This window comes from Electrona antarctica (assembly GCF_951216825.1).
Source record: "Electrona antarctica genome assembly, chromosome: 21".
Taxonomy (NCBI): domain Eukaryota; kingdom Metazoa; phylum Chordata; class Actinopteri; order Myctophiformes; family Myctophidae; genus Electrona; species Electrona antarctica.
Window position 1 is genome coordinate 18872986 of NC_136802.1, and position 140791 is coordinate 19013776.

The window sequence follows — 140791 nt, forward strand, 5'->3', positions numbered from 1 at the left end:
GACTAGGCCTAGTTGTAATAATTCATTCCATCTGTTAAATCCATTAAAGATATAGCTGTAGGCTAACTTATTCATTCTATCACTGGGGAAATCTCCGGCGTGAGCGGACGTCCATACGCCGTTACTACGCGGTCCAAGAGAGAGACGGCGTATCATTTACATTTCATTATATTGATTGATTGATTGATTGAAGAATTTATTAACAGTTTGCAGAATTACAGTACATTTCAAGCACAAACTCAATACAAAGGCTGTTAACTGTGAGTGGACTGTGAGTGGACGACCCAATTCATAATCATAATCATAATCATAAGACATTGAAGTTCAATGTCTTATGATTATGAATATAATGAAATGTAAATGTATCTTATAAACCCATGGGGGTTGGGCACTTTGTGTGTGCAGAACACGAAAATAAAATAATCAATCAAAAATCAATCAATCAATCATAGCAAAAAGAGTTGAAAGTGAACAGCGCCAACGTTGTCCAGTTGAAAATGAACTACGCCGACACGCCACCCATACGACGTTGATACGCCGTCTCTCTCTGGACGGCGTATCAACGGCGTATCAACGTCCGCTCACGCCGTCGGACTGTTTTTGTCCAAAAACAGGGTTTTTTATGATTTCAGACAGTTGAAAGTGAGCTGAAAATGAACTACGCCGACACGCCGTGCGCACGACGTTGATACGCCGTCTCTCTCTTGGACCGCGTAGTAACGGCGTATGGACGTCCGCTCACGCCGGAGATTTCCCCAGTGATAGAATGAATAAGTTAGCCTACAGCTATATCTTTAATGGATTTAACAGATGGAATGAATTATTACAACTAGGCCTAGTCTTTAGTGGATTTATTTGATACAATTAAGCGATGGAATTAATAATTATAACTAAATGTCTTTAGTAAAGAAGTCAAATGTAAATAAACATTTATATTAAAATAACTTAAAACGTGACAAATGTCTTTGTCTGTGCTTGGTGACATTAGGTTTGGTTCTTCATCAGGTCTGGCTCTTTAGTCCACTGGTAACGTATGCACCTTGTTGATACGAGGTCCGGGGTTCGCCTCCCAGCCGAGGTTACACTTTGAATCAGTTTTTCTTTCTACCGTAGCTACATTGTTTTTTCTATCAGAGTGGATTCAAACCAAGGAGGATCTCTCCCACTTAAAGACTTGAGACGGTAGACCACTGTTAATTAACTCAATTAGAACTTTTAATGATTTGCGAGTTCAAGGTTTAAAGTTAAAGTTAAATGTTGTTATCTAAAATGCCTAACAACACCAACGACAGAAACATCTAGCTGCCCTCTGAACACTAGCCACTTTACACAGCGAGTGAGCTATAGTATATAGGCCCTACATAGGAAATGCATTCATTCATTATTTGATCCCTGCGATTAAATCCAACTGGTGTCGTCATCATAGACATTATTACAGTCACCAGGGGGCGCTCTGTATCAAGACGATCTGACGACGAACTGGAAGAAAATGTATTCGTGTCACGTGTGGTCCTGCTGATGAGCTGAGCAGGAGCCTGGAGGACATCCATCCAGCCATGGGGAGGTCAGAAGCAGAGAAAGGTGAAAAGGAGGAGGCATGGCGTCACATTCCCCTCAGCTGTCTGGAAATGACAATCCACTCTCTGGAGTCTGGAGGTGATGGAAGGAACCCATCATCAGCCACACTCAGCGACGGATACAGGTCCAGTGCCAGTGGGCACCTCAATGTTAAATTACCATCCCCAAAACGTAAGTCTATGCTTTGGAAAATGGTTGGAATAATAAATGTAAAGTATATGATTTGAACATGCCCAGTACATCTTTAAAACAACTTTATTGACCCTTCAATTCCTTGTTTATCCCCGAAATGACTGCACATCACAGGTTTTGTATTTTGTAGAAATATAGGGCCAAATATTGAGACAAAGCAGTGAAAGGTCCTGAAAAATACATAACGTCAGTCTTACCCAATACCCAATCTTTCTGTTTTAGGAACACAAGGCTGCTGTACTTTATACCTCATACTAAGCATTAAAGTATGATGTATAAAGTACAGTAGCCTTGTGTTCCTAAAATCGTCACGCTTTTTCGTCACGCTTCACACTAGCACGCCGTTTTTCATCATTTTTTAGGATAAAAAAAAGAAGACAAAAATCACTCCGAGCCCATGGTCTCGGAGTGATTTTCGACTTTTTTCTAATCCTCAAAAATGATGGGCTATAGCCCATGGCCTCGGAGTGATTTTCGTCTTTTTTCAAATCCTTTTCAAAAAACGGGATGCTATAGTATGCAGTCCGAGGCCATGGGCTATAGCCCATGGCCTCGGAGTGATTTTAGTATTTTTTTCAAATCCTCAAAAATGGTGAAAAACGGCATGCTATAGTATGGGCTATAGCCGAATACTGGACAACTCACCCCAGTGAGTTGTCTTAACTTTCTGACATGTCGGGGTGAGTTGCCTGTACTTTCCGCTGGGGCGAGTTATACATTAGCATGTGAGAAATTACAAGTGACATTATATAACCATTCAGCCATCTGGAGTAACCAAATTAGGAGGGGTTCAGTTCACATTTCTTCAGAAGTTTAAAACACACACACACACACACACACACACACACACACACACACACACACACACACACACACACACACACACACACACACACACACACACACTTTAATTCAGGAAGATAAGGTTGAATGAATCTAGATTATATTAAGGATAAATGGGATAAATCATTCAGATTATACAAGGAAATGAGTGGAATCAGGTTTAAAGACATTTTCAACAATTTAAGATCTCCATTTTGGCAGGAATATGCTTGGAAGATGGAAACAATGTTGCACATTCATCTAATCATATGGGTAGGCTACTGGGTAGCCTACATACAAACAATAATGTTTGTATTTGTAAGGTTTATTAAATGTATGAATTGACCTTGACATACTTAAAGGGGAATAGCACTCATTTTCGACATTTGACTGTGTCATAAATATATTTACATCTGTAGCCTATATTGTGATTGTGCTATCATGCCTTGACTTAATTATACTTATATATTATTGTAGAAATTGTTGTTGTTGTAAAGTTCTGAAAATAGACTACTTCAATATCCAATAGGAACTATGTCACCATTAGTTCAGTAAAGTATATAAAAGAGCTCAAAGGCTACATATTCAGTCAGACAACTCACCCCGAAAGTGAAGACAACAAAGTGGCCGAAAGTGAAGACATCTCACCCCCGAAAGTGAAGACATCTCACCCCTGGTGAGTTGTCCGGACGTTCGGGGTGAGTTGTCCTGACAACTCACCAAAAGTGGCAAAAGGGGTGAGTTGTCTTGTTACCGTAATGATTAATTCCATCTGTTAAATCCACTAAAGATATAGTTGTAATTTATTAATTCTGTCACTGAGGAAATCTCTTGTACATTTCCACAAAAACACCGGCGGCATGAGCGCCGAGCGGACGTCCATACGCCGTAAATACGCGGTCCAAGAGAGGGACGGCGTATCAACGTCGTATGCACGGCGTGTCGGCGTAGTTCACTTTCAGTTCACTTTTCAACTGTCTGAAATCTCACAATTTCACAAAAACAGTCCGACAGCGTGAGCGGACGTTGATACGCCGTTGATACGCCGTCCTGAGAGAGGTCGGCGTATCAACGTCGTATGAACGGCGTGTCGGCGTAGTTTATTTTCAACTGGACGGCGCCGGACCCGATGTTGGCGTTGGCGTCGTTCACTTTCAACTCCTTTTGCTACGATTGATTATTTTATTTTTGTGTCAAGCACACAAAGTGCCCAACCCTCATTGGGTCATAGGACACCATTTTAAATTTCATTATATTCATAATGCATCTGACTTGGACATTGAACGTTTTGTGACCTAATTGTGCAGAGAGAAAATACATCATTAACATATTTGTGCAATGTTTAATTTATACTCGGCTCATGCACTTTACAAGAAATTTGTGAATTTCAAAGTAGGCCTACTCCCTCCAGAAATGAACAAGGAGATGTGGGACACATGGGACTTGAACACAGAACCTCTGGGTTGAGAGCCTGATCATCAGACCAGTACACCATCTCTCAGTTGTTCCTGGAAGATCTTTATAGTATTGTTGAAGCGTTCTTTTATATTTTAGCAGTGAATTATAAGAAATGGACTGGGGGAACATGAAATATCTGTGCTGAGAGTCTGATCATTAGACGACTACACCGTCATTCAGGGCTGATATATGTCTCTTAACTGTTGTTCTTTTGTATGTTAGTAAAGGGAAGTTGAAATACTCCAGTCTCCAGCAATGAAATGGAGGACTGGGATTCAAACATGGAATCTCTATGCTGAGAGTCTGACCGTTAGACCACTATACCATACCATACCATAGTCAGCAGATGTTACACTCTAGAAGCGTGGTATGTTAGCCTAAAGTTAAAAAAATGTATAGAGCTTTTTTTTTTTTTTTTTGTTTGTTTTTAAAGATTTAGCATTTAAAACTATAGCTGTATAACTTTACTGTTCTACCCAGCATTTGTCTTGTTCAAAACAATGAAAATAACGAATTGTATTTTTATTGGTATGACCATGACGGGCCACAGATACATTAAGCAGGGGCCACATGCGGCCCACGGGCCACGGGTTGAGTAGCACTGGTCTAAGGGAAGCACCATAGAAGCAAATCTCTTTGATAGAAGACAGCTAGTGATGCGTTAACATCGTGAGAGAGTTATCAGATAGTCCAATAAACAGGCAGTAAACATGAGTCATGGAATATTTAATGATTTCCCGGGATACTTATCATACATAGCATATAGTCATTAAACGAAACACATCTTTCAGATTTCTATCCTCGGAAACCACAGGCGTTTTAGCCAGGGTGTTTCTGACTATCTTGTTTTTTATGCTGATGGTCTATTTGTTAATGACAACTGTCAGCTCTAATGGATGTATTGAAGGAAATCACAGTGTTGGATTTGAAGATGAAAATTATAGTTGACCATTGATTCATGTTACAAATCACCACCAATTTTTGACTGAAAAGCATGTCTCAATAAAAAATAAATCTACATAATGTTAATTTGTTTCAATCGATAGCATATAAATCAAGGGCTGCCAACTCACATGCACTGAGCCCAAGACAAAACTTGACCTGATGTCATGGATATATTTCAGAACCTGTTCTGACATTCCATATGTTGATCCTTCCCCATCCATCCTCCCTCTTCGATGTTTCCCTTTTGACTTATACCTGTCCATTCAAATTTCAAACTCTAGATGGGCTTGCCCCAAAGTTTAGTGCAGCCGTGCACGTTCATGATGACATGTGAACGCTGTTTCATACGTGAACGCGTGCAATGATAGTCAACGGCAGCGCGTTCAATGTGTTTGGGCCCAATCCATCCCAGAATGCACTCTGTTCCTACCCGGAAGGAGGAGTGAAATCGCCTCATGCGCTTTTGAGCAACTTAATGCAAGTGGATGGGAGGAGAACTCGGGTGCCGTCTCTATTAATATATACTCTAAGCTGTACACTCAAGAGAATGTCCCCGCTACCACCCTTAGATCTCCATATACTGTATGGACCTGACCTGTTCTGACATTCCATATGTTGATCTGACCTCATCAAACCCTGTACACTCAAGACATGCTCCTTATATGGCCAGTACATAATTAATTCCATGTTGATCTGACCCCCCATGGCAAAGTGCCAGCGCTCGCCCAGCAGTCGGCCGTCAACAAGGTTTCTCACCCTCAGGCGTCTTACTGGTTTATATTGCCATTAACAATTGCAATATAAATCTCAAAGTGCTACAGTACAGAATAAAAACATTTGCATAAAACAAAACTTCTCTTAAAAAGAGTCTAAAAAACAGTAGATTATATAAATTATAAAGCATATTGTGACATGCAATACAATACATTTTAAATGATAACTAGGAGTGCTTAACATTGCTTAACCAAAATTATATCACTGACGTACTGTCTTGTTTGATTGTTTCCCACTCCAATTACAGTAAGTGAGGTCTATTATAGCCTACTACGTCACAGAATATAGTTGGTAGACAGCTGTACACCACATCTCTTCATTCCGCATTATGTAATAAAACTACAGTGCTTTCCAGTAAGCCTGAAGGATCTCTTATGCTTGAACTCTCAGCCATAAAAAGTCCAAAGTTCACAGAGTAGTTGAGTAAATAGGGTAGAGTGAAGTACTGGCTGTCCAGTCTTCGAACAACTACAACTAGACCAACATACTGGCCCTCCCCCGAGGCACTGGGTAGGATTTTTGCTGATAATTGATGCTTAAATTATGAATATGATTTTCTGGCTGAGCTGATATGTTAGTTTACATATTTCAACATAAAAAACATTCTCATATTTCTGATGTGTAATTTTCATCATCATTAAAAATAAAATACATAAAAGATAAATGAATAATTTATATATTTTAGTATAGCAGAGTCTCTGTTAGCCTTGGTCGTGACAGTCTTGGATGATTTTCAAAATAGTGTACCGTTAACACTCCCGGTCCATACATCTACATATAATATGACAGTGACTTGTATCAAGGCAGGTCTCTGTTTGTTTCACTTTCCTTTAATGCCATTTTCAGTATCCATTAAAAATAATCTTTTAATTATTACGTTTTACAGTAGCCTACATTACATGGCTGGAGTGACAATAACTTAATAACAGTGAAAATAACAAGCAAATGCAGAGTAGACCAAATAATATCTTCGGGTTTCTATTGGTAACAAGTTAAATGGTCATTGCTGTAGGAATGAAAGCACGTTTTGCTTCCCGTTCCATTTTTTTCCTGAAAACCTTTAATGACATTCAATTATCAAATACCCATTTCTATTTTCAAAGGAAGGAATATAATGTCTTTTGAGATGAAGAGCATTCTGAAGACTAAAACCACAAGTATGTATTTCCCGCACTCTCTGATTACTGTAGATGAAATATTGTTGCAACATCAGTGATTGATATGATGACATTACAACCTTTGATCAGATGTTATTACATCCATGATCAGAAAATGTGTTAATAAAATCCAAATGTATATTTGATATTGTTGCTGTCGGGAGGAAACCACCTAAAACAATTATTTTGTTTGTTTTTTGCATAAATCACTGCTGTTGAACTCCCTTACGTCTGTGTGTTATTTCGAAAATATTGAACCAATGAGAAGTAGTAAAAAGAAACTACCTGTTTTCTGCTAATTATAGGTGAGACTTGTTATAGCCATTAACCCCATTAATGGCATCTTAGGTAACTGAATGCCTGTAGCACTTGCCCTAGCCTCAGCGACCTTACAGGCGTGTGTAAAGGCTTAACTTAAGTAGACATAGCACTCTATAGTGTACTGTATACGTATAGTTTCATTACATAGATATTCCACTGTTAATATCTTACATTTGATGTACCATGTTTTTGTTCTTGCTTACTGTAAATCGCTCTGGATTAAGAGTGTCTGCCAAATGCCTAAATTGTAAATTGTGAATGTCCTCTAAACATAAATATTTGCCCTTGCAGAGCTGAGGGGGGAGAGCACCACCCAAAGTAGCTCCCTTGGGGCGGTGCGCTGGTCAGTGCCTGAGGAAGACATCCAGGCCCACAGCTCAGCTCCTAGCAACCCCAACAGACTCAGCAACAGCTCCATACACGTTCAGGTATGATGACACATGCAAAAATCCCTGTGTAAAAATGTAAAGATATGCACAAAAATTGCTTTACTGTGACAGACAGTTATGTCTTTACTGCTCGGACCCAGGTCACAGTGCACACTCACACTATTATGTATGCTATTTTGTAAGAAAACACCATGTCCCCACCAAAATAGCCTTGGAAACCACAGGCGGTTTTGTTTCCAAAACAACTCCCTGAACAATTTAAGAAAAACACCCAAGAAAATCTATTCTGATAGTAGATTTCAGTTTTTTGTTTAATTTTTTCAGTGACTATCAAACCATTTCTCTACTGACATTTGGCATAAATGCTGTTTCTGCCTGGCAATTTCCATTTCCAAATCTGATTCCTTAAAAATCTGTATTTGAGTTGAGTTTCTATTAGGTCAGTGCATGTGTTATTATTATATCGTGCTGATACCTTGACGTGTTTCATGCAGCTTCCAACTCGTCAGAATGGTCTGAAAGACCTGCGCAGCTTGCAAGAGTGTTTCCAATTCATCAATCATTGGAAGGAACAAGTGGACCAAGTCTGCAAGGTAGGAAGGAAAGACAGACAGACAGACAGACAGACAGACAGAAGAAGCAAGTAACAACAAAGTGTGTACAGAAATGCGGCTACATTAGGTACTTAGTTGGTATTATTAGACCAGTGATGAGGACCAGGGAACATGTGTATTATTACATTTAAAATTAGTTTGCCACAGTTCATAACACATGTTGTGCCCAGTGACTTTTATAAAGACCCCTTTTAACATCCTCCACCCAGTGTTTGTTGTGGGATAGCGGTGTTGCCGGCTTTTTCCAACTAAACAATATCAGGCGTTTAACAAGTAAAGAGGAGAATGCTATAGCTTCAGCCTGATGGACCTATTAGAGTTTAGACTGATAAGCTCAAATGTACAGAACATGAGGTTATCAGTCTGATGTTTGGTGGGGTGACAAATAGGTCCGTCTCACAGGTTATGATGCAGCCAGTTGAAAATCACATTTTCCCAACGTAACCCAAAAAAAAAATAATAATAATAATGGTGGAAAAGTATCTGATCTACAAGCTCACAGTGCATCATGAGTCATGACGTGTGTGATCTGTGGATGTGCTATTTTTGGAAACCTTTGGAACACTTTTGAGAATGTTTGCCCATAACGATAAAAAGGTTTACAGGGGTTTATCCTGTCAATATCCCAGGTGTGATGTGTACTCTGTGTAATCGTTTCCCATGGCAACGCTTATCCTAATCTCAGTGAGTGACCGACATAAAACTGTTATGCCAGGTTTGTCCACCTTTCACGACCTTTCAACTGTATTTACAGGTGTACACATCTTTATCTACACCATTATCTGTCCATTTTAACAATGTAAAAGGAACACCTAAAGTGGTTTGTTTTTTCCAGTAAAGGAGAAACAGCTAGATTGGAGCTCGCCCCTCCTAGGATGTTATGTCATCTTAAACTCTTAAACTTGGAAGAAAACTGACAGAAAAAGACTTGCTTACTACAAAAAAATAATAAAGGAAACCTCCTTAAACCGAGAAAATAACATTTTTATTTTTATTTTTACATCTTAAGCTTGAAAGGCTTAAATATACAATCGTGGGCTCCACCCACCCAGAAATATGTTAAAGTTTGGCAACCATTTCTGTCCTATTTTAAGAAAGAGGGGGGCCCTCTTTCTCCCCTTTTTCCAAGTTATAGTTGATTTATTTATCTATTTTACAGTTTTAGTTTTTTGACGTTATATTTAATTGCATGTCGCTCTTAATCTCTCCATTCCATTCTTCCTTTTTATTTTAATATTTACTGTGGTATTGCTATTGTCTGTAATTTAAAATATCAATATCAATGCCGCTCTCTATTATTTTTGTGTGTTATCTGAGATAGCAATGATGTGAATGTAAAATAATGTGTTTGAGTTTATAGATTGGTATAGATGTTTTGCTGGTACAACAAAGCGTAGGGCTATTAGGGTGGTTAACAGAGTTTGTGGATGCTGATAGATCAGTCACGTACAAATTGTTTTATGACCCACTTAGATCACCTGCAGTACTGTACTGTAAATGGTTAGAACATCTAGGACAGGAGTAGGCAGTGGCTCGTAACATATCTGATGGATGCTGACATGTACAAGCCCACAGGTGTTGGGAGGCCCACAGGGTGTTTTCATAAGTGGGGCATATGGTGTGGTGAGTAAGAACGTTTGCTTGGACCTTTAGACTAGTTCAATGTATAAGCAGCAAGCATTTTACTAAAACAGCCTTTGATAATAGACTTGACAACTACGATTTGACCCTCAAACCAGTCAATTAAACGGTCAGTTCATTTTTACAGCTTTTACAGTATTTTACAGTATTTCTCGTGGGTGTGTGTGTGTAAATCACATTTCATAATGGATATTGATTGTGCTCAATACTGTACGTGCTGTATTTCTTCAGAAGGACAAGTCTGATGGGAGGGAGAGCAGCAGAAAGGGAGAGTCTCAGACTCGCTCCGAACGCAGCATGGAGGAGAGCAGGAAGTTAATCTTGGAATGGGCGGGAGAACTCCATCACATTGACAAGGTAGGTACAGGTCAGTACATAGCGTGTGTGCGTGTGTATAACCTTCCAATATGTTACCCATATTTTAACAAAGGGAAAGATTAAAAGTTTAATGCATGCAAAAATCAGTAGGTATCAACGATATCAACAATAAAAGATAAGCTCATACACTGCCACTTGCACGGTCAAGAGTGAAGTTTCATGAACATTTCGGCCCAGTAGACCTTCCTCAGGAATAAGGTCTATTTGACCGATTTTGGGGCGAACATTCTGCAAAAATAGCAGATGGGGGTCAATAGCCTACATAGAATTTAGGTGGTGAATTGAACAGTGTAATTAAGGACGTTTTGAAAAGACATTATGAAATGTTTATGACGTTTGCTTCCAGCTACTGAAAGACACACCCTGGAAGGTAGAGGAATGTGAACTAGAGGAGGAGAAGAGGAAACTGGAGGTGGATGCCAATGAGGAAGCTCAGACGAGGGTTATGGAGTGGGCCAAGGAACTACAGATAGCTTCAGAGGTCAGGGCTCAAATGACATGAGGGCAAGGAGGAGACTTGTCACAGAGCACAACAATGCATTAACCACTTCCTACCAACCTGGCATCCCTATTATGTAATAAATGTTAAAAAGGAGTAGGCTACAAATAGCAGATATATTAAGCACATACAGCTCTTCTATTTTCAACATTTGTCTTGTCGTAGTATATAGGCTGATATAGCTAGTCTACACCTTTTTAAAAATACATCACAATTATCATTTGCAAGCAGAACTGAGGGAGATGTTGTAAGATCATGCAAATTGAAGCAGGTGCGTAACTGTGTTTGTGTGTGTGTGTGTGTGTGTGTGTGTGTGTGTGTGTGTGTGTGTGTGTGTGTGTGTGTGTGTGTACTAGACCTGTGGTGTGGAGAGTGAGGAACTTGGTAAGCTACTGCGTTTGCTGGGCCTGAAGAAGAAACGTCTGGTCTACCTGCTCCCTCTGTTGGAGTTCATCACCTGGTCCATCCTGAAGGAAGACGGCAAGGTGATCACACAACACACGCACGCACGCACATGTTTCAGATGTTGTTTTGACTAGCAAGGAGAAGAGTTCCATTCTGGAACGTCCTACAGTATAAAACCTTATAGGAATAATACTTTTATTTATAAAATATTTTATCTTGGCATTAGATTCATTATAGGATTTCTGCCAGAAGGTATTTTAACTGACCACTTTACCTGTGCTATAGGCTATAGCCTGCATGACTATATCTGCATAAAATATTGCAGCTCTCTTATAAATTAAACATTTAATTATCAATGGTTAAATAAATAATAATGAAAACCTATAAAGCAATCCACAACATTGGGGTGCCAATAGCCGAGCGGTTAAGTTGTGTACTGAAGGCTCTGATGTCTGTCAGTGAGTCCTGGGTTCAGTGGCACGCAGACATCTAGAGCGGCAGGTGCTGAAGTGAAAAAGGTCACCTTGTGCAGTGCGTGTAACCACCGGTTGCCTTATTGGGGCATAAATAATAGAAGCTTTTAATCCACTGTACAAAACAAAAATAAAATGAACAAACTGTACAAAAAAAACGAACTTTCAAAAGGGCACATTGCTGTCCAGAGGACAAAAGGGCAGGTGCTCTAGCACCACCTAGTGTGCACTGGGTTCAATTCCTCGGCATGGTGGACCGCTTCCTGACTCTCTCCCTGTTTCCTTTCTCTCTACAGTCTGGACAATCAATAAAAACAAAAGAAAAATAACTCTTAACTTATTTTTGTCCTCCTTCAGAGAATGATTCCACAGTTGTGGTTGCTGGCGAAGCAGCGCACCTGGAAAGCAGGCATTCCACGATACATCCCCAACACAGGTGGGTGTTCTGTTCACATTTTGCATTATAATACGATATGTAAATGTAGGCCTATTGATAGTAAATGTGTGTTTTTTTTTTTCAGTGTGGACCTGGATTTGTAGTGCATCAGGTAAGAGCAACACACCTAGTGTGTGGGAGTATGTAGTTCAGTTTCTGCCAGTTTTATATAGGCCTACTGTACATTCATGAATCAGTTACACTATGATACCAACATCACTTTCACAATATTCTGAGCTGATCCCGCTATCAGCTTACAGTGTTGTATTTACACCAACCATCTCGAACCGTCCAAACAGCTGATGTGAGTCTTGACCCCACAACCATCCACCCATGGCTGCAGCTGTCTGATGACAACCGGAAGGTCCAGGAAGGCCTTTCTGCTGCAGAGCTCCCTTACAGCCCTCAGCGCTTTGACGGCTGGCCCTGTGTGCTGGGCTGGGAGGGCTACGGCAGAGGCCGCCACTACTGGGAGGTCGACATAGTCAACAACGGTTACTGGCGCATAGGAATGACCACTGCCGGCTCCAAGCGCCACGGCCGTTTCCCAATGACCCCGCGGCAGGGCTACTGGGCCCTGTGGCGCAGCACACACCAGTTCTTCGCATGCACCAAGCCGGAGACGCCCCTGCCCGTGGGTCTCGTGCCCCAGCGCATGGGCATATACCTGGATTATGAAGAAGGCCAGATCTCCTTCTACAACGCTGAGACCAAGTCCCACATCTACTCCTTCAACGGAGGCTTCAAGGAAAAGCTCTACCCTATGTTTGCTCCACTGGACGGACGCACACTGATGACCATCATGCCACCACACAAGATCTCATTGTGAGAGGAAGCTTGTTTTTTTCCCCAAGCAGGGAATATTTCAAATTGCAACGGGTGCAGGATCCAAAAAATGACTGAGGAAGGAGAGAGGAGATTTGCACACCGGCCTTCGTCAGGTGTTGACGAAGGTGGGTGAGGCTGAAGCGTTGGCCATATCTCTGTATCTCTCAGTCCTTGTCCCTTGTATGCCCAATTTGCCCATGGAGATCGCTGATGTCATCAGTATATGCAATTCCCCCTTTTGTGCCCATATATGAAGCTGACTTATTTCTTTGCAGCTGATGCCATGACGAGTTGACGACACATTAAAGGTTAGACAACACACTTCCACTGTCCTATCAATTAATGAAATTAAGCTGATTATTATTATTAAGATACTTATACCATGGCTCTTCCTGCCTTTGTGTTGAAGTGTTCTTGAGCAAGACACTGTCAGTTTTCGTTTTCTTTCTCTTTTTTTCTTCTTCTTTTTTTACAAGCTTGTTTCAAGCTTGACAAGCTTGTTTCAGTGCCTGAATAAGAGGAAAGGATGAAATGACTGAGGGGGCAGTTAGGGGCCTGAGTGGAAATCAGATTTAGCCATGCCAATGGATGCAAATGTTCTTGCTTAATTCCCAGCAACACTGCTGAGTGCTGACAGCTTGAGAGAATACTGAACCCCTAACTACTTCCAATAAGCAGGGTGGTATATTGCGTAATTGCTTCCACCAACGGTGTTAGAACAGGGGTTCTCAACCCGTGGGTCGCGACCCCTCGGGGTTTTTTTTTTAAATTTTATTTTCACGATTTTTCAAAAATAGCAGACCTACAAGCTCGTAGCGCGCCACTCGGTGGCGCGCTATGAGCTTGTAGATCTGCTATTTTTAAATAGCTAAATTATAACAATGCTTAAAACACCAAAAGGGGTTCCCGCCCAAAATGGGTTAAGGTTATTGTAGCAGTCAATTTATATTGGGGGTCGGGAGGGGGCGGGGCGGGGGTCCCGAGACATTGCCAAAGCATTTCCGGGGGTCCCCGGCCAAAAACGTTGAGAACCCCTGTGTTAGAATGTGTGTGTGAATGGGTAATTGCTGGATAAATCGCCTAGAGAAATTCAGACCTTTCACCATCTAAACACACAGTAACACTCATAACTTCAAGAGAATGTGCCATAACTAAACTACATGTTGTTAGACCTTAAAAGCAAAAACAAATTTGCTGAAAGAACTAGATTATTAAACTTGATTGGTCAGATCAGACAATGCTAAAGGTCTAAAATGTACAGTAAAAAAATTGTATATAATTTATTTTATTGATGTTTATAGATAATATCTATCAATAGTCATTAATTTTTTCGCATTCATGTATTTCTGTCTGTATGTATTAGGCCTATGCACTTTATACTATATTTTCATGCTCTGTATACTGTACATAATACATTTCATTATGGGCTATGTACCTTGTTGTCTCTGCACTCTGCTTGATTCTTTTAGGTAGGCCTTATCACTTACCCTCAACTATTGTTTCTTCAAATGAAAAAAGTTCGGTATTAAATTAGAAGTATCGCAGCACAGTTGTATGCCTCCACCAACCAATTGCCATTTGTATCCGTGTCTGTCCAAACGTATAGTCCAACTCCAAGCGCATATCGTCCGGTCGCATGGCCTTTTCCTTTAGGGCCCCCACCCTATGGAACGCTCTGCCCCTGGAAATCAGGCTCGCTGAGTCAGTTCCACATTTTAAATCTCTGCTTAAAACTCATTTTTATAGACTAGCTTTTAATTCTGTTCTCTCCTGATTGTGTTCTTTTGATTGTTTACTCTGCCTTGTATTATTATTTGCTTTGCATTGTTTCTGTGTTTTTCCTGCTGTGTGATGTTTCCTTTTGTAAAGCACTTTGTAACGTTGTTTTAAAAGGTGCTATAGAAATAAAGCTTTATTATTATTATTATTATTATTATTATTATTATATATACATAGTATAGCAGTATATTGCATGAAGACTTTGAAGGAATTTCATGGATATGTTTTGGTTAGTAATTAACCTTGACCTTTTACCACCTACTTCTGGATCAGTTCATCCTTGACTATAAGTGGAAGTTTGAGCCACATGTCGTGAAATTCCCCCTCAAGGATCTTGAGATATCATGTTTAGAAAATGGGCCAGCCATGGAGTCATAGTGACATTATTAAAGCGTAAGACATGTAGACATACAATCCCCAGAGTTGGGCAGGTGCTGGGCGAAGTACCGTATTACAAAGAGTAGGCTTATGTAATGTAAAATTGCTCGCCCACTAAGCAGTTATATTGCCCTCACTGAATGTCTAGTGATGTTCATATAATTATTATTCAGTCATATTCATCAGACTTGTTGGTCTGATGAAGAGCGTAAGCTTGAAATGTCACTATAGGCATCCAGTGGGTGCAATAAAGTTCCATCCAATGGAATACAAATCCAATGGAGCCCATCAGTGTGGATCTACCATTTGTGCCAAATGTCATGAATTTCCCAAAAGGTGTTGGAGGACTAACATCTAATAAGAGAAAGCTAAAAGGTTATTGCAATTTGTTACATTACCTTATGATGTCAAAATGTTTCAATAATCTGACATTGAGGGAGAGAGACAATGATTAACATAATTTATCTATTCCAACACAGGGTTTAAAAGGTGCTTTATAAAATAAAATAACAACAATGTTAAGGCAGTGAAATAACAATCAAGAAATGAAAGGTAAAAATGGTGCATTTATATAGCACCTTTATCCAAGGCGCTTTACATAGTTTGTGCATTACATTCGCCCATTCACACACCGATGCTGGAGGAAACCATGCAAGGCACAAACCTACACAGCGCGAGCAATTAGGGGTTCAGTGTCTTGCTCAAGAACACTTTGACACATACTCTGGGGGAGCCTGGGAGAGACTTAAAAAAAGAAATTGACTTTGCCAATCTGACCATAGGTCAAGCCATTCCCAAGAGTAGTTGCCCGGATGACAAAGGGCGCGTTCGGAAATACCGCACCGGAGCACACTCGCCTATTAGTTTGCATTGCACAGGGCGCTCAGTGCGCTATTTCAGAACGCGCCCAAAGACTCCATCACCTTGGTTGATTTAGGAACAACCAGAAAGGCAGCATTTGAGAATCAGGAAGTGAAGCAGCTTACAGGAACTTAAAAGGAACTGGGAACCAAGCCCTTCTGAGAAGTGATCAGTAGGATGCTAATCGAATTATTAGATTTATTTATTTTAATCTAAAAAGCATTTGATCAATAGTTGAAACCCAAGAAATGTGTTTTAATGTTTAGTGCTCGTTGCAACTGCATTCTGCTTCCACTTGAGCTCCCAAAACACTTCATCTTTCAATAGTTCCTTGAAATGTTCCTCCAACTGCAACAAAACACAGGCACAAACAATGAGCAAAACTCTTTCAATCATATTCAACCGTCTTGTATTCACCTTGCACAAGTCAAGTTCATTCCATCTCCCGCTGCCCTGCCAAATATTTTGAGATAAATTAACTCATCTTGGAGCAATATGAAACTTCTAAGAATTCTATTATCTCTAATAGAATGAACGACACCCATTCTGACATACCTTGTTGAATACTTCTGCTCTTGTAGTGCTATTATCACAGGAGAGCGCTATCTGGGATGAACACACCATGGACAGAGTGATCTTCCTCTTCTCTGGAGCTGAGAGAGAGAGAGAGAGAGAGAGTGTACCGGTAACCACTTACTGTAAAACCTATTTTATACTTCACTCGCAACATGTTGTGATCGGCTATTTTAGAACAAAACAAACAAACAAGAAGTCTTCCATTTCCCGTTCCAATTTGGACTCCTGTGATATTATACAACAGAATATATTCAACAGTGAGTTCCTGATCAGACCTTTTCAAATAGCTAAAAAACACCCCACAGAAACAGAGATGCATGGGCCCATTACCACATTTTCATAGTTGCAGTTTGTGCAAAAACATCCTTATGTTGTGTTCAAACAGGCAGACGCAAAGATGCAGTCTACCATTCATTGTAAATTTTGGAGCAGCTACATGCATCATTGGGTCTTTGCATCGTCATTCGCTGGCTTCCATTGACAATGAATGGTAGACTGCCTCTTTTACATCTGCCCGTGTGAACGCACCATTAGAGTTAATTGAAACACAGCCAACAATGTAGAGCAGAATATACTGTCTACTCGGGGGGAGAATTCAATGGACTCTTAAAGTAACTCAATTAACCTTCAAATGTGTTCCTTGTCTAACCTTTCCGATGCTCACTAGATTGTACACTGAGACAAATATCACCCGGCCATCTGCTAGTCAAAGCAGTTTGCATGAAAATCTAAAATACTGTCTGCAAAGATCATTTAACAAGGTCTGAATATCTCACCTGTGCAGGGTGATACAGTAGTGAATATCTCACCTGTGCAGGGTGATACAGTAGTGGGATTGCTCAACAGGTCCCCCGCCATCGTTCGCACTTCAAAGTTATACTTGGTCCCTGGATGCAAGCCGTCAAATGTATAACTGGTCTGGTTGTCAAACTCTTTTATCAATGAGTGATCCCAGAAACTGGCATTATATTTGACCTGGTATTTGACTGACACTGTGTTTTTGGGTTCGGTCCACTCTAGAGTGATGTGGCTCTTATTATAGTGTGTGACTCTGGCATCTGTAGGCATCACTGGCTCTAAAAGTAGAAAGAGGGCAAAGGGTGCAATGGAGACGAGAAGCAGACAATGAGACAAGGAAGTAAATTACCATAACATTTGCATCCAAGAGATGCTTCATTTCCCCACAACTGATATTGATGCCGATCAGGGCATACGTTAGAAAGCTGCTCACTGGTGAACATGGAGCCAGACACTGTGCTGCTTTTGAGATGGCCATTGAAGGCGGTGACTGACAAAGTGTAGTTGGCTGCGGACTTCTGGCTCTGAAAGGTGATATACGTGTTTGTAGTATTTTCTTGGTCTCCGGTGGCGTCACCCAGCTGGAGCCAAACGGTGAAGCCTTCATAGCCACCGTTAGGTCTGTCCCAGGTGGCACTGATGTTGACGGATGTTGTGGACAAGCTTAAGTTCTTTATTGGTCCAGGAGCTGTAGGAGGACGAGTGGAGAGAAGGTGAAGTTGCGATGCGGTGGAGAGAAAGAGACAGGGATATCTTTTAGAAAAGTGATTCTCTACCTTTGTCATTTCGAGGACCCCCTGTTCAACATGCATTACGCCACAAGCATAAGTGCTTAATTGATTTGTTAATACTGTATATAAAATGTAATATGTATAATACAGCGGTTCCCAAACCTTTTTGGCCATGCACCCCCTGTTACCTCCTGACCTAGCTGATGCACCCCCCCCCCCCCCCCCCCCCCCACATGGAAATATAAATTGCGTATAAATTACGTATATAGGGACATACATTTCCTATTTATCCACATATATGCACATATATGCAGCATAGGCTATATTCTGCATATACTTGCCATATATTGGCATATGTTAATATATTTAAAATAAAACCATAGCACCACCATTAGCCTTTCATGTCGCGCACGGCCTAGAACTTAAGGTTCTCGCGCACCACAGTTTGGGAACCACTGGTATAATATATAAATATATAAAATAATTGATAATTGCTCAAATAATGATCGAAAACATAAATATTATTCGATTAATCGAAAAGGTAATCTATAGCACAATTGCTAAGAAAATCATTTATAGTTGCAGCCCTAAACTCTACTTACTGGTGAGTTCCTCAAGGTCGACACTCTCCCCTTCCAGGGTCCCAATGCCCAGTGCTACCACACTGAGCCGAACCTTGGTGCCCATGGGAAGATTATCCACAGTCACGCTCTGGTAATGTGTCTCATTGAGTGTCTCATTGAAAAATATGAAATACATTGTTCTGGGAAAACAAACAAAAAACACACACACACACACACACACACACACAAAAAATATATATATAAAATAAAAATAATAATAATAATGCGGTTATGCCATGCAATGATATTCCAACTAAATTATGGACCAACAAAATAAAAATAAACATTATATTTACCATGCATTATGATTTTTTTTGTATGCTTGAATACTGTAGAAAACATTGTAAAGCATTTGTTCTAAATGTTGTGCCCAGGGAGGACTAGGGGTTCAAATGGACTTTGAGAACAATGATTTAACACTCTTGAGAGATAAATGAACACTGAGAATTTAAGACAAATATTTTACAGTGAGCCTGGTGGACCAGACGTTGAGAAACAGTGTTGTAAAGCAGTGGTTCTCAACCAGTGGTCCTTGAGGGGGTTACAGGTGGTCCCCAGCTAAATGATGGAAAGTTGGTAACCAAATGGACCCTTATAGATCTTTAACTCTTGAGAGTGTAAAATGAAATCAAATGGACATATGGGACCCTTATGGGTCCATTTGGTTTCATTTTACACTCTCAAGAGTTAAATTATTGTTAATCATCTGCATTACTTAAGTTAATTTACAAGATGTCTACACAATTAGAGAATGTAGAAGAATGTTTATCGTTTGTCTTTATCTCTCCTATGGTACCAACATCAATACAGCATGGAAATGTGGACATATTCTTTATAGTTTGGATCCGAGATGCTAAATCTCATCAAATGGTGGTCCGTGGATCCAATGCTGAATGGACCTTGATATGAAAAGGGTTGAAAATTACTGTTGTAAAGTATCGTATCAATTCATCCTTTAAACCAGCTTTCTATCTCCAGGCAGGGAGCCTTAGTCCACTAGACCAGTAGAAAGTAGAAACAGGATGAACCTACTCATTTCTCCATGCCTCCACACGGTAGCCTGTGGTGGCTCCCTCTGGACGATTCCAGTGAAGCAAGAGGGAGCGTTTCTTATTTTCTGTCACTCTCAGTGCAGATACTTTACCAGGTTCTGGAGAAAAATAAAATGTATATAATCAAATATAATACGAATAAATGGAAATGAAACAAACGTCAAGCATCACCGTATTCACCAGTCAGTCAGTGGCATTCATCAATTCAGATTTGCTTATTGGAATATTAATTCCTCATCCCTGTGAGAAGCCAGACTATTTCTTCACACAAATGCCACAGTTAGGCGGAAGTAGTCAGCACAACCTACTGACCTTAAATTCTATACATGCCATCAATACTTTATTCACAGTGTACAAAACATATACACATACGTACATATCGCATCCTTCACAGGCTTTTTATCAAAGACTATATGAGATTCATAACAATCTTAGAGTAACTGAGTAAGGAATAAACAGCTTTGGCATGGTAGCCAGATGCAAGGAAAATGTGGATTAAGTATAAATGTTTCAGTTTCAAGTATTTGAGTCATTAAATGTGAATCCTGCTTGTTGGGCTCTCTAACCCTTTCTAACCCTTCAGTGTTGTTTGAGCACCACTTGTCATCTCCATTTTGGGCATGTCATTATTGGCAAAAATGTTTGAAAGATAAATAGAAAAATAGCTACCATGTGTGAGCTTGTAGATCTGCTATTCTCTCTATATTATACTTCTTCATATGAATAAGTATAGTATAGATAGAGCTTATATTGCAAGACTATCATTCAAACTCACTGGTGTATGCTGAAATGCTGACTGAATCTCCATGTGTGAAGTCGCCAGCTCCAGTGGTGACATCGATAGTGTAAAAGCCTCCTGGTAGCAGATTGTTGACTTCCTGGTTCGTTGCGTTGGTCTTCCACCGGTGGCCAGGGTGATCCCTCACCTCTATGAAATAGTGATCAGAGTTTCCAACAGGAGGATCCCAGGACAGGAAGATGGACTTCTCCGCTTCCTTGGTGACAGTGAGGTTTTCCGCAGCCCCCGGCTCTAAGACAATTAGTAAGGTGATTGGGTTACATGTTTTTCTTTGCCTTTGCTTTACTTTCAAACGAGTAGCCTATATAGGGCTTAAGTGGTTAGCTTTTATTCATAGGTTATTGAATTTCCTGACATAATTAATTCCTGTTTGAAAAGCGTCTGATTGCTGCATGTGTAGGCTACATTACTAGTACTACCCCCCCAAGCCAGGATCAAATAAGTTGAAATAACAATAGACTCACTGGTATAAAATATGACTTTCTTAGACGGGAGGTCTCTGTCACACTTGACAGGGAACACCTGTACCAAGTAACCAGAGCCCTCTATCAGTTTGTCAAGGTCATAGGTCAAATCAGTCAGATTCCTTGTCAGAGACGTCCAGTCACCTCTGAGCGATCTGACCTCTAACCGGTAATGGCTGATGTCTCCAGGCCCAGCCTGCCAACTCACGGTGGCGTTCGTGGAATTCAAGTTGGTCAGTGTGGCAACGCTGGTGAAGCCCTCTGCAAGAGGAACAAAGAGGATGACAATGTGCTCAGGTGAAGATTGAGGATGTTAATAGGAGAGGAGACAGGTGAAAAACGAAATTAACCATTAGAAACAAAACTGACAAAAACACAGAAAACCAAGAAGGATTGCATTGCACTTGCATCAAGCTCTTCAGGGTAGCCTACTGATCTTTCCCATCAAATCTCAACAATATCCATTGTTGCATGTCTTGTATTAATATTTTGTGTATGCATGTCAAAACATTTCAGTCAGGACAACTCATGAATATAAATGTATTGAATATAAAATGAGCAATATATTTATTATGGTGGTAGCTGGGGTGGAGGAGGGTGAGCAGCAAAAGTTAAAGCAGACAGCAGCGCAGCAGTATCAGTGTGCAGCAGCAAACAAGCAAGCAGATTGAGCAGTGCAAACTTCCAGTTTAATAGCTGGTATGAAGATGGAATGAGTGTGTGATTGGATGAAGTGAATCATGTGAATGAGAACGTGATGCTGAGGCGGCCCAATGAACGGCCGGCAGCAACTGCACTGAGTTTCCTGACTGAACTTGCTCTGCGCATGTCTGTGACAGGCGCGATGCTCATTTCTATTGATGTCCTATCTTGCACAGCAGTATATGTCATCCATTTACTGTATTTACTGACAAATTAAAACGTACACATTTTGGAGCCATGAGGAATCTACACAGCCCATTTCAAATATGCCCTACCTTCATAACAAATGTAGGGGAGGTCTTCCCAGCAGTGCTTCTCAATCCAAGCACCAAAGCTAAGCATAGCAACGCAAGAATCTTCAATGTACCCGTCATCATCATCATCATCCTCATCATCCTCATCTGTGACGGTGGCGGTGGAGCCGTCAGTGACACCAGTTAGCAGCCAGGTGGTTCCCATTGGTGTTGTCATTGTTGTCATTGTGGGCATGTCTGTTACGGTCAAGTTACTCTCATATGTGATTGTTATATTGCTCGTTGTTACTGTTACAGTTGTTGTTGATACGTCTAAGCAGCCACTGTAGCAGCAGCACTCACACACGGGGCAGACGCCCGACATGTTCAAGACAGGTGCCAGGGGCGGTTTCTTGGGTTTGGCTCTGGGCCAACCCGGGTACCAGTTCTGGAAGGTCAGAGGGGCTTTGTTGGCCCAGTGGGACCAGGGCATGGTGGAGTTGAAGGCAGTGATGTTGGGGTTCTTGCGGAGTCCGATCCAGTAGTCAGAGGTGAGGTTCTGGACGATGCTCTGGATATTATTTGGAGTCAGGGTGACCAACTCCTTGTAACAGACCTTATAATGGCATTGGATAGTTACTTGAGCATTTGAACACAACACAGTGAAGTACGAGTCAACAATATGAGAAATAAGGAACCCCGTTGACTGAGCATAGTGTGTCATGCTCTGCTTTTATGAAACTGTAACTAATTTTTTTTAGAACTACAGTTCCTCTAAAGGCGAAACTCTGTATACTTGGAATATATCCAAAGAACTTCCTACAAACAGCGAACCAGACTAAAATCTTGGACTTATTGCACTATGCTGGAAAAATGTCCCAACATTAAGGATGTGGCAAAAGGAAGTTACTGAATGGGGTAGGCAGAACGATTTTGTCAGCTTTGGCAGACATACATGAGTGTGTGTGTGTGTGTGTGTGTGTGTGTGTGTGTGTGTGTGTGTGTGTGTGTGTGTGTGTGTGTGTGTGTGTGTGTGTGTGTGTGTGTGTGTGTGTGTGTGTGTGTGTGTGTGTGCGCATGCGTGCATGTGTGTTTGAATGTAGTGTATGTAATGTATGTTATAAAAGTTGTTAATACAAATATTATTAAAAGAAAAGCAATAAATAAACAATCAAAGTATAACCCTATCTTTAAAAAAACATACAAAAATAAAAACACACCTTTTTTGTATGGGCTCATAAACAGAATGTGATGTAGGCTATATACAGACCTTAATGTCACAAAAAGAAACAATTTTACAGGCTTAGAACCGCTACTATATTTTATGACTTCTTAACAACAAGAAAGGGACACCAGGATGAAAGTGGTCAAGAAAGTCAGTATAAATACCCACATAGAAGTAAGCACTTTGGGTTTTTTACAATTAGTTTTTCAGTAAAATTAAGCTCCAACTTTCTACCTGACAATGGATCCTGGCGCGATCCCAAGTGGACACATTGTGGTGTAAGAAGTATTCCTGTTGTTCCGCAACACACATCAGCAGTGGAGCTACAATAGGAACAGAGATGAAAGGGATTAAATCAGTACAGACATGCCCTTTATCACAGTGGTTCTCAAATGCATTCGTGCCATGGACCCCCAAATTGATATACAGTTGGCCACGGACCCCCACCACCTATCTGACTCCCACTGTAAAGATATTTAAGATGTACAATCTCGCAGCGTGGCACGAACTGGCATGCTGTGAGCTTGATTTTCTTCTATTTTTGAATATCCAATGTTTAAAATAGGTTACCCCACATTGAGAACCAATGCTTTCTTTAAAAAAAAGAAGGTATTAGTAGTTTCATGGTAAGGCCAAGGTGGCCATGGTACAAAATATGGTACGGATCCATGGTACTGACAATGTATCGTATTTTGGCCATAGTATAAACAAAATACCATGACACAGTGATGGTAACAAAGTCTATGTATGTAATGACTGCTCTTCACCAGTTAATAAATCATATTAGTATTTAGTAAAAACTAAGGTGTAATGCTTTTAAATGTAGTCTCAAAACACTGAAAACAATACAAGGGCTGGGAGGTCAGGGGAAGTTTTAACCAATCATTTTAAAGGCGAATTGTGTCGGATCAAATTCAATTCAATTGTGAGACAATTATTTAAAGTGATAAAGAGCCGTTAACAGTTTACCTTAAAAAGAAAAAAGACTTACCGCAAAATATCAATAAAGAGATTGTATCCATAATGGTCACACTGAAGACCGACTCCTGCCAAAATGTCAGTACTAGGCATGCAGTGCCTCTAGTAAAAATATAAATGTGTCACCTGTGCTATGGACACCCAATTTCCATCCACAGAAAAGGTGAATCTGAATGTAAGGTGTTTACAGAACAATAAAAACTTGTTTTACAGACTTGGTCATGTAAATTACATTTGACTTGCAAAACAAGATATGGGTAGATGAGAACCCCTTTTTCTTATTTGCATGGCCTTTGCATATGATTTCTGTATGTCTACAACTAATATACAGACTATGCAGTGAGTAGGCCATTATAGGGACTGGCATATGTACACCATTGTGCAACTGCTCCCCCCGCAGGCAAATTATTGGTATGAACGTATGCAAGTCTTGGGCATTAGAAACACTTGACCACTTGAACCCTAGCATCCCTATCCTAGTCATTTAATAATAGGCAAACATTGAGCAAAAATAGGCGAACATTTTCCGAAAACAGGTGATCTACTGTAGATCAGCCATTATTGGAGAAGAGATTTGGTGTAGAGGGGGAAAAGTAGGGGACCAAGTATAGAACCATGGGGATCAAATCAAGGACTTATGGTTTAAGTGGCTATGCCTACCATAATTAAAAATTGTACAACCATAGGAATGCATTACACATTAAAAATGTGACTCCAGGTGTTAATCCATAAAAACATTTTTATAGGAAGTACACAACTGCTATAATAGACTGGGATATACTGGCCTACAACGCCAAAGTGCATGTTGTGTTTCAGGGAGATAAACAATTACCTCAAGAACAGATTTACAATTACTGCAATATAAATTACTGCAATAGCCCCTTTTTCAGTTTAATTCTTTGCAGTTACTCGTTTTCAGTCTTTTTTTTCCTCCCGTCTGTTTTAGTCTTTTGAATTTTTCCCCGAGTTTCACTGTGAAAAAGCCAATAAAAACAGCCAATCAATCAAGGAAGTTGCATGATACATTTATTTTGGCTTGGAAGACACCTTTAACAAACCTAAGTAGCACCTCCTTTCACAAGTAAAAAATACAAAATACAAAGAATCGCGAAAAAAACAAAATATAAACTTCTTATACAAAACAATATATGCACAAAACATAACCATAGAGAAACTGTATGCTTAAATGCCCTTAACAGAATGCAGTATAAAAAAGTGGTCTTCCTACAGTAATTGGTCCTATACTTCAAGTACTGCTGTTGAACAGAGAAAAAAATGGTTGAGGCCCAAAGCCAAGTCTGGACAGCACACTAAAGAGATAGGAAACAGGGAGGGGGGAAGACACAGTAATTGGACAGATTTTAAGCTTGGACATACTAGGCAAACTGTATCTGGTCAACTACTGGCATTCCCCCCCCCCATCCCATCTGAACTATCTCAGCATGACTGAGAACTGGGTCCAAAAGGGTGAAGGCAATGTAGAATACAAAGCTGGCAGTAATCAAAGACCCTAAGACCCAAGTTGAAAGGGATAGTTCCATTGTTTCTCTTCTACTTACATAAAGTCAGACAAACGTTTTTTTTCTTTGTTTTTTCTCAAAAAATGAAGGGGGAAAAAATGGTTAAGGTCCTTTCCTATAGGTGTGTTAAATCACTGCCTGTTTGAAAGGACCTTTAAGAGCAAATTCAGTCAGTGTCACTTCTATCACTTCTGACCAGAAGGCGCTTTCCACTGGCCGGCATCGGTGCTTCTTCTTGTTTCACTTTCTTTGATTTACTGAAGAAAGAAGACAAATGAAAGTATGTTTTACAAGGAATGAACATAGTGCTGCTACCACTACTAATCCATTAAGACCCGAGGCCAAATCTACAAATGCCTTCTAAAATCAGTTCTCAAACGTTTAACTGCCAAGGACCCCCAAAATTGATATATTTTAATTTTTTTATATATCAATATATACATTTTTTTATATAACACTTTAAAAATAGCAGATGTACAAGCTTGCAGCATGGCATGAAGTGACGCGCTGTGGCTTGTATATCGGCTAATTTCAAGAACCACTGTTCTAAACACTGATCAAAATCTTAAAAGAGTTTTCTGCAAAACTAAAATGGCACATATGCTTTCCTGGTGTTAATGGGTTAAGTGGTAGTGTTTGTGCCAACTTACCCTTTCTCTCTGGCTAATGCTTCATATGCCTCGTTGATTTCTTTCAACTTTTCGTAACGCTTGCGTCCACGCACCTGAGGGAGAGATCACAGGGCGAGATCAAATTCAGAGCGTTCCAGTTTGGAAATTCGGAATGCACAATATGAAGAGTCCACTTTTCTGAGTGCGACGGCTGAAAATTATGGCATGATAAAACTCTTCATGGCAATTATGTTTGACACAATTACCAGACCCCTTATGTATACATCACTCACATATAAAGGAAATATCTCATCGTCTTCGTCAGCACTGGAGACAAGTTTCATCATCTTTGGTGCTGGTTGGGGTGCAGGCACGCTCTCTGAGAGAAATAATTAGGTTAGGTAGGAGTCGAAGACATAGGGAGTCATTCTAGAAGTATAAGTATTGCAATGACTTCAGACTTACTTCTTTTTTTGGTCTGCTTAGTGCCATTCTCTGCCTTGCTGGCATTTTCCTCCTCGGTCTTGCGGTCTCTGCCTGGACAGGCACAAACACGCACCTCAAAACACCTGCGCCCCAAAACCTGAAACCTAAAGGATGGAATACAGATAAAGCCTATGAGTGACCACACGGGCCATCAATATTTCGATCAATGTTGGGAGTTTAAAATGGCAAAAACAAAGAGCAAAATGGTCGCCGTGTGAATGCTGTCAATAAGAGCAAGTCCTCACACGGCAGACGGGAGAACAAAAGGCTTACTCGGGTGTCTCAAGGGTGAGGATGGTCAGGATGGGCCGGCGGTTCATCCCCCCCATGCAGGAACTGTTGCACATGAAGTTTAACAGGACAGTGGTGATCTCGGAGCCCAGCTGAAAACCATGACCACAGAGATTTAAAAAAGAAAGTCAAGTCTGCAGCTAAATCTGAGCCTGTATAAACCAACCCTGGAAAATCATGAGAGGATGCAACAGCATTTCGTACAGAGCTTTCCCTGCAGATGGCAAAATAAATACTTTATATCCGTTTTGTCTTGTCATCACTTTCTCTAATTTCAAGGAGATAGTACCTGTGGGGGCTCGTATGGGATGATCACACTGTGTCTCTTGGTATGCTGGTCCTCCAAGTAGCTGGCCCTCTGACTCCCCTCCACCCGGACCAAGTGGCTCCGGTACTCCACATCTAGGCAAAGAAATGGAGGGAGGCAACACTGGAAGTTATAGTCCAAAACACGACAGGGAAAAAATGATTGTTACCAACATGCCATACTCCGTAGTGCTGTTGACACACTGAAAACTCTTTGACAAACAGACCAAGCGATAATACACCACTAGTACATACACTTTTAGTTCAAGTCTAATTTCCATGCTATCTGCAATCACCAGAACATTCCCACAATCCCATCTTCTTTAGAAACTCAAGATGTTGGGCACTGAAGTGTGTGCAACACTATAGGCTTTGATTTATTTTGGGGGGGCTGTTTCTGTTTCCATGGCAAGAATAATGGCATTCAGTTATTTCATATTTTATGGGGACATTTAGTGCCCTGAGAATGCAAACAGCCCGTGTTTAACTTTGACCTTTACTGGGTGCATTACACTTGGGTTCTTTGTTATTTCACGGTCACTCTCAGTTTATATTCTCACCGTCAGCGCTCTGGTGGTGTGGACAGCGGCGGACGACATCTGCAACGTGCTCCGTCTTCTTATAGACAGCAGTGGCCCTGAGAATGGCACCTTGGGGTGGTTCCTGTGTCACCAGCACCTCTATTGGGCACGTCTTAGCCAGCTGGCAGTACAGCTTATTCAGCTGGGCAGAGTACTAAAACACAAAGCAACAAAACGGAAGAATTTGAATCTGCTCATCTTCGTTAACTATTTTCTAAGATCTAATATCTGATTATGTGCACAGGCTTGATTGATCCATCACTGAATCAAATCAGTTAAATTTCAAGATATCCAACTTAAACGGATTAGCTCCATTGTGAGCTTCAAGATCTCCATCAAGAGCTGGCTGAACAGCGTTAACTTTTACAGTGCCCATATTTTTCTTTATTATTTTACTTGTCTAGCATGTTGAAAATGTATTAATTTAATTTAGTATAGAATATATTTTCTTGTATGTCTATGCTCCCCCACAAACACATGACACTTAGTTTACACACATACACATTTGCATTTAAAGGGCCAAAATGGAAATAAGTTCAAGATTTTTTTGTCGGATATGTACAAATTTAAAATTTGTCAATAAAAATCATCAATTTAAAGTTCTAAATATGCAGAGAATGGGAGAAATAAATCAAGTCATATCAAAGTCAAAACATCGATCCATACCTCACTTTCGTCCATTTTTAACCCTTTCTGTGCTGGAGGAAGAAGGCAAAGGAACATGTCCCGTCATGTCAGAGCAGGGCGATGCAAGCAGGCAGCAAAGCCACAGCAGTGAAACGAGGGGGAGGGGGGTGGGGACCCACAGCACAGCACACTAACTTGAAACTTATCTGACCAATTGCGGCGCACTGATCGGTGAGTCACCATGGAAATCTCCATGCTATTGGGTGTTCAAACAAAGTGGGACATCTGGACCTTAGCGAATCGTCACAATGAATACGATTCCACTTGAATGCCACGACAGGCACGAAAAAACTTTTTTTAATGGTCGGCAAGGTAAGATGATTTTACGTTTTATCAAATAAATGTCTTACATACAAAATTCTTACTGAAAGGTTGTTAACATTTGTTTTAAACTGATTGATGGATAAACTAAAGGAACTCGTCCAAAAAGCAGAGTATGAGATTTACAGTATGGCGGCCACTGAATGGCGTGTGAGTGAGCGAACCTTTGTCTCCCTAAAGGATTTGCCAGCAGTTTGTTCAAAACGGCTGTTTTAGAATGGCCTTTTTAAAATGTATTTTTAGGTCCCAATAAACTTAAAGAAATACCGAATTACAGAAATATTTGTGAGAGGGAAATAATTCTTCACCACTTTAACCATTTATCTTCATATATATAGACTCGCAATTGGTTCTCACTAATGCTCATTATAAGATGGTACCATTTCTATCAATTCGGTCTGTGTCTCAGAGGAGGGCTGTGGACAGTTGCCTGCCTACCAGTGACATAATCGGTAGGAATTTTAAATTATTTTTTAATGCAAGAACAATGGCTTCCATTTCAGCATGTGAACGTTCCAGGAAGAGAAAGGGCGTTGTTTCCAATGATGTGACTGGTAGGCAGGTTTCTGAAATTAGTCAATACGGAGTAGACAGATTCGTGCCATCTTATATTGAGCAATAGTAAGGACCAATTATGTGAAGATAAGGTTGAAAATGGTGCTCCTTTAAGATAATTTGCAGGAAGTTTCTGTTTCATTTGATAGTGGAGAGAGACAGGAGGGAGAATATTGAGAGTTAGTGGTGTTCAACAAAGATCCTGTGTGGCTGACTGAGGTGACTCACAGTGGAGGTGACCGACTTGGCAGTGCCCGACTTCTGGAAACGGAGCTGGAATCCGTATTCCCCTGGGTGGTCGGTTGTCGTCGGGACGGTGGAGGCTGGAGGGGGCAGATTGTCCATTGGGGCCACCTCTTGAGGGGGTATTTCGTCAAACAAGTGTTCGTCAAAAGCATCACTGAGACTGGGGACTGTCAGGGAAGGCTGTGCAGGAAGGCAGAGAGACTGAGGAGGAAGAGGCCACATCAGATAATTATTTTTGTTAAAAGTATACATTACATTTAAACAGTACTACAGCTACAATCTAAGTTGTTTTCCTGGCAGATTTATCCAAAAACATACTCAAACAATTAATTATGATATGATATGATGGTATTTAACACGTTAAAAAAATAATTTACCTGTACATCTGTAATGACAATGGACTCTTGCCCCATGTTAGGAATTTGTTCCTCACTAGGATTAGGAAGCAGCTGCTCTAGAGGTATAGCACTAAAGGAAAAACATAAATGTATAATTTTACATTATAGCATCATCATAAAACTGAGTGTAAGAATTGTTCATTCTTTGATCTCTATCCATTATTAATTATCGTAATCATGCATGTTTTGTATGAAAGGTGCTATCCAATAAAAATGTGCTGTTATTATTACAAATAAGATTTCTTATAATTAGTATCATGGAAAACATGTTGAAATGTTCTTAGGCACAACTCTAATACAGAAATCCCTGAATCACTTTTTCAGATATAAGTACTTTAGAAATAACTTACTAAGAATCCCACATGGCCTTAAAAGTGTCCTGACTCATGTTGAACTCTTGACTAAGAGAAAAAGCGTCAAATACAGTGTCTTCCATTCTCTCCATCGCTCACTGGGTGAAGAGCAGCCCAGTGAGATGCAGGGTTGAAGTAGTCTCTATTGGAAAAAACAGTTAGAACCACTGGTTAGTGTGCGTTACGCTGACTGGCATGATGTAACAGTATGAACTTTCTATCAAGAAATTCTGTGCAGGTGTTGGAGTTTGGAAGCACTCGTCGAAGTCACTGAACGGTCCAGCGTACCACCTGTTCTTTTTGCACATAATGCATCAGATCAGAAGTATCCTATTGTCAAATCAGAGCCCAATTCAAGTCTTGTTTAATGGCTAAGCTATTATGTATTACAAGCAGCCATTACAGTTAGGAATTAAGCAGCAGTTCATGTACCACCACCAACCAAACCCTCAATGATCTGTGTGCGGGTGCACCCACAAATCAACCTGCTTCAACACCACACATATGTGGGGGTGCTGCTGCTTATTGCAGCAGGGAAACAACCTGCAAACAATTACCAGGCCAGACACACACACACACCCGTCCATTTTCTATTGAACATGGCCACGTTATTAACAATTGAATGAAAATTATGCCATGAATGAACCAACTCCAAGCCATTCACGGCACGACCATTCAAGTATACTGATAATCACGTTTGCGTTGATACATTTTAAAATCACAGCCATTTTACCCTCGCGCGCGACGGTGCTAGCTAATTAGCTACGTTAGCCCTGCGTTGTGGAATTCGGCCCAAGAAGAAACAAACTTTTTCATAGGACGAGGTGTTGTTGCTTGATTTATTGTAGTTCGATCGAACGAGAACTAAATAAACGAAAAGTGTACCTTGTGTGTGTCCCGGTAAACGTAGTGACGACGGCAGTGAATCAGAGATTAATACATTGGTATGGCAGGAGGGGGTAGAGACTGGAAAAGCCAAAATATTATTGTGTTCAACAGCTTGAGCGAGCACGTTGTCCTGGATTATTTTTTGGATTGCCTTTCCGTTCAGTGTTGCCAGATTGCGCACTGAGAGAAATGAGCAATATGAAAACAAGCCCAAAAGAAGCGACTATGATATTTTGAAAAAGATCTACATAGCTATTTAAAAAGAATCTTGGGGGAAAAGTGACAAATGTGGAATATTTTTAATAACACAAATCTGGTATGGACCCTGGCATGGTCCCTGGCACAAAATATGTTCTCTTGTATGATGTAAGGTCCTTAAATACATGAATCTGGGGGTCCTTCCTTGACATGGAAATGTGTGAGGAGAATCACTGGTTTAAACAACATTTAGGAAACGAGCCCCAAAAAACCGCAACCCGCAACTACAAATATTTGAACAAGCAACTTTACTTTATAAAAAAACAAGCCCAAGGTCGCTTATAATAAGAGGACATGGCAACACTTCTTCCGTTCCTTTCTTTTCCGTTGGAAAAGAATCCGGGGAGGGCTGTGTGTGACGTCACGCGCAACGGCTCTTCCAATTGGAAGCGCCGCGCGAAATGTTTGACGCCAGCAGAACTGTCATGTGAAAGTGTTTTTTTTTTTAATGGTAGTCTGGTAGAGCGTAAAATTAATAATTTGTCTTTTGTCTTTTCTTTTTTTTATACATCTGAAGACGTTAAGCAAGCACAAACAGATGTAGCTATCTTATTTATTTTTTATGTTTATGGTTTTAATGTAGGATTGTTACTTAATATCGCTTAATATGGATAATGGATGGATCAAAAGGCTACATTTTTAGACATTTGAAGCCTTAAGACGCTTGCGGGCAGGATGGGATGATGGGAGTTATTTTCTGAGACTGAGATCAGGAGATGGCGGTATAAATTCATGAGAAGAAGAGAGGAAGAAGACCATGGTTTTGAAAGATGAGTATTTATCTGTGGAAAGGAGTCAAACTAAATGTAATGTCACAAAGGTGGGGGTCCCCAGTTCAAATATAATTCCTGTGGGGGGTTGCGGCCTGAAAAGGTTGAGAACTACTGTTCTACAAGCAAACCCACTATCAGATGCTAAATGCCAGTGCCAGAAATGAATGATATCTTTGCTGGGTTCACAGTAGATTATATACACATTGTGAAGGTGACATTGTCTGTGGTACATGATGTAGTGCATAATATACAGGCTATCCTAGGGCCCTGACCCCTTAGGCTAGGGGTTGGGCCTAACGTTAGGCCAATTCATTCCACAGATATGATAGGATACACTTGTTTTGCAATAGCCATTGAAAAGTTCTCAACCCGTTTATTCTTCTTCTGTAGAATTGACCTTATGCACACCGCTGCCATCTTGCCAGCAAGGTGCTAACTAGGTGCAACTTCCCATTGACAGCCCATTCATCCCAACCAGGAAAGTCCTATATCTAATTGTATTAAACAACGTCAAACTCACCAACATTGGGCTAAAAACGGCCATAGCTATGGCTGTTTTTACCCCAATGAGTTATTTTTGGAAAGGATAATTCAAGGGAGGGGATGGGGAGGGAAGCCTCTAGTTAGCACCTTGCTGGCAAGATGGCCACGGTCTGCATAAGGATTACTATATCTGTTGGGTATAGGCACAGTCTGCATAAGGTAAATTACCTGTATATGTTGGGTAGGAGGCATGGACTAAAAGGATATCTTCATACTTTGTGCATTAAATAATAGAATTAGAAGAATTATAGGTAAGTTCTTGCCTGATATGTATAATATAATTGGAGACAGTTGTACATTGTACTTGTTTTGAGTAAAGTATAATATATTTGGAGACAGTTGTACATGTTTTGAGTAAAGTTATTATTATTATTATTATTATTTAGGAAGAAATATCCAACAATGATGGTTTTATTATGGTAGAGAGGAAAATAAATGACTGAAAAAAAGTTTATTCCAGTCATGCACCTGTTCCTCTATGATAATGGCACCTTGTAGAAAATCCAAAGAGATTTGACTGAGTCTTGGCCACTGAAAGCATAGCGGCTATCTGTGCCACTTTACAGTAAAGTTAACTGTTTGACCTTTGAGGCAATGTGCAGAGAGGGCCAATGGGTCCACCACAAACCTGATCCCATCAGTGCTGCACAAGTGTTGATGCACAAGATACAATGAATGGTAATAGTAAAGTGAAGTCAGTTATAACTTAAGAAAAGCATGTGGGTCAGGATCGATGATTTGTCAAACTCGGCTTATTTGATTCAGATGTATATATGGAAGACTATTATGTACTGATGAGGTGTGATACATTATTTGATAGTTTGTTACATGACAGAATAGGCATGAGGCTTAGCTGTGTTGTGTCTAACGGGAAGTACAGGGCTACTACAGGAAGTTCCGGTAGGCTGGACAACTGGCCATAGCTAAAGAGAGAGGTCACCTGGGAAATAGAAGGTCCCAGGTTCGATGTCCCTGAGCAAGACACTTAACCCCTAACTGTTCCCCCTTTGCGTTTAAAGGCAGCTCCAGACAGCACAGGCTGTCGGCCAGTTTGAAAGTGTCGGGAGCTTGTCGGCAGGAGACTCCTGCTGACAAACTCCTGTCGCTTGCCGTCGTCACTCAATATCATATGTCTGACTACTTGGGCAGCTGATTGCTGGCTGAAGCTAAAAACTGAATTATCCCCTCGGTATAAGTCTAAATATACTGTATTACTTCATTAAGACACGTTATTTTCCAGGCTTCATCTCCTTGTGAGATGGAGATGAAAGTTGTAAGGTTAGACAAGGCTGCCAGCCTGTGTGTTGAACCACATCCAACAGTTACACAAGGTCACATGTGTGATGAGTGCACGGGGTCTACCCATGGAAGATTTGAATTGTTACATAATACATTTCCATGAAGGCTGAGATGGCTCAGAGATGCATAACACGGCACTATACAGAACTTTTATTTTACACAATACTACAGCCCTTGAAAGTTTATATATGGTTTAGATGTGTCTAGAATTAGATGTTAGATTTACCTCTCAGATAACTGCATGGGTTGTAGTTAGGTCTATAGCCTACAGCCTTGCAGATGCTGTTGTCGTTTTCCATGTGTGAATGTTGTTAAGTGTAACATAGACAGTGACCATACCAGCATCACCTGACTGCTGTCCGGCAACACATGATCTGACTAACAGGATTTTAAACCAGTTGGCCCACCACCACCGACCACTCACCATCACATGAATACCGGTACATACATACACACACACACACACACACACACACACACACACACACACACACACACACACACACACACACACACACACACACACACACACACACACACACACACACACACACACACACACACACACACACACACACACACACACACACACACACATATCGCCTGATTTAGTCACCTGGGTGAGTCCTAGAGGACAGTCACATGGTGTGTCGTGCGTAGGGTGGTGGAATGACTTTTGCTTCTGATAACGCTAACACACTGTGACGTTCTTTTTTCTTTCTTTTTTTACTACAAACAAAAAAACAGGAAGAGACAAATCTACTATACAGAAATTAAGTTGTTTCTGGAAGCAATAGATCTAGACTGAGATAGCTGAAAATAACTAACCTATAACATTTCTGATACAGACAAGGACACATTTTCCATATAATTCAAATAAGGTTGCCATATCTTCAAAAATGTTTCAAACCCATTCGAATTTCTCAAAAGATAAGTAATCTTCTCAAGAGGAACACGACTGTTGTTCATTGACATTTAAGTTATTTTTTCTGTCAACTGTTGAAAATATGTTTTCCTTTAGTATTTAGCTGTGAATGAGCATCTATAATTACATTTGACCTTCTATATGCATGACTACAGGCATATACTTTGTATAGGACACTAGCTGGCATTCGTGTGGGCCTGATTCCGTTGTGGGAACCTAATACCTAATTTAAGCTCACCAATGCGCACCACAAATACCCAATTTACAAGCTCACACTGCGTCGCATGACTGTGACGCGTTGTTCGGTGTGCAACTCTGTCGTATGACAAAGTATAATTTAGGCTTAAGCCACTGCGTTCTAATGGCTTCTGGCCATTGGATTTGAGTCACTCACATGACTTGCCTGTGTCACTTGCTCTGCCTACTAAGGGTGTCAGGTTGGTTCTGCTCGTCAACTCGTGCCCTGCCGGGACCATGAGTCTGAGAACACAGGAGAAAAGAGAGTAGTGGTGGGTGTGTCTGTGAGGGGCGGGAGTGAAACGTAGAGCACTTTTTTTCCACAGCATTTTTTCATTATCAGATGCAAACCTGCCTGACCAATGACACCATCCCCACACACACACACGCACAACACAGCACACACACACACACACACACACACACACACACACACACACACACACACACACACACACGGCCGCGCTATGAGCTTGTAGATCTGCTATTTTTCAATAGCTAAAGTATAACATAATGCTTAAAACACCAAAAGGGGTTCCCGTCCTGAAAGCACCTAAAGTAGTTATCCTTATGCCAATTAACCCATACAATGTCTGTGTTGCGACTGCTATTTCCAGTGAGGAGCCCCGCAACACACCCCAGCCTGTACATGGAGGATGTACAGTAGCGCCTCCATGCTACACCTCCTGTTCAGCAACACCACCCGCTGACAGCCCAGCTGGCATGCAGGCCGGGCCCGGCACCCTAGCGGCTAGATCAAAGTTTAGTGCAGCAACAAAGATAGCTCTCTGTGATTGCCTTCCATTCCCCGAATACATGCAATTGTGTTCCTATATAGATGTTCTGACAAGCTGAATGCACCACAGTGGATTCGAACCCTGAGACTCTATACGGTGCTACCCAAGTGCTTACTGCCATTTGTAACTTTATTACAATTTTTGCCATGTCAAGGAGCCGAAAACCAATAATTTGGTGTACTTGGATAATGAGATGTAACAAAAATGTCCCCAGCCAGTGGCAGCCACCTCTATACCCAACTCAAGTGGAATGCTCCAAATTTAGGGCCCACCTGTTGCTTTGGGAAGGATTAATCCTTTTATCTATAAGGAGGGTTTGTGGATCAGGAGTGGGCTTGTGGTATACAGCGAGGGGCCATGATGACCGCTTTGGCATGTGTTCTAAAATAGAAATGGGATTTGTAACTGCAGTAGCTAAAGACAGACAATGGCAGGTTGGGTGACAGAGACGAGTCCCCTAGCTGTCAATGGTGGTACTCTACGACTGTAATGGTGAGTCATACTGTAGCACCAGACCAGACTGTGTGCACCGGTGCTCACAGACTAGTATTGGCTAGTAATACAGTCTCCGATATATTTCCCTTCTCAGCAGAGGAGGTCACATAAGTCCGTTCTTTTAATACATCTATAGTCACAGGTTGCTGTTAACAGCCCCTCCTGTGGTGCTCCACTCCGCCCACCATGCAGTAGCCTATCCCCCTCCCAAAGCACAGAGAGACACTGAGAGAGAGGCAGGTGTGTGTGTACAGTATGTGTGTGTATGTGTGTGTATGTGTGTGCAGATGGAATTCTATCCCAGTTGAACAGGCTCGACACAAACTTCAGAGGAGACAGGACTAAGACAAGATAAACCACCTTGGGCTCTTTTTTCAATGTGGATTCTACTTTTCCAGTTCTGCTAAATAACTTGGTCAAGGCTGTTTTTCTGTAGGGGAAAGTTTCACGTGGTCTTCAGTTTGCACACAAGTGTACATCTGTCTCTTGCTACTCTTGGGTGTCTGACTGTCAAAGTCATGCCGGCCGGGTTCCACCAACTCGGAGGGGAGGTAATTTTCAAGATTCTCTTTTGACTTACCAGATGGAATATGTTTCTTTTGTAGTAACAGAAAATAAATGATGGTCTGAAGTGTAGCAAGTTCTCCAGTATTGCCATGAAACTGCTATGCATTTTCTATTGACCTGATTTTATGGACCAGTTTGTGTTGAAGAAAGGTGGAATGCCCTGAAATGGATTGATCTAAAACCACATAGGCTACAAATAATTGTTTAGCTCATTTAACTATTGTCCAGTACAATCTTGTTATAAACTTGCCTCCATTCATCATGTTTTCACCATCCATCCATCCATCTGTGTTTACAAGCAACGTGACAAATAACCAAATTCACATCCAGATCCTGAGTGTTAACTTATATTTTATATTCCACAAAGTAAGCCTAACTCACACCAAAAGAGACTGTGGCCCCAATAAGTACCCTTCTATGGGTGACCTTGGCCAGGCTACTTTATGGTACAGGTCAGAGTAGTACTGTAGTGTAGTTGGTTAGAGTTGTTAAAGGCCATCCGACTGGTTTCACGTGCGCATGTCAACAATAGGCTACTCCCTCTCCGACCGTGTAGTACTGGGCTGGCGTTGGTGTTGTCTTTTCCTGGTGTTAAAGACTGCATTAAATTGGTGTCATTTTCTAAACTTACCCACTCCTTTAGCCACTTATTACATAGGCATTACTGATGAGAGTTTAACTGACAGCTTCTATCCTACCTTCTCTTTCACAAGGACACATACCCACACAAACATTAGGCCTATACATTCTTGCAAATATGCGTGCCTGCGTGCGTGTGTGCGTGCGTGTGTGTGTGCACACACACAGGCCCCTTTGTTTTGGTTTATGATTACCAAACAACGCTTATCTGGAGACTCAACACAGCACTCACAGCAAGCAAGGTCAAGGCATAGTTTTAAAAAGACACCTTTGACAAAGTCCGAGCTTGCTTGAATTACTGTAACAAAAGTGTACTATTAAACAGTCTTTTGTTACAGGAATTCACAATAAATATACTGTAACATAATAGATATAATAGAACAAAATAGTGTTGAATAGAATAGAACAGAACCATAGCCAATTTTGCTAAGTTTTCCCACAAATAAAACATTGGGCATATGGGATGTACCTTTGATTTTGTTAGACAGATGACAAAACCACCTTTTAGACAATCAAATCACACCTGTGTGAACTGAGCGGTGCAACTATATGTACTAGGCCTCCTCCCTGGCCTCTGTGTGTGTGTGTGTGTGTGTGTGTGTGTGTGTGTGTGTGTGTGTGTGTGTGTGTGTGTGTGTGTGTGTGTGTGTGTGTGTGTGTGTGTGTGTGTGTGTGTGTGCGTGCGTGCGTGCGTGTGCATGTGCATGTGCATGTGCATGTGCATGTGCATGTGCGTGTGCGTGTGACGCTGCTCAACAGTGCCATCCAGCGGTATTGGTGAGGTGTTGCAGCTGTCCATGCTCAGACATACAGACATACACAGAGACAGACATACACATAGACATATATACATAGACGCCCCTTCCGGCTCTGAGGCGTGTGTCAAAATTGAAGGCACTATTTTCCCGACATTCCTTGCGAAGAATAGCGGAAGCAAAGCGGAAGCTTGTCAAGCTTCCGCGTGCGTAACATAAGTCCCGGAAAAGACGCGCTGTGATTGGCCAGTAGTCACTTGAGTGACAGCGAGAGACATGGAGGAGTCACATGAGTGACGTCACTTGGGGAGCGACGCAGTCGCCTTCAGCAAATGCCTTCAGCACTTCTAAATAATAAAGCTGCGGAGAACTGTTGCTTTGTGTTCACTCTTTAATGTTTTCTGTTAGTAATCTAATCCCCCTGGCTCTGATGTTGTATTGTTAATAACTTTGTTGTTTGTGTTTGTTTGTTTGTCTTGTTTTGTAATGTATATTGTCATGACTGTTATAAAGATTTGTTAAAAAAAAAGAAGCCTTCAGCACTGCACTTCCGCCTTCATTGGGATACACGTCGCTCCAATGAACTGCAGCGGCAAATGAGGCGTCTATGTATATATGTCTATGGACATACATACACACACACACATACTTCTGGGTAATGGAGCGGTTAGGCACCGCTCAAAAAGGGACAATACTCTGCAGGGTGCTCAGTACTGTTTGAGTAACCACCCCAAAGTGGAAATGTCATCGCAGCAGTAGGTCAATCCCTACTGTAACCATATGTTCTGTTAGTGTGTATATAGACACACTAACAGAACATATGGTACATATGGTCATAGGAGCAAGGCACTGAGAGCCATTCCCTAGTGCAGTGGTTCCCAAACCTTTTCATGTCAAGGACCCCCAAATTGACACTGATGAGCCCGCGGACCCCCATTTGAAAAATATATGCCAGGGACCTCCATAAAAGATGATTTGTACGGCTGTAACAGTGATTCTCAACCCATTTAATTTCAAGGACCCCCAGTTTGACATGCATATTAGTCTACAGACCCCCATTTAATGGCATTTCTATCTCTGGGACCCCCGATTTATATTGTAAAAATCAATGTTAATGTAACTCTGAGAGTGTACAAATGGAACCAAATGGACCCATTAGGGTCCATGGAACTCCCTCAAGGACCCCTGGGGGTCCCCGGACCCCACTTTGGGAACCACTGCCCTAGTGCTCACGATAGTGTTGCAGAGAGAAGCTATTAAGCCTCCACTCACAGTACAGTACAGTATACAGTAGATTGTCAAGTCCTATACAGCACTAAACAGATCTCATTAGGATCATAGTTATATATAGCTGATATTATAGGTGGGGGCTGTACTGTATGTACAGCATGCATGTGTTCAGTCCATAGACTGACTGCCCCTGCAAGTATGAGCAGTTTACATATACTCTCATAAACGTCACTATCAGCATACCATCTATTTATACATTTGAGTTGGGGGCGACTTGGCGACGGAAGTCAAGGTCGCCAAGTCATAGCTTTGTGACGTATGCGGAGTATGCGGAGAAGTGCCGTTGACGCCTGTGCTGTGCCTGTGCTCTGACGTCACTCATTTTACCTCTGCGTTTCAACCCAGCTTTTGCAGCTTCCGTTTCTCAAATCCGCCATTATTCACTCCGTCCGTCTAAAAAGTCTATTTTTCTTCAGACGCGTTAATATTGTAACCTCAACACAGCATAACATGAGAAATGACCCCAGAACGTCCGCGCTGTGTTCAATCATCGCAGATGGCACCTAGATTCAGAGGTGCCAGAGGCTAGATTTAAAACGGGCCAGAAACAGGAACTGGACTCCTGTGTTTCCTTCTTCCGATTGGCTACGGCCGATCACGTGACACGAGTGTCGACGCAGTGCAAGGCATGTTGGGTTACAGGTGCATGATGCACCGTTTTTGACCCATTGACCCCTGCAGCTGATTGGGGTCACATTCGAGTCACACACACACACACACACACACACACACACACACACACACACACACACACACACACACACACACACACACACACACACACACACACACACACACACATACACCAGGAAGGAGGGGTAATTACAAGTCAACAACTGTGCTTGTTATTAATGTTTCTCTCTCTCTGCTGTGTTTCATGTGTGTCTACCATAGACAATAACAGGGACTCTTGTTCTCTCCGTCTTCACTGCTGTACTGGGATCTCTGCAGTTTGGATACAACATCGGTGTTATCAATGCCCCTCAGAAGGTAATATTGCTAGTCCTGATTTACGGCTTAAGCGATGACCAAGTTAACAATATTTGCTAGTTTGCCAACAGATGTTCTAAATACTAACCTGCTGTCTATATTAAAAAGGTTTTGCAGCTCCAATTGATGGACTGGTTTAGCACATGTTGTCCCTTTAATATCAAGCAGGACCTCAGAGAAGTTGAAGCGAATCACGTTACAGCATTAACTCAAATGTTTGGATCTCTTTTTAAAGATTCGGGCATGTTGATAGAAATGCTAGTGCAGGATGTGTGAGGGGCCACTGATGGGACAGGGCGGGGAGTCTCATTTAACCAGACTCCACCTCTTTGTTTCATCTTTCTAAAGTAAAGAGCATATTGTTCTTGTTACTGCTACTGTTACAGTTACAGTTACTATTGCTCTCTCATTTGGATAATCTTTTTTTAAATTAAATAATAACTATAGGGAATTGATCCTTGTGTGCAATATTGTCATTAAGTGGTGTAATGGAAACCTGCAATGTTTAAATGGTGTTGTCATTGTTGTTGTCATTACAATGACCACTTTAGACCTCCAGGCTTTACTGTAAACTTTAGCAAATGCTTCTTGGTCTGATGGCTGCCAGGCTGCCAGCAATTCCTATTCACAATGGTAGAGAGGTGACAGAGATTGGGTATAGAATTGTCAGTGTGGACTGGAGTCAGGCCTATTTTCCATCAGCACCCATGATTTCTTCCCCCCCAGTCCCATATTAGGCCCCATGTTTCCTCAGCATCAGAGACGCAATGAAACCATGCAAAAAGTGAATATAGAGAGGGAATATGACCTGCATTCAACTCTACTGTGGAGTCAACAAGAATTATTTTATCAATAATAGAGAAACTATTAGTAAAAGCTGGAGATATGAAATGAAACAAGAGAGTGTGTAAAGGGGCGGCAGCCGCTTGGCGAGCCTCTCAGTTATGTCAACATGAGGGGGTGTGTGCGCGCAATGTGCTCTCCACAGTAAAACAGGGCTGTGCCAGAAATACTCCCGGCCCTTCTTTCCCCTCTACATCACCCTTCTCCTCTATCAAGTCACAGGCCATCACACGTTCCCTACTACTCTATCCAACCAGTCTGCCCCCCATTCCTCTTCTCCCCCCACTTCTTCATCTCGGGTATCCTTCACATCTGAGAGAGCCAAGACACAGGGGAGGTTTACGACTGCTCTGCCTCCAGTGTAATGGGAAATAAGTGCTATTTTTGTCCCTTTTCTCAGGGGTCGGAGGCTACACAGTAAAATCCAGAATGATAATTTAACGCCGGAAAGTAAAAACACACTTTCACAGCTAAATTAACACTTTGCTGTGCAGGACAATAAAATCTGGTTCAGATTATTGTGAAGGCACACGCACACAGTCACACACGCACACACACAAACACACGCACGCATGTGACACACACGCATGCATTGCACGCACGCACACATGCACACATGCACACACACGCACAAACGCACACACACACACACACACACACACACACACACACACACACACACACACACACACACACACACACACACACACACACACACACACACACACACACACACACACACACACACACACACACACACGTTTGTCACATTCAGAGTGGGACATGGCACAGTGTATGAATGTTAGCTCACAGAATCATATATACATACATAAAATACATAGATACAGATTGTGGATGCACAAATAGTATGTTTTCTGCAGAAATTGGTTCTCTAGATTCTCCTGAAGTCATGCAGTATTATCTTATATTATTGTTGCAGAACAGAGAGAATAATTAGACAAATTAACCATCAACCATATGGCACCACATCAACAACCTTTTTACTGGTATCTTTGTCGTTTTTGTATCCCTATTATTTTTCATACAATAAGATTATATCAACATTAAGTATTGCTTATCAAGTATTGTTTGTGGATCGAATTGTGAATTGAATTTGCTGAGCTCTGAATCTGTCTTGAGAGATTCATTTTGGGTTGGCAGGGGAAAGGAGCAGGAGCTCACGACCCACAACCAACTCCCCCCCTCCGCTCCGCATAATCTATCTGTGCATGTGCCTGTGACCACTGCTTCTGTGACCTTTGATGAGTGTATTTTACCTAGATACTTAACTTGGCACACTGCCAACATGTAACACTAGCTTTTCACAGCGAGAGACCCCAAAACCAGAATAGAAAGACTAGGCTTTGCTATTGTGTAAGACAAACCGTCTATCTATGTGTTTTTTTTTAGGACAGCTTTGGACGTTTGTCATTGTGATTGAAGCATAGTGGCAATAGAAAGGTTCCTGACTGAACAATTTGCTCCAGTATTCAGGCGTGCCTCTCTCAGAACTCATTCAACCCAAGACTGCGATTTAGTTTATGATAACCCAGGCTATATGTATGCACAGTGTGTTATCCAAAAGTCAATACATTTCACCCTTTCTAGCCCCGCTGCCAGCTAAGGGCTCATCCACCAGTCTAATATTTCACTCGATAACTGTTACAAACATGATATTTACGATTAATTAATTTGTCATTAATTCATTCACAGGGCAGATATGACAAAATAACTTACAAAGAATGACATACTGACATTTAATAACTTAGATTAACGGCGGAAATAGTTGATCTACAAGCTTACAACGTGTTGCATCGTGACACATCACAAGCTTGTAGATCGGCTATTCCCGCAATAGTTTATATTTATATATAATATAAATAAATATAATATTTATATATAATATTTGAAAATGTCTTCAACATGGATTATGACGATTATGCAAAAATGATTGCAATTATCTCAAATAATTGCGATTATGTAGGCCTAATAATTGTGACAGGCCTATCGATAGATATCTGATAAGCTCTGGGTTTTCAACCAGTGGTCCGGGGTTCACCAGTGGTCCTTGAGGGGGTTCCAGGTGGTCCCCAGCTAAATGATGGAGAGTTTGTAACCAAATGACCCTTAGAAAATTGTTATTTTGATCAATATCTCTCTCGTACCACATCATCACAGCATGGAATTGTGGACAAAATCTCATCCAACGAGTCACGACAACAAAATATTCTAAGTCTGGGGTCTAAGAGGTTAAATCGCATCAAAGGTGGTCCGTGGCTCAAATGCCGAATAAATAATGGACCTTGACATGGAAAGGGTTGAAAACCACTGAACTGACTGTGTGACGGCTCCCCTAGGTGTGACAACTGTGAATAGATGTACAGGTAGAGGTGGATCTAAGACTTGATGTGGTCATTTATGATGTAACTATGACTCCAAATTTGGGCAACGTTTCCAATCTCACCACTGTTGACTTCCATTATAAAATAATAAATTAAAGTGAGTGAACACAAGAAATGTGGCACTGATGGGTCAAGCGTTTCTGTGAGATTATCCGTAAAAAGGCAGATGTGTGAATATCGTCGAGATATTTACCGTGATGAGGCTAGTTACCTGTGAAACATGTCTGATCATTTCTCTGTCTGTTCCAGATCATTGAGAGTGACTACAATGCTACGTGGGTACACCGGCACGGAGAGAGCATCCCCTCAGGGACCCTGACCTCGCTGTGGTCACTGTCGGTGGCCATCTTCTCCATAGGAGGCATGATCTCCTCCTCCTGTGTGGGGGTCGTCTCAGAGTGGCTGGGAAGGTAGGGAGAACCAAAAGCATGGAGCTGCATGCCTGTCAGCCTGGCATTGCCAGAGTGATTACGTGGATTCACTCACATGTTGGTACGGGCGTGGAGGAACATTTGAGTGAATCCATGTCATCAGTCTGTCAATGCCAGGCATACCATATCACACACGCACGCACGCACGCACGCACGCACGCACGCACGCACGCACGCACGCACACACCATCATCATCATCATAAACCAACATACTTTAAACCAATGCATTATATTGTACTTGTTTGTGAACATACTACTCAGTCAATGCTATCCATAGCATGAAAATAATTAAATTAATAAAGAAGGAACACTTTGGAGAATCCAAACCATGAGTCATGGTTTGCTTTCCATCTCATCCAAACTAGATCATATGTCAGTCATTCAGTCAGCGGGGAAAACCTCAGCCCTGGACATTATGCATCGACCCAGTTTCTCGCTGCAACTTGAACTGGGACTCAAACTGGACATCAGCCCACGGCTGCCATTGAGTGAAAGGGGATCCCTGATGCACATGACCATGGGGTGGGGTTGGGGTGGGGGTTGAACTTGTCACCACTTGTCCTGACTGTCGTGAGGACAGCCAGGACAAGTTGTTCTTCAAGATGCAGGTCACCAGATCAGCTGCTCCGCTGGCATGCGTCAATGTGCTTCATACGACGCTTGACCCCCTTCGTCCCTTAATATGCTCTCTGATTATTGTGCCCATGACGGGGGTCTAATATGGAAGCATAAAGCTGCCAAAATTCAAATGAAATGGCAAATACAAATCGTGCAATGAGTTTATCTGAAGGTTAATAAAAAGCATTTCTCTTATTTCATTTGAATTTTCAAAATTGCATTTTCATTTTAATATTGTCCCCAATTAGTGGGCATTTTTTTGAAAATTTAAAATCAAATGCTCTTTTATTTATTGTTTTAATTCTGTCATAGAATGAGCACATCTGTAGTTTTAATGTAAATGCATTTTAGATTTATTTTTGTCTCAAGAAATGCGTTCATGACCTGATGATTTAAAAGCATTATTCTTATTTCAATTGACTTTTTGTATTTGCCATTTAATTTGAATTTTGGCAGCTTTATGCTTCCATAGTGTCTAATGCCCTCAAAACGTACCGTAACTTACCCAAATAAAATAGGTTCTGTCATATAATCAATCATAATCTCTCATACAATTAGTTATTCCTAAACTTGGCGCCTACCTGCAAAGCCACACATTATTACAAAGGAACTTGGATTCTGAGGTTATCACAATTTTCTTTGTAGGACACTGCCATCTAGGGGCAAAATGTTTGACAAACTTAATTTTGTAGACAACCTGAACTTGGTGAGCCTAGACCATGGGCATTGGGCAACATATTATGATGGTTATTTAATAGTTGGTGGCTCCTTTCAGACCATTGGAATCTTAAAAGTTTACATTTTCTGGTCAACCTATACCGTAAGGTTAATTTACCTGACTTAGGCAACATCTTGATTTTAGCAGTGGACTGCTAACAGACCATCAACACTCACTAGGATGAGTACACACAGTATGCACCTAAAATGACTGGATGCCTGCTATTGACAATAACAGATATGGTCTTTTCAGCATACTGTACATTTGATAATAAGTATGATACCGGTATAAACATATAATCATTGTAACATTAAGTGTATTTGGTAAGGCTTAACAACAGTACAATGATTATATGACATCTGTGTTTTGTTAGGAGGAAAGGCATGCTCGTAAACAACCTGCTGGCCTTCATCGGTGGAGCGCTGATGGGCATGTCCAAGCTGTGCCGCTCCTATGAGATGATGATTTTTGGACGCTTTGTGATTGGCGCTTACTGTGGTAAGAAGCAGGTTGCCCTCAGTCACTGTTGACGATAATTACACAGACAGAGATGTTACGATTGAGTGGCACGCGGTTAGGCTACAACTGTAGATTTGGAGATGCTGGTCTGTTAACGCATACCACTTGTTATAATGTCTTCTATACTGTATGTTCTGACATAGTTGAATTGAAACAGCAAATATGATTCAATATTCACACACACACACACACACACACACACACACACACACACACACACACACACACACACACACACACACACACACACACACACACACACACACACACACACACACACACACACACACACACACACACATACACACACGACCATAATTCATGAAATAGAAACTAATGTGTCCCTCACCACCAGACATATTTTCTTTCCAGGGTTGGCATCAGCTTTGACACCAATGTACGTGGGTGAGATTGCACCCACCAGTCTGCGAGGGGCCCTGGGCACCCTGCACCAGTTGGCTATAGTCATCGGCATTCTCATCGCACAGGTGCAATTTTACACTATGATGCCAATGGCACACTTTTTTTTACTCCACAGATACAGAAACAATGTATTTGTTCATGTACTTTAACAACAAGAAAAGCAATGACATCTTTATTACCCTGACTTCAGGATTTCATGGCAGGGTAGTGTAACCACTCCTGTGTGTGTGTGTGTGTGTGTGTGTGTGTGTGTGTGTGTGTGTGTGTGTGTGTGTGTGTGTGTGTGTGTGTGTGTGTGTGTGTGTGTGTGTGTGTGTGTGTGTGTGTGTGTGTGTGTGTGTGTGTGTGTGTGTGTGCGTGCGTGCGTGCGTGCGTGCGTGCGTGCGTGCGTGCGTGCGTGCGTGCGTGCGTGCGTGCGTGCGTGCGTGCGTGCGTGCGTGCGTGCGTGCGTGCGCGCGCGTGTGTGTGTGTGTATGTGTGATGTAACTTAACTTGAGAAGAGATGACTGGCTTTCCATGCAACATATTGGGAATGATCAGTAGGCTGCCCTGAAGATATTAACTTTTGGGTTGAAGAGGTAAAAGGCCAAGCTCACCATCATGGTCAAGGGCGCCCAGTCGCCCACTGCTCCTAATAGTTAGGATGAGTAAATGTAGAGGACAGATTTCACGTAATAATGTACAGTCACAAGCCAATACTTTTTTATATAATTTCAAATGCATTTAGTTATAGTTAGCTTTATGAACTAAATACAAATACATTGGACATAAAAAACAACAACATTGTAATACTAGTCATTAAGCTACTAATATAGACTGAAGTAATTAAAGCGGGTCATGTTTGCATGTTTGGATTTGTAACAGCTGAAATCAATATCAGTATTCTGATATTAACATGCGGGCCGCATTAAGTGAAGGTGGGCCGCCAGTTGCCCATGTATGTTCTACTACTCCATTAATTTCTTCATTAATGAGTGCCTACTGTGTGCTTTGGATCTTAGAGTCAGTGTGAATTTGAATGTGTGAATGAGTTAATTTTCCAGAGGTCCATAAGTTTGTAAATGTTCTACTGTTTGTAATCTCATCTCCATGCTCCTTCTCTTGCTCTGTAGATCCTTGGTCTGGAGTCTTTACTGGGCAGTGAAGACTTATGGCCCGTGCTGCTGGGGATAACAGTGATACCTACTGTGCTTCAGATGGCCCTCCTGCCCTTCTGCCCTGAGAGCCCAAGATTCCTCTACATTGTACGCGGTCAGGAGCACCAAGCCAAGAGGGGTGAGGGAACACATGTGTGTGTGTGACACTGAGACTTTTCCCCTATTTAAATGAAAACGGTGCATTGTCCTAGGACTCTGTATGACAATAAAGGGTCACACTCAGAAATCTCTGTTTACACAATTATAATTATTTCAACGATTCATAGGCTTTTCATCAATGTGAAGACCACACAGCTGAAAATGTTTTGTGGTATGGCATATGAATTATTAAACTAAGTAAACAGACTTTTCTGAATGCAACCCTTTCCTTACATATGTAAGTAGTAAGTACCGTTACTTTATTTTGACTTTGTTGAACTCTCCCTTGGTGCTACTGGGTAAATGATATACTGTACCTCCAAAAGTCTGCATGGTTAACATGTGAGACTAACTTTTTTTGAGACAAACTTTTGTTACGGCAGGCAAAAAGAGCAGCAGGCAGTCATACAGATTGAGAAGCAAGCCTATGTAACTACTGTATACCCATACATCTCGTTCTTTCCAATCACCTCCTCATCAGGCCTGCGGAGGCTGACAGGCAGGCTGGAGGTGGGAGACATGTTGGCAGAGATGAAGGAAGAGAAGAGGAGAATGGACATGGAGAGGAAGGTGTCCATCCTGGAACTGTTCCGTTCGCCACTATATCGTCAGCCCATCATGATCGCCATCATGCTGCAGCTCTCCCAGCAGCTGTCTGGGGTCAATGCTGTGAGTGCATAATACAGATTCTAGAAGATTGAATGTAAGAATTTAGATCAAAGAAAGGGGATCATCAAACAATCGGTGCAGTAGAGGCTAATCCTTTTCTCTCTCTCTCCTCAACAGATCTTCTACTATTCCACCAGTATCTTCATGAAGGCAGGAGTGCAGAGTCCAGTCTATGCCACCATTGGAGCAGGGGTTGTAAACTGTGCCTTCACTGTGGTCTCGGTTAGTAATCGATTCAACCAACCACCATACAGAACTATCACAAACCCATTATGCGTTACTGTATATGTTTCCTTTCTACTAAGAGACCCCAATTAATCACAGAAGAGTGTTCAGTTGTTTGTTGTGCCATCTATAGTGCTTCTATAAAGCAATACCTGACTTTATTACTGTTTAACAAAGTTATCAAAGGGCAAACAAAGATAACAAGGGGAATTGGTCACCCTTTCCTTGTCCCCCGTCTCTCTCATATTACTGCGACCAAATAGATTGTGTTTAGTTTGCCAGGGAAAGCTGGTGCTCTGACTGCACCTTCCATTTTACAAATATCACCCATAGTGTATGTTCACTGTCAAAACAGATGATCTGGTTTCATCAGATGTTGACTTGCTCTCATCCACAGTCATTGACAGGGCTGACACAGGACACACAAATGTCGACTGAACATCGTTTCTGACCTCTCTATCATCTGCTTGTGGTCATATCAACAGCTCTTCTTGGTAGAGAGGATGGGTCGGCGAACGCTACACATGCTGGGACTGGCTGGGATGTGCGGCTGTGCCATCATCATGACAATGGCTCTCGCCTTATTGGTCAGTCCCCAACAATTACATTTACAGTACTGATGAGGAACCTGATTTGTCTAAAGTATTTACAGTATATTTGCATAAAACCCTTTGTCCTACACTACAAATGGAGTATTCTATCATACATTTTATGATTAGACAGTCATTTTAGCTTATTTTCAAAACTTGGTGGTCATAGATTTCGTGGAAAACAGCCCTGCCTCTGAATTGTCTCTCTCTCTTCCCCACATGACAGGAGAGTGTCCCTTGGATGAGCTATATCAGCATGTTAGCCATCTTTGGCTTTGTAGGCTTCTTTGAGGTTGGACCAGGCCCCATCCCCTGGTTCTTTGTGGCCGAGCTCTTCTCTCAGGGTCCCAGGCCAGCTGCAATGGCTGTCGCTGGCTGTTCCAACTGGACCGCCAACTTCATTATCGGCATGGGCTTCCAATATATCGCTGTGAGTTCATGTTAGCCACAATATAGTGATTTTTTTAGCTCTACTTCAGGGGTGGGCAACTTTGACGGGCCACATTGCATATTACTCTTGTAGCAAAAAATTGCCGATCTACGCGTTTTGAGCTTGTAGATCAGCTATTCTTGCTATATTTGAATTGAAATCCTGAAATATTATTTTTTGCCATTTCATTTCTAAATTCTAATGCATTTAGTTATAGTTAACTTTCTGAACTAAATACATTGGATATAAAAAAAGACAATAACATTTTAATACTAGCAATTAGTTGAAATCAATAATATATCAATGTTCGGATATTAACCTGCGGGCCGCATTAAGTGATGGTGGGGGCCGCATGTGGGCCCATTTATGCTCTACTTCATATAGTCTGTGCTACAGCTTTTAAACATTCTGTATTTGTCCTTATTCCACACAGGACCTCCTTGGGCCTTACGTCTTCCTGCTCTTTGCAGGGCTCCTCCTCTTCTTCCTCATCTTCACCTTCTTCCGGGTGCCAGAGACGCGGGGGAAGACCTTTGACCAGATTTCATCAAACTTCCACATACGCTCACCAGGGGGAATGATGGACTTGGACATTGACATGGACATGGATAAGCCTAGCACGGAGCTAGACTACCTGGGGGAGGAGATTGTCAACTGAAAGCTGCCAGCTCAAACCACGGAAATAAGTCTTGAGAAAGAAATGGTACTGGGTACATGTCGTGGGGTGAACTGCACTGTATACGGACGGGCCTGATTCCAAACGTACTGTATGTTAAGTGCTGTCCAGGTGGAAGGGGATCCAAATTTGGATTTGTGTGTAGGGTTTTAACATGAGAATAAAAGTGTAAATATTTATTGAGCTTTGGGAAAGAAACAAGGAGTTAAGGCCGAGACAAACTTGAACAAGGAAGACGTGTGAACTTTTGAGGTATTAACCGCCAAGATGTACAGTATGTGAATAGACTGCATAATTGTATTCCATAGTTATGCACATTGCACACCAATGTACTGTATCAATGACAGATAGGGGTGGAGGAGAGTATTACTGCACTTTATCTTGAAAAGACATCCAAAGTTTCAAATATAGGTGAAAGTTAGCTACAGTAGTTGACTATGCATTTGCCCATCTTCAGTGAGGTAGGTGAATGCCATCAACTTAAAAATTGATTTTGAGAAACCCATTGCACAGCCTGCAGAGAAGCGTCTTTGAGGGCATTTTTTTTAATACCTTAATGTATATAGTGTGGTGTTTCGATTAAAAAGTTGGTGTAAGGATTAAAGGTAGGGTAAGTGATGTTTTTGTTAAAGGTTAAATCAGTATTATTTGGATATCATTTGTTCAGTAACAGGAGACTCCCTGTCTCTCCAGCTCTTTAACAGAAAATACATTTTCAGCCAATCAGGAGAAAGTAGCCATTTATCAGCTTCATTTTTAATGTTCCAGTTCCAATTGTCTCTGCTCATTTCTTTGTCATCACTTACAATTCCACTTGTTTAATCTGTATCCTGATTGACTGAACTGTCTATCCTGATGATAAAAGCTGTATCGCAACCTGAAAATGCATTGCAAAAAGCTGGAATCACGGAAACTCGTGTTACTAAACTCTAGCAATAAAGCGCCAAAGTCCTGATGTCACTCGCTCATCCCCTGGTTCATTGAAGTTTCTCTATGGAGAACATGGGGTCATCTTAAAATCGTCTAAGAATTGTGGTCCAAAAATAAATAACTGTCTCGGCGAAATTGTTGGGGAGGAGGCTCTGTATCGTTTGACAGTCAGATTTCATGTAGTCCGTTTCTAGCGAAAATGTAACTAATTCAGCAGCAGTAACAATAGCATTCTCAGTCAGTTGATTCTTCATAACCATGAGTGAAACGGCCAGGATTGGTTTATTTTTCAAATCCCCCTATGGGGATTACAATGCAAATAAAAAAAAGTACATGAACCAGTGGACTCTGTGCACTCTACCGATGCTCTGACTAAGAAAATCACTTACCCTACCTTTTAAGGCTTTTCTACCTACACCAAATGTGCTCACTGCTTTGTTTCATTGGCAATGGCAAAGTACTAGCATAAAAATCTATAATTTTTAATAGCTACCATTAACCCATTTTGGGCAGGAACCCCTTTGTTTTAAACAGTTATAATTTAGCTATTGAAAAATAGCAGATCTACAAGCTCCGAGTGGCACACTACGAGCTTGTAGGTCTATTTTTGAAAAATCGTGAAAATATTTATTTCAGCAAACTGGAGGATTTAGAAGATTTTTTTTTAATTTCGAGGTCATGCCTAAATGGGTTAAAATGTAGCTTGTGTAGATCTTTGTAATGCAAATTGCAAACCTTAGTTTGTGTTCCTGTCACCTATGTGTGCCGTTTGCTGTCTATTCTTTACGTGTGACTAATTTGTATTGAAATTGTTGAAAGATGACCTGTAATTTATATAAAGAGTGAATTCTGATTCTGATTCAGTAGTCATGCGTCTCAGTATTACGGACCACGTTATGGAAGCAAACTCTTACATGCAGGAAGAGGTTCAGTACAATTACAAGGTTTACTTACATGGGCACAAAACAAATCAAAACTCAGAATCACTGTCTTTGCACACAATTTATTATTTATCTTTATGTTAACATACATTGCACATAATCCCCTCCAAACAAGGCACGTAAAAAAATAAGACAAAATAAAACAAATACAAAAATAATTTACCTTTCATAGATTTATCCCACAGAGATAAAAATCTAACTGGGGATGTAATGGTTTAGAACTGAGTGGGGTGGCATGGAAATAAGGACTCCACAAATGCACCACCAATCTCTCACCTGCTTGGCTCCACATCAAACCCACGAAAAACAAAAAACAAATCTCGGCTGGTTCTTTTAGTCCACTGTCATGCCGAATAGGAGTCAAAGAAAAATGCTGAGGGGGGTTTATTGAACCGGGCTACCAAGCAGATTTTTTCCACTCATTTTAACATTTCTCTTCAAAGATGTAATTCAATTTCTAAATATACACATCCCCCACCCATATCTCACCCTCCCTCTCATGTCTAGACAAGATCAGGGGGCCATGGGGGTCAGGGGTGGTGGGTGGCAGGATGGGGAGTACAAGGGAGGGGAAAGCAGTGCGTGTTGTGAAATGGCCCCGTCCCCCAGATAATCTGCAGGACCTAAAAATACAGCACAAAAGGACACACGTCATTAAAAGACAGTGTAAACCAAAATGACCCTTTCTATAAATGAAGGGCTTAAGATGGGGCAAGTGATTTTCTTTGGTTAAGTGTTAAATAGCACTACATTCTGATCATTGCCATAGCTAGTGTCTTCAGTGACAGGATGTCTAGTCTAGCTCTTTAAACGGAAAATGCATTCTCAGGTCAGGATACCAAGTTTATCAAATCAGAACTTAGACGAGGATAAAGATAAACAAGTGAAATTCAAAGTGATGACACAATAAGCAGACAAACTATCGATATGAAAATGAAGCCGATAATGGATACGCTCTCCCGATAGCTGAGATTTTGCAACCCACCTGAAAATTACTTCCATTTATTGAAGAGCTGGACAGACAGGGATACTCCCGTTACTGAACAAACACTATGGCAATGATTACAATCACAATATATAGCTTTAACCCATTAAACCTTTGACATATTTCACTTATCGTACCTTTAATAAAGAAAAATCCTCTTCTCTACATTTATAGAATGTGACTCTTAACTGGTATGATTCTCCCATAAGCTTCTTTCTAGAAAGACTAAATTATGCGTGTAAAAAGTCTGTGATATGGCACCTACAATGCAAAAGGTGCAACCATACATCATGTTTGACCCAGGGTTGCACTCGTTTAACATGTCTCACCTCTTTCAAAGGGTCATGCAATACCCATGTCACACTGTGGATGCAGGGACTGTCGTGGCAGGCGCCTGCTGCAAGGAGAGGAAATAATGTGTCAAACATTATACATGAGTTAAACCCAAACTGGCATGTGGGTAGAATGCTAATAAAACATCTTACCTCAGGTGATGTTACCTCAGGCGTTTTTACCTCAGGCGATTTTGGTGATTTAGGAGAGGCCTTTGGCGATTTTGATGCAGATTTGGCGTTAGCTGGCTTTGAGGTCTGAGGTGGAGTGCTGGGCTCTGAGGCAGGCTTCTGAGGAGAGGTGCTGGGCTCTGAGGCAGGCTTCTGAGGAGAGGCATCAGTCTCGGAGGCAGGCTTCTCTACCCCGTTCTAGAGAAGGGGGGGGGGGGGGGGGGGAGGTAATTAATTTCTCAAAGACATCTGAATTTAATTGAAGTTCATTTTCATAGCCATGTACAATTCTGAAACAAAGCTGGCAACTTAGTGGCGTTTTATTTTCATGTGCATGACGTTTCATCTCAAATTGCATTTTGTGTTGGGATTCCAGTCACCCACACACACACACACACACTCAAACCAGTCCCCCCCCTAGCACGAAAATGGCACATCAGTGAGCTTTTCAGCTTGAACCTTACTCAAATTATGAATTTAGGATATGCATGCCCACTATGCATGCTTATATTTTTTATAATTAGTGACATCTGTCCCAATTGCTATGAACACTTACTTTAGAGACAGATGATTCAGAAGCCCTTTGTCTGCGGCGGCTAAACTGTCGGCGGGGCTTCTGATCTGGCCCCTCAGAGTCTCCGTTGGGTTTCTGGCCAACAGGGGCATCTTCCTGAACTTCCTGCTTGACCACGACCTCCTCCTCTCCCTGGGTTTCCCCCAGGGAGGTTTCCAGCTGGGAGGTTTCCAGCTGGGAGGTCTCCGTCTCCGATTGCTGCTTGAATTGAGGTCTGGGTCGGAACGGCCTGTGGACCAAAAAAGGAACAGCAAAGGGCATGAGGGATTCTTCAGTGTTTGACTCATTGGGACAATGATTAAGAAAAATAAAAACTTGTGGATACATGGAACGCTGATGAGATTATTCACCTGCGGTATGGAGGTCTGAATCTGCGCCGTGGTGGCCTCTGCTGGTCACCTCCTTGATCCGTCTTCGGTTCTCCAGCCTCACCCTGGCACACACAGATCAGACCTCACAGCAGTGTACCACAAAATATACACTAAAGATTGCACAGGACATCAGGTAGACACATTTCTGTCTTGGGTCTCAAGCTGAAAGGTTTGGTAATTTGATATGGCATATTTGTCATAAATCAAAATTTGTTGTGCAATAGTGTTCCGAGACTCAAAGCAAATTGAAGAAATCTGCAGGTTGAAATCGACTTTAAAATCCCATGCGTGATTGAAAAACAGACTTAATACTGGTCTCATGGTCGCAGCTAACGCATTTCCTGTAGGCGGTAAACAGGCAGGTCTTCTTCTACTACATTGAATGGTAGAGTGACTGATGTTAGTCTGCTCAAACGTTACTCTTTTACCTGCTTTTTACCAACACTAACTTGCCCAGAACATCAGGATGAACCTGTGTAGTTATGGCTGCTCCAACAGTAGTGACAACAGTCAACTTACCCAATCATTCCGTTTTATGAACACAAGGCTGCTGTACTTTATACCTCATACTAAGCATTTAAAGTATGAGGTATAAAGTACAGCAGCCTTGTGTTCAATGTTCATACAACAGAAAGATTTGGTAAGACTGACGTTATGAATCTTTCAGGACCTTTCACTGCTTCGTCTCAACCATTACTCTATGGCTCTGGTCTTAGCCACTGCAGTGTATTTTTTGACATTCCGTTTCTCTTCAAAGTTGAATGTTGCCACCGTTTGAGCAGCCATAAACTACACAGGTTCAACCCGATGTTCTGGGCATCTTTGTAAAGTTAGGGTTAGCAAAAAGCAGGTAAAAGAGCAACATTTTAGCCGACGAACACAAGTCACTTTTCCATTCACTGTAGTAGAAGAGGTAGCCGTTTACACCGCATCTGTCGGCTCCACCTACAGGAAATACGTTAGCTGCAACCATGAGAACCGTTTCTGAACGTGTCTATATGCCTGCCTGCCTCTACTTTTGAGCCGCTCGTCACCTCTTGCACTTCCTGTCTGGGTCTACGAGGTCTGCGGCGCCGCTGCACAGGTTGTGCGCCCTCACTCTCAACGCCGCCCTCCGAGGCAGAACCCTGGCCGTCACCCTGTGCATCCTGATCGCCCTCGGGTCGGGGGACACGGGGGAAGAAGCGGCGACGGAATCTGCGTTTATTGGGTGCATAGCGGCTGCCTTTGACAGGGACCCCGCCTGGACCCGTCACATTGGCCGCTTCCGAGCCCTGTAGGAATGAGGGAGGGATTCGGAGAAGAGGTGCAAACAGTAAATTGAACTAATCAAGTTAATTGATGATTTAAATTAATTTTGGGGAAAAAAGACAAAATTAATATTGGGTTTAATTCTCCTTACCTTGCTGGCTTCTATAACGTCAAACTCCACGACCTCCCCATCTCCCACACTGCGCAGGAATTTCCTAGGATTGTTTTTCTTGATAGCGGTCTGAGGGAACAGATTACCTGCATCAGCTGAAAACATCAAGCTATACAAAAACATATTTTGGACACCGAAAACCACCCACCTGATGGACAAACACGTCTTCTTTGGTGTCATTTCTATGGGGGGGATAAAACAGCCATTATTGGCAAACTCATAAATATAACATCTATGTCAACATGCTTCAGGTTGACATAGATTGAGTCATTTCACTTTAAAAACTCTTCTGGTGTCATTTTAACATGTACTCAGGCTTGTGTGTGCAGTGCACCAAATACAGTTTTGTTTAAGCAGCTTGATATAGCCTACATTATGTGATATAAACCCAAAGCAATGACAATCCCATCCCTTTAGAAATGTACAGATACGGCCTATATACTCTTATCTGGGGACCCCCCAAAATAATTTGGGGATCCCGATCCGTCTGGGAACCACTTGCATTAGGACAATATCAGCAGAAACAGGGTGGTGTGTTTTATTTCAACGAGTCCACGGTTAAACATAGTTTGAAGTTAGATGGCATGTCTAATCTCTGATAAAATGAAAAATATCCAAATATTTAAAAACTGCCTGGGTGCACACAAATGTGGTAGCAACTCATAGATCATTAAACCAGTCCAATCAAAAGGGAACATTGTACCTGTTTATGAAGCCATATCCATTACGCACATTGAACCATTTCACTGTGCCCTGGACCAAGGTGGCTGAAACCAAGAAATTACAACTGTTAACATAGTTTTACATTTACAAGGGAGACATGGCAATAAAACGGTAAGAAAATAAGGTACATTCTTTTCCAGTGTAGTTTATCAAGCACTGCAGATGTGTCCACTGTGTAAATGATTAAACCCTGTAACTCACTACTAGGTCAAGAGGGAGGTTTACAGAACCTTCATGAGTCAGAGTTGCATTTATCGTCCTCATCTTTAGTTAAAGTCAGAAGCACTGATTCAGCAGTTTCAGTAAGCTTCTACAAATTTACACGCAAAGCATTTGGGATTTAGATAGAGACGACCTTATTGTGTAAACTAACTAACGTGCATTTTGCTTTATGCGTAATAATCAACGGAAGCATTGGATCGTAAAACATTTCCAGATTGGGAAATGACTGGCACCTGTGCGTTCATCTGCCTTCCACGTGAACACGTGACTGTAGATACAAGCAATTAATCTAGGTCCCCATTTCCAAACTGGTAACCTACATTCACTTCCAAATCGAAAATAAATGTGCTTTTTCCTTTCTTGCAGTCTTTGTTGTGCCCTGTTGTAGCTACTTAAAAAAAAAAACACGCGGTGTCGGTGGCAATCAAAACGAAAAAAGTGCGATCACATAGTCAAAGTCTCCCATCTTCCCCTGCACAAACGACCAAATGTTTTATGCAGTCAACTACTTTGAGCTTTAATTAAGTGTGTATTTAACAGAATCATTGACAGGTTGTCCCCATGCCCATAAATGTGGGACACGTGTAGGTAGGCTGGTCAGTAAACGGAACTAACTTCAGTAACTTGAGTTCTAATCAAACTGGGTAACCCTAAAAATAACCTAATAAATTACTATCCTGAAAGTCTACCGAGGTCCACTCGACAGCTAAGGCATAATAACCTAAATAAATATGATCTTTTGCTTTCTAAATGTCTGAACACTTCCCTTCAATCACGCACCTATAATCTTTCTCTCAGACTCCGGCTGTGGTAGGTCTTCCTCCACTTCCACTGGGGCCGATGGTGGGTCGCTCTGCGCTTCGGTGTCTGTCATACTCTCTGGGATACACTTTAAACTTTGGTGTTCCCCTTCTTTCCAAACGACTTCTATCCGCAGCCGCTAGTTTTATCCCGACATCCTCCAGGCTGCTGCCTTGTAAGCCGCGCCCTCATTGGTTTCCCAATAGACGTGGAATCTAATTGGTTGTTGAGGATGGATGATGCTGGATCGGATCCTGGCGAGGGTAAATATAATCCTGACTGATTAGGCCACGGACCCCCCCATTTGATCAGATTTGTTGTAATCTCTGGTTGTCTACCCTAATCTACACTGTCAAATCCTCAGTTTTAATTGAACTGTGGGAGTGTACAAATGGAACAGGGTCAGTGCTTCTCCTCAAGGAGGGGTCCACCAGGGACCCCAGCCAGGGGTCCTTGGAGGGGTCCAGGGTGTCCCCAGCAAAATTAGTAACAGTTTAATTTCACAATTATTTCAGTGACTATCTAGACATTAGCCCAATTACGGAATTTAATATAAGAAGTAAAGTCCAGGACAGGACTTCCTCCCATAAACAATAGACGTGTACATGAATGGCAGTTAGCTATAATAAATACATAAATAAAGACAAATTTCATAACAATACATATAACACAATAAGACACATATGGACATCACAATGAATGGACAGAGAAATACGGATTCCACTGGAAGGCAATTAAGCTCTTTCAAATGATTACATTTTAACATCTTTATTGACATTGAAACATATAACATACATTAATTTTTTATCATTTTGACTAATTTGTGTTCTAATCATTAGAGCACAAATTAATCAAGCTACAGCTTGTTTCCACTGATCTATTAGTTCTACACCCAAGCCTTAATATTTCTTTCATGCTGGGCTGGTCTAGGCCAAAGTTTATAGAATACAGACTGTACATTCTGTAAATGTATAGTTACAAAATACACACACACACACACACACACACACACACACACACACACACACACACACACACACACACACACACACACACACATACACACACTATACACAATCAATGTATTCGATAACACTCTTGCATCTATGTGTTTTGCCGTCCCATGTTCTGCTACTGTAATGATGGATACTGGCTCATGAGGCCGCCAGTTCCTTGCCAGATTAGTCAGCACTCAGCACAACAAACACCCAAAGCTGCCACATGAGTCTGACTCTGAGCTGACTTTATTGCATCCGATCAGGCCCTGACTCACCGTTGCCCATCTTTCACCCCTATCTACACCTCGTAGTACACCATTCAGGCGCCATAGTAGATTAGTCATGGATTGGACGTGGTACTCCAGTTTCAGTGGCATAAAATTAACCAAGCAGCTCTGTGAACTGCCAAGTTGTAGGGGGACCGTGTGTGTACGCCCTGTACGGCCACTGCATCTCTTGACAGAAAATAGTCTTAAGATGAAATGAGTTAAACGAGGTGCACACCAATAGAAGAACATGCCTTCACAGGCCATTTACAGCTTTCACAGAGAGTGCCTCCACCAAAGCTCAACAACAATGAAACAGAAAGGGAGTGTTCACTACAACCACAGTCTCGCAGTGGAGAGGGTCACTTATATCATGGTGTTGTGGAGACAACATACAACAACATCAATGACAAAAACCATTCTCTAACTCAAAGTACGATTAACACAACAATAAAACAATACATGTGCAGGGTGCGAAATGCTGGAAATCCTTTGCTGCTACAATATGTTTAAATCCATAATAAACCCAACTATAAAGATGCATATGCAGGCCTAAATGTGCAGGAAGCGTGCATCACAGCACACTGCAACAATAATGGAACCTGTACTGTAAATTACATGCCTATAGATAAAGCCAGATGATTTCAAACAATTGATGCAAAATTACTTTGGGGATCAGGCGCCGGCCACGATCATTAGGTCACACAAAGATATGTGACACAGATGTTTGTCATCTCTCTAGAATTCAAGGGAACCCTGCTCATGCGCAGTATGAAGTTGATCTCACGGGTATTTGGAGAGGCTGGATGAGAGGGGGGAGTACAGGCTATACACAGTGGGAGACAGAGAGAGTGAGAGAGAGGAGTAAGAAAGAGGAGTGTAAGCTACTACAGAGGTGGTGAGAGGAATGTAGGCTACATAGAGTTGTAGAGAGAGAGAGAGAGGATTGTAGTCTACATCCAGTGGGAGAGAGAGAAGAGTGTAGGCTACATGCAGTGGTAGAGAGTGTAGGCTACAGTGCAGAGGTCGAGTGTAGGCTACAGTGGTAGAAATTCAAGTGTGGGGCTGTGGGCTACAGAGAGCCGTGGAGTCTAGGCTACAGACAGTGACCCCACTGTCTGTGGTCCTGACCATCCTGGACAGGTTCTTTTTGGGGCAGGTGTCTAAGCCTGTGCAGTGTGCACTAAATGGAAGCAGAGAGAGAAGGAGGAGAGTGTAAATGACTGGGATGGAAGAAGAATAAGGACGGGAGCTGGACTAATAGAAGAGGAGAAAGGCTCGACGTTGCGAGGCACCGCAGGCAGTGGCAGACCCTGTCCACAGGAAGCACAGAGTGAAAAGAAAGGGAGCACGGAGCGCTTGCCGCTTGGCTTAGAGTTCCACTAGGAAAGGAAACGCATCCTCACAGAGGGTAGGTCTACAATACCAAAACATCCAGCAGACGGGGCGTGTTTGCGCGTGAGCAGAGGCTATGTTGTGCAATGTGCACATGTCTGTCCAAGAGCCATGTGTGTAGCAGCCACGTTATATATTCATAATAAACTGTATTCGAACTGTATTCGCATGTGGATACGGGAAGCTGCACGTCATGGGTATCAGGATATGTGGGCACCAAGGAAGAGTGGGCACCTCAGTGTTCCAAAATGTAAACAAATAATTTATTTGGAAAATGTAATGTATACTTTACATTATTATTTTATTTTAATAAAGGTATTTTAACATACTTTTACTTTGTCCAATCCCAGATGTCCCTAGTGCCCACCCTATCCTGTGTATCCCATGGACCAGAGTCTTCCAGGCTCTGCCATGGACGCATTATTTAGGCCGCACTCACTGTACCCCGTCCCCAACACTGTGGACACACACCACCCGCCTGCCCCACATATTATTTTTTAATGACAACTTTACTTTGTCAAGTGATTCAAACAAGCATGCAACTGTAGCCTGATAGTCCTATCTGAATTTACAGTTATAACTATATAGGCCTACTGTGGATTAAGTGCCATAAGACAGTTGCTTAGGATAACTGTTGTGATGATTCACTGTTGGTGCAATGTACAACATAGTGAGCTTTAAAAGCTATCTATGTTGTTTGACTGAACATAATATTACATGCCCTGTAGACAGTCTGACACTGACTGCACAATTATCAGTACAGTCAATTATCAATTACTGGTAAAGTATTCAATCAATCTGAAAACTGAAATCCCAAAGGGGATCAATACAAGTCTGTGTGTTGTTATTGACAACTGGTGGCCTGATTGCATCAAGCAGACCTACTTTATAGGATACGCAACATTGTCAATTGTGTCATTCTCTCATGATATGTTATTATTTCACTGATGTCTATAGTTTTCTTTCCTAAAGTTCACCCATGGGCTACAATTATTCCCTCATGACAAAACCTGACCTGCATAGAAGTTACCACGGATACGAGAAGTCCGCCACAGCGAGGTCACAGCGATGTCTATAAAGATCAGAGCCTAGATAGATTAAGAGAGATTAAGATTTGACATTGGTGAAGATTACTTACTTACTTACTTGCTTAAATTAGTTACTTACGCCACTAACTTCTATCCTCAAGAATTGCTATTCTGTCCGTGCTTACCACGAGCAATTCTCGGCTCCACAGATCAGATATTAGGAACCTCGGTTATGTCCTCACTTTTTTTTCCTATACATTTTTATCCCACGATTTTGCAACCCATTTTTTCACCCATTGTCAATTATCTAATGTAATCCTGGGAGCTACACTTCCTCTTATCTGCCAACCTGGGGGGTTGGACTGACCTCATGCTTCATTCTATGCATGAGGAGTCCAAGCTGCTTATTTTCACCTGACAGGGGAGGTTTCCATGTTCTCACTGAGCATCAATATCTTGCGACCTCTTCAGCAGGTATGGCAGATGCAGAGCTGGACTTCCAGACCTTTCCCATGCAGTGCTCTGCCCTGCGCAAAAACGGATTTGTAGTCCTGAAAGGATTTGTAGTCCTGAAAGGCCGACCCTGCAAGATTGTCGAGATGTCCACTTCAAAGACTGGCAAGCACGGTCATGCCAAGGTAAGCCTATAAGCTAAGAATTGTGGGAGTTGACTTGGAAATACAAAAGGTGAGATAATTATGGCGATTTGTTGTTGTTCTGAAACAGCATGTGCAAACTCAGCACAACTAGTTTTCAGTATTTAGGGTTAGGGTGTCTGGCATGCTCAGCACTTCTCAGAAGCTTAGGTATAAAGTTTATAAACAGACATGGGCGTAACTATGCAATACTGAGAAAATACCAATCTGTCCCCTCAGAAATACACAATAGAAGTACACAATATGTTAAATATATCCTCCTTCTATGAACTAGAGGAGGGAGAATGTGACCTATATTAGTTCGTATTGTCTACATTGTTGTGTTATGTGTGCGTGAACCCATAATGGACAAATGACCAAGTCAGTTTACACACATATATGGCAGCACAGTTGGCCAATAAGACATAGATTACACAGACGATCTTGTCCTTTGTGCTTGCAGGTCCACATGGTGGGTATTGACATATTCTCTGGTAAGAAGCATGAGGATATCTGTCCTTCCACTCACAATATGGATGTCCCCAACATCAAGAGGATGGATTATCAGGTGAGTCCTGGGACCTGGGACAGTCCTGGAGGGAGGGGGGCGGGGGGGTTAAATTTACCACATGAAGTAGCGGACCATGTATAGATCCCTGGGGGACCTAAGTTTGTAGGGTTTACATTTTTTAAACTAAGTGCACATACCTACATTCTTCCCGGTGGAAAAGGGTTTACACGTTTTTCATCCCACAGACGGTTCATTCTACATTTGTAATCTAATTTTACAGTATATGCTGGTGTTTATAGACAAGACTATACTATTTGATGTATTTAAAGTACTGATGACAAAACTGGCAATCAAACCAGTACGATGTGCATCCTCTCCCCTCCTACACCCCTTCCATTCTTCATCATATTTCTCCTCTGTCCTGCCCTCTCATCCCTCATGCTGGAGCCTCTCTGTGTTTCTCTAGCTGATTGGGATTCAAGGTGGCTATCTGACCCTGCTCCAGGACTCTGGTGAGTTGAGAGAGGACCTGAAGCTTCCAGATGGAGACCTGGGCAAAGAGATTGAGAGCAAGCATGAAGCTGGAGAGGAGATGCTGGTCAGTATTGTCTGTCACCTGCTGTGATTGTGATCTGAAATATGTAATTGTTGTTTATAGAAGACAAGCTTATTTAGCTGCAAAGGAACCAAAATATAGCTTAAAAGTTTCAACGGTTCGCAAAATGGCTGTATTTTATCAGCCAACTCCTTCCCCACACTGTAGGGAAATCAAGGCATGGCATAATCACCCAGGCAGCTCTTCATTGACAGTAATGAATTCATTAAAGTAATATTTATCAAACACTATTCCCATCGTCTTTGTGATAAGGCTATGGGTAAACCTGGCCCTATGGGTAAACTTTGGCCTGGCTGCATCAGACACGCTGGCCCTCAGATGGCTACCCATGACAAATGAGGGTGATAAAAATCTATATTTATGGATTTCACAACTGTATACAGACTGTATGTTGTTTGGCATGCGCACAACCATTTATTTGTGATATTATGTAGTGGGATTTTGTGGTCTATCTATGGATTAAACCCCGACCAAGACATGGGGCAAATCAGCAGCACAATGGAAGGAACAGATAAACCATTTAAATCCTATATGGAGCGTAACAGTGGCCTGTTTGGCAAATTGGCACCGGCGCTGTAGTCAGTCAGAAGTAACAATCCCTTGTTCATCCTTTGTTTTCTACATAGATATTTTAAAGTGGGCTCTGAATCCAGAAAAGGTTGGGAACTGCTGTCCTATGGAGAAAATTAAGGGATTTCTTTTAAAGCTCTAAATCCAAACTGCTACGCTCTATACTTCATTGACCCTCACCTTTTTTCCCTCAACACCAAATCTCTTTAGCCGATCTACAAGCTCACAAAGCTTGCAAATTGTTTGCCCCAGAACAGGGATGCTATACGATACTTTCATATGTTTAATATTCAGGGTCACACCAATCTAACATCAGGCTCATTCAGACTCACTCAACCACCATGTTGGTTTCTGACATGTCCTCCTTTCAGATTACAGTCCTACATGCGATGGAAGAGGAGACAGCAATTGCCATCAAAGCCTTAGGTAAATAAAGCACTGCAGGTAAATAACGAGTGCTTTGGCAGTACCGAAACCTATAGCTGTCCCTTCACCCTGCCAACCGCCTGACTCAAGCCTGCCTGAAGAAAGGTGGCTGGCTGTGTGTGTGTGCGCGCGCGCGCATGGATGTATGTATGTTATGTATGTTATCACATGACACCAGAATGTGCCATGCTGGTTCAGTGTGTGTGTGTGTATAATATGTATGTGCTGTTCAACAGTGGACCAAGGGGAAGGCAACTGTGGTCACCAAGAGGAAAGTCTGTTACCATGGTGTTTAAACCCTCTTTTACGTTTGACTTACTATGTTACAAAGTAACATTGCCCATGTAAAATGTTCAGAAATATATAATGCATTTGCACTAATTCCTTTTTGTTATCCATCAAAACATGTTTTTGCACATTCTCCCATAGCAAAACTGACATTTTTTGGCAATCACTATTGCTAGTACAATATGTATTTTTATTATTGTGTAAAGCCAAGATCATAACCTTCCTATTTTACAGGATAAATGGTAATTCATGATGAACCTGTACTGAGCAAATGTCTGGATTGTGTAGCTAAATGTATTTCTTAGAAGACTTTATTTTACAGCCTGATCAATTCTGCGTCACTGAGTACTGACTTCTGCAACACAAAGCAATGTAGCATTATTACTGTCATTACAACTTTGGGTCAGGCATCTCCATGCACTTTCTTACCTGAAAACTCTGAATAAAGTTCTAGTTTGCGGTAGTGTAACTTTTATTCTTGTAAAGCCTCAACTCTAGAATTACATTATTTATATTCAGTTTTGGATCATTCAGTGGGTGATTCATTTTCAAAATTGTGGGCATAGAAATGCACCATGTCCCATCACATACCAGGTTTGCTTTGAGTGTGCTCTATGTGGCATTTTCTTGTGAGTTGTTTCAGAGTGACTGGCCCTAGTTTAATATTGTTGCGCATCTTCATCACCTGAAAGCTACATTAAGCGGTTATAAGGATAGTGTATTGTATACAGATCTAGTGTTTTTTTCTGTCCTGAAGTAGGGTTGAAGATTTATAAAGAAACTCAATTTCCAGCTTGTGTTGGATATCTGAACCACTGTGTAGAACAGTGGTTCTTAAAGTGGGGTCCGGGGATCCCCAAGGGGTCCTTGAGGGAGTTCCAGGGGGTCCCGAGCTAAATGATAGTTTGGAACCAAATGGACCCTTATGGGTCTGTAACTCTGAGAGTGTACCTAACGGGTCCATTTGTACACTCGGAGTTAAATTAACATTGATTTTACAATATGAATTGGGGTCTCAGAGATAGAAATGCCATTAAATGGGGGTCCGTAGCCGAATTCATGTCAAACTGGAGATCCTTGAAATTACATGGGTTGAGAATCACTGCTAAAGCCGTACAGATCTTCTCTTCTCGTCCCTGGCATATCTCTTCAAATGGGGGTCCACGGGCTAATTAGTGTGAATTTGGGGGTCCTTGACATAAAAACGTTTGGGAACCACTGGTGTAGAACACAAAGGTTTCTCTTCATTCACAGATTACGTCTCTAAAGGTTCTAAAGAACCTCTTCTCCTTTTCTTACATTTGTGGTCTGTGGACCTTACAGGGCCTACCTACAGAACAGGTTGAAGATATGACTGGATAATATGACATCATCTTTTACTTTGTATTGGGATCCAGTACCAGTAGGATTGGGAAAAGTCATGGCATTTTGGTGTCCTTCCTTTTTGGGTACATACAAATCACAGATTGATTTCCCGGCCAGAATTAAAGATAATACACATTGTTGGAAAGGTTGTGTGATTTTGTTGTTTGTTTACTTAATATTTTAAGAGCATAGATAGAAATAACAAGAAAGAATTATTTAATTAACAAAACAAAAACAGTCACAGGATAAATTGCCTTTATATCATGAGTTAACATCCAGCTTTGTGAGGGCTAAGGCCAGGGCTTTAACCCATCTTTAACCCAGATAACCCATCAATTTCACAGTAATTAAAATAAAAATTACAATAGATCAGCAATAATATCTTAGATTCAAACTAACAATGTGTGTACAATGAGACAAGTTTAATTAAAAGATGTAACATTTTCAAACCAAACACATGGCATATCCTTTTTAATTTATATAAACTGAAGCTGGATGTTGAAGCACAGATGTGAAAGGTAGAGAAGAAGCCAGGAGATTTCTGGCCACAACAAAGCCCAAAGAGAACATACAATACTTTACAAGAGACAAAGCTTAACAACCAGTAATTTGGGGCTATTCTTTTCAAACTGTGAAACAACAACAACAACATCTGAAGAAGTTGTTTCTGTTATTAAACCAAGTGATTCCCTGGATATTTTAGTGAGACAATGAAATCTCAGCGATCACCATGATGTTAGCTTACTCTGTGGGGTGTAACCCTGCTCACTTGCCATGGTGATAGAATCTCTGTCCACTCTGGGCATGGGGCAGAAAGGCATGGCGAGGTGCTGCTTGAGGAGAGCTCTGGAACTGGGCCTGGAAACACAGTTGCGGAAAATGTTACGCAATGTTACAGAAGGCAAAATGGAACTAAAGACATTAAAGTGGTGATCAGAATCAACTTTATTGTCACATCACAGGTTGACAGGTGTAAAACAGTGCGTGCCATTTGTTTTGTGCAAGATCCATCGTTGTCTTTCCCAGAAGAAGTAAACGGGGCCAGGGGAAAGAGAGAGGTGTTGCGTAACCATTGTCATAAACCAGCATGTAGCAAGTGCCTATTTACATTTGCGTGTGCCATTTTAACGTATAATTTGCCACTGACCGTATTGGGTGGCCATTTTGCTGTTAAGGTCGTACTCAAGGCAAGCGATTGTGATAGAGGCTTGTGTATTTCTCAAGGGGTTACCTTGGACGTAGGAATCTGGATTTCCATTGAGGGGAGTAGGCCAGAAGCAAAGGCATGGAGGGCTTGGGGATGCATGGGTCTCAAGGCACCCTGAAAGAACATCATGAATAGGGCTTTAGACTTGGATGGAACGATGACACTGATGCCAACTCCAAGCTGCCATTAGCTCCGATTAAATATTGAGCTCCCAAAGCATTTGGAGCTCATGTTTATATTACTCTAGGTATGGATGTGTTTATGTTACTCTAGGTATGGATGTGTTTATATTACTCTAGGTATGGATGTGTTTATGTTACAACTACAGCTCAGAAAATAAATGGCATCCAGTGGACACCTAGGACATATTTAGATGACCTTGACTTCGCTGATGACCTGGCCCTTCTTCCACACCCAACCTCAAATGCAGGAGAAGACAAACATAGTCTCAGCCATCTCAACACGCCTTGGCCTCACCATTCAGAGAGGAAAGAGAAAGGTCCTCAAAATGAACACGGACAGTGTTACCCCATCGTGCTAGAAGGTGAAGCACTAGAGGAGGTGGAGAGCTTCACCTATCTGGGCAGTATTGTCGATAAACTGGGCTGGACAGATGCTGACGTGAAAGTTCAGATTGGCAAGGAAAGAGCAGCTTTCTGTCAGCTGAAGAATGTGTGGGGATCCTCAGATCTGCCCATAAACACCAAGATCAGGATCTTTAATTCCATGGTGAAGCCTGTTCTGCTGTATGGAGCAGAAACTTTGAGAACTGTTAACATCATGAAGAAAATCCAACACCTGCCTTAGAAGAATACTCCAAATCCGCTGGCCTAACACAATCAGTAACTGGCAGCAGGAAGAAATCCTCCAAAAACGATGGGGATGGATTGGCCACACGCTTCGCAAGCCTGCATCTAATATCACAAGATATGCCCTGTTCTGGGGAAAAGGAAGAGGGGCAGCCCAAGAAACACCTGGCGGCGTGACCTGGGTGCAGATGTGAAGAGATCTGGCCACACATGGGGACAGCTGGAGATACTGTCCCAGACCAGGAACGGGATGCCTGGAAACCACTTTTCCGTGGCCTATGCCCAAACTTGGGCTAGAGCAACTAATGGGTATGTTAACCTCCCCTAGACACCAACTATTAAGGTCCAACAAATATTTGAAAGTAGATTTTTAATTACTTTTTGTATATAGTAAAAAATAAATAAAAAGGGGACTTAATATTTGACTTCTTACAGAAGCCTGAAAGTGATAACATGTCCCCCTAGACTTTCCACTGCATGACTAGGAGGATTAAGTGGGAGTGTGGGACTACTCCAAATTTCAACTGGTTTCGGGGACTTACGGCATCAGTGAAGCCTGACTGTTGGTTGGCATGCTCCAACTGCTTCTGGAGTGGTATTCCCGCTCCTGTGATGAATCCTATTAGGGGAAATGTTACAAAGGAAATGGATCTAATAAAACAACCTCTTTAATATAATAACTCCAACGTTTTATGACAGTATTACTCTGGTTAGATATCCTAACTATATACAATTATTAAATTCTTGTCATGAAAAATCACACCCGTGTGAAGTGAGGGGCACTCTTATTATCGTACATCATGACGTAACATGTCGATTTGATTGTCCACATATGAAGTACATTCTCCATTCATTGTCAATGAGAATTGAATCTTTGTGTAGGACAAAAATACAGAAATGTATGTGTAAGACGGGGGGGGGGGGGGGGGCTGAACAGACCTGGCTGGGAGGTGAAGTGGCCATGGACAGGATAGCCAGTCTGCTGGTGGGGAAGGTACTGCATGGCCTGAAATGCAGATGCACCACCTGTGGGAGGAAGAGATTACAGCCATATTTCACTAAATTAATCATGCTGCAATGTGACCAATCTAATGACTGAGCTCTGGATCTGTGCACACTGCACGTCCCGATAGTTCCGCTATTGGTTTCCTGTTGTCGCTCACAGACGTTAAACACATGATGCGTGTAAGACATACCTCTGATCTGAGAGCTGCTCGCGAAGCTGACAGGCACAGAGGGTCCGGCGGCATATGTGGAGGGATGCTGGCTCTGGGATACACCATAGGGCTCATGAACCCCCTGACTTCCGCTGAACTGCCCGTGCTCTGCCGAACTTGTGCTGAAACCCTGTGTCTGGTAATGACGCCCCTGGAGAAGAGTGCAAGAAGTGGAAACGGTTGGATACACACTGCTCCAACAGCATAGGCTTTAGTTTAGACTAGAGGTCTTCGGGAAAGCCAGAGATCCGAACCGAACCGGAGCCGGTTCCAATCACAAGAAGTGACTCCCGGAGTCCCGGGGATGTTCGGAGCAGCTCTTGTATGTCTCGGACTTCGGGTAATGACTAAAACCTGAGTGGACCCGGCGATTGGCCGCCACAGCTGTCAATCACCCCCGCCCCCCAATTTTCACGGATATTGTTGACGCAATAACAACATGACTGTCAATAGCTTTGTACTCGCAGAGCGGCCAGTCTGCCTGTCTCTTTAAGAGCATCTGCTGAGATTGAGCACAAAATTACCTCTCAGCTGTTAACGTTTCTGTTTTTCATGTCTTGTTTCCATTGTGGTCCTCTGTATAATATCGGAATCGGTCATAATCTGTATCAGCAAATATGACCCTGCAAATAATCGGAGATCGGTCATAATTTCATAATCGTGCACCTCATTTTTTGGTACGGGTTGGTAAAATTGGACCTGTGAAGACCTCTACTTTAGACATGTGTGGCACTCACCGGGAGGACAGGGGTTTGGAACAGCTGTTTGCTGCGCTCTCCCATCAGTGCACCAGGTCTGTTGTGGTTGACTGGACTGCCTGAGGAAAGAAAGAGAAACATTGAGAGACTAACAAAAATCATATAGCTGAGATGATGAAATATGTTTAAGGGGAAAAGAGCAATGTGATTTTAGGTTTACTAAATAAAAACATAAACTCGAGAACCCTTTACTTTGCATGGTGATGAGGTGCTGTCCCGCGTGCATAGGTAGACTGGGTTGGTAGCTGGAAGACGTCAATGTTGTGATATCGCTGGATAAAGATGTTAACGGATAGAACCTTTCAGTGAGTTACAACCTGGTATCATTATAACGCCACAGCATTGTCATTGCACTGATGTAATAAATGTGTTCAGTACCTCTGCTCCTTTCTTCGTCTTTTCTCCTCCTCGTGGAGGACTTTCTTTAACTGTAGGAAGAGCTGATGTTTCTCCTCTTGGAGTCCCTGCAGCTTCTCCCCCATTTTCATCACCTGAAGGAGAGGTGACGGACCACCACAACGAGACAGTGTAATTCATGCTAGAGAAACACATTGGCCCTCATTTATCAATCAATGGAGTGTACAAACCAGCTTATTTTTTTATCCCAGGAATGATCTTATGCTCACGTCCAAGTGGGATTTATCAAGCGATCCTACAGTATATGTAACGCCCTGGATTCGAACTCGGGAAGTCCAATATCTTAACCACTAGACCAAAGGGATATCCCTATGGACAGGGGGAGATATTAAACGTTTGAGACCATCAGGTCGAGGCTCTGAGCCACACTGCTACATATATACACAGCCAATCCTAGCGTACATTTGGTTTGAGCTTTGATAAATCTCACTGCTGAAACTGACCGTCATTTAAACTACATTCCCTTAAATATTCTCGAAACACCCTGATCTTACGAAATGAAGAACTGGAATACGACCAAAGAACGTATGGAAAGCCAATGATAAATAGTTTCCCCTGCCCACCTTGCTGCCTGTCACGATCGCAAATGAATAACACCAATCACATCGTCATGATTTGTAATATGTTTGGGTTTTAGTTTAACTCCCAAGCAGCAGCGTGCACCGATAGTGGAGACACGCACAATCTTCAGTTTTGCAAAATAAAGGAGTAGCGTCCTCCCGGTTCCGGCTGGTGTGTGGTGGGATGGTTACCTCTGATCTCCCACCGTGGTTTGCATGTATGCACTCATGTGTCTTAACAGAGCCAGTATAGAACTGTTTAAATGGCGGAATGACTAAGCGTCTAACTTGTATTGTAAATTTGTAACATGTATTGTAAACATGTTATATTGTTTTTAATTGCTTGTACACTTGGAAATATCCTACCAATTTCATGACACATGACCGTCGATGTATGCCTTTACAATTTATTTATTAGTTTTAGAGCTACCGGTGGTCTGGTATACATTTTTGGAGTGGATACAATACATATGTTTGGATGCCTGTCAGATGGTCAGACAATGCTGCTCTGCATGCCTACGATGGAACAGGTGCAGCCAAGCCTACACGCTACACGCGCTCAGACCTGGCGTGAGATTTGATCGGGTCGTACGTTCAAGTCAAAGTCAAGATGGAATGATAATTGTAGACAATTGCAGTCATCTTGTCATACACCCATTATTTAGTCTAGACGACTTTGATAAATGAGGGCCATTGGTTGCTAGAAAGAAAACTAAACACACAGAAAGCTAAAGTTGTAGTAGTGCACTCTGTAGTGAGCTATATTAATACCTATAAGGCAAAACTGCAGTTCTACCATTGCACACCAACGTGGTATTTAGCATTAAACGTATTATGTTGTCTCGTGTGAAAAGACAATAATTCTGGTGTACATGTCTCCCCATGTTGTCTCGTGTGAAAAGACAATAATCCTGGTGTACATGTCTCCCCATGTTGTCTTGTGTGAAAAGACAATAATCCTGGTGTACATGTCTCCCCATGTTGTCTCGTGTGAAAAGACAATAATCCTGGTGTACATGTCTCCCCATGTTGTCTCGTGTGAAAAGACAATAACCCTGGTGTACAACATGTCTCCCCAACCTGTTCTTTAGTTTCATCCAAAGACATCCTCTCCTCTATTTCTTTCGTCCTCTTCCTTTCTTCTTCCTCCTTCATTTTCTGCTCCATCATTTTATCCACCTCTTCCTCCTCTGAGAATGGAGTCATATAGTGACATTATTATACGATCCATATATCTGTCAACCACATTTGTGCGTGCACTACATTCTCTCTAATTTCTCCTTGGCAACCCTGGGCCTGAAGGGAACCCACCTTGTCTCTTGCGCTCCCTCTCCCTCATGATGTGCTTGTGGAGGGCTCTTGCCATCGCGTTGGACAGCTTGGGTCTCTCCAGAAGAGCAGGCATGGTGACAGGCAGTGGAGGTGCCAGCTTATGTGACGAGACAGAGAAATACGCGTGTGATAATAAACGAGGCAGATAGGTGCCAAAGAAAGAGAGGCGTCGCTTTGTAAATTAAAACTTGAGTGAGAAAGCGCTAACAACGCAGATCTCAATCCGGGCCCGCTACAGGCTAACGTGAACCTTTATGTTAACAGTTATTGCTAACGTTCACTGGTAGTGTTTCATTGTGTAAACGTTAACCGAGTAAATGGTACAACATTCTGTTGGTAAGGCGGGTGTTCTTCTGGTTAACGATCATATTGAGATTTAAAAATAAATAAAAAAATAGCTAGCTAACGGGCTAACGCTAACTATGGCGGTGTAAAAATTAAAAACGGTTATCTTACTTTCATTCGTTTAAGTGAGTCGTGTGATAAGAACCTATCATCCACGCTCTGTCTTCACTTTGTTTTTCTCTGTGGGAATTCAGCCAAATAAAATCACAAAGTCCCTCAAATGCGTAAACATAACAGATCCACCATGTATGTAAACCATAGATGTAAACACAGCCGCCCGAGTGAAAATACTGCACTTCTTCCGGTGTTAAAAGATGATTTCCGGTTTTCCTTCCAATGGAATTATGGAATTTGTAGTTTCCATCCACTGGCCCTGCCAATCGCAATTGAATGGGTCTTAACTACACGTTTGCATTGAATTATTGGGATATTAATGCATGTGTATACCGAATTAATATTTAGGCAAACATTACAAAATGGAGAAGAAAAAACAAGTAGGGTGGGCAAGCTCACTCTGATCAGATAAGGCTGTATGTGCATTGTGCAGTCATGATTAGACTTAGAAGGCTGAACCAAGTTACAGATTCAGACTGTGTAGCTCTTCTAGATGAACAGTAGTCACAGGGTTGCAAAAACACCTTTTTGGTCACTTTGGCTTTATTTGAAACCAGTACTTTGATGAATTGAAAATGGTGGGCCCTATTGTAAACAAGTGTAATGCTTTATGGTGTCGTCCACTCACAGTTAACAGTTGTTGTATTGAGTTGTACTTGAAATGTACTGTAATTCTGCAAAACTGTTAATAAATCAATCAATACCATTAAATCGGTCAATTCCAATCATCCAGTACCCTTAACATGCACCTAAACCTTACTATTCTCAGTGCGGACTAATATGAAATATTCCTGAATTTGTTGTATCCTCACCTTTCAGAGCTGCTATGGAAAACGCTTTATAAGATGTTACCTTGCAATTACATGCAATCAGAATCGGTCTTCTAAATTTGTACATTTCAAATGTAGTGCACGTGCATTTTGGAAATGTTTCTGATCAATTACAATATATACTGTAAGTAAAGCATGAATTTATTACCCACGTTTTCCATAGCATTTTTTTTGTTTAGAGTAATTCGAGACTACTGCGATTGTTCGCCACAACTCAATGCTCAAATGAGTGTTGCGTGCTCAAAATGGCAGATCTACAAGCTAACATGTTGCATCTGCTATTTTTCCTCCGGAGATTTTGCGGTGCAGTTTGAAAGCATGCCTCCCCTATGATGCCATGGGGTTCAAAAAAGACAGGAAGAATATTTGGCTTTTATCACATTTTATCATGTATGGTCATGAGTGGAGAGAAAGAGCCAGTAATGCAGCTTTATACCGGGTTCATATATTTTCTTTAAAAAAAAAAAAAGAAAAACATAAAAAAGAGAAAATTGCACTCAGCTTTACGACACCTTTAGAAATGAAGCCATCTAAAATTAACAATAATTAACAACGATAATCATAATAGCATTCAAAGTAATCATCTTGAACCACTGAAAGCAGAAACAAAGGGAAGGGTGATTGTTTAGTCTGAATTATATTATACTACTCCACTCAAAGATCAGCAAGGCAGGAAACTAACTTGGTTAAAGTGAACAAGTTAACTTTAGAGACTCCTGTATTGCAGTTGGTTACCTGCCAAAGTTGCTGATAGACAAATTTAGCAGCCACAGACAAAATTTACCTGCCTTTGGCTGGTGGCTACTGTTAATTTTCCACTCTGATCAGATGCAGTCCAACCTCAAACCTGCCATGTCTGAACCAAACTATATATTAAAAAACTGAACACCAAACCAAGCCAAAAAAGATATAAACAATAAAATAAAAACCCCAAATTACATTCGCATACTTTGTCTTGTATCCCTTGCCTTTAAGAGAAGTACAATGGTCTAATTTAAACCCATTTTTCAAGGTCTTTTTTCCCTTGTCTTTTAAAGTGAGATCAATACTCTACACAATCACATACACAAAACAAAAACTGGCCGCTTAACCCTCAACCAAAGACCCTAGTGAAAAGAAAACTGGAGGAAACTGGAGGAAAATACAATTCAGACCGCATAAGAATAATAAGATGCAAATAATTGAGAGGGGGGGAGGGGGCTGTTGGTGAAAGTGCATTTGACATTTACTCTGGGAACTCTAGGCTGCTGAGCTGGATTTTAATATTTCAATAAATGGTTGTGGGGGTGAATGGGTGAGGGGAGGGTGATGACAAGATCACATTTCCCTTTGGCTGTCCCCATACACGCTCTCATCACTGTAGGCAATGTAGAGGAAAAAGTCCTCTTCGTGGTGTTCCTGGGACACAGAAAGACACACAGTTTTAAACAACTGCAAAATGTTTGGTTTTGGCATAAAAATGTGCTTTAACATTTATCACAGAAATAGATTAGAATAATCCTACCTGGTACAACAGCCCCATAGTAGCGGAGGTGGGTGGAATGACGTTGTTTACAAAGAAGAACAGAGCATCCTCAGCTCGCAAGTGAATTCTTTTCCGGATGAGGAAGTAAAACTGGCCCACTATCAATGAGAATGAGGGGATCATTTTAACAATTATGACAATATCTCAAGAGTGTTGACACATTTACCATCTAATAATGAATCTGGGTGGTTCCCTTACCTGTAAGGTCAGAGGGGACAAGGTATTTCTTCTTGTCCAGATCTCCTATTCTTGCTTTGGGGGCTTTCTCCACAATTACCTAAGGGGGAAGAAAATAACACTTTATAGTTAGGAGAGAGAGTGAGAGACACACACACACACTTTATAGTTAGGAGAGAAACACACACACACACACACACACTTTATAGTTAGGAGAGAGAGACACACTTTATAGTTAGGAGAGAGACGCACACACTTTATAGTTAGGAGAGAGACACACACTTTATAGTTAGGTCAGACCACACACACACACACACACACACACACATGGAATGGAAACAGACTGGTTGACTACTGATGCACTACTACCCAGTAGGGAAGTGTAAATTGGTGGGCGGGGGAAGGGTCCAAGTGAAACAAAATCTACAAAACCCAAGATAAAGAAATGCGGTTCAGTCTCTGGTTCAACCAAGGAGGTCTTACCCTCAATATATAATTATCTCTGCTAGGCCGAGGTCAGGGACAGAGATTATATTTTTCCTGTGCGTGTCTGTATTTGAGAATCTCAAGTGAATCTCACAAACCAAACCAGTGGAACTTGCAAGTCTTCAAGATTCACTACACCACTAAGATACCATCTACCTGTCAAAATACTTCCTTGATGTCAATGAACTGAACAAAGTCAGAACACCAGAGGGAGATCCACAAACCAGCGTATGATTTTTCTAAACTAAACTGATGATTTCCTTTTTTTGCATATAAGTTGTATATCTGTACGCCTTTAAATGTTCTGAATGATGAAGTGAAAATGGAGAACAAGTTTTTTTTAAAGATTTGTTTTTTTGCTTTTCTACCTTTATTGATAGTATCGAGTGAAGATGGACAGGAAAGAGGGAGAGAGAGTCATACAGCAAAGGTAGTCATGAACGGGACTGTGCCTGGACCAGTTGGCCAGCGACGTTAAGAGTACAGTACTGAGTACAGTATTGCATCACAGGAGTCAGGAACCCGGGATAGTGACATGATTGTATCCTTCCTCAATTTAGACAGTTAGTCTATGGATGCAGGATATTTGCATCACTGCATCGTACAAACTGTTAATAAAATGTTCAATCAATCAGCGTTAACAAAATGTGTGCATGCTATGCTACCAGTAGTCCAAAGAAGTCACAACACCGCCCCTGCCCAGAATTATGTCCTTCATTGTCTGATCAACTTTAGAATTCAACAAATTGAAGGGCCTCAATGCAACACAGACAAAAACTATTTCACTTAGACCCTAGTATGCCACAAATACATCAAATGCCACTGACAACTGACGACAAGCATGATTTTATTTTTCAATCTCTACCAAATTAGGTACATGTGATCTCCAATCATGTGAGAATGAGCCAGCGTTAAACAGCTATTTGATATTCTGTCTGCAATTGGCTTGAGTGGAGGGGCCAATTTCTTATCCCTAAAGCCATGTATTATGTATAATGTAATGCAATGTGCGATAACCAATCAATGAATCCCACATTAGAATAGCAGGTTATGGCCCGGGGGCTCTGATGAGTACACCCCCAAACTAGCTTTCATTTTTTTCTACTCATAAGGGGTATTATTACCACAAATGTTAAAAGTTGAAAGTCATAGATATATATCTCCCCTGCAACTTACGCACAACATACACATACACGCCTGGGTAGTTATGTGCTCTGCAGAACTATCCTTTCTAATTTATACTGTAGGGAAATGCAGCATAATGTCTTACGAGTATGATATGACACTGAAAAAATATTACTAGGTAACTAGTAGAAGTATTACCAGCTAGTACAACAGCTAGTACAATGCAACAACAAAAACAACAGACGCCAGATATCAGACATGGCTAATGAAACCAACCAAGCACTTAGCTATGACGTCAGATAAAGTAACCATTTAAAAAATGGCCACATTGACAACCGACACCCAATGGTTTAATTACTGTATAAGGGGTTAAAATACCACCTGAGGCCAGTGCAACGTAAACAACACCTATTTTAGGGTCCACTGCCGATACAATTTCAAGATGTAGGCCGTCGTATACATTTAGCCCACTCACCGTCTATCTACATTCTACATGATTTATCAGCATTTCGCCGTGTTGTTGTACACGTTCGTCTGTGGTACCGTGTTGACATAAGTAATATTTGGTTATTTATCGGGCGATGTTTAAGAAAAAAACAAACATTCCAGAAGAGTAGTAAATTAATGTAATCTTACAGCTGATTTGTGTTGCAGCAGCAGGCCCTGTGTATGTTTACCAGAGGTAGTTGTTTTCTAACAAACTTGACGCTTATGCCCAGCGGATGTTGCAATCACACTGTCAACCAGAGATTGAGAAAACTAATGTTGACACAACACAAGGTTGCCAATAATAATAATACCATAGCAAATGTACATAATGTAGTAATCTAACGGTGTTTCGTCATTTCTTAGTCGATTGTGGAAAACGTCGCAACTTCAAAAATAAAACTGCGGTCATAACATAGGCCTTATACTTTGCAGCAAGGCAGAAAAGGCGTATTTTCAAATGAAAAACGTGTCGATGTCACGTTTATATGACGGAAATTCATCATTTTTGTCGAGTGAAACCATACTCTGGTGCAGTTTAGCCGAACAAGCAGTTCGTAGTTCGCTAGCTAGTATGCTAACGTTTTGCTACTTACTGGAACCCTATCGGGATACTTCTTCCTTATTTTCTCGCCCTCGGACCGTCTCTTTTCAAAGGGATGCTCCTCTTTGTATTGAAACTTCATTGTTAGAGAGAGATAAATGGCAGACAAGAAAGTTGGTCTCTCTGAGCCTTGCGATTTAGATAAATAACTGAGCTGCGATTGAAAGCCTTGATAGTAGGGAAACACGACACACAAACAAACGTTGCTAAGAGTTAGCAGCAGCTTCAGCTGTTTTCCTATTGCGTCTGCGGCGGAGGGATACAATAACAACATGACGTAGGAAAAGGATAAATCCCTGCGTTTTGTGCGGAATACAATGGGTTGCTAATCAATAGTAACCGTTTACTCCATAATTGAGTTGTGTTTCGTGTCTTGGGCGACGTTTGTACGCGTTCACTGTTGCGGCTTGTGTCATTTGGTCCTATTTTATTTTGATCAACCCCTGCGCCGTGAGACGCAGAGAGAGCTGTGAAGCGGCGTCCTTGTCATATGACCGAGGCCCTGCAGTAACACAGGCGCCTAATAGAAACAGAAACCTTAACACATGAGGCAGTAGGGATGGTGACAGAAAGTGTGGCATGGCCTGTGTGTGGAAAGGACTGTGTAGTGTAGTAGTACACTGGTTCTCAAACTTTTTCATGTCAAGGACCCCCAAATGGACACTTATTGCCCGCGGACCCCCATTTGAAAAGACATGCCAGTCAGGGACCTCTATGAGAGAAGATTTGGGTGATTCTCAACCATTTTAGTTTCAAGGACCCCCAGTTTGACATTCATTAGGCTACGGAACCCCATTTAATGGCATTTCTATCTCTGGGACCCCAATTTATATAGTAAAATCCATGTTAATTTAACTCTGAAAGTGTGCAAATGGCCTGTTAGGGTCCATTTGGTTTGGTTCCATTTATGCACTCAGAGTTACAGACCCATAAGGGTCCATTTGGTTCCTATCTCATTTAGCTGGGGACCCCCTGGAACTCCCTCAAGGACCCCTGGGGCTGGGGGTCCCCGGACCCCACATTGAGAACCACTCGTGTAGTGTGTTCACATAATTATTTGTTATTCCCATAGTAAAGTCAACTACTTTCATCCAGTTTTTCAGGAACTACCCCTCATTTTAAGTGGTGCAACCACTTCCTTAAGTGACTATGTGTGTGGCTGGCTGGGTGGGTGGGTGGGAGCACGGAAACAGCATGGTTGTTTTTCACCACCTGTGCGCAACCTAACGCACACACAAACACATATTAACTGTATGGTGATTTCGGGTGTGCCAGTATAGTAGTGACAGTACAGTAGAGGGTACAGTAGAGGGACCCCCACACGGTAACTCTGTCATTTCTCAACCGTTTCGGATGCGGGGCGGCTCGCCGGAATCGGGCCGGCACCCTGGGTGCGTTCCTGTGGGTCTGGAACCCCCCCCCCCCCCCCCCGGGGACCCCCACAAAGAGTTGCACCACTTACTTCACACGGGTGGGTGGGTGGGTGGGAGATCGGAAACAGCATGGTTGTTTTTCACCACCTGTGCGCAACCTAACGCACACACAAACACATATTAACTGTATGGTGATTTCGGGTGTGCCAGTATAGTAGTGACAGTACAGTAGAGGGTACAGTAGAGGGACCCCCACACGGTAACTCTGTCATTTCTCAACCGTTTCCGATGCGGGGCGGCTCGCCGGAATCGGGCCGGCACCCTGGGTGCGTTCCTGTGGGTCTGGAACCCCCCCCCCCCGGGGACCCCCACAAAGAGTTGCACCACTTACTTCACACGGGTGGGTGGGTGGGTGGGAGCACGGAAACAGCATGGTTGTTTTTCACCACCTGTGCGCAACCTAACGCACACACAAACACATATTAACTGTATATATGGTGATTTCGGGTGTGCCAGTATAGTACAGTGACAGTACAGTAGAGGGACCCCCACACGCTAACTCTGTCATTTCTCAACCGTTTCGGATGCGGGGCGGCTCGCCGGAATCGGGCCGGCACCCTGGGTGCGTTCATGTGGGTCTGGAACCCCCCCCCCCCCGGGGACCCCCACAAAGAGTTGCACCACTTACTTCACACGGGTGTGATTTTTATAATCTATGGCCCTGACTGACACAGCAGGGCGACAACTAGGACTGACAGGGTTCAAGAGTAACATGTTGTCATTGTCACCCAAGACAGTTTTTTGCTAAACACATCTGTTAATACTCTTACAGATTTTGTCCAAACCTCACACGGTATACATTTACATTATCTCTGCAGTCCTGATACAGCTTTATATTTCAGAAAAGAAGTGGGTGACAGGTTGGCCTGTCACCCACAGGTGACAGGCCGCGTGTTTCTTCTTATTTTGGACGGCGGTACCGAGGGTCCCGAAAGAGGCTAGGGCTGCACCTGTAAGCGGAAAGAGTTGGGCGGGAGGGGTAGGGCAAAGGCTCTCCGTCCTCCCTGTGGGGGCTCCTCACTGGCAGGTGAGCCAGTAGTAGGATATAACAGCAGTGACAACACACAAATGTGTGTGGGGAGGAATCTTGGCATAACTAAAGGGACTGATTTTTTTTTATGGTCTAACTGCTGCTCCCAATGTACGAGTTCAAGACTACATTTTTTAAACTTGCCATCCAATAATTGTATTGATTTACATTTGTTGCTTTAAAAAAAAAAAAAAATGTAACCAGGCCGTTTCATAAGCATGCAATGCTTTAGACTGAATGACATTACATGAATACAATTTGACTAATAACAAATCATGACAGAGTGGGGTTAGAACAAAACTGATCACCGCATTGAACAGTACAGTAGTCCTCTCAAATTTGCTACACCTAGCAGGAGCATACATACATATACATGGACCATAGACATGGACAAAGCTACAACATATGGTATAGTGTAATTGACTTTCCTACCACATGAAGGCAGCAGAAATGTTTGATTTAAAACCATAACATAATCAACAGCAGTTTTCAAACCAGTGAAATTGGTTAAATCACAGGCCCAAGAATAAATGGCACTTATAAAGCACATGGAAACAGGAAAAAAAATAAGCCAGGTAAGAATTGGTCGATACTGACAAGTGTTTTATTAGTAACACAGACCTGGAGACAGAGCCAATAAGAAGCCACTGTGAGCCTTAACAAGACTGACATTGTTCAGAAGGCATTGAAAGATGGGGTCAGACAGTTGAACCAATGTAGTTAGGGGGAGGCAGGTTTAAAAAAAAAAAAAAAGCAACAAAGATGGACAGGAGAGAAATTAAGTGCAAGTCCTATTATTTGAAATTAGGATGGTATTGAACAGTGAGAGGGGAAAGCAAGATTTTGTCATGGCCCAGATGCAATAATATTGATGCAATATATTATGGTAACTGACAATTTCACATTGTCTTCATGAACCCCAACCCCCTCTCTCACACGTGCACACACACACACACAGTCTCACACACAGTCACACACACACAGTCACACACACACAGTCACACACACACATCCTATTCAGTCCAGTCTACACTATAGAGTCCCACACAAGGAGCTTAGGGGAAAGAGTGACTGTGGTTAAAAAAACAAAAAATGAGAAAAAATGTTTCAGGCTGCTCAGGTATTTATTCCAGAAAGATGTCTGTGGATGGTATACAGCAAGCAAAATTCATCACATACATTTATCCATTCTTGTGAAAAAAAAAAAAAAGTACCTCAGGAATTCACTTGAGACCCAATAAATTGATGTTGTGGGCGTGGATTCATCTAAAAAGGGGTCGTCTTTATAATATTTTCCACTGGCTCTGTGACGTTTAAGAAGAGTAAAATGAGGGGTTGTCATCTGCTGAAGTGCAATGTCCGAGATGACAAGGAGTTAAGAGCAAATAATACCATAATTGTCTGTTGCCTTTGCTGATCCTGCCCCCACCCCCCCTCCACAATCATCAAAAAAGTTTTAAAAGACTAACAACGCAGCAAGCTTACTCTGACTCATGTACACAACTGCACCTCCATACGCGCACACAGTCAGTATCAGGAGCTGTAAGGCAGAGAGGCTCCATTTTGTTTTTGGGGGAAAAAATGTACAAATAAAGAATCAGAGAAAAAGAAACAAAAGGGGAAGAAAAAAAAACCAGCTGGCTCCCCCTCCCCAGTAGTTTGTGGGCTCTGGTGATCCCATACTGTTCATCCCGTTAGGCAGTCACCCCAACCCTCTGCTCCTCAGTAGCCATCTGACAGAGGCAGGCTGCTAGAGGGCTAGTGGCTCAGCAGTGTGGGAATGGAGGGCAGGACGGAAGCCGGCAGAGTGGGAGTGGCAAGTCACCTAGCCACGCCCCTCCCAATTCAGCCAATCACCAAAGCCGGTGCTGGTGGAGGTTTCGACTGAGGACGGAACGGACATCAGCAGTGAACCTAAGAGAGAGAGAGACAGTAGTTGTTGGCGACAGCCTCAAATCAACTGCTATAGTCTAAAACCATGATTACAGCATGAAGAGTATAAACTATTAGAGCTACTATCCATGGCACAAAAAAAAAACATCACCACATTTTTGTCCGCCATGCCAGACGGCCTAAGACCAGAGACTGTTTTCTGTTCTGTCTGTTTATGAACAGTAATCACCGACACAATTGGACTCATCAGCGTGAACAGTGGTGTCATGCTCGTAGAACGCAGTACCACGCCGTGGTGGCAGTAATTTGTTGACGTGCACGCGCAGGGACGGTGCAGTGAGTGCACGCTAGAACGCGTCCCCCTAGATTCAAGAGAAGACTCACCAACCTCGCGTCACCAGACTTTCCAAGACGCACCAAGTACCCAGTGGTCTAGGTTTACTGGCGTCCACCCCCTCCCCACTATTTTCACACCGTGTCAAGTACCGTGCCGAATTCAAATGGATACTACTTAACAGCTTTAACTGTTTACCTGAGCGCACGTAGCCTATACGGTAAGCATGCATACTTACAGCAGTAGGCTATGGCTCCAGTAGGCTATACTGCTGCTGTGTGGTGTTCAGCACACAAGAAGAATACCTCCTCCTCCATCAAACAGATTCATTTGTGATTCGTCCAAAGCAAACTTTTGTTTCGCTAGTGTGCAGTAAATATGTTTGTCTGACTATTTTAAGTCTACTTTTGTGTTTGTGTGTCTAAAACTCTCACACTATTTAACAATAGGCTTAGGCTATGCAGCCGTTGTGTGCATGCCGCGATGCACGCGCGTGCACGTGCGTGTGACGTTCCGTGGTACCAGTAACATTTTTTACCATGACACCACTGAGCGTGAAACTTCCCAGAATACCCAGATTTTTCATATCAGCCTCATGGTGGCGCTGGAACATCCCACGTCACGTTATCCACTAACTCTTGAATCATAGGTCATACAATACATATGTGAGTTTCCCTCAATTCCATGAATCATGACTGTTCTCCCCATATAGTTGTGTTTGTTAACAGACTACATTTTCCACTATTTTGAGTTTTCTTCAAAACATACTTTTTACTACTACACCTACAACTTCTTACAAATCTGTACACATTAGCCATGCGATCAAGATGTATCCGTCTATATTTTCCATATTAATTTCCAATTAGCTATGGCTGACTTAAGTTCCAACATTTGCAGGCCTTGGGTAGGAAAACTAGCCTGCAGGAGACGTGCGCACCAAGGAGTGCACTTTTCTACTTTGACATGTATTGTAGTAGGACCAACAATGTTGCACAAAACAACGATGTAAAGGGATGTTAATTCTAGGTGCGATAAAATCATTCATCACTTTACCAATGTCATGATGCTTCTTACCTTAGTGCATCTAGCATAGGCAGCAAGTTAAGAAGTGCTGTGTCACTAGGGTCGCTGAACCAGGATTTGATGGGTATTGCATTGTCTGGAGAGCACAAACACCAGCGGTCAGAAAAAAAATTAGAACTAGATCAAAGGAAATGACAATGATGTGACAACATCAAGAAGGACAAGTGTGTTAGGAAGTGTGGTGTGCAGTGTTAGGAATCAGATGCAATGAGAGGTCAAAAATGACAATACTGTACATGCCTTATATTAAATATGAATTTTCTTCTCTACTTGATTGTGCGCCGTGTCTCACATGTGCTGTAACGTGTTGTGAGCTTGTAGATCAGCAATGTTTGGATTGTGACACCAGTGGCGGGGCGGCAGTGGTTCAGGGGTAGAGTGGCCGGATGGAACAGTGAGGTTCCCAGTTCGATCCCGGGCTCCCCCAGAGTTAGTGTCAAAGTGTCCTTGTGCAAGACACTAAAAACCCCTAATTGCTCCTGATGTGCAGGTTGGTGCTTTGCATGGTTTCCTCTGCCATAGGTGGATGAATGTGTGTGTGAATGGGTGAATGTAATGCACAATGTGAAGTGCCTTGGATAAAGGCGCTATAGAGCGTTGCAGTCCCGCCCCCTTTGATGACGACGACCGGCCCGGAAAATAATTCATTCATATTTCCCCTAGACGTTTCAAAACCTTTTAAGCCTCGGACAAAGCCAACTCTTGTTGTGACAAATCATGTCAATAATCACAACGTTTTGGGCCAATCGAATAATTAGAAAGAAGAAAAAAAGGGCAGGGTACAACTCTTTTTACCAGCTGCTGTGCAAGCACAGCTGGTCTATTTTCCCGGCATGGCTTTCACGCCCACTTGCTGTAGTAGCGACCCATCTTTCTCATTGGCTGCCGTACGAGCTATCGTCCTGATTGGCTGCCTCGTCTCTAGGCAACCAGACACTTTTTGCCTCTAGCCGACCTTTCAGCCAATGGGATAGCATTGCAGCCAGCAACAACCCACTAGTTCTTATCACGCCGCATGCCAATGTGATTTGACCAAGGGATTCTAAGGTCAACTTTCAAGTACAACACGTAAGCTAACCCAGGTAAAGTAATGCGAAGCCGACACGTATGTGTGTGTGCGCGGCTGCGCGCGTGTGCAGCTGGTATCTTTCTAATTATTTGATCGGCCCAAAACATTGTGTTTATTGTCATGATTTGTCACAAGAGTTGGCTTTGTCCAAGGCTTAAATGTCTTTAAATAAATACTTGAAATGTCTATGGGAAAAATGAATGGTCAATTCTCTTCCGGACCTGTAGTTGTCATGAAAGGGGGCGGGACTGCAACACTATATAAATGCACCATTTGCCAGTGCACAACAAAGTCTAAATCACCCTAAAGTGAACACGCAGTCCTACCTGGATGGCTGCGATAAGCTCCAGGTGAATTGTCCAGGATAACAATACTGGCGAGGTCGTCGTGTACTACGGACAGGTCTTTAATATAACTACCTAGATCCAATGTACAATGCTGCAAAAACAGAAATGAGGCAAAGGGGAAGTTAATTAAATTCCCACAAATGACATATTTTAGACTTAATACAAATATAAAAGCATTCAAATGAAATGGGAATTGATAAGAGTTTAATGATACCAATGTCATTAGGGATTCTGCTTATTGGCCCGAGTTCTTTATTAATTCCCTTGTTTTTGGATCACCTTTCAGTATGGCTTTTTAGCCGTTTTATTATCTCATAGTTTGAACACAGCATAGATAAACAGAAGATAAAGGTATACATGTCTGCCTAGTAATATTTTAACATTTGAACAAAATAAATTACACTTTTATATTTAATTACAATTAAATATCCCACCATTGATAAAAGTAAACTCTCATTCCTAGGTCACAGACAGTATCAATCATAATGTCTTAACAGTTGCAGATTTGAGACGAAGATCCATTTAAGTCTATAATTTATCCCTTTATCCCCTCCCCCAAAAGTCCCATGTGTCCTGAACCCTTATCCATAATTTATAAATTATAGATAATTAGTATGAACTTAAATGGTTCTTTGTCTCAAAATGTCTTAACCCATTTAGGCCTGACCTCGACATTTATAAAATGTCTTCTAAATCCTGACAGTTTTTCTGTCAGGATTTGCGCCACATTTTCACCGAGTGGCGCGCTACGAGCTTATAGGTCTGCTATTTTTCAATAGCTAAATTATAACATAATGTTTAAAACACCAAAAGGGGTTCCCACCCAGAATGGGTTAATGTCTCAAACGCCTGGCTAGACATATACAGTATTATATAGAGTAGGCGTAGTATACCTGTCTGTAATATCTGCGTCTCAGGATGTTCCTGTTGTTGTCCAGCTTGTCTGCCACTGCTGAGCCGTAGATCTCCATACTGGCCGTAAACACTACCAGCTCATACCACTGGCTTACCTGCACGCACACACAAGTAGTTTAGAATTGATGTGTATAGGTCCAAGTCAAAACATAAAAGACCATTTAGTCTAGAGGATTTTATTGTTTCAGTGGCATTTCTGCTCTTATGATAAATACAGGCCTCGAGCCAGAATTAAATGAATGATGTGTGTTAAATGGTGTGGACCTTGAGTGTTTCAATCAAACTTACCACTTCTAAAAAGAAATCAACATGTGGCCTTTTGTGGACGAAGAATCTAACTGGGTGCTTATCAATGACAACCTGCAGGGGAGAGGAAACAAAAGGACATTCTTAAATAAAATGTGTATGATTTTAAGCTTCTTTTTGTTTTGTGTATGTGGAATGTTTGTCTTTTATAGCTGCAACGTGGGTGACTCGACTGTAACCCAAGCCAAAGTGGGACAATAAAGTTCATCTTGATTCAAAATAAAATACAGAGAATTTTCAGATTCATATTTGTTCTTTGCTTTCTTTGTGTTGTCCTGGGTGTAGAGAACAAAAAGTCACATCCAATTAGCCCTTCGCTAAGTCCCTCCCCAACCCGTCCTTCTCCAATAGGCACGTTAGCAAGAGAGGAGACATGGCAAGCTGTCCTTCTCACCCATTGAGATGCATGGTAAATGACAGGATTTCTCCATAAAAATAATCAATCGTTTCAGTAGCAAGAGTTTCAAAATGTCTTCTAAATCTAGTCAACCAGGCTATTCACTGGACAAATGTGCATGATATTATTTCAATAAACTAGAAATACGAAATGTTAGACAGTATGCAACTCAATCAACTTACTACCGTCTGACAGGAGTTTATGTAATGCACGGAAGACTACGCTGATTAGTATTGTTTTGTTGCCATCACCTGGGTGGGTGAGTCGTGTAACATTTCCGACCTTAAGCTGTGCATATGTTCAACAACACAGCCATGCAAAATAAGTAAATAACACAGACAGCTATGAGGTGACGAAAGCTTGCCATTCTCAGCAACGGTTGCTAAACTATTTGGATTGGCATTGGACAGTCGCTTTTGGGGGTGGGGGTTAGCCAAGGGCTAATTATTTGTGTAAACGTTGTCACTTCTTTTAATGCAAAGTTAGCGAGTACCTTGAGGATGAAGTCTGGCGGTGTTCCTGGCCTCACTGTGGGCCTGACGACACCATCATGGTGAGAGTGGATCAGTGTTTCATCCAGATCCAGAACCAGGATCTTCCTCTTCACTGCATCTGGAGGGGAACACAGTACACACACATTAAAAATCACATTTGTGTGAAGTGAGGGGCGCTCTTATCATCATACATCATCACATTCCTTGCTCAGCCAATCAAATCACATTCCGTGGTACGACTACAAACACACAAAGCTGAGCATAGGAGGGGAAAAATTATACCATGCTGTAAGCTTGTCACAAGTGTTACATATTCACCTGATTGCAATTATTTGAGCAAATAGAAAAGATGAGCTAAGATAGCAGATCTACATCTACACACCATGTCCCCAATGTAACCAGTTGAGAGTTGTAGATACAACTAAAGATACAATATTTAATATTGGACATTTTTGAAAACGTTTGGAAGTATAAAACAGTATATAGCATGTATTGGCTATAATCAGTCAGTCCTGTGTAATTACGGTTTACAAAGTCTAAAGGCTAAGATAAATGTAATTTGTATTTACGGTGTATGTTCCAATGCCAAAACCACAATTAAAACAATCAATTGATTTGGGGCGGCAAGAAGTAGAGTGGTGGCATGGGAATCGGAGTTCGGAGGACAAATTCTGTTTATATACTTGGCAAAACTATCACTCGTCCAAGAATAGGTGCAAGATTATGACTTTGGAATGACTAATACGTCAGCTAGATATCACACCAGTAAACACACTCATCGCAAAGAGATCAATTTGCGTAGATACAATCTACCGATACAGTCCTGCACATTAATGACATTAATCACAATGACAAGATGCAGAGTTAGTGATTTTGGTAGAAACACAATAGCTTTTCTAATTATTAGAGGGGTGTCAAACTCATTTTAGGTCACAGGCCAGATTGGGCACATTGCAACTTCATGCGGGCCAGATCAGTTGTGTTTGCACGAACACATTGTGCACATACCCCAGCACCTTCCATTGCTTTTGTTTTTTCAACTTGTTCTCTTTTATCTCATTCACTGCTATAACTACAAAGTGTTTCACAATCACAAAATGTAGTCTACATTTTGTGCCTGCAAATATTAAAAACTAATTGTAAATGTAGGCAACACAACGGCACCTTCAACAGCAGCTTCCAGCAATCAAACTCAGACTAATGATTATTGACATTTACAATAATATAATTGTCAGAAAATACCATAAATCACAATATTATGACAATTAATATTATTTTATGCATTTTGCTTACATGTGCATCGAACAGTGTGACTCATTTAAGTTAAATGAGTGACAGGGGAGAGAGACGGGAAACGCAAAGAGACCGTAAGGGAGTGAGATGCAGCAAATGGGTTAGCTGCCTGGCAGGGAATCGAACTGTGGACTTGCAGCTTGTCAGGCATTTGAGCCATGCCCTAACCCCCTACTGGCATCTCTTGGCTTTAACCAGCCTGTCAATATCAGGGACCAGTTTCTGGTCAGTTTGTGATACTAATAATGTAATTTGTCAGGTATGCTGATGCTGCATTGATGGCAAATGGTGAGCTGAGCAAAGTTTTGGAAATGTATCTGAAACTCAGTTTTCAGCCATGATACTGTACATGTCACCAAACTACCAATACAGTCATCAGCAATTTGTACAAAGCATATATTAGCTATTAAACATAACTGCAAAAAACATGCTCCTGTCAAAGGTATCTGGTACATTAGACCTCCTTAGACAAGAATGCTTTAGACAGGATGAACTGAAGAGAGTAATGCCATGGGTTACATTCTGGCCCTAAACTTTATAAACTATGTAAAGTAATATACCAAATCAACCAATAAACTAATAGGTTTAATTGTAAGGGAATGAATACGAGAGGATTTCTACCATAATATGAAAATTATGCTGGCATCTGATCCATCTGGCAGATATATTACACGTGTACAACATACAAGAATTACATCGTTTCAAGTATATGAATGAATGAACGAACAAACACGATATAGGTATGCATTGTTTGTTGTGAATGCAGAGCCATGTCTTGTGACGTGCAATTCACCCTCCAAGCTAAAAGAGATTGGTTCCATTCTCCAGAGACACACCTGATGTGAGTATTACAGTGGACAGCCTCTGAGTTATTGGCAATTATTCATATTATTCATGTCACCGTTACTGTGTCTAGACAAAACGACTATGACGATGGCTCAAGGGTGAGAAAGGGCACACATTGATGGTTTGGGTGGGGAGGTTTGTCTGTGGGCAGTGACAATTCTTCTGTGGATAGCTTTTCTTGTCTGCTGATGAGCATGTCTTTTCCTGGTTTACGGCTTGACACCTTCCACTTGGACATTTTATCAATCTTGTGATGGCTCTTCCTCTTAAGTCTATACAGTGTCAAATAACGACTCGTGGCCCGCCAGGCTACAGTGCATGTTGTCCAGCTTCAAGGAAGACTCATTTACCCACCTTCTTTCCACTATAGTGACTACACGCTATGTAAGCAGCCACGAATACCATAGAACTTAAGTAAATGTTAAAGATTATAAAACATTTTTAAGTGTACTTACTGAGTCTGTTTCTGGAGATGGGTGACAGAGGCAAAGTGTCATATCGCACCGTCTGGTACTGGATTACCTGCAAATGCACCAAGTAAAAGGAACCATACGTTTAAAATCCTGAAGCTTATATCATCAATAAACATCATAAGAGTGTCTGTAAAAGTGTACAGGTCATATAAGGTGATCTCAGACAGACCTGAGAGAAGTTGTAAATGAAGACTGGATAACTTAAATGATGTTATTCTCAGAGAGAGTGTATAAAGAAAATGTTGACTGGGGAATCACACGCGCGCGCGCACGCACGCACGCACGCACGCGCACACGCACACACGCACACACTTTTATTTTGGGGAATTTCTTTCATAATCTAAGTCTCTTTCTAGCTATCTCTCTGTTAAACACTTAACCTCTTGAGCCCCATTGCCCCCGCCGGCTGGGGCAGCGGCTGTCCTGAACAGCGCTCAGCGGGTCAATGGAGACCCAATTGGTCTCCGGTTCAAACTCCGATGTTGCAGATTTTCCCCCTAAACCCCCCTGGGGTTTAAGAGGTTTTAATGGCAGACTGATATACTGAGCCAATGCCAATATCATTATACATTTTGATCATCATCCAGGAGCCTTGTGTAATCCCTAACCGCAAATATATGGGATCTTAAAAAACAAAACAAACCTAAGTACACCCACACATTTGTATGTGTCAGCAGCACATATGAGAAGAACAGAAACGGATAAAGCCATCTTGCATCAGGTTATCGCCGGCCAAGAGCCAACGTCCATCCACTAGTCCCAACTTCTCTGCCCTCCTCTAGTGGGGGCGACAACAGAGTCGACCTGCGCCAGGTCAGTGCTGCTCCAGCCCTGGGGCTCTGTACTTTTCTCTTTAACAGTTATTTTTATCCGTCACCCCCCCCCCAGCTGTCCGTGGGTGTCAATGAAGCCAGGGGGTGGGGTCTTGCAGGGTGACTTTGACTAAGCTTGGGCTGCTTGGTACCAAAACCCTGAAGGCGGCCTCCGTCTCTCCCTCCCTGAGCTACTTGGCAGAGCAAGCCCAGGGAAAGCCTACTGGTGGTAACAGCTGCTGAGCGCTTTGGGGGAACCTGACACAGTCAGCTCTAGTCTATGCTTTCTTGACCAAGCCCCTCTTCTCCAGTGCATATTGGATGCCCTGCTGGTTCCAACTTCATTATTATATTGACATTATGCCGCACAGTTGCACTATTACGCTGCCATGTTGTCATGGATATTAGCAATAATAGGACATACAGCCTTACATCTTCTCATCAAATATCTGTGTGCATAAGATTGTGGAATGTAGGTTGTTGTAGGCTTGCTTGGGTGGTATCAAGGTATTAAGGTGGTTGCACACTGGACGCGTTTTTTGGAAAACAGACGGAAAAACGCAGCTAAAAATCAAAAAAACGCAACAGTGTGCAGGGACCTTTAATTATAGTTCTATAGTTTAATAAGAAATACCGAATGTATGATTTCAAAATAGGTAAGCAGTATACTTGATGAACTTAGGCCACAGAGGCCGAAACGTTGTTTTTTTCTGACCACTCTGGAAATAAATTATTTGGAGCGCATTTAGGACGGTGTTCACAATTCAGTTTATGATTTTATAGAGCACCCGTAGAAATGTTTGGATGTGTGTGCCCCGCACCTCTTGATTGCTAGGATTTTCAATACCACCAAAAACATTTTGCCACACATACTTTATCTTGAGATGACTTCTTCAAACTACAAAAGCAGTTTCTGCCAGACTGTTACCACCACCACCGCCATCATCTCTGTATGTTGTTCAGCCCGATGTGTCAAGGCATGGCAACAAGTCATTGGGATCTCCAGCAGGATATGCTAAATCTATGGAAGAAGGGAGCTTATTTCCTATCAATCCAATATGCTATGAGCCATTAAGAGTTCAAACGCGACAATACTAAGAAGGCTACATGCTGATGCATATTGGACAAATCATTGTAGTCTAGATTTAGTAGACTTAAGTTATTAGATGTCAATTATGCTGAGCTTTTTATTTTCTCTTCTTTGATGCAAATACCATAATATACTGTCTAACCTCACATCGTGAACTGTAAACTTATGAAGATATGAAAAAATAGTTATCCCGGTAGATGGTTCTCTTAGTGGTCATTTAACTTTTTGCTCTTTGAATTTTGGGTAGAGCCAATGCTGGAAATGTCAGCACAGCCTTAGGAAATGTATTTCCCCATTATTTATTTGAGCACAGTTCACTTTACAATTATACAAAATACATGTCAAAGAACTCAAACCAGATTTTTGACACATGATCCTAATACTTATTCACAGGTAGGTATAATGATAATGATTCTGGTCTGATCATTGTCCAGACTATTTAACAGTTAAGACTATATTAGTATACATTACATTGCATTCCTCAATGCATAAGCTCTCAGTTGACAACATTGTGCCAGTACAGTACTACATTACATACTGGTGCTTAACAATGTATGTGGCTGTGTGTGCTATAGAGAGAGGGAGAGATTTTGTATGAAAGAACAGTGCGGTCTCTGTTCTGATATAATCCCTTTCACTTTACCCACAACCTGGACTGGAATACTCACTCTGAGGGCCTGTTGACAACACGTGAGTGTGTGAGTGCTGCACAATAAACTGCAGACAAAATCCTAACTATTACAACATACTACAAGCCAGAGCACTCTTCCAGTCTTCCTGACACCGATGCCCCTTGATAAAAAGTTAGAGTCGAAGTCCACTCATATTTCACATCTATAACAACGACTTCAGTAGGTGTGAAACACCTGTGTGTAACTAAAAGTGGTGGACCTCTGCCACCTTAAATGCCATGTTTATTATAGAGGCAATAGTAAACCACTGAAGGTGACCGCAGTCTGGCAACTCACTCCATACATTAAGATGTGTGAATGTGAGATGCTCATTGCTCTGCGGTATAATTGTATGTACCATTCATTCATAAAAACCCAAAATTGAAGAAAAAGGATACTTCCCTCAAGATAGTGACGTTCACGTTCATATGTATTCATACATTAATGTTCTCGTGCACACAGCAATCCAAGTAGAATTAGAATGATAATTCATCATTATAATTGATTACTCGATGAACTGAATACACAGGACTTAATTTGAAATAAGCAAGAGGGGAAATAAACAATAATTGGGGGTTATCCTTTTGTATGTATCGTATAGCTTTTTTCAATGAGTTGGCGTGTGGCATGTCTTACCACACGCCTCAGGTGAGGAACACATAGCAAAAAGCACTACATGGGTTTATATAAGAATATTTAAATATATGTTATGCCATCATCATCATCAGGCCCTATTTGACTGTATTAATTCACATGACAAAACGAACTTCTCAAACAGACAGTTTAAATGGTGCACTGCTTGCTCACCGTTCGTAGGTGCTTCCTGAGGATGTATAAGATGAAGCCCCATATTCTGGACGTTACACCAAGGAAAGTGCGGATCCCAAGTAAACACTGTCGGGTTTTCAGCATGTTGACGAGCACGCAGGACCCCACAGCAAGTCTTCCAATTCTTTAGATGACACACAACGTGTGCGAGATAGAAGTTCAGACAAAATGACAAGCAACGTGCTAGCTTGTGTTGATATTCAAACTTCTTTAGCCACAGCAAACCTTTTAGAGCAGTTCAGATGAAGAGGAGGCCAAGCAAACGTGTGAGTACCTCGCTCTGCACACTTGTGGCACAAACTCTCATTGGCGAGAATGGAATACCATTGCAACTATAGTAGAAAACGTACAAAAAACGGTCAAAAACTATGCTACACTTTACTGGGTGGCCGTTACCACGTAGCTCGTTGACAGGCTAGCTCAGTGTCTGTCTGTGGAACAACTAGCTAGTTAGCCGAGCAAAGCTAACGCTAATGCTAGCTCGGTAGGGTGACCACCTTGAACCTTGGAGAGAAAAATAGCCTCAAACTTGCGGCTCGGCGCCACGTTAAAGTGCTGTGCGAACGCGTCTTCGGTCGTCTCTCCGTCCGAAGAGAGAAAAACGTCCCCAAAGTTCCCGGAGTGGATCCAGTCGGCATATAAAAGCAGTTTGTAGTTCACTGCAAATCCAGAATGAAACTGCGAGCCGCCATCGTCGCCTTGCCGTCACTTCCGCGAGAGGAACCCAAACGGAGCGCGCACTAAGCACGTCCACGTGGAAAGAAAATAAACAGCAGACGTGGACGAGCAACGGAGGGAACTATTTAAGAATACGATTGCAATTTAGATTGAGGATCTGGCGTAACATTTAGGTCAAAAATGATTACCTGACTAATCATACATAAACATAGCACTCACTTTGGTAATATGCTATTGCTACTTGTGTGGTTCACTTCTCACTTTGGTGGCAGCCTGGCAGGACAGGTGTTGAACATAATATTGACTTGCAAATGGCAATAACGGTCAAAACACACGTGTATTTTAACTGAGCTTTATGTTTAAAACCTTTTTACAACCTTAAATGCATATAATGCTTACTCACACCTCACATACCATTTCTTCTGGTATATATTAAAAAAAAAGATCAAACAATACAGTTCAGAGTGAAAATAAATAATGGCAATCAAATAAACATCTGAGGAAAAAGTGATGGCTCAATAAACTAGATGTCATGCTGCTTTCCCAGATTAGGCTAATCACATCCCAGTGGAATAATAATAAATCATTTGGGGTGGGGTAGTGCTGTATTCACAATTTATTTTAATACATAGATATTAATATAATACAAAATCATTTGTATGCCTAAATTACTCACAGGATAGTGATTACGGCAAGTCCAGAATAAAATACAATGAAGCAAAAAAGCATCCTTAGAGACTGCAAATCTATTAAAGGGGAATAACACTCATTTTCAACATTTTACTATGTCATTAATATACCTTTGAGCTGTTTGTGGAAATAATAAAAAGTCCCCCCCATTCAGTGTTTCCTAGAACTGGAGGTATGAAAAAAATCATTAACATTGTGAATCAAATCTTGATGATGTCATCAAGATGTGATTCACAATGTTAATGATTTTTCATACCACAAGGTATATTAATGTCATAGTAAAATGATGAAAATTAGTGGTATTCCCTTTAAGTGGGTCAGGGGGACAACGAAAACTTCACAGAGTTCAATAATACAATGTTCTGCTGCCTCCTGCATTATGTGCAATTTCAAAACAGGACTGTTGCGTGATTTCCAATGAGCACTTCCAAACTCAAGCGCACACACGAAAGTAGCTCGAGTCACATGTCCATGGTGGATTTGTATGAAACAAAAGCTTGACAGATACAAAGTGGATAACCCAAGCTTTTCGTACAGCTGCAATGTTGGCGAGTTATAACATTGTTTTATACAATCAGATAAGACTTTTCGGTTTCAATTAATGGGCTGTTAGGGGTTGGTATTGCAACTTTAGATTTCAGATAGCATAATAACATTTAAGTTGCTTGCAGAAAGCCGTGAATGGCAAGGTTGGCACAAAACGGAAACTCCAGTGGGTTTCTATGCCCTGCCCTAGGCCTAGACGTCAAGATCATCATCAGGATCCTCCTGGTCATAGTCGTCATTGGCATCAGGCTCATACAGAATCTTCCCTGAACCAGGGCCTGATTTAAGGAGAACTGATTTCCTGTTGAACAACATGATAGGGTGGTTTGGTGAATAATTCCTCAAAACAGTAACATTAATTTGTGAGGGAAAGGCAGCCTGACACACAGTAAAGTAGCTGTATGCACATCCAAGCAGTTTTTAGGCCAGGTGCAGGATAAAAGAAAGATTAAAGGAAATTGATATCTGTACTCTGGATTACAGCTCCCAAAAGGAAAGGCAACCTGACTCACTTCTCTTTACTGAAGACAAAGGGAAGAGACAGTTTTTCCTTGGCTTGTCGCTCTGTGTTGGATAAGCGAAGGTTGAAGGTCAGGTTGGCTGCTGGGTCCGCCTGTGGAAACAAGACACAAACTAAGTCCCTCTATGTTTAGCCCTGAAACTTTATTCTGGTTAACAGAGTATGGTATTAAAAAGCGGTGGACCTCAAGTTCACCGGGTTCAGCCTGTATGGTTCCAGGTTGACTTGGCTTGCTCTGTACTGTGACTGTAAGATCATTTTTGATCGTGAAAATATCTTCCTATGGACAGAGAACAAACTGTAGTGAATATGAAATCAGTGTAGGTGGTAAAAAAATCCCAAGAAACGCATCTTACGTGTTGCATAACCTTCCCAGACTTTAAGCGTCTTGTTGTTTTTGCGGCCGCTTCGTGTCCTCTGAGCCCAGGAGTCAAAGCGATGACTGCAGTGGCCAAGTGGCCCATACTTCCTACGATGCCATGCTGATGAAGGTCTGAGTGCAGCAGGCCAATAACTGTTCTCACAGCTCCCCCTAATGCAAACAGACGACAAATCAATGGAGAAAGCAGTCTGTGCAAAGAGCTTAGAATATGGCAAAGATCCCCAAAACCACATGGGGCGAGTACAAACTTAACATTACAGTCTATTTGGCATTTTCCTGGATTGTTTTGCCTACAAGGACCTAAAACATAATGTAAATTTGAGTCTGATGGTTTTCTTGTAGTAGGGCTTGGAGCACTTTATTTTATTTTTTTGCCTTCATCCAGTAAACATAGTTAATGCATTATATGACACTAATAATCTTAACATAAACAACACCAGCAATAAAAACAGGTATAGATGATAGAACATACCTTTCTTTAGTTGCTGAAGACATTTACAGATGGCAAAGGGGCTGAGATGTCTCAAAACCCACGAAATAGAGTCAATTACTAGGGTCACCGGCCTTGACTGTGGTGTTTGCTTGATAAGATTGACAATCTCCTCAGCAGAAAACTGTTGAACTGTGAAAGGTGGATGTTCGGTCCATCCAAGGGGGTCCAAGTATGCATTGTGAAAGTGTAGCCTATAAAGTGGTAGAAACAATAGGTGGTTATATTGCTTATACTAGCTTAGCCATGGTTCACATGACAGTCATCTCAGGGCTACTTGTTATAGCTATGACACAAATATAGTCTACAATTGTTTGATTGTTGACAATGATTACCTTTGAATGGAAGATCCTTTCAATCCATCATTAAGCTCTTCTTCACTAACATCAAAGCCCAATACATGGACAACTTCCGCCCTAAAGAGAAATTAGAAAACAATAGTTTTGTATGAATGATCAAACTGCCAAGTGTCGATCAATAAAGTATAACCCTACCCTGCCTACCTGTCTAATGCTGCTTTTATGAAGCTCTTGAGAAGGCGTCGACCAGAGTAGTTTACAGAATCTGCGAATTAAAGTAGAGTTTACATTTACAAAGTTTAATTACAGTGCTATTGTTATGGCCAGATAATGCGACATTGTTTATGCGACATTGTTAGGCAGTTTGAGTTGTGCTTGAAATGTACTGTAATTCTCCAATCAGTTAATAAATACTTCAATCAATCACAGCATTTTACCCTGAATTATAATAAACCCTCCTGCTTCGATTCCTTGCACCATGTCAAGCAACATGGTCAGATTGGATCCAAGTAACTTCAGCTAGCTGCTAGCATGTCCCTGATGCGTGATATCCATGTACATCATCGCTAAATCCTTGGATAAAGGACCGACAACCAGTGTATGGGTAAAGGAAAGGTCAACAAACATAGAACGCCAACATATTCAAGATTATAGATTAGGTTAATTAACAAAAATGTCAAACATTCCCGTCTTTAAAAATCTATAACATTGATCCAGAGCTGATAGTTGTGCCTGCACCCGAAAATAACTTCATATCCCATGGATCTCTTTCACAAATTCACAGCGATGGCATGCGGTAAATGTAGTTCGGAAGCGTCCGCAGTACACTCCAACATTGCCTTACACGCTCATAATGGTAAACTACAATACCCGGCATGCACGAGACCACACAACCAGCGCGCTGGCAACCACGAGAGACTTCAGCAATCAGTGAGTGCGCGCGCCGCGCAAGACAAGAAGAGCGTACGGAATTGTATTTTTAGTCCCCCAACTACTCCACTCGTTTGTTTGCCGTAATATGATGGCGAAAAAGACAGAAACTTCAACTGCAGACCGTCGATGGTAGAAATGTTTCTTTTATGGACCTCCGGGAAGTTGTGATCGCGATCTTCTAGCAGGAGTTCACCTCCAGCTCCCCCGAAAATAGCTGGTTTCACTGCGAAGATTATTTATGTAATAACGAATAGACGGCGGTGAGGTGACGGAGAAAAACTAGCAGCCTGGCGACGGCGTTTCAGATTAGCCCCCTTATGCATCGAGGATCCACGGGGGACTGAACCGCAAACGTCCCGCCGTTTTGTCGAGGATTTGTTTTTTCGGCTAAGTTGCCTGAGCGTCCTTCAAGGAGTGTTTTCGTCCCGCGGCGAGGGAGCAGCAGCCACGCCGGGGAGGAGGCATCGCTCCACGGCTACTGCTCGGCGGCTAGCACCGCTCCGCTGGCTGCCACCGACCCGACGCACCGAGGCCTCCTGGGCTCCGAGGAGGGGACAATGCTTGAAATAATGTCCGAGCATCAAGGTAACGTTGTTGTAGCCCACCGCTGTGTGGTTCTGATGTGGTTCTGATGTGTGGGACATTCAGAGTCAGACTTTGTTGACCGGACCGCCCGCTGTCATGTCTGTCTTGGTTGTTGCACAGGGTATTAAAAGCTAAAGCTGCGTTAGCATCGATGCTAGCTCGCGTGCATCATGACTTTTCCCCCTTTTTGAAGAAGCGGGACATGAAAGTTGAAAGCTCGTGTCTATTTGCGACAGTTAACATGTATGTCTGCGTGACGTTGTGACATTAAACACTTTAAAAGTGTCATGGATCTCGATAGCGCGACATGGTGACAGCGGTAGGGTTAACGGTTGTAAGTAACCCACCCTGCGACGCAACGACGGACAGGTTGGCAAGTAAAAAGGACAGATCTGCAAGCCATCAACCCCGTCGCCTCGCAACGCGCCGGGGGCTAGTAGATCTGCTCTTTATTTAGCAAGCGGCGACAGCTAACGCGCCATGATAACTACTTCGACGAATAGTTTTTCAACCAACCTCAAATGTTAAATTAATTTGAAGCACCACCCTCCTGTGAATCTCTCAGCCGGTGTTTTGACGGCTGGTTGTGTTTAAAACAAGATTTTCCATCCAGCAGCAACGCCGCTTCTTTCTGACCATACTGGCTAATGATGCTAATGGTACACCCCACCAGGAAGCTAACAGGCTAACTGAGTGGATCAGTTGATAAGGGGACCAAACTGTATTTAACACTGGTCAATGATATACAGTCACTTCCACTATCACTTGCATACAGCAACAACACGGCTAAGTGATGCAAGTTAAAATTCATCCAAACTTGTTGCTGTCGCTCTCCCAGCAGTCAGTCGACATAACGGTTTAGCCTCTTGCCTGCTTGTCACAAACTGCCAACAAGCTAACTAAACATCAAGGGTTATGGGAACTGCAATCGATCATGTAACATTACATAATAAATAATATGCGATATATGTATGAGTGGTTATGTTGGATGAATGAGCAAGTGGTGTGCGAGAGGCCCGTCCCCACTGCTGGACATTAGCTATCGTTAGCGACTTAATGCATTTAAACCTCGGCTCGCTGGCTGGATGGTTTAGATTAAAATAATCCACTTCTTTGACATCTGTGACACAATGGGTCGGTCGATCGATCTCACGATCTGTCTTTTATACGAACCGGACGTATCAAACGGTAACATAACAAAACCTTTCCTCATGGCAACAGTATTAGTTGAAACTTGAAATGTGTTTAATAAGCAGGCTAATGCTAATGCTGCTATTAGTCTACGTTGGCTTTCACCGTTTACCGATGCAAGCATGCACGACATCGCTGTACACTACTGTCTGCACAACTACCGTATACATTGTGACTAACATGGCAATTTTCTTCTCTGTTGCAGATTCATTATTGACGTGCAAAACAGAACCTCTGGTAGGTACCCTTTTGATTTTAATAATTTGTTTATTTTATTGATTTAGCCATTAGCTTCATGTGCATGTTTGTGTACTAAAGTCATTTTAATAAGCCGGTATTTACTTTTGTAGCCTCCAGAGAGGAGAAAGAGGACTGTTGAAGACTTCAACAAGTTCTGCAACTTTGTTCTGGCATATGCTGGTTACATCCCCAGCCCAAAAGAGGTATTTATTTGTGAGACTGTTTTGTGAAGTGCTGAACTTTTGCATTTGCCCCAATGCTCAAGTTGTGGGAGGATACTAAGAATCTTTATTGTATTTTTCTGTAGGAGAGTTCATGGTCTCCCACATCATCCAGCTCTGCACACAGTTCAGGGCTGTCGGCGGACGGTGGTGGAGGCGGCGGTGGTGGTGGCACCACTATGGGAGCTACGTGGGGCGATGGAGGCTCTGACATCCACACCATCCACACTTTTGTCCGCAAAGCCCGTGCCAACAAGGGCAAGAACATTCGCCGTATGCACTCGGACAGCCAGCTGCTAGAGAAGATGCGCCTTAAAGACTCTCTGTACGACAGCCAGGCTGGCACTAAGACAGAGCGCAAGAAGGACAAAAAACTCAAACGGTTGTCTGTGGGCTCGGCCATGGCAGTGGGAGATAGCGGGAGCAGCGAAGGCGAGAAGCGTGCCCGCATCAAACGTAGCAAAAACCCCAAAAAGCCAAAAGTGCCCAAGAAGCTCAAGAGCTCAGCCACTCAAAGCGAGACAGACTCAGAGACAGGCCACCAACATACTGAGGTACGACCTATCAGGGAGGAGCTGACGGGGCATGACGTCTCCGTCCACGGTGCACAGGGGCTGGGGAAGTTGCAGACAGAGGAGTCTACCAGGGAAGCGGAGATGAGCTCGAGTGAGGGTGAGACCTGGATCGCAGATGAGGACATCATGGTGGAGTCAGGTAAGACTTTTAACGCTTGTGCTTTAAGAGTATGTATATCATTAAAATCTACACTCTTGATGCCTTTGTCCTACACATCCTTCTAGTGTTTACTAGTTTTATATGTACCCATTGAGGACATGCCCCCAATACAGCCTGTAACTGTCTATTCTTTTTTCTCCTCTGCCTACGCAGGTGACGATTCATGGGACTTGATCACCTGTTACTGTGGAAAACCATTTGCAGGTCGGCCCATGATCGAGTGCAATCAGTGCAGCATATGGGTGCACTTGTCGTGCGCCAAGATTAAGAAGTCTAACGTTCCTGACATATTTTACTGTCACAAGTGTAGGGACGGACGGCGGTCAGGACATAAGAAAGACCCCTAAAGATAAGGGGATTGGGAGTATGACAAGCCCCATTCCCCTCTTATTCTGTCCCCCCACACCTGTTGTTTTGGGCAATGCCTACAGCCAAAACAGCCTAAAATCTCACCCGGATGGCAACTGTATTGCCAGTTTGTAAGTTTTCTTTTGACAATCACAACCATTCTTATTTATCCATCAGTTGTTTTTCACACATTTTTGCCTTTGAGAACTGGACACAAAACGGGTGGTGGAGAATCATTTAATTTGTATTAACCCTTTAACTGTAAATTGGCTAAAAGACAACTCTATATATACACACACACAAACGTGCACCCCATTGGTTTTCAGATGTTCGCAGCAGATGTGAAGTTATGGAAAATTAAGTCATGATATTGATCGCTAAACATTAATTCTTAAATTGCTCCAAAATAAATTTGATATTTAAATTTTTATCGAGGGACAGGCATATTTAGTTTGTACATCGCTAGAAAGCGACCACACACAAAATGTATATCTGCAGAGAAGGAAAAATGTCACTCCTTTTTTGTTTTTGTTATATATCTATTAGTGCTAGTTCAACAGCTCATTTTGTTTTTCATTTGTTTTGGGATCCCCCAATTCGATTTCAGGTCTAACTTTGTGATGAATGTTTGAGCCTGGAAGCTCTTGTTTATAAAAAAAAGAATTACATAAAGTTACAGATCAAATCTGCTTTAAAACTGCACACAAACTGGATCTAAATTTGAAATTGCACACTATGACAATAGTGCACTTTTTTAATTGTGAATCCAAATTTCTTGGCCCTCTGCACATTTGGATGTTATGGGATATAATGGGCACTGTGCAGCTCTAGTCTGGCTTTCCAGAAGGTGACTTAACCATTTTTCGGTTCCAGTTCATTTTCCCCAAAGCTTAATTTTGTGTATGTAATTATGTACGTATGTGTTGTCTGTCTTGTGCTGCAAAGCCAATCAAAGTTTTGGGAAACGGAACCGGAACAAGAAATGGCTATGCCACCTTCTGGGAACATGGAACTAGTTAATGCACAGTGCCTATTTGCTACAACTGATGTAAGCTGTATTTAAGCTAGCATGTAACTTATGTGCATTTGTATCTCGGCGCTTAATGTTTCTCCCTGTCTGGTTTATCAGTTATTGGTTGCCATTCATCATCAACCTCTAATTGGAACATTGACAACTGTTTTTTTTTTTTTCGTTTTTTTTCTCCATGTGTATTTTCTGTTTTGTTTTTCATTATTGAAAGGCATCTGATTTGGGAGCGAGGTGTGATAGTTTTGTTATAAAATGAAAGCTGGGCCAATGCTTTACCATGTAGAAGTGGCTTAGAAGAGACATGTGCATGAATGGTTGTAAAATATTTTTGTTTTTCTATTTTCCTTTTTTTTTTTTTTTTTGGTTTTTTTTGTTAGCTTTCTGAGAAGTGGGAGAAGATTCTCCCAAATCAGAAGAATGGACATAACAAAAATGGTTGTCTCACGTCGAGAACGAAGTTGACTGTAGTGTACAGAAAAATAAGTTGACACCACGTGAGTCGTGGCATGCTTTTTCCTTTGCTGGAGGGAGAGTTATGTTTAGTCCCCAATAGCATATGCACTCTCTCCATCACTCCTTCAGTTCTATGTATATACCCTATTCTTTGACAACTGTACATATGTGAAAGTGAAGAGAGAGAATAGCCAAGCAAATACTATATTTTCTGCATTCTAATATTGTTTTTCTTTAACTGTAGCTTGAAAAATAAAAGTGTTTTTGGGGAACGTTTTTATTCAATTTTATTTAAATACAGACAAGTAAATATACTTTTTCTTTTACATTCGATATAAGCAAACATTGTCTCATTGTAGCCACTAGAGGGAGACGGTCAACAAGTATATCAGTTTGGCAGCTCATGAAAGATGAATAAATATTCATCAATTACATAAACAATCTTAACAAATTAATTAATGCAGAATTCAGATTGGAGTTGAGAAAACAGTTGCACTGTCAATCATGAAAGGAAATCTACATTGATGCCCTTAATTATGGAATTCTTCCAAGTGGTCGTCTGGTTCATCCTGTAACAAAATGTACATATCATGAATCACAGATAAGGTGATCTTAAAGGACGACTTCACCCATTTTCAAGCTATCTTAATAATTGGTGTCTCTCTCTCTCTATATATATATATATATATATATATATAGTGTCCACACAGTCCTCATATGAGACACCGACCTTGTAGACAAAAATAGCATAATATGAGCATCGTCAGGAAAGGACCAATGATATGATAGGTTGAAAATTGGTGAAGTCATCCTTTAAGTTGTAAGGTCATGGAAAAAATATCAAAAAGTGTTAGAAATGGTGTATTGTTAGACGTGTCTGGCATGGCTTCCGTTAAAGGAATGACCCACATGACACATTTACTTAAACACTTGAACCCCAGCTTCCATATTGTGGGGGGAATGTTCACCAAAAATACATTATATTTAACCACGCTAGACACTGATCTCACGGAAACGGTGTTTTGAAAAGTAAAAAAGTCAATACGTGACAACGGCATAAAAGATACATGTGTAAGTGTTTTCACAATGATCTGTCTTACCTTTCTGCCCCGGTGGCTAGTCATAATAGAGCTGTCAATGGGATCTAGAGGAGCAATCTTTTTCCTAGAGAGCAAGGGGCAGGGGAAAACAAGATAGTAACACATTACTGCTGTAAGAAGCATTGAATTTGTGGTATGATAGACAACACCAAATTATGCAATGTTCCATCTACATCTGTCTAGTTCACATACTGTAGTGCTTGGAAACACTGGTAAGGTAAGGTAAGTAACTTATTTTTTTCCTCTCATCAATGTAATGCCATATAAATAATGTGTTCAATATTATTTACTTGTTGCGTTCATCATGTCCACACCTCCTCTCAGTGTTTTTACGGTGGTGACGGTGCTGGCTGTTGTGGTGCACAGACAGGTTCTCCAGTGGGATGAGGAACTGGGTGGCAGACTGGGAATGGTGACCCTCCAGATTGCGGCCTGTGTCCATTGCGTCCCCCAGTGAGAGATCTCCCGGCTCAGTGCGATCAGGCAGACTGGGAAAGAACTCTTGGTCCAGCCAGGTCGCATCCTAAGACAAGGAGTAAAGCACAGAAATTATCAAATACATTTGAATAAATTACTGAGAGAATCAACCCAATAATAAAGCTGTGAGATATCAGAATCAACTTTATTGTCACATCACAGGCTTACAGGTGTAAAGAATTGGGTGTTTTTTAGTTTTAGTTTTTTGCAAGCTCCATCATTTTTGCTTTTCTTTTTTCCCCCACTTATAGAAAAGGGAAAAGAAAATGGGGATGGGGGGGGGGGGGGGGGAAGAAGGAGAAAAACAGTAAAGAAACATTTTAGGCATAGGCAAATATACACTTACCAATCTAGCTGTACAGTACTATGTACATGAGGTTAGACATGAGGTTCAGGAGGTTAGGCACAGAGGATACATGAAATTCTCTCTTGTAGTATCCATATTTAAGGTGAACCACAATATACCCAATTACCCATACAGTTCGAACAAAAGAATATCACCATCATGATGACGATGATGACTACCAATAGGCTATAGTAATTATCTTCAGCAAAGCATTAATGTATGTACATTGCCATATAACTTACATCAGTTTGACACTGCTTGCAGTCTTACTTTAATGTGTACTGTACATAATGAAGATTTAAAGCCCTAACCACACCAAAGGGTCGCCATGCAACTCCTTGGGTCCAAACGGTTGCAAGGAGTTGCATGGTGACCCTTTGGTGTGGTTTGGGCCATTGAATTCCATGTGTTGAATCACTTCGGAGAACTGGATAATGTGTGTTTTTTTCCTTCACTACACCACAATTGTTATTAGCAAAGTAAATATAATAGAAGCCTTAAAGTGTACAGACGTAATGACTAATTTGAGTGTGCATTTGTGTATAAAAATCATACCCTTTTGGGTCTGAGTCTGTTGGGCAAGAGAAAGGCAGACATCTCCTCCAGCAACAGGTAAAAAGCCAGGAAAGGTAGCACACATCTGGAACAAAACATCTGGTGCAGACAAATTTGGTTAAGGGTCATAAAAGAATGCTTACTAAACTAAGTTGAAATCATTCAAAGAGCAGATTGTGCCAATAACTCACCTTCTCACAATCACAAGAGTTAGTCAGGGTTGAGTCGGCGGTTCCTTGATGATATTGGCTCCAGTTCTTTGTCTAGTATGGCCAGTGTGGTGGGTATTTGTAGTCAAGGGTATGGGGTGGGTTTATATATGTGACAAAAGGACTGTTTAGGCTAAGGGTGTGTATACTGGAGACTGTGACTTCAGACATGCCAATTATGCATTAATGGTTCCATCAAAAAACTTCACAAGCAGCGCCAAAGGTTTTTTCCTGACAACATCCCATCACACTATGCGTACGTGCACACACGTGCACACCCACCCACCAATGGTAGATATGAGGAGAGACGGGAGCATGATAAGGACATCATTGGATGTTGTAGTTATGCTCTTGTGTCAGGGTTGCACATCTGGTTTGAACTGGTTTGATCTCATTCTGATTATTTTCAGCATTTTCCATGGTGCTCTAGTCTAAATGTCCACTCTCATACCTACACACATTTTTAATGGAGTGATTGGGTTAAATTAGTATAGGTTACGGCGGATCAGTAGATGTATATTCATTCATATATTTATATATATGTAAATTAATATTTATTGATAGATTGTATATTATGTTCACTCATTCAGAGATCCAATGCAGATTTGTCTTGTGTTTCAATCTCACTGCTGTTGCTGCTATTACACCATAATTTCCCTCACGGGATTAATTAAGGTTTATCTTATCTTATCTTGTCTTATGGTATGGTATGTTATGTTACTGTGTACGGCTATTACCGTACACAGTGCTTTCAGCCTCTCAAAAGCATGGCCATTTTAGTTGAAACAAAGGATATGATGTACAGTATTAATACTTTTTCATCACTCTCCATCTCAGCTGACCTTTTCTCATCAGGACTATGACATATAGAATGCATGTCACACAAAATAGGAATATTTTGTGTTTTGGAGTTTAAAATGATGATACCCAACTATATCTTTCTGTAGCTCCAGATGATCCCTGTGCTTTAGACCCGCTGTTGACCTGTCTGTCTAGCATCAAATGCTGGATGAGTGAGAACTTTCTCAAGCTAAATGAGGATAAGACAGAAGTTCTCATAATCGGTTCTAGTGAGCAGAAATAATCAATAATAAGAAGACTTGGCAACCTGACTGTAGAAAGTAACAGTACAGTAAAGAACTTGGGGGTCATTATTGATTCTGAATTGAATATTAATTCACACATTAATCATGTTACCAAGATTGCCTTTTTTCACCTTAGAAATATTGCACGAATCAGAGCCTATTTGTCATTGGACGATGCAAAAACGCTAATCCACGCCTTTGTTTTTTCTCGGCTTGATTACTGCAATGCACTTTTTTCTGGACTGCCTAAGAAAACAACTGACAGATTACATCTTGTCCAAAATGCAGCAGCCAGAGTTTTAACTAGAACTAAGATGAGAGAACATATTACTCCAATTTTGGCTTCACTGCACTGGCTTCCGGTTGTTTTTAGGATTGATTTTAAAATTCTTTTACTTGTTTATAAAGCTCTCAATGGTCTCGCACCTTCCTACCTACATGACTGCCTGCCTAAATATGTCCCAAACCGCCCCCTACGGTCTTCCACTGCTGGCCTGCTCGCTTTGCCTAAAAAAATGGCAACTAAAAAATACAGGGAAGCAGCTTTTTGCTTCTACGGGCCGACGGCGTGGAACAAACTCCCACTGTACCTTCGACAGGCAGCCTCTGTAGACATTTTTAAGGCACAGCTCAAGACCCACTTCTACACTCTTGCTTTTAATTGATCTTTTAATTTTTTGTTATTCATGTCTTCACTGTATTGCATTACTGCTCTTGTTTTTTAATGTTTATGCCTTGCTTGTCTTTTTTTCTCCATTGCTCTGTAAAGCACTTGAGCTGCATTTCATGTCATGAAAGGTGCTATACAAATAAAGTTTTATTATTATTATTATTATTAAAAGACTATTATTAAAGAAAAAGACAAACAATAGAATTATGATATTGATGCTGTGTGTGTGGCAATCTGGACAGCCTGATCTCTCGCTTCGCCCAATTTCACCAGTGGATCGCCATCTAGTTGAAATCTCACACACAAGCCCTCCCTCCCTTATGCACTCAGCACAAAACAAAGGGATTGATGGAGAGGGGAGATAGGGCTGGGAGTCCTCATGCATTCAGACACGTTTTCACTTTTCCTCTTTTCCCGCCCTGTCCTAATTATTTCTATTTTGGGATCAGCTGGACTCACCAAGTATAGAGTTGGTGCTGATAGATCCGCCATGTCTAAATAAACCAAGGCAAGACTGGTGGGTTCTTCCTGGGCTCTGAGAAACCAGATAGACATCACTGATTACCTTCATTATGAGAGGTCTGCTCATTAGGAACCTTGTTCTGTGTGTGTGTGTGTGTGTGTGTGTGTGTGTGTGTGCGTGTGTGCGTGTGTGCGTGCGTGCGTGCGTGCGTGCGTGTGATGGGTAGACCCATGGGCTATTACTGCCTCACACACACACACACTGTATACAAGCTTCCAATTCAGAGTGGGTGCGCAAGCGGAATGACCCGCCCCAGCTTTCGGCACTATAAGTATCCTGCATTGCACAAAGTACCAAATATAGACCCAGCAGGGACTGACACTGTGCCACAATTACTGTCCCACTGGATATAAAATGAAGGAAAAGCACCCTACAAAAAGAACCAGGGGGTTATATATATATATATATATGGTTATGGAGCTAATGAGCGTGAGGTCCAATGGGAGGTTGTTCCAGAGTCTGGGGGCCCTGATGGCAAAAGGTCCTCGGTCAACAGCCTAGATTTAGGAACATCTAGTAAGGCTGAATCAGAGGACCTCAAATAATTCATACAGGATACAGGATAAACAAGTGAAATTGGAAGTGAAGGCACCAAGAAATGAGCAGACCTTTCTTTTTACTGGGACACTATAAAATCTGATAAATGGGTACTCTGTCCTGAATGGCTGAAATTGACAACCCACCTAAAAAAATGTTTTCTGTTTATTGAGGAGCTGAGACACAGGGAACTCCTTGTTATGAGCAAACACGATAGCAATGAGTACTATATCAAAATATAGACAGAGCATACTGTATTGTCCCAGCTTCTAGAGGTAACAATAAGTCCAATGGGGTTCTCATTTTTCTCATTATTTTCTTTCTGTACCCAGCCTTTTTGAACATTTTCTAGCTGGCCTCTGTAGTTTATACTGAGCAGCTTATACTGAACAATCAACACAGATGAATGCCGGAATAAAACAATAATGTAATATAATGTAATATTAAAAAGCAAGTAGGACTAACCTTGTTTTGTTCCTTCTGTCTTTATAATAACTTGGTACATGGTTAAGTCTTTGGCCTATTTAGGACCAGGATTATCATGCACCTCAAATGATAAAGAACCACCAATCCTGTTGGAGCTCCAGGTGGTTGTCTTTCTCATCTACTGGATAGGCTTTCCTACCTTTATGGATAGTAGCCTACAGTGTAGTTAGAGAATGACAGGAAACAGGAAGAGAGGGAGACGGGGAGTGCCTACAGAAGGCTATAACCAGGCCATCAACCACTCCATCCATCCAGACCAGTTCTCAAACATTTTCATGCCAAGGACCCCAAATTGACATTTATTAGCCTGCGGACCCCCATTTGAAAAATATATGCCAACCAGGGACCGCCATAAGAGAAGAATTGTATGGCTCTAGCCGTGATTCTTAACCATTTTAATTTCAAGGACGCCCAGTTTGACATGCATTAGTCTACGGCCCACATTTAATGGCATTTATTGTAAAATCAATGTCAATTTAACCCTGAGAATGTGAAAATTGAACCAAATGGACCTGAGTTACAGACCCACAAGGGTCCATTTGGTTCCTATTTATCATTTAGATAGGGACCCCTGGGGGTCCCCGGACCCCACTTTGAGAACCAATGCTCCAAACATCCTTAACCATTCAGGAGACTAAAATCTGCTCTGATCTCGAACCAACACAACCTCAACACCTGCTTTCACATCATGTACTTTTCCAGGAGGTAAAGTATGTCAAACAGAGGTAGGGCCTGCATTTGCTCTTCCAGTCTGTCCACAAACAACTGAACTCTACTATATTTGCTTATGTTCTGACTATATTGTGTCAAGCATACTTGACACAATATAGCGGCCATTATTTAGTAACCGTCGCCCTCTGGTGGTTAGAACCATGCTCTGGTCAAACCACAGGTGAGCGGCGCACTGAGCGCCTACAAAAATGACAGAACTTAACTGCTACATGATGGCCTGCTACATGATGAAAGACATCTGTTAGACTGTTTGCAATTGGAAAAGTTGATCCTAGCCTTAGAGAGGGATATCCACTCCAATTCTCCACCAGTCCACCCTCAAGTACGGAGTCCCATTCCACTGATCAGCAGCGCTTGTCTTTACTTTACCTCAACCTAAAATCTAACTCCGCTTGCTTTAGCTCGGAGCTAAATCGTAGCAACGTAGATATTGAGGTTCCAAACGGAGCTACCTAAAATCTAAGTTAGCCCTTCCTGGCGGTTGTGTCTGCAGTGAAGGTCATGACATTAGGTCTTGTTAGAGGAACCAAATGTGGCACACACAAACAGCCCTCAACACAAATAATAATTTGATTGATTGATTGAAATATTTATTAATAGTTTGCAGAATTACAGTACATTTCAAGCACAAACTCAATACAAAGACTGTTAACTGTGAGTGGACGACCCAATTAAGCATTACACTTGTTTACAAGAGGGTCCACCTTGTTCAATTCATCAAAACATTTAGAGATGTACAAATAGACACTTCTATATAGTCAAAGAACAGAACAGGAATTCATCATAAAGGAGGTAAAAAGGGAAAAGAAACATACAGTGAGGGGAAAAAGGGGTGGGCGGTGGGGAGATTCAGATTTTATGGGGGCCAGTTTCGAATTGCAGCCGTCCGTATAGGTGCCCTTTGAGAGCGGTTTTGAAGGAGTCAAGGGATTTGCATGTCTTAATGACTGTTGGTAGGGCGTTCCACATTTTGGTGGCATAGGAGAGAAAATAATTGAGTCCCTTGTTTGTGCCGAATCTGGGTTGTACATGGTTCGTTGCACACCCTCTGGTGTTGTGGGTGTGGACTTTGTTAACATTAAGGAAGTATCTAGACAGGTACATGGGTATCTTGGTGGTGTATCGAATCTTGTGGACCAGACCCATTGCAAGATGCTGTACTCTGTCGTCGACCCTAAGCCATTCCAGCCTGTCAAAGTGGGCAGGGGTTCGGGGGGTGAGGCCAAGTAGGAGCCTGACCAGTTTGTTTTGGGAAGTCTGGAGCCTAGTTTTAAGGGCCTTTGAGGTGCTGTGGTACCAGGAGGTGCATGCATAGTCAAAGAAACCTTGTACGAGGGCTCCTGTTAAGGTCTTCAAGGTGTTTTTGTTGACCAGTGAGATCCTGTAAAGGAATCGTGTTCTTTGGTTGACTTTTTTGATTACGTTGGTGGCCATTTTATCACTGGAAATATTAGCCTCCAGGATGGAACCTAGGTAGGTCATTTCATCTTTACGTGATAACATTGTCACCCACTCTAACCAAGAAGCCATAATGACTTAACCAACCACGCCCTCTCCTGGTGAGCATGTGGGAAAAGTTGATGAAGAGGCACTTTCATTCAGTTCATAATGTATGTCTGTCTGTATGATTCATAGTTCATACAGGGATCATTGTGATGTACTCAATTCCAGGCCGCTGAAGACCTTTAACCTTTTTTCTCAAACAGACTGAAACACTTTCCTTCAACACTGTTGTGTCTCATGGACAAGCAAGCAACGGATGTGTTTCAACCTGGCTACTTCTTAATTTGTTATTACACTCAGGGCTCCATCTTGCGCCACCCTTATCCCTAAACTTATTTGCCATTTTTTACTATTTTGAAAATCATTTTAAAATAGTTCAACTAGCCGATCTACATCTACAAGTTGTGAGCTTGTAGATCAGCTATTTTAAAAGGTTTTTTAAAATAGTAAAAAATGGCAAATAAGTTTAGGGATAAGGGTTAAGGGGTGGCGAAGATATAGCCCTCTATGTCATCACGAAACTGAGGATATAGCCAGCACACAATGTCCTTTTCACAAGGTTTTATTTACCTCTCACAGACGCATTTAAACCAAACAGGTCTTCCTAAGTAAGACAACAGGAACTTCAGGAAGTGAGGTATAAGTAGTATATCAAAGTCTAAATGAATACAGGTGACAAACGTCATCACCTTGAAAGCTAAAGACTAAAGGACAAATGTAATGTGAAATACCAATACAATTACAATTCATAAGATCACACAGCCAATTCTTCCTATTGATCCATCAATCTATTTATATAAAACTAGTTACCGTTGTCATGGCAGCAGAATAATAATAAATAATAAAAGATAAAGAATAATTTGAGAATGTATTTAGCTACACATGGAAGCTTGATTCAGAGGCCTGTGCGGAACAGGCAACAATGTTTTAATTTCCCCCCGTGCTTGAGTGCTACCCTGGGTCTGCGAAATATCAAAGCTTGAAACCCCCTGCTTCAGACCAGAAAGGCAACAATGTCTCAGGTCATGTAAGAACATGCAACAATGTTGAGTAATTATAACATAATGTATTCGTGTTTTATGATGCATTTTGTCCTTTCACATTGGCTACATTGTAAAGTGCAATGAGTGTAAGACTAGAAAAGCTATATACAGTATAAATGCAGTCCCATTTACTTTCCGTTAGCTAGAATTAAAACTTGAGCTGCAATTTGTACGCTCTGATACTGTGATACTATAGATTGGGGTCCCAGAGATCAAAATGGTATCAAATAAGGTTACATGGCCTAATGCATATCAAATTGGGACATCCCAAATTAAAATGTTTGAGAACCACTGCCGTAATTGACTTGTGTCATGTGCTTGCAAAGGAAAGGAAATGCTTTGAGAGTTCAACTCATCGACAATTTATTGAAGACAATAATCATTACTACAATATGTAATTATCATACAATTACAACAATATATACAAATTCATCATTTGATAAACTATTTTTTATAAAAACCAAACAGATATGCAGTAGCTAACACTTCAATATAAATATAAAAACAGCCGTTGGAAAAAATTACTCTTATATATATAAACTAGTGTAGTACCCGTTAGCGGCAGCGGGTACCACGTACCGTGACGTTAGTACCCTTTATCAAAGTACTTTACTTTGAGGCCAGTCTATTATGTCAGTCATGTATGTCTGATGCACCAACTTGGGACAGTTCTGGTATCTCCATAATGGGCAAGAAGGGAGAGACACACAGCGATTCCTGGATTTATACATACCGTAATAATAAGATGCATTTTAAGTTTTGCTTCTTTTTACATCAGCCATCTCCTTTGCTCTGAAGCCTCTTTTTGATCTTGTTCGTCATTTTAAACTCGCTTTTCGGAGCTGATGACTGGCCCAGGCCTGTCGTCCCGTGATATTCGGATGAGGTAGCGGCTGGCCGACTGGAGGTTCCATTGGTACTTGGAGAGGATTCGCATGCAGTCATCTCTGGAACACAAGCTTAAAGAGTACAGCTGCTCCAGCTAAGAGAGGCAAGGAGGAGGACAAGCAAATGCCAATTTATTTTGTCCATTAACTTCTTGTACAAGTGTGTTACCAAACCCAATTGAAAAACGCAAACAGGTGAGCATGTAAATGTAATGTTATATTTTGAATTAGTTAACAGAGGGTCGAACCTTTAGCTGTTGTTGAGCTCTCATTGGGTTCCAGTCATTGCGGCGAAGAGCACCATGGGCTTCCTCAGTGGTTACCCCATGCACCGCCTCCATGACCTGATGAGGTAGCAGAGAAACTTGATCATTCACACTGAAAAGTAAGTACTTGTACTTTAAGTATAGGACAAAATAAATCGGTTCATACCTTCGAGATGAGCACGTCCTTCGTTTGCTGCACTTGAGGTGAGTACCTTTCCTTCTCCCTTTCTCGGACTCTCGGACTCTCTTGATCCCGTCCATCTTTGTTGTCTGGTTGATCATCCAGCTGTGGGGTTGATCGGGCCATGTGAGCCATCTTAGCCAGATTGCTGCCGCTGTTGCCCGGCTGAGGCTGGACCTGCGGCGGTTGGGACTGGGGGACCATCTGTGGAGGAGGAGGCCACGAAAAGCCCTGGACCGGATGGACCGTGGGCCTGCGATCTCGGGCCACAGGCCTGGGGCGCTTGAAGGCAGGGGGCGGAGGCCGCGGAGGGGGTGCGATACTGGCCTCGCTGAACCTACGTTGGTCCTGTTGCATTACCATGCTACGGGCCACCATCACGTTGGGGGCGGGTCTGCCCTGCACGTCCACTCTGACAACGCCGCCTGGCGGATCGTTACTCCGGGGCCCACTCAGCACGGATTCTAGGCTCCGGGTTATACCTGTACAATGACAGAGAGAGAGACTCACTTAACCACATGAACCCTAGTCTCTCGAGACAGACTGTCGACCCACGCCAACTAAAAAGAGGGTGCTGTTTCTCCTTTATTTGCCGATGGGTTCTCAGATTGCATGAGCGTCCTCATTCTGGCATCTATGGTAGGTTAACGTTCGGTACAAAACACGGAATGCTATGGAAAATGTAAACATGTCAGACCACCAGTTACTTTAAAAGCAGTATAAAAGTGACAAAAGGACAACATGTAGAACAGATGCAACAAGCAGAGCATTGTTGGTGTTTGAATAGCATCAAATGCATTTTGTCCGACAGTACATTGGCATAATCAGTAATCTACAGTATATTGCAGCTCTTACCTGCCATTTTCTGGAGATTGGAGACCTCCTTTTCCCTGCTGGCCACTGTGGCCAGAGGAGTCCTCGTGTTTCCACTACTGTGAATGAGGTCAGAATAGTTCCACAGTAAACACACAAGACTGACTTGACAGAAGATCAAATAATATATGAATTATTAAATTATATTGAGAGGACCGTATGTGCGAGTTCCAAAACTGACAACTTTTACATAATACCAGCTGTATGTCTTCAACCAGAAAGCTTTCTTTAGGTTACGAGTACTGGGTTTATACACTTTGAATTTGCAATTGTATAATTGAGCGCTGCCTGCATTGTCAAAACACCAGAAGAAGCTAACGGATCTGATTAGGTCTCACTGACGTTTCGAGGCGCTCCGGCGTGCCCCAGTTGCGCTCAGGGCGTATGTCTCCATGTCCGGCGTGGTGCAGACTGCCCCTCAGGGGGGCAGAGATGTGGGCTGAGGCAGAGAGAGGAGCTGGAGTGGGGTTGGGGGCAGCATTGCTGGGGGCAGCGATATATGGTGCAGCAAGGCTGGCAGGAAACCAGCCCATCGCCAGAGTCCTCTGGTTCTGTCCCTTCCACTCACTCAGCTCCAGCCTGCACAAATAAATAAATCAAGCGCCAAATTAATACAAATACACAAGTGTTTTACTGTGCGCTGATATTGTATAATTATTCAATATTGTATTTTTGGTCCTCTGGTCTACAGCATGTGACCTCAATCATGCCTACGGTTGCATCACTCCAGGGCCTATATCTCAGAGACTCCCTATTGTTTAACCCTTTGAACCCTAGCGTTCATATTCTGGGGTGACCATTCGGGTGAAAAATAACAGTTCTACAAGCTCACAACATGTTGTGAGATTGCAGATCGACTATTTTCTGCAATTTGCATAGTAAAAGGAGAGGTTCTTTGTGGACCTACGGTACTAATTTCATTATCAGACAAAATAATTATCCCGGGCTTTAGCTGGAGAATTCTGGTAAACTACAAGCCTTTTAGCTAACTACCTTGCTATCAAACAAGCACATCGTCATGTCAAGTCTGTAACATTAATCCCATGTATTTGAGTGCCACCAGCTTGCCATCTAGCATATTCCATATGAAAATAAATACCTCAGTTTTCTAACATAATGTATGGGTACAACCGTACAATCTAAATGTACCATATCTTGGCCCTAGAATATTGGCTCTACAATACACTACAAGTAGAATAGACTAGACCGGCGTGCCATGCAAGTTGGCAATACCGGTTGTGCTATCTGATGTACTCTTGTACCCATTGTCAGCTCCACATGCATCATGTCACCCATTTCGGTTCACTTCCTTTACTGATGACCACAGCTCTCGTACTTTCTGTTCCATGGCACACACTGCCACTTAGTGGCGATGCGGCACAAGCATCTGTGAAGCCGAACGGTAGGGTTGGCCAATCACAGAGGCCGATGCATACAATCCGCCCAAACACACATGAGATTCGGTGTGTCCTCCACAGATGTTTATTTTTTTATTCTTGGAAACCATTGGTCCGATCAAATTGACACGTGGCACTGCACATCCCCGGGTCATATGGGACACACATGTCGAGTTTGAGGCCCTTTGGCCCAGGACACTCATACACACTCATACACACAGTGTGAAAGAAATGGAAGAGTCCTTAGTCCTAGGGTTCCAAAGGAGACAAAATCCAAGATGAGGAGGGAGACTACTTTTCTACATTTCAAAAGATGGTTGTAATGTCTACAGTTCAACTTCAAATGCACATTTTGACCGTTTGTCTAGGCAGATTAACACAAATAGCTAGAAATCAACAGATTTCGTGTAAAACTCTTCCTTGGGCAGCAAATTCAGAAAATCATTGCTGCCAGAAGAAATGTAAATTCAGTAAGTGGTCTCCCTCCATTTGTTTCTTGCTCTGCCACTTGAGTTGGAATGACAGAACTATACTATGAGTCAAATGAGGGCTGGAATGCAGCTTTGAGTAAGCAGCATTTTAAGGCCCGTTACTGAGCTAAATATTAGACCGTTGTTTCCATAGGGTTCTTTTATTATTCTTATTTCTTTATCTCAATGTCTCTCACTCTCACCCATGGTCTATGACGGTCACCAGGTCACTGGCCTGCAGTGTAAGTTTCCTGGGTTCTGCAAAGTCTCTCGCTGTTTGCACCTCCATTGGCTGAGCCTGAGGAGATGGACAGAAACAGTAAGGAGTGAGTAAAGTGTGTATATAAAGATTTAGTGAATACAAATACCTACAGGTGTATATACTGTACAGTGTAATGGACAGTGTTGGTGGGCATTATATACGTAAGTAATGCTTCATGTGATTATTTTTGTTAGTAATAGCAGCAGTAACAAAGTCATAATGGAATAATTTTACAAATAGGTTAATATTATTACTTGTACATTAATGCATTACAATACATTTATGGTCATTAATGACAAAGTTAGGGCCATTGTCACTATTTAGACTTCAAAATATGTACCCCAAAAAGAGAGGGCGCTGCAGCTTCAGTGTTTGTGTTACATCATGACATTTTGAAAGGTTATTTATTTAACTGCCATTTTAGGCTGCTAAAATACCAGTTAAATACCAAGAACATTATTGTGACAATCTTCTAGACTCCCTTGTTCTTTTTACTGTAATATTATGCCTAGTCCTATTGCAAATTATAGTACTACCGTCTACCGGTAATTCACAAGTCACTTTGGCAACAGACTCTGTTACCAGAAAAATATTATGTTTACAATTCCCCAAAAAACTGTTTAGAGGGTCATTGCTGAAAGGGACCGGTGCCAGCGTTGTCCGTCCATGTTGACTGACCTCTGCTACCAGTGTAGTGAGTTGACTGAAGGTGGGTCTGTCTACAGGGTTGCAGGCCCAGCACTTCCTCATCACAGCGTACAGTTCCTGAGGGCAGTCTGGAGGCCTCTCCAGCCGTTCGCCCTCTCGCTCCACACGCCACAAGATCTGGGTAAGCAAAGAGGAGAGATTGAGCCAAGAGACAATAACATTGTGAAACAAAACATGCTATAACCATTAAGTGGTATAGGTGAAGACTTCAATTGAAAATAAATACACGGATCAGTAGACACCACTACAAACAGAGACCACACCACTATTAATAACACAAAAACTGGAGTGTCAAGTATAGATGGGTACATCTGTGTTCACAACCTACTACTATCTACTTTGCTGGGAAACCTGATGACGCTTACTGCTATGGATAACCTAATAATAATACTTAATTTTCAATAGTTTTTAAGGAATAGTGCTTCTCATCTTCTGTGACAAATCTCAAACATATTCATAAATATGTGCCCATGCTATGGTAAAAAGAAAATATATAAAAGAAAAAGATAAAATAGTTAGAAAAGACATGGTAGGCCACTATAAAAACCGGTGATAAAATGGCCACCAACGTAATCAAAAAGGTCAACCATAGAACAAGATTCCTTTACAGGATCTCCTCACTGGTCAACAAAAACACCTTGAAGACCTTAACAGGAGCCCTTGTACAGGGTTTCTTTGACTATGCATGCACCTCCTGGTACCACAGCACCTCAAAAGGCCCTTAAAACCAGGCTCCAGACTTCCCAAAACAAACTGGTCAGGCTCCTACTTGACCTAGCCCCCCGAACCCACCTCACCCCTGCCCACTTCGACAGGCTGGAATGGCTTAGGGTCGACGACAGAGTACAGCATCTTGCAATGGGTCTGGTCCACAAGATTCGATACACCACCAAGATACCCATGTACCTGTCTAGATACTTCCTTAATGTTAACGAAGTCCACACCCATAACACCAGAGGGAGTGCAACGAACCATGTACAACCCAGATTCGGCACAAACAAGGGACTAAATTATTTTCGCTCCTATGCCACCAAAATGTGGAACGCCCTACCAACTGTCATTAAGACATGCGAATCCCTTGACTCTTTCAAAACCACTCTCAAAGGGCACCTACGGACGGCTGCAATTCGAAACTGGCCCCTGTAAAATCGGAATCCCTCAAACACGAACGCAAGGACAACACAAGAGACGGTCGCGGCCACACAGCCAACTCAAGGTATGGCCACTGAGCCAACTTGGGGACCCAACGCAGCTCCTCCAAGGAAAAAAAACAAATTAACGGAGCTGAACGTGAATCCCCCCCACCGCCCACCCCTTTTTTTTCCCCCTCACTGTATATGTTTCTTTTCCCTTTTTACCTCCTTTATGATGAATTCCTGTTCTGTCTATAGAAGTGTCTATTTGTACGTCTCTAAATGTTTTGATGATTTGAACATGGTGGACCCTATTGGAAACAAGTGTAATGCTTAATTGGGTCGTCCACTCACAGTTAACAGCCTTTGTATTGAGTTTGTGCTTGAAATGTACTGTAATTCTGCAAACTGTTAATAAATTCTTCAATCAATCAATCAATCAAACTATAAAAAAGGTTAAAAGAAGGCTGGCCAGTAAAAGCTTTTGATTAATCAACTAATAAAGACATTATTTAATACATAAGAACAGAATCAAATTAAGTGCGGAACAAACGCAATGTTGAAGCTCTGAATGGAATGGAATGGTCGTTCTAAACATTTAGCTTGATGGTGTGTCATTGTGTTGCAGCAGATACGCACCTGTCTGCCAGATAGGCCAAGCCAGGGCTCCTCACAGAAGGTAAACATCTCCCACAGGGTGACACCAAACATCCACACGTCGGAGAGGTGGGAGAAGGATCCCACACGTAAGCTCTCTGGGGCACACCTGCATGAGGAGGAGACGTATGAGACGAGGCATGTACTGTAGCACAAACAAGATGGTAGATCCAGGCACAGTGCTAGTCTATCCTTTTCTCTACAACTCTCACCATGCGAAGGGGATCCGTCTGTGTGCACTCATAACATAGTGGTCCGTATCCTGGGTCAGGCCCCTCATCAGGCCAAAGTCACCAATCTTGACCAAGTCTTTGGACGCCAGCAGCACGTTTCTGGCAGCCAGGTCCCTGTGGATGAATCTCCGCCCCTCGAGGTAAGCCATGCCTGCGGCGATCTGCGTGGCAAAGAGCCAGAGGCGAAGCAGTGGGTACTCATAGTGTCGAGAGCGCAGGATGTCGTACAGTGAGCCCAACATGGCCAACTCTGTTACCTAGGGGAAGGAAAGACCTTTTATGGTAAATGGACTGCATTTATATAGCGCCTTCAAAGTACTTTTCACACACACACACACACACACACACACACACACACACACACACACACACACACACACACACACACACACACACACACACACACACACACACACACACACACACACACACACACACACACACACACACACACACACACACACACACACACACACACACACACACACACACACACACACACACACACACACACACACACAATTCGACAAATCATGAGTGTTCACAAAAATGTATTTATTTGAATGACGTGACGTCTGCTTTATTTTCGACACGTTGACACTTCGACATACTGCCAGGAGGAACTGGGGATCAAACCGGGGACATTCAGAGTCCCAGACCTGCACTACCTGCTGAGCCACTGCTGCCCCATTTTATGAATGCCCTTCCAAAATGCTGCTATTTGATAAATAGCCATAGACCATAACATATTGCTTCTACCATCATGAAGTAAAGTCCCCTCCCGCTGAACTACACAAATCACTTCTCCTAATGTAACTCAATGTCCACAATCTCCTGCTATGATTCAATAGAGTGAATAAATGGAATTGGTGATGGAGAAAATGGAAGGCAGTGCCGGTTTGCTTCCCTCACATAGGGGAAACAAAAATCAATTACTGAGCCAAAGAAAGAGTCTAACAATGGCATGGCATCCCGCTCTCTGTTCAGTCTTTAGCTGTCGATATTAAGTTACGTTCTGTGTGTCATTTGAGGACAAAGACACACAAATCACAATACGCTGTTCAGTGCCAATGCTGCACTCTACAGGTTGGCTGATTGTGGGCAGGTCGACTTCTGTGGTGTGGTACTGGTAACATCTAGTGACCTTTATAAATAAGTATAATTTCTCTGTCACAACCTCTGCCTCTGTTTGTTTCAGACGTTCTTTTGTTTGTTCAATTACTGTGTTTTGGTATGCCTTTCCTGTAGCTCCAGTTGGCTCATAACATTAGCCGCACAGCGTTTCAGAGTATGGGGTCAGACTCGGGCAACCAATCATGACTAGGTCGCGCCAAAGTCGCTAAAGCCAGCGGCATCGAATATAGGCCAGGCTTCACCTGGCAAAAAGTATCTGGCCTCATGATGTTCAACGGATTTATGTGTTATCACTGTATTAAATACACGTAATCAACCATTATCATGACATTGGAATATGGCTAATATTATGGCCGCCGCAACGCTCGACACTGCGGCTCGCTCAACTAGCGCCTCGCTCGGCGGTGCCTCACGTGGCTCAAGGCCACCAGAGACGGCGCGTCTCGGTCATGGTCACAAAAAGCAAACGCTCCCATAGTTTCACTTCCGTGTTTCCCAGTATGTGTGATTATCACATTCTGGCTGTATTCTAAGCTTCTGATCACGAACATTCTCTTGATTAAGGGGTGATAACATTCGAAGCGGGTGCGACGTTACATACATGCAGAACTGTGTATTGTAAAATATTACCATCTTGAGTGGCTGTGTGAGCACGACACCGTGGAGACGGATGATGTTGGGGTGATCCAGTGACTGCATGGTGGTCACTTCTTGGAGGAAGTCTGTCAGTGTCTCCGTTTGTCTTGATAAACTGGTCCTCAGTAACTTTACCGCTACGGACATCTGAAAAAAGGGAGTATAGTTTCATATGTTTCATATTTCAAAGTCATATGTTTTTGGCTGCAGACCCTCGTCTGAAAATATTTTGTGCCAGGATCATCCATAATTTTTTTTTCGCAGATCTACACGTGCTGTGAGCTCATAGCTCGGCTAAATACTGTAGGTCTCAAATGTTTAAACTGCTGCCGATTTCGCTGGGGACCCACTTTGAGAACGGGGTCCGTACGCTTTTCCGACCAGTCATTGGTCCGACATGCGGAAAACGACCGGATTAAGGTTGGCGAACATGCATTAAGGTTGGCGAACATGCGTTAAGGTTGGCGCTGCTCTGTGCTTGCGGTTATGGTTAGGGTTTGAGGTAAGGTTGTTATTGTCGGAACTTTTGAGAACCACTGATTGGAAAGGAGTGGAAAGAATGTGAATCTACTGTTAGCAGTATTGCCTGTAGCCTAGAAGCCTAATATCTCCTTTGGTGAGGGGGAATTGATCTTTGAGACTGCCTATTTTTGCATGATACCATTGTATCATCTGTGTTATATCAATTCCAGGTATAGTTTTTTTAATAAAATGGATGATTCTGAATAATAATACAAATAATAATGAAGAAAATAATAGTTACAACTTGCAGCCCTAATCTGACCATCATCAAATATGTATATGAAGTCCCTTACCACTCTCCCTGTAGGGGTGTGCCACTCTCCCCTCTTGACCACCCCAAAGGAACCAGAGCCCAGCTTCTCTCCAAGGATCAGCTCACTGTCTTGGATGAGACTCGGTAAAGCTGGGGCTGCGGTTTCCTGGCACTGTCCTGGAGCCACACCGCTCCACTCTCCCTCTGGACCGCTTCGAACACCGACCACCTGTGCACACTAATGAATGAAATAACTTCGTTCTTATGGAATGATCAAAATGGGCAATCTAACATCAATACACTGCCATTCTGAGAACACGTGCGAAAAGTATTATATTCTACCTTGGACATCCAGGAGCGTGGCCGCATGTTTATCTTATAGCGTTTCAGGGCATCCCATAATCTTCTTTGTGCTGGGTGGCATGGACAGAAGAGATGTGGGTTAAATATTGAATGCAACATTTTGAGTCTAGTTTTATAGAAACCAGACTGAAAATTAAATCATCACCTGAGCTTTTTATCCTTTATATTCCTAAATCATTCATTGTTATTAACAATTTACTAACTTTAAACTATGTTCACTGAGCCGTATTTGACCTGCATGCCTCAGGTGCAATCCAGATGACAGATCACCAAGATGGCAAATTCTAACTATTCTATTCTCTAAAACAGTGGTTTTCAACCCTTTTCATATCAAGGCCATACAGGTCCATTTGGTTTTATTTTACGCTCTCAAGAAGAGTGAAAGATCTATAAAGGTCCATTTGGTTACCAACTCTCCATTTAGCTGGGGACCAACTGGAACAGGAACCCTCTCAAGGACCACTGGTTGAAAACCACTGCTCTAAAACACAAAAAAATCTCTAAGCCTATAAGGGACACTTTATTCCTGGAATAGACTGTCTGTCTTTTGTGCACCTACTGTAATCCTCATGGTAATTACAGCATTGATCAAAGACCTGTGGTTGGGCCTGGGCCGGCATAGCGGTCCAGGCACCATGACTGGTAATCCAGCATGACTGTGTTGCGGGTTCGAGTCCCGATCCTGACAAACTTTACTGCCCCCCCCCCCCCCCCCCCCCCGCCCATCTATCTACTGCTACTCTATCAATAAAGGCAAAAAAAGGACCAAAGAATATCTTAAAAAGAAACAAAATCACACCCGTGTGAACTGAGTGGTGCAACTCCGTGTGGGGGTCCCCGGGGGGTCCCCAGAACTTCCAGACCCACAGGAACGTGCCCAGGGTGCCAGCCCGGTTACGGCGAGCCGCCCCGTGTCCAAAACGGTCGAGAAATGACAGTTACCGTGTGGGGGCCCTCAGGGGTCCCCGGAACATCCAGACCCCAGGAAGGTGCCCAGGGGGCCACGCCGGTTCCGGCGAGCCACCCCGCGTCCGAAACGGTCGAGAAATGACAGAGTTACTGTGTGGAGGTACCCAGGGGGTCCCTCTACTGTACTGTACTGTCATACCCGAAATCACGTAATGGCTGCTAAAAACTCACTAAAAAAAGCATGCAGCTGTGCACAGTGTGAAGCTCAACAGCTCCACTTTGTCACCTGTTGGTACTCTAAACATAGGGACAGACAGACAGACACACACACACACATTGCTGTTCCAGTTGGAGTGGCTGCACAAAAAAAAAAAGACCTGTGGTTGACTAACCAGGTTTGCTGATGCCGATGTGCTCCAGGTCGGTCTCCTTGACGTAGTCGAAGTGTTCGATGCGGGTGATGTTGAGGCCATCCCTGACACGCAGGTAGAACTTCTCCAACTGGACTTCAGCCAGGAGCTTGTGGAGCCACTGAGTGTCCTGGTCCATCACCATGACCAGGCACCACCGCCACTCTGGATTAAAAAGGGTAAAGCTACATTTAAAGGCCTATTCATAGTCTAGTTTTCTGTGAAGAGGCGAGTAAAAACAGAGAGATGTGTCTTGTGAGTGGTGACCACCGCGGCGTGACGTCATGTTGAAGTTTTCGGTGGTCACCTTATCACCGAAAACTGGACTATGAATAGGCCTGAAGGCTTCATCTCTGTACGGGCTGAATTGTTATCTTTCACACAACAAAGTCCTGCGTGTTCATTTAACTTTGCGAGTGTGTCCGAGTCCAGTTTAAGTATTTACAATTTGTTACATTTATTTGTTTGCTTTAAGTAAATGTGCTCAGCTATGAAAAAAACAGCTCAGCTGATCAGTAAGCACACTAGTCGCCAATAGCAGCACTAGTCATGTAAGGATATAAGATTACAATAAAATTAAGCACACTATATATAGCCTCTCCTTCTATCCAGTACAGTATATATATTAAAATTAGGATTTGTGTATAAAAGTAAAAGTAACAACTGTATCCGAGTATTTCACATTGGGTATGCACAGTATCAGTCCTGGTACAATAGCAGCAGTCATGTTTGACAGTGTCACTATGTTTACATAGTGATAGTCCTTGTTGTGTCATGTGGAAGCAGAGAATGGCACTTCTTGTTTGTTGTGTTGTGATAATGATGTATAATGAGTTTGCATCCTGCTGGAAGGAGGGTGTGTCGTGAAACTCAAACAGGCACTTAATTTACTTTATGTGCCGATTCAAGTTTATTGTATCCAGGCCCTAAGAATAGCACCATTCACACACTGACTAAAAAGAGAAATATGTTGGAAAAATACTATTTCCTTTTGATTTTGATACATGGGACAGAATTAAATGATCACTTCACAGATGGGATGCAATAATGGAAAGGGGTGAAAGATGATAGGGAAAAACAGGGCATGAAGGAAACAAAGGAACAGGGGAACAGATGGCTGCGTTCCTGTATTGAAGCTGTGCAAAGATGCTCTTACTTCAGCCTGTGCTCTTCCATGGAATCCTAGAAGCAGTGTCACAAACGCAGACATGCAAATGCTACCTTGTCAACAGTACAGGGGTGCTCTACTAGTACCAGTCCAACCTGATCTTTTTCACACGGTAATTATGCAACAGTAGCCTGCCCTATCTACAAACACTTAACACGAGATGCTCAATTGCAACAATACTGAAGACACACTTGCACTAGGAAACATCAGGATGACCCTGATGTCTCTGGCATGATCACGTTCACTTACACGCCCTCTAGTTACTTCAATATTTTAAGTAATTACACCAACAATACTCACATCTCCTGAGGTTACCCTATAAGACCAGAGTGCTTGTCGTATCAGAAAGCTTGTCGTACTACTTCCTCTTGATCATGAACATTAAAATAAATGTAAAGTAAAGTGTATCAATAGCCATAAATCCTAGCTTGCTTGAAAGTAAAAATGATTCCTGCAGGTCTTGGAACTGCAATAAAGCAGCTTCTCTCCCTACGTGTTATCAGTTGGTTTACAGTGGAGGGCATGACTTTGATGAGAGGCCTTAACATTCCTGTGTCAACTACCCTGGAAACCCCTGACACTTTTTTTTAACATATGACTGATTTTATATACTGGGGGTTATAAGAATTACAGTGTGCCTGCATTGAATGCCTTTCTGTGAGGTGAATGGCATGCTATAAAACATTCACACAAGACAAAGTGCTTGACTCTAATAGCTAAAAGTGAATGGAAGGGACTAGCCTGGGCACGATATGTATTTTTGTTTAAAGACATTTTACAGAGACAACTCCCAAACACACCCAACTATAATTCACAGTGTGTGATTTCTAAAAGGCCACTATGCAGCAAAGCAATGTAAGCTGGTAAACAAAGGGGTCAGTTTTGTCATGCACTGCACTGAAGATAATGTTCTCCAGGTCAATCTTTAACCAACACAACCACTGAATAATCCTCAGTCAACTACAATGTTTGTGGACTGGACTGCTGCTATGTTGAATCTAGTATCTATCTATCACACACAAAAGTTTACAGCTACTGGGCTAAGCTTTGATCAGGCATGACTAATGATATAATTAGAAAAGCCTTCAAGTTGATCAACACAACAGCTATTGTAGGCAAACATCATTACCACATAGGGCATAGACATTTGATCATGGTTTAGGAATCTTTGTTTACATTTACATTCCTTTGGCAAGTGAACCTAATATCGAATCAAAATATAACCAGTTCCCTCGAAAGAACCGCAATGACACATGTCACCACTCAATGGATTGCAGAACAAACAACTAATGTAACTGTATCAGTCTAATCTTTGTCTTCCAAGGGTGTGCCTCTCAAACAAAAACGGCGAAGAATTATTTCGCCAGTAAACGATTGCCATCAACACACATAAACCCATTTTAAATGTACAATTATTTAACCCTAATCCCACAACGACAATAAGGGAATGGGATAGGACAATTAATTGTCTAAGGATTGGAAAGCAAGGTGCAATTTCGATCACACGCGATAAATTTAACTTGAAAAAGTAGTTCAGTAGGCCTACTGTATGACTGGGTGTCTCAACCAAAGTCCAGTCACAATCGATAAGGATAAAATTACCTTCCGTTAACAGAAATAACCAGTGTTCTGGAGATTGGCAGGCAGTTCCTTAAACATCAGGACAACAACAGGACATAATCCATAGCCATTTAGAGCACCAGCGACTCGTAGGTTTTTTTTTCTCCACACAAAATTACAACATGCTTCTGAGTTTAGCGTCATGTAATCCTCATTTTTGGAACTACAGTTTTCGGCAATCTTGTAAACGATAGGCTTTATATAGTCCCCTTTTCTTTTGGTGAATCTGAAAGTAACCCTTTTGAGATCTACCTGTGTGTTTCAGCTGCTCTCTCAGTCTCCGCCCCTTCCTGCTTCCCACCTGCCCTCTTGTAATCCCTCCCTCCACAACTGTAATTTATTCAAACAGATTCAAACAGACAAGCTTGCTTGAATTGAATGCTTGTTGCTAAGTAGTAGACCTATTGATCACTGATCACAGTATTTTGTCCTCAGAGTCACCCATCAACTGCTACTGTTTTCATTGTTTTTATTATGTAGAATTATGAAATTGCATATAAGCAGCAACTGTCATGTTAAAATAGGCTAGGCCTACTTTAAGACTGTATCAACAGGGTATGATTGTCCCTATTGTCTACTACTGTAGGCTACACAACATGCTTGACTTCAATTGTGGACGAAACTTGCCAGGGGCTAAAGCATGAGCCAAAGAAACTCGAATGACGCTCCCACTCTCCACCAGGCCTGCTGCTGTCAAACTAGTCTGGCAGGATTTTTGCCTCTCACTTGGGCTGCAATTTGTAAATGTAAATACAGCAGTACAGTGGAGCCCGCCTCCTTGCACCTTGCACTTCCTGGTACAGTAGGCAAATTGAGAAACTCCTCTCTCTGGATTTCTCAACAGAGCGAATGTTCATTCAAAGTGTTACTGACATAAACATATTGATCCCTGAAGGGAAAAGCTAATGGTAGGTACAGAATCAAGAACCAAACCAATGATAATAACAACAACAACAAAAATCACACCCGTGTGAAGTGAGTGGTGCAACTCCGTGTGGGGGTCCCCGAAAGTTCCAGACCCACAGGACCACAGCCAGGGTGCCGGCCCGATTCCGGCGAGCCGCCCCACATCCGAAACGGTCGAGAAATGACAGAGTTACCGTGTCGGGGTCCCTCTACTGTACCCTCTACTATAGGCCTACTGTACTGTACTGTCACTGTACTGTACTGGCACACCCGAAATCATCATATATACAGTTAATATGTGCGTGTGTGTTTGTGTTAGGTTGCGCACAGGTGGTAAAAAACAACCATGCTATTTTCGTGCTCATACCCAGGCACCCAGGCAGCCAGCCACACACATAGCTCCGTAAGGGACTGGTTGCACCACTCAAAAAAACATGCGGCCCCCACCTTCACTTAATGTGGCCCTCCGGTTAATATCGGAATACTGATATATTATTGATTTCAGCTGTTAAGGTGGTTGCACACTGGGCGCGTTTTTCGGAAAACCGATGGAGAAACGGCACTAAAAATCCGAAAAACGTGCTCGGTGTGTGGGGACCTTTACAATTCCAAACATGCCAACATGACCTGCTTTAATTACTTATAAAATTAGTAGCTTAATGAGTAGTATTAAAATATTATTGTCTTTTTATGTCCAATGTATTTGTATTTTTTTAGGATTCCAATTCAAAAATAGCAAAAAATAATTCAGGATTTCAATTCAAATGATATTTGAGATTTTTGCTACAACAGTAATATTCAATATATTACCAACCTTGAAACATACCCTAGTTACGTCACCAAGAATCCCTTATTGCCCGGTGGAGTACACCGACATACATACATACCCAGCTGATCGCAGTACTTGCGCGCTCTGCTTGCGCAAGTCAGAGGTCAGAGGAAAGCGACAGTACAGAACTGCAAAAAAAACAAAACAAATTAAAAACCTACAAAAACAAAAGTGCCTGTCTGTCTGTCTGTCTGTCTGTCTGTCTGTCTGTCTGTCTGTCTGTCTGTCTGTCTGTCTGTCTGTCTGTCTGTCTGTCTGTCTGTCTGTCTGTCTGTCTGTCTGTGTCTGTTTTGTTTGTGTGTGTGTGTGTGTGTGTGTGTGTGTGTGTGTGTGTGTGTGTGTGTGTGTGTGTGTGTGTGTGTGTGTGTGTGTGTGTGTGCGTGTGCGTGAGAGAGAGACGCGAGAGAGAGACGTGTGCATGCATTCATGTGTGTTGAGGGTTCTACACTGGCACATCGTGTGATTTCAATGTGGGGATGAATGGACCTCGTGTTCATAAATATATTGGTATACCAATTGGCATATGAAAACAGTCTGTGTGATATGTTGTTATCACATGAGTGGTTAAAGTCTGTTGTAGGGGCAAAAGGTGTGTTTTCAAAATTGTGGAAAAGGTGGGCGATAACGTAAGCTGTTGACGTCATGGTACGTCATACATCATGAATGATCTGTATATAGAAGTCCCCAGGCCATAGCATGGCGTTCAAACAGCAGAAGCAGTCAAGTAACATACTAATTAATATAGTTATGTGAATGTACAGGAATTAGATCATGCCTACTGAGCACAAAACAGTCAAAGAGGCAGAAGGGTTGGAGAATAAGACGCAAGAGGAGAATATGCTGGAAGAGAAGAGACTGAAACATATGGTAGACAATTTAGATCCCCGGGAGAAGGCGTTGATGGAGCTGATAATGAAGCTTGTGGAGGTGGAGAAGAAAACGCTGGAAGAGGAGGAGAAGAGACTGAAGGCATGGGAAGATAATTTAGATGAGTGGGATATGGCGTTGAGGGAGATGGCAACGAAGCTTACGGTGAGGGAGGAAGTTGTGAAGAGGGAGGAGAAAGAACTCGGGCTCAAAAAGATCATTTACCAGGAAGGTCGCAGAGAGAGAATAGTGGGAGTTCCACGAGGTCCACCAGTCTATGCACAGAAACATAGCTTTGGCTCCAGACAGGATGTGGGCCAGGAGGAGGGGAAGTGTACGTTGGCTGATAGCCCTGAACCAGTGGCAAGCCCTGAACCCGTGGCAAAGCCTGCAACTGTGCAGCTGAAAGCAGACCCCACTTCTGTCCCTGCTTCTGTCAACGAACAGGCACCGTGTACAGAGACAGGGGTCCCAGTTGTTGAGGACAAGTCTATGGTGGCTGAAAGTCCTAAACCCTCAGTGGATTTCAAGATTGCAGTGAAGCCTGCAACCGTGCAGCTGAGAACACACCCCACTGTCCCTGCCCCCACCACTACATTCTATGAACAGACACCCTGTTTAGAGCCAGAGGTTCCGACAGAATCTAGAGCGCCTGCCACTCCTGAACCCTTAGTGGAGTCCAAGGAAGAGGCAGTGTCTGCTGTCATTAAGCCAAAACGACCTTCAGTCTTTAGGCTCAAGAAAATCTTTGAAAAGGAGGATCCAAGAGAGAGAAGAATGGTAGTTCACCGGGGCCCGCCAACCCAAGCTTGGCTTGGCTTCACACAGGGTGCAGGCCAGGAGGAGGAGCCTGCAGCGACAGCCAGCCCTGAACCCTTAGCTGAGGTCGAGAAGGCGGTAAAGGCTGCAGTCATGCAGCTGAAAGCAGACCCCACGCCTGTCATCACCACCGCTTCTGATTTCTACAAACCAATACCATGTTCAAAATTAGTGTTCAAATCTGCAATGGCCGCTAGCCTGGAACCCTCGGTGGAGGCCAAGGAATGGAAGGAGCCTGCTGTTGTGAAGACAAAATTACCATCAGTCTTTAAGCTCAAGAAGATCTTTGAACAGGAGATCCATGCACAGAAACCTAACTTTGGCCCTGGACAGGGTGTAGGCCAGGAGAAGTCTGCAGCGACTGCCACAAAGCCTGCAGCTGTGCAGCTAAAATCTGACCTCATTAATGTTGCAGTTCCCACAGATGCTGCTGTCTACGGATCACCATCCTATTCAGAGCCAGGAGAACTAGCGGCTGAGGAAGAGTCTTCAGTGGCTGCCTGTCCTGAACCCTTGGTGAATTCAGAGAAGCCAGCAAAGCCTGCAGCTGTGGAGCTGAAAGCAGACCCCACCCCTGTAATCACCCCCCTTGCTGCTGCCTTCAACGAAGAAACGGTACCCTGTTCAGAGCCAGTGGACAAGGACGAGTGTGCATTGGCTGCAACTCCTGAACCGTTGGTGGAGTCCAAGAAAGCAGTAAAGGTTGAAGCTGTGCAGCTGAAGGAAGACTCCCCCCCTGTAATCACCCCAATTGCTGCTACCTTCTACGAAGAGATGATACCCTGTTCAGAGCCAGTGGTTGAGGATGAGTTTGCGGCAGCTGCCAGTCCTGAACCCTCGGCAGTTGGCGAAGAAGATGCAAAGCTTGCAGCTGTGCAGCTGAAAGAAGACCTCACCCCTGTTATCACCCCCACTGCTGCTGCCTTCTATGAAGAAATCATGGGGAAGTCTGCAGCGGCTGCCAGTCCCGAACCCTCAGCAGATACAGAGGAAGAGTCGAAGGCTGTAACTGTGCTGCTGAAAGCAGACCCCACCCCTGTCACCAACCCCATTGCTGCTGCCTTTTACAAAGAGATGACACCCTGTTCAGTGCCAGGGGTCCCAGCGGACGAAGACGAGTGTGCAGTGGCTGCCACTCCTGAACCCTTGGTGGAGTCCAAGAAAACAGCAAAGATTGAAGCTGTGCAGCTGAAAGCAGACCCCACTTTTATCACCATCACCATTGCTGCTGCCTTCTGCAAAGAGACACCCTGTTCAGAGCCAGGGTTTGAGGACGAGTGTGGGGCAGCTACCAGCCCCGAACACTCAGCAGTGGCTGAAGAAGATGCAAAGCCTACAGCCGTGCAGCTGAAAACAGACCTCACCCCTATTATCACCCCCACTGCTACTGGCTTCTATGAAGCAATCAAGGACAAGTCTGCAGCTGCCAGTCCTGAGCCCTCAGCAGATACAGAGGCAGAGGAAAAGGCTGCAACCACTGTCACCACCCTCACTACAGCTGCCTTTTACGATCTGACACTTTGTTCAGAGCCACGGGTCCCAGTGGTCGAGGAAGAGTCTTCCCTGGTTGCCAGTCCTGAACCCTCAGCAGAGTCCGAGAAGGACACGAAGCCTGCAGCCATGCAGCTGAAACCTGACATAATCAATGTCACCGCCTCCACAGCTGCTGCAGTCTACAGAACAACACCTTATTCAGAGCCAAGAGACCCAGCAGTTGAGGAAGAGTCTGTTTCCTGTCCTGAACCTTTGGTGGCGTTAAAGAAGCCAGCGAAGCTGGTGGAGCTGAAAGCAGACTGCATCCCTGTCACCATGCCCATTGCTGCTGCCTTCTATGAAGAGATGTCAGGAGTCCCAGTGGTTGAGTACGAGTCTCCAGCAGCTACCAGTCCTGAACCCTCCACAGAGTCTGAGAATGCTGTGAATCCTGCAGCCATGCAGCTTAAAGCAGACCCCATCACTGTCACTGCCCCCACCACTGCAGCCATCTATGAAGAGACACCCTGTTCAGAGCCAGTGGTCCCAGTGAACGAGAAGTGTGCAGTGGCTGCCACTCCTGAACCCTTGGTGGAGTCCAAGAAAGAAGAAAAGCTTGAAGCCGTGCAGCTGAAAGCAGACCCCACTCCTATCTCCACCCCCATTGCTGCTGCCTTCTGCAAAGAGACACCCTGTTCAGAGCCAGGGGTTGAGGACGAGTGTGGGGCAGCTACCAGTCCTGAACACTCAGCAGTGGCTGAAGAAGATGCAAAGCCTACAGCCGTGCAGCTGAAAACAGACCTCACCCCTGTTATCACCCCCACTGCTACTGGCTGCTATGAAGCAATCAAGGACAAGTCTGCAGCAGCTGCCAGTTCTGAACGTTCAGCAGATCCAGAGGAAGATGCAAAGGCTGCAATTGTGCTTCTGAAAGCAGACCCGACCACTGTCACCACCCCCACTGCAGCTGCCTTTTACGATCTGATGCCTTGTTCAGAGCCACGCGTCCCAGTGGTCGAGGAACAGTCTTCCCTGACTGCCAGTCCTGAACCCTCAGCAGAGTCCGAGAAGGACACAAAGCCTGCAGGCATGCAGCTGAAATCTGACATAATCAATGTCACCGTCTCCACAGCTGCTGCAGTCTACAGAACAACACCTTATTTAGAGCCAGGAGACCGAGCAGTTGAAGAGTCTGCTTCCTGTCCTAAACCTTTGGTGGAGTTAGAGAAGCCAGCGAAGCCTGCAGCTGTGGAGCTGAAAGCAGACTCCATCCCTGTCACCATGCCCATTGCTGCTGCCTTCTATGAAGAGATGTCTGGGGTCCCAGCGGTTGAGTATGAGTCTGCAGCAGCTACCAGTCCTGAACCCACCACAGAGTCTGAGAATGCTGTGAATCCTGCAGCCATGCAGCTTAAAGCAGACCCCATCACTGTCCCCACCACTGCAGCCATCTATGAAGAGACACCCTGTTCAGAGCCAGTGGTCCCAGTGAACGAGGAGTGTGCAGTGGGTGCCACTCCTGAACCCTTGGTGGAGTCCAAGAAAGCAGCAAAGCTTGAAGCTGTGCAGCTGAAAGCAGACCCCACTCCTGTCACCATCCCCATAACTGTTGCATTCTGCAAAGAGACACCTTGTTCAGAGCCAGGGGTTGAGGACAAGTGTGTGGCAGCTGCCAGTCCTCCTGAACATTCAGCAGCCAAAGAACATGCAAAGCATGCAGCTGTGCAGCTGAAGGCAGACCCCTCCCCGTTTATCACCCCCAACTCTGCTTCCTTCTATGAAGCAATCAAGGACAAGTCTGCCAGTCCTGAACCCTCAGCAGATATAGAGAAAGAGGCAAAGGCTGCAATTGTGTTGCTGAAAGCAGACCCAACCACTGTCACCATCCCCACTGCAGCTGCCTTTTACAAACTGACACATTGTTCAGAGCCACAGGTTTCCGTGACCAAGGAAGAGGTTGTCAGTCCTGAACAGTCAGCGTCTGAGAAGGCCACAAAGCATGCAGCCGTGCAGCTGAAATCTGACTTCATAAATGTCACCGCACCCACAGCTGTGGCCGTCTATGGAATGATTGCTTATTCAGAGACAGGAGACCCAGCAGCTGAGGCAGAGTCTGCTTCCTGTCCTGAACCTTTGGTGGAGTCAGAAAAGTCACCGAAGCCTGCAGCCGTGGAGCTGAAAGCAGACTCCATCTCTGTCACCATGCCCATTGCTGCTGCCTTCTATGAAGAGATGCCAGGAGTCCCAGCGGTTGAACCCTCCACAGAGTCTGAGAAGGCTGTGAATCCTGCAGCCATGCAGCTTAAAGCAGACCCCATCACTGTCACTGACCCCACGACTGCAGCTATCTACAAAGAGACACCCTGTTCAGAGCCAGTGGTCCCAGTGAATGAGGAGTGTGCAGCGGCTGCCACTGCTGAATCGTTGGTGGAGTCCAAGAAGGCAGAAATGCTTGAAGCCGTGCAGCTGAAAGCAGACCCCACTCCTGTCACCATCCCCATCACTGAGCCAGGGTTCGAGGATGAGTGTGTGTCAGCTGCTAGTCCTGAACCCTTGGCACTGGCCGAAGAAGATGCAAAGCTTGTGCAACTGAAAGCTGACCCCACCCCTGTTATCATTCCCACCGTTGATGCCGGCTATGATGCAAACAAGGACCAGTCTGCAACAGCTGCTGGTCCTGAACCCTCAGAGGAAGTGGCGAAGGCTGCACCTGTGCTGCTGAAAGCAGACCCCACCACCGCGGTCACGGCAACTGCCTTTTACCAACTGACACCTTGTGCAGAGACACGGGTCCCAGTGGTCGAGGGGGATTTGGTGGCTGCCAGTCCTGAACCCTCAGCAGAGTCCGAGAAGGTCACAAAGCCTGCAGCCATGCAGTTGAAATCCGACCTCATTAACATCACCCCCACAGCTGCTGGACCGACCTTCTATTCAGAGCCAGGAGACCCTGCAGCTGGTGAAGAGTTTGCAGTGGCTGCCTATCCAGAACCGTTGGTGGATTCAGCAAAGCCTTCAGCCGTGGAGCTGAAAGCAGACCCCACCTCTGTAATCACCCCCATTGCTGCAACCATCTACAAAGAGACACCCTGTTCAGAGCCAGTGGTCCAAGTGGACAAGGATGAGTGTGCAGTGGCTGCCACTCCTGAACCCTTGGTGGAGTCCAAGAAAGCAGCGAAGCTCGACGCTGTGCAGCGGAAAGAAGACCCCGCCCCTGTCACCATCCCTATTGCTGCTGCCTTGTGCCAAGAGACACCCTCTTCAGAGTCAGAGGTCCCAGCAGCTGAGGACGAGTGTGTGACAGCTGCCAGTCCTAAATCCTCAGCAATGGCCAAAGAAGATGAAAAGCCTGCAGTCGTACAGCTGAAAGCATACCTCACTCCTGTTATGACCCCGTCAGCAGCTGCCAGTCCTGAACCCTTGGTGGATTCAGAGACAACAGAGAAGCCTGCAGCTGTGGAGCTGAAAGCAGACTCCACTCCTATCACCACCCCCATTGCTGCTACCTTCTGCCAAGAGGCACCATGTTCAGAGCCAGGGGTCCCAGCAGTTGAGGACGAGTGTGCGGCAGCTGCCAGTTCTGAACCCTCTGCAGAGGCAGAAGATGCGATGCCTGCAGTTGTGCAGCTGAAAGCAGACCCTACCCCTGCTCCCTTCTACGATGCAATCGAGGACAGGTGTGCAATGACTGCCAGTCCTGAACCCTCGCCAGATAACGACGAGGCGAAGCCTGCAACTCTGCTGAAAGCAGACTCCACCACTGTCACTGCCCCCATTACTGCCACCTTCGATGAAGAGTCACGCTGTTCAGAGCCGGGTATCCCACCAGTTGAAGAAGAGTCTACAGGAGCTGTAAGTCCTGGACCCTCACCTAAATACGTGGCGAAGCCAGAGGCCATGCAGCTGAATTCAGACCCCATGAATGTCACCACCCCCACCACTGCTGAATACGAACCGGCATCCTGTTTGGAGCCAGCAGTCGAGGAAGAGTCTGCAGCGCCTGCCAGTCCGGAACCTTTGGTGGATTCAGCAATAGCACTGACCCCTGTCACTACTGGCATCTACAAAGAGACAGGGCCCCCAACGATTGAGGATGAGTTTGCATCGGCCACCAGTCCAGTGGTGAGCCCTGCAGTCATGCAGCTGAAAGCAGACCCCACCACCCCCACAGTTGCTGCCTTCTACAAAGAATCTGCAGTGGATGCCAGTCCTGGACCCTTGGTGGAGTTCGAGAAAGCAGCAAAGCCTGCAGCCATGCTGCTAAGAGCTGTCTTCTATGAAGATGCACCCTGTTCAAAGCCAGGGATCGAGGTGGTTGAGGACAGGTATGCTGCAGCTGCCAGTCCTGAATCCTCAGCAATGTTTGAGAAGGCTGTGATAACTGCAGCTGTGCAGCTGCAAGCAGACCCCATCACTGTCATCATCCCTATCACTATCATCATCCCCACCACTACTGTTGTCTCCAAAATGACACTCTGTTCAGAGCCAAGAGTCCCAGTTATCAAGGAAGAGTCTGCAGCAGCTGCCAGTCCTGTCACCACCCCATTCACTGCTACGTTCTATGAACCGACGCCCTGTTCAGAGCCAGGGGACCCAAAGGATGAGTCTGCAGTGGCAGCCAGTGATACACCCTTGACCGAGGCGGAGGAAGAGCCGGAGCCGGCTATCGTCGAGCCAAAAGTTCAGTCAGTCCTCAAACTCAAGAAGTTCTTTGAACATTTTGGCCAGGACAATTCCATAGAGAGGAAAGGGAAATGTTCCCCCATCCCACTCTGGTGATGGAGGATATACAGCACATGGCGGCTATACAAAGGTGCTGTCTATAACCAATAGTACCAAGGCGAGGCTCTGCAGGAGGCTACCCATCTAAGAGGGTTTGTCTCTCCGTACATGTGTTGTGTGTTTGGCTGTAGCTAATCTAACACAAACCGCTCGATGGATCAGCACCTTGTGTCTTGTGAACAGTTCCAATAATTACAGTTAAAATGCACATTTTGAATAATAACTCATGGAAACGTCATAAATTATGACTGTCACAAGCTCGCCACATGAACCCTGAGGTCCACATTGTGGATCTTGGAATCCACGTGGTTAGATTTTTTTTTCCTGAGTAGCCTATAGATGAATCCACGGAGCCGTGCCCTGTAGGCCAGCTGTATGCAATCAATGCTGCGGCTTTGACACTGTGATAGTGAGCGCTGCCTTTCATCATACATCACATTCCGTGCTCAGCCAATCAGCTGAGCACATTCCTTGATATACAGACAGACCGGAGTCAGACTCCATTGGCATGTATGGAAATGCAAAAAAACAGTTTTTTCATCTAGAGATCTAAAGGTCAGAGGTCTTTCGATGAATGAGTGTGAGCTTCAGTTCCCATGGTATAGCTCAGAACTGCCAAAACTGCTAAAATGGGCTTGACCCCTAACTAGAAAATACTGTTCCCGAAGAGACAGTGTGGGCTCGAGTAGATCCTTACTCAATGATGTATTGACCCACATGACGTCACAGCCCAGCAGGAAAACAGAGATACGATAACTACTACTACTGCTACTCGAGCCCACAATAAAAAGTAATAAATGGAAAAAAAGAAAAAAAGGAAATAAGAAAAATACTGTATACAGTTCAGTAAAATAAAAAAGATTTATATATAATAAAATAAGTAAAATATAATACACATGTGCAGTGCCTTGCAAACATACTGAAACTGAAAGGCTATAATTAAAAATAAATAAAACATTCAATCGTTTTGCAAGGCACTGTACATGCTTCTCGAAATCCAACCCTACGTCCTCGTCGTGAGAGGTGGAAGCAGGTCATGCTGACTAACAGGGCTCTGGTAAAACTGCATAATTCACCTACGCAGTGAGTGGACATAGACATTGACAAATTGCAATGCCATTGTGGCCCTGGGAACAGAAGATTGTGAGTGCTGTGCTGTGTCACTTTCATGTCCAAGAACAGGATGGTACCACTTAACCTCTTAACCTCTCGAGACTTTTTTTTTTTCCATTGTTTTATTGTTATTCATTTTTAAGAATTAATTTGTGTACATGTAACACATTTCATATACAGCTTTTCTATAACAGTCAAATTAATTTGGTGGTTCTTGACATTAAAAATCACACCCGTGTGAACTGAGTGGTGTAAGGTTTTATATAGCATGATCAGCTGTGGTCTGACGTAATGTCTGACGTAATGAAATAAGGTAAGGTATTATGTAGCCTGATCAGCTCTGATCTGACGTAATGAAATCACACCCGGATGTGATTTCACAACTGGCTTTTTCTGTGCAGAGAAAATGACCATGGTTGCTACGGTCATCCAGTTCACCCGGGTGTGATTTAATTACGTCAGAAATTATTTTGAACATAGCAACCATGCTCATTTTTTTCTGCACACAAAAGCCAGTTGTAGGAGTGGTTTACACCACTCAAAAAGGTTTGATAACAGTGGTTATCAAACCTCTTTAATGTCAAGGACCACCAAATTAATTGTATTTGGCTGCAGACCCCCCAAACAGTGTGTGTTCAAAAAACTTTCCAAATTTGCTCAAGATGTTTTGAAAATAGCCAAACTATACAATTCATATGCAGAAAACAATATACCGGTAGGTAGGAAAATAGGAAATGCGACATGTTGTGAGTTTGTATAGACTATTTTCAAAATATTCTAATTGCTGATCTGTGAGGTTAAAGTGGTTAGACTTTAACCTTATAGATTTAAATTATAGATTTAGATTTTATATTAACACATTTTGCTGGGGACCCCCTGGAACCCCATTATAGGGACCCATGGAGGTCCCCGGACCTTTGAGAACCACTGAAATAAGCAATAAAACCAGAATTTAATAATTCACGGTTAGTCCACATAGAACGGTCCACCTTTTGACACTGTGTTTTGTCTCCAGGTTGATGTTTTGTCGTATGACACACGCACGTGTGTGTCTCTGTGTGTGTGTGTGTGTGTGTGTGTGTGTGTGCGCGCGCGTGCGTGCGCATACACCCATCCCGCTGCCTTGAATCTTATCTGAAGTTCAGATTCCTTCATTCCATTTATACAATTACAATTTACAATTTAGGCATTTAGCAGACGCTCTTAATCCAATGAGTGTCAGCTTACAGTGTGGGAAGTTATTTCTTAACTGATAGTCCTGGAGGTAACAAGATCAGCAGAGTATAAAGTGCATTTACTCAAGCACTGTACTTAAGTACAAATTTTAGGTACTTTTACTTTACTGGAGTATTTCCAATTTTCATTACTTTTACTTCTACTACAATTATTTAAATTACTAATTACTAGTTACTAGTTACTATTTACAGATTTTTATTTATATTACACAACAAAAAATAAAACATACTTCTTCTGTCACTGAACAGGATGCAATAGGATTTAATAATAATAAAAATGCCTTTTGAATTTGCTTGATGTCAAGCAGTATATAGTCACAATCATCATATAGCCTACCTTGTTACCTTTTATTAGATTTTATTTTTAGAAGAAATGTGTGAATACCAGCCTATACCAGACTAACGGTCCGGGTACCCGGACCACTAACCTTAACTTTAGAGTACAGTTTAAGCTTCTTTTCTAAAGAACTACAATCCCTGGTCTTTGTCTGTGAAATGGACAAAGATGATAAGAAACAACTTAGAGGTAGGCCTGGATGCAATTTGATTTAACATTTTGCAGAAAAGGGAGAGATTTATATTAGAACTAATATCTTGGGCGTTTAGATCAGTGGTTTTCAACCAGTAGTCCGGAGACCACCAGTGGGCCTTGCGGGGGTTCCATGTGGTGACTTGTGGTCAGCAGCTAAATGATGGAGAGTTGTTAACCAATGAATCTGTATGAGCAAAACAATTAAACCAAATGGACCTGTACGTGTCCATTTGGTTTCACTCTCAAGAGTTAAATGATTGTTAAACATCAACATCACTTAATTTACAAGAAGTCTACACAATTAGAGAATGTAAACTAATTGTTATTTTTATCAACATGTGCTTGTTCTCTCTCCTATCTGGTAGGAGTCAGGATGGTGGTCCCTGGGTCAAAATTAGCCAGGATGGTGGTCCCTGGTGGGTCAACATCAGTTGAAAACCATTGGTTAGTTAAAGGCCTCCTCCTGAACCTATTCTTTATAGGTTTAAAGACTAAAGTTATTTGCTACTTTTTCCTCAACTTATTACGTTTTTGCCTCAATCTACAGAGCTTTGTCAACTAAAAAAAGGTCTGGGAGGAGGATAGGAAGATGGTAGTCAAGCCAAGGATGCCACTGAAAATAAATATTCGGATCTTTCATTTGATACAATTCTGTATAAATCTCTTGCATTGCACTCATTAGTCCTGTACAGTCCCGTGATTAAGAACAATAGCACACTCTACTGTTTGCTCTTGGTGTTGCACTAAGGTGTTGCATGCTTTCTTTTTCTGCTGTAAACGTCATCACCAAGCGACATTGGATTGTGCTGGCTAGTGGGCTACATACTATCATCCAAAAACTTTAAGCAAAAGGATTATTTCTACTGGGATAATATCTACTGGATTAATAGTATTTCCTATGGACTTTAGCTATACTCTTAACCCCATTTACTTTATTATTACCCAAGTTAATTCTGTACAGAGTAGATACTAGACACACATCAGTGTGTGATATGATATCATACAATTATGCCCAAACTCTTTGATATACAATTATTTCCCGGAGAATGCAACAAGGGTCTACCCGACGGACTTTGGTCAGCTGTCGACGTGTGGATAAACAAACCTCATGTTGTGAACAAACGCCTTTGTGGAGCCAAAGTGACCGAGGTTAAGGATGTAGACACTGAAGCAGTGGGATGTCTGCTAGTGGACTGGACCTCACACAGAGATGAGCTTCTGTCCTTCTTGACAGGTGGACCTTCTTCATCTGCAGGAGGAAAGGAGGAAAGCGTCTGGTCCTCTAGTGAAAGAACATTCATTCCTAAAGTGAACTGCTATGGTTCAAATCTGCACAAAGAAATTGTACTCAAAGGTAGGTGTGTGTGTATATATATATATATATATATATATATATATTTTACATGTATTTATTTATCACAAAGGATGTAAGATACAGTAACTTATTTTTCCTCTACAATGAGGGCCAGGCCATTCATTGACAAATATTGATGCTGGAGAAAGAAGTCAATGTTTGTAACAGTGAATCTCAGTATTGCTGCCTTTATTCAGCATTTTTAAATGTTGTGTGAGGAATGGATGACTAAAGCATTGTCCCCATCTCCCTTTCTAGACTTTGACAGACAACGGGTGACATTTGTTCCCTTTGAAGAGGATTCAGAAGGGCACGTGTCTCAAAAAACCGACAACATTTATCAGATCCGCCTCTTCCACCAGGCCTGTCAGGAATGGTAACTTAAAAATACAATCGTATCAGTAGTTGTTCTTGGGGTTTGGGGCAAGTACATTACATTTGCACATAGATGATGGCATTTCTCTTCTGAATCTAGTCATTCTAATTTCTATCTATTAGGAGCAGATACCCACCACTGCTCCTAATAGATAGAAATTAGAATAGATTCTATTGAACAGT

At 42.5% G+C, this 140791-nt stretch overlaps 14 protein-coding genes across 20 annotated transcripts in view; 5 read left to right on the plus strand and 9 right to left on the minus strand.

The window, feature by feature from the left end:
* Positions 1-6883: 6883 nt before the first annotated feature.
* Positions 6884-13200, plus strand: LOC306914256 (butyrophilin subfamily 3 member A1; the record flags this gene model as incomplete). Its single annotated transcript, XM_079491246.1, has 9 exons — positions 6884-6926; positions 7539-7675; positions 8131-8229; positions 10123-10248; positions 10616-10750; positions 11125-11253; positions 12004-12082; positions 12168-12194; positions 12382-13200. The coding sequence occupies 9 exons, from the start codon at positions 6884-6886 to the stop codon at positions 12909-12911; spliced, it is 1305 nt and encodes a 434-aa protein (XP_079347372.1). The 3' UTR covers positions 12912-13200.
* Positions 13201-15637: 2437 nt separating this feature from the next.
* Positions 15638-18792, minus strand: LOC306914257 (receptor-type tyrosine-protein phosphatase H; the record flags this gene model as incomplete). Its single annotated transcript, XM_079491247.1, has 5 exons — positions 15638-16276; positions 16484-16581; positions 17314-17580; positions 17736-17990; positions 18636-18792. The coding sequence occupies 5 exons, from the start codon at positions 18790-18792 to the stop codon at positions 16184-16186; spliced, it is 870 nt and encodes a 289-aa protein (XP_079347373.1). The 3' UTR covers positions 15638-16183.
* Positions 18793-25118: 6326 nt separating this feature from the next.
* Positions 25119-31522, minus strand: LOC306913649 (cellular tumor antigen p53-like). Its single transcript, XM_079490436.1, has 11 exons — positions 31350-31522; positions 30462-30606; positions 30091-30181; positions 29696-29914; positions 27884-28058; positions 27307-27419; positions 27000-27109; positions 26706-26830; positions 26534-26619; positions 26280-26353; positions 25119-25886 (listed from the first exon to the last, which is right to left on the minus strand). Exons 2-11 carry the CDS (start codon positions 30554-30556, stop codon positions 25796-25798), a joined length of 1179 nt encoding a protein of 392 aa, XP_079346562.1. The 5' UTR covers positions 30557-30606; positions 31350-31522; the 3' UTR covers positions 25119-25795.
* Positions 31523-36891: 5369 nt separating this feature from the next.
* LOC306914117 (solute carrier family 2, facilitated glucose transporter member 4-like) lies at positions 36892-52026 on the plus strand. The gene is made up of 11 exons (XM_079491043.1): positions 36892-37230; positions 40825-40920; positions 44415-44575; positions 46307-46431; positions 46825-46940; positions 47988-48150; positions 48652-48839; positions 48957-49061; positions 49550-49651; positions 49881-50084; positions 50518-52026. The coding sequence occupies exons 1-11, from the start codon at positions 37198-37200 to the stop codon at positions 50740-50742; spliced, it is 1518 nt and encodes a 505-aa protein (XP_079347169.1). The 5' UTR covers positions 36892-37197; the 3' UTR covers positions 50743-52026.
* A 647-nt stretch (positions 52027-52673) lies between these two features.
* LOC306913904 (Y-box-binding protein 2-B-like) lies at positions 52674-58373 on the minus strand. Of its 2 annotated transcripts, none has more exons than XM_079490734.1 (10): positions 58213-58373; positions 57191-57254; positions 56636-56669; positions 56467-56556; positions 56099-56338; positions 55044-55126; positions 54676-54922; positions 54102-54317; positions 53946-54010; positions 52674-53254 (listed from the first exon to the last, which is right to left on the minus strand). In XM_079490734.1, the coding sequence occupies exons 1-9, from the start codon at positions 58304-58306 to the stop codon at positions 53975-53977; spliced, it is 1104 nt and encodes a 367-aa protein (XP_079346860.1). In that variant the 5' UTR covers positions 58307-58373; the 3' UTR covers positions 52674-53254; positions 53946-53974. The 2 variants fall into 2 exon arrangements, with proteins under 2 accessions (XP_079346860.1, XP_079346859.1); XM_079490733.1 differs by having other exon boundaries at positions 53946-54013.
* Positions 58374-62393: 4020 nt separating this feature from the next.
* On the plus strand, positions 62394-64745 carry LOC306913931 (eukaryotic translation initiation factor 5A-1-like). Its single transcript, XM_079490767.1, has 4 exons — positions 62394-62558; positions 63019-63123; positions 63533-63664; positions 64624-64745. The coding sequence occupies exons 1-4, from the start codon at positions 62397-62399 to the stop codon at positions 64684-64686; spliced, it is 462 nt and encodes a 153-aa protein (XP_079346893.1). The 5' UTR covers positions 62394-62396; the 3' UTR covers positions 64687-64745.
* A 1785-nt stretch (positions 64746-66530) lies between these two features.
* gps2 (G protein pathway suppressor 2) lies at positions 66531-73291 on the minus strand. 3 transcript variants are annotated; one of them, XM_079490667.1, is made up of 10 exons: positions 73088-73291; positions 72611-72728; positions 72380-72489; positions 70701-70813; positions 70515-70594; positions 70302-70381; positions 69544-69715; positions 69287-69373; positions 68890-68966; positions 66531-67189 (listed from the first exon to the last, which is right to left on the minus strand). In XM_079490667.1, exons 1-10 carry the CDS (start codon positions 73091-73093, stop codon positions 67097-67099), a joined length of 936 nt encoding a protein of 311 aa, XP_079346793.1. In that variant the 5' UTR covers positions 73094-73291; the 3' UTR covers positions 66531-67096. The 3 variants fall into 3 exon arrangements, with proteins under 3 accessions (XP_079346793.1, XP_079346792.1, XP_079346794.1); XM_079490666.1 differs by having other exon boundaries at positions 70515-70621; XM_079490668.1 differs by having other exon boundaries at positions 70515-70621; positions 72611-73291.
* Positions 73292-74285: 994 nt separating this feature from the next.
* On the minus strand, positions 74286-78624 carry gabarapb (GABA(A) receptor-associated protein b). Its single transcript, XM_079490669.1, has 4 exons — positions 78316-78624; positions 75644-75722; positions 75425-75543; positions 74286-75318 (listed from the first exon to the last, which is right to left on the minus strand). Exons 1-4 carry the CDS (start codon positions 78595-78597, stop codon positions 75238-75240), a joined length of 561 nt encoding a protein of 186 aa, XP_079346795.1. The 5' UTR covers positions 78598-78624; the 3' UTR covers positions 74286-75237.
* Positions 78625-81891: 3267 nt separating this feature from the next.
* Positions 81892-94396, minus strand: LOC306914023 (CTD nuclear envelope phosphatase 1A). Of its 2 annotated transcripts, XM_079490896.1 has the most exons (9): positions 93863-94396; positions 93617-93761; positions 90219-90285; positions 87624-87742; positions 86716-86787; positions 86406-86522; positions 85492-85603; positions 84088-84172; positions 81892-82700 (listed from the first exon to the last, which is right to left on the minus strand). In XM_079490896.1, the coding sequence occupies exons 2-9, from the start codon at positions 93719-93721 to the stop codon at positions 82640-82642; spliced, it is 738 nt and encodes a 245-aa protein (XP_079347022.1). In that variant the 5' UTR covers positions 93722-93761; positions 93863-94396; the 3' UTR covers positions 81892-82639. The 2 variants fall into 2 exon arrangements, with proteins under 2 accessions (XP_079347022.1, XP_079347021.1); XM_079490895.1 differs by having other exon boundaries at positions 93617-94396.
* A 512-nt stretch (positions 94397-94908) lies between these two features.
* On the minus strand, positions 94909-97988 carry elp5 (elongator acetyltransferase complex subunit 5). Its single transcript, XM_079491209.1, has 8 exons — positions 97680-97988; positions 97447-97507; positions 97279-97359; positions 96926-97137; positions 96428-96603; positions 96256-96351; positions 96064-96164; positions 94909-95852 (listed from the first exon to the last, which is right to left on the minus strand). Exons 1-8 carry the CDS (start codon positions 97732-97734, stop codon positions 95744-95746), a joined length of 891 nt encoding a protein of 296 aa, XP_079347335.1. The 5' UTR covers positions 97735-97988; the 3' UTR covers positions 94909-95743.
* Positions 97989-98168: 180 nt separating this feature from the next.
* Positions 98169-103250, plus strand: phf23b (PHD finger protein 23b). Its single transcript, XM_079491208.1, has 5 exons — positions 98169-98760; positions 100157-100188; positions 100302-100394; positions 100499-101126; positions 101301-103250. The coding sequence occupies exons 1-5, from the start codon at positions 98733-98735 to the stop codon at positions 101492-101494; spliced, it is 975 nt and encodes a 324-aa protein (XP_079347334.1). The 5' UTR covers positions 98169-98732; the 3' UTR covers positions 101495-103250.
* A 146-nt stretch (positions 103251-103396) lies between these two features.
* Positions 103397-105728, minus strand: LOC306914220 (uncharacterized protein). The gene is made up of 5 exons (XM_079491210.1): positions 105648-105728; positions 105457-105555; positions 104369-104601; positions 104079-104142; positions 103397-103547 (listed from the first exon to the last, which is right to left on the minus strand). Exons 2-5 carry the CDS (start codon positions 105553-105555, stop codon positions 103509-103511), a joined length of 435 nt encoding a protein of 144 aa, XP_079347336.1. The 5' UTR covers positions 105648-105728; the 3' UTR covers positions 103397-103508.
* A 6862-nt stretch (positions 105729-112590) lies between these two features.
* tnk1 (tyrosine kinase, non-receptor, 1) lies at positions 112591-126625 on the minus strand. Of its 3 annotated transcripts, none has more exons than XM_079490797.1 (14): positions 126579-126625; positions 123521-123703; positions 122199-122269; positions 121897-122094; positions 121076-121228; positions 119291-119568; positions 119061-119187; positions 117259-117405; positions 116522-116616; positions 114794-115030; positions 114434-114510; positions 113564-114060; positions 113380-113475; positions 112591-113226 (listed from the first exon to the last, which is right to left on the minus strand). In XM_079490797.1, exons 2-14 carry the CDS (start codon positions 123681-123683, stop codon positions 113068-113070), a joined length of 2298 nt encoding a protein of 765 aa, XP_079346923.1. In that variant the 5' UTR covers positions 123684-123703; positions 126579-126625; the 3' UTR covers positions 112591-113067. The 3 variants fall into 3 exon arrangements, with proteins under 3 accessions (XP_079346923.1, XP_079346924.1, XP_079346922.1); XM_079490798.1 differs by lacking the exon at positions 126579-126625 and adding an exon at positions 126309-126563 and having other exon boundaries at positions 121897-122085; XM_079490796.1 differs by lacking the exon at positions 126579-126625 and adding an exon at positions 126309-126563.
* Positions 126626-139641: 13016 nt separating this feature from the next.
* Positions 139642-140791, plus strand: part of trmt44 (tRNA methyltransferase 44 homolog) — a 20609-nt gene continuing 19459 nt past the window's right edge. The window contains exons 1-2 of the mRNA XM_079491059.1: positions 139642-140233; positions 140492-140609. Of these exons, the coding sequence (XP_079347185.1) occupies positions 139888-140233; positions 140492-140609 (464 nt within the window). The 5' untranslated portion in view covers positions 139642-139887. The remainder of the gene's footprint in view (positions 140234-140491; positions 140610-140791) is intronic.

Coding starts and splice junctions, on each gene's coding strand:
- gabarapb (XM_079490669.1), bottom strand. CDS start 78,597: ATGTTGTTATTGTATCCCTCCGCCGCAGACGCAATAGGAAAACAGCTG. Junction 75,544..75,643: donor TGTCCCCTCTGACCTTACAG/GTAAGGGAACCA, acceptor TCTCATTGATAG/TGGGCCAGTTTTACTTCCTC. Junction 75,319..75,424: donor CTATGGGGCTGTTGTACCAG/GTAGGATTATTC, acceptor TCTGTGTCCCAG/GAACACCACGAAGAGGACTT.
- LOC306914220 (XM_079491210.1), bottom strand. CDS start 105,555: ATGTTTTGTTCCAGATGTGTGCTACCTTTCCTGGCTTTTTACCTGTTG. Junction 104,602..105,456: donor ACAGACTCAGACCCAAAAGG/GTATGATTTTTA, acceptor TCCTTGTCTTAG/GATGCGACCTGGCTGGACCA. Junction 103,548..104,078: donor CTAGCCACCGGGGCAGAAAG/GTAAGACAGATC, acceptor ATTTTGTTACAG/GATGAACCAGACGACCACTT.
- phf23b (XM_079491208.1), top strand. CDS start 98,733: ATGCTTGAAATAATGTCCGAGCATCAAG. Junction 100,395..100,498: donor ACATCCCCAGCCCAAAAGAG/GTATTTATTTGT, acceptor ATTTTTCTGTAG/GAGAGTTCATGGTCTCCCAC. Junction 101,127..101,300: donor GGACATCATGGTGGAGTCAG/GTAAGACTTTTA, acceptor CTGCCTACGCAG/GTGACGATTCATGGGACTTG.
- LOC306913649 (XM_079490436.1), bottom strand. CDS start 30,556: ATGGAGAGAATGGAAGACACTGTATTTGACGCTTTTTCTCTTAGTCAA. Junction 29,915..30,090: donor TTGTCATTACAGATGTACAG/GTAAATTATTTT, acceptor CTTCCTCCTCAG/TCTCTCTGCCTTCCTGCACA. Junction 26,354..26,533: donor ATGAGATATTTCCTTTATAT/GTGAGTGATGTA, acceptor TCTCTCCCTCAG/GTGCGTGGACGCAAGCGTTA.
- elp5 (XM_079491209.1), bottom strand. CDS start 97,734: ATGTTGCTTGACATGGTGCAAGGAATCGAAGCAGGAGGGTTTATTATA. Junction 96,604..96,925: donor TCTTCAGCAACTAAAGAAAG/GTATGTTCTATC, acceptor TGTTTGCATTAG/GGGGAGCTGTGAGAACAGTT. Junction 96,165..96,255: donor CTGAACCCGGTGAACTTGAG/GTCCACCGCTTT, acceptor TTGTTTCCACAG/GCGGACCCAGCAGCCAACCT.
- LOC306914023 (XM_079490896.1), bottom strand. CDS start 93,721: ATGCTGAAAACCCGACAGTGTTTACTTGGGATCCGCACTTTCCTTGGT. Junction 86,788..87,623: donor CGCCAGACTTCATCCTCAAG/GTACTCGCTAAC, acceptor TCTCCCCTGCAG/GTTGTCATTGATAAGCACCC. Junction 86,523..86,715: donor TTGATTTCTTTTTAGAAGTG/GTAAGTTTGATT, acceptor GTGTGCGTGCAG/GTAAGCCAGTGGTATGAGCT.
- LOC306914117 (XM_079491043.1), top strand. CDS start 37,198: ATGCCGGCCGGGTTCCACCAACTCGGAGGGGAG. Junction 37,231..40,824: donor TCCACCAACTCGGAGGGGAG/GTAATTTTCAAG, acceptor TGTCTACCATAG/ACAATAACAGGGACTCTTGT. Junction 46,432..46,824: donor TGTGATTGGCGCTTACTGTG/GTAAGAAGCAGG, acceptor TTTTCTTTCCAG/GGTTGGCATCAGCTTTGACA.
- gps2 (XM_079490666.1), bottom strand. Junction 70,382..70,514: donor GCACCTCATCACCATGCAAA/GTAAAGGGTTCT, acceptor TTCTTTCCTCAG/GCAGTCCAGTCAACCACAAC. Junction 69,716..70,301: donor TCCAAACCCCTGTCCTCCCG/GTGAGTGCCACA, acceptor ACTCTTCTCCAG/GGGCGTCATTACCAGACACA.
- tnk1 (XM_079490797.1), bottom strand. CDS start 123,683: ATGGTGATGGACCAGGACACTCAGTGGCTCCACAAGCTCCTGGCTGAA. Junction 119,569..121,075: donor TCACACAGCCACTCAAGATG/GTAATATTTTAC, acceptor TCCTTCCCCTAG/GTAACAGAGTTGGCCATGTT. Junction 117,406..119,060: donor TTGGCCTATCTGGCAGACAG/GTGCGTATCTGC, acceptor TTGCTTACCCAG/ATCTTGTGGCGTGTGGAGCG.
- LOC306913904 (XM_079490733.1), bottom strand. CDS start 58,306: ATGACAGACACCGAAGCGCAGAGCGACCCACCATCGGCCCCAGTGGAA. Junction 56,670..57,190: donor GGATATGGCTTCATAAACAG/GTACAATGTTCC, acceptor TCCCCCCCATAG/AAATGACACCAAAGAAGACG. Junction 54,318..54,675: donor CTGAATCATCTGTCTCTAAA/GTAAGTGTTCAT, acceptor CCCCTTCTCTAG/AACGGGGTAGAGAAGCCTGC.
- LOC306913931 (XM_079490767.1), top strand. CDS start 62,397: ATGGCAGATGCAGAGCTGGACTTCCAGACCTTTCCCATGCAGTGCTCT. Junction 62,559..63,018: donor GCAAGCACGGTCATGCCAAG/GTAAGCCTATAA, acceptor TTGTGCTTGCAG/GTCCACATGGTGGGTATTGA. Junction 63,665..64,623: donor AAGCTGGAGAGGAGATGCTG/GTCAGTATTGTC, acceptor TCCTCCTTTCAG/ATTACAGTCCTACATGCGAT.